Source organism: Gallinula chloropus (genome assembly GCF_964237585.1).
Source record: "Gallinula chloropus genome assembly, chromosome: 1".
Taxonomy (NCBI): domain Eukaryota; kingdom Metazoa; phylum Chordata; class Aves; order Gruiformes; family Rallidae; genus Gallinula; species Gallinula chloropus.
Genome location: NC_140085.1, coordinates 116,432,903 through 116,577,081, shown reverse-complemented (window position 1 = coordinate 116,577,081; position 144,179 = coordinate 116,432,903). Strand labels below are relative to the sequence as shown.

General features: G+C 40.9%; 1 protein-coding gene across 1 annotated transcript; it reads left to right on the top strand.

The window, feature by feature from the left end:
• Positions 1-31,216: 31,216 nt before the first annotated feature.
• Positions 31,217-143,682, top strand: KCNJ6 (potassium inwardly rectifying channel subfamily J member 6; the record flags this gene model as incomplete). Its single annotated transcript, XM_084278391.1, has 3 exons — positions 31,217-31,241; positions 103,705-104,625; positions 143,357-143,682. The coding sequence occupies 3 exons, from the start codon at positions 31,217-31,219 to the stop codon at positions 143,680-143,682; spliced, it is 1,272 nt and encodes a 423-aa protein (XP_084134517.1).
• Between the last annotated feature and the right edge of the window lie 497 nt (positions 143,683-144,179).

Here is a 144,179-nt window from a genome sequence, read left to right as displayed (position 1 = left end):
TTTCTTCAAGGTGTTCAGCACTTCAGAAATGTAGGACAGCTGTTTTATCACGTTGCCTGTAAATTACAACAGACTGTTTGTGTCTGCCAGAAGCATCCTGGCCTGTGAACGGATGTTGAGAAAGGATTAAGCATGCTTGGCTGCCTCGCTGAGACATTTGGCGTAGGAGGAGGAGGTGAGAGGAGGCCCTTATCAAGAAAGGTTCCAGAACACCGACTGAGTCACCCTGGACTCGGGACCCCATGAACAGCTGTGACTGGGGAGGAGCTTTGATGTCACTGTCTTCAAGTCCATGCAACCTGTGGGCTGCACAGGAGAACAGTACAGGAAAAGCATCAGTGCACAAAAGCATATTCTGATAAAGAGGATGCTAAATTATCTATGTCCTTGTCAGTCATGCATATTGAAGCAACCGAATGTTCCTTTCTCATTTTTGGGCAGCAATCACAAAAAACAGATGTTACACTATGTTAATTTTTGTCACTGGCATCTAGCCCCCTGGCAAGATTAAAACAACTGTTGGCATCTTTGGAGCAGCTGGGCAGCAGAGCTGCTTCCTTTACTTACACAATACCATTCTGAATAACCTCTGAGCCTAAGATTTTGTTGCTTTGTAATCCATGTTTTGGCAGTCTTCTCTTCCACTCCCCCTGGTCAAATATGGCATTCCCCAATCCTTTTACAGTCTAGCATATAACTTTATTACACCATAAGCTTTCCTGAAAAATGTATGTAAAATCCATGACATCTGTGACACCTGTTTAACTTCCATTGCAGAAGGAAGGACATGTTCAGAGTCATCTTTACAGTTTAATTTCTTAGTGTCTTTTTGAATTCAAGCTTCATCAGTAAAGCAGAATAAACAGACTTCAATACTGTATCATATGTTTCACCTGGATGTCTAACATAAGTACATAATTTTATATAAAACATTGAATATTTCTGACAGTCATTGGCAAAAAAAATATTTGAAGAATAACTGCTATTAATTCCAGCATTGATAGGTGGAATAAGAAAAATTATTTCATATAGATCACAGTTCTTTTGCTAGGAGCTGTATCTGATGTCTTCTGGGAAAAAATTGGAAAAAAAACCCCATAAAAATGATCTACTTATTGGTCAAGTGTACAATATTAGGAATGTGTCGATGATAGAATATAAAGAAGTAGAAATACTATACCCCTGAACAGATAGCAGATGCAATTTTTCCTCTGTTTTAGTTAATTGCCATCAGGAAATTAATTATGCAATTTATTACTTCTGCAGTCTACGCTCTCAGTTGTAAGATCACACAATAAAATACTAGACAGTGCTATATAATGTAAGTCCTATGGGTGGGTGTTCCAGCAGTAAAATGGGAGATATACTTAGTAACTAGAAAAGAGAATCATGATTCAAGGGAGAAGGGGAAAAGCTAAATGGAACAGTGTTTCAACACTCTGAGCATTTTAATGGTTTTTACCATAATGTTTGTAGAAAGAAAGACCATGTTTGTTCAAACATTACCTCTTAAAAGTGTTTTTCTGTGAAGTTGAGAAATAAATTGATACCTTTCAACTAAATGACCCCTTATACAGCCAGCACTGTAGACATTTTATTTTCCTCAATAAATAAAAAGCTAAGTGAAATAAAACATTTAAAAGAATTTTAAATTAACTGATTTTCCAGTTACACAGATGTAATAGTGCTAGTTTGCCAGAACCAATAGGATGCCTTTAATATATTTAAAGCAATTTTACATAACTTGGAATCTAAACACCACCCAACCCCTTAGTGCCTAAAGGACATGTAGAAGTGCTGCAAGAAAGCCCAACAGAAAGGCTTTACTAATGCTAAAAGTCTCATAACGATAAGGGGAGCACAGCTAAGTGAGCCACTTAATGGCTTAATCATTGATTATAATGATTATAAATGAGTGCCTGGCACTGTCTGATATGAAGGCAGTGGTATCAAACCCTCTCAGTCTCCAGACTTATTTCCAAATTTCTTGCCAGAAAGGGCTTTGGCCAATACTAACTCCAAAATGATACCTGAGAGTGGGAGACTGTCATTTGGCCTAGGCCGAAACCACACTCACAGGCACTCTAACAGTTCAGAATTACACACCACTGAGATCCAGTGTCCACAACATTCATGCACATTTTTTTTACTTACTTGTGTACACAGAGGCTTGGAGGACAGAGAAGATCTAAGCAGCATCTAGATTTGTATTATGCCAACTATTCCTCTTTGACTCTGGAAAGGATAACACAGTTGCTCTGTGCTACTATTTCATCGAAAATGCATAATGCAGTGGTCAAAAATTGTCATAATATCCAGCATATCTTAATAACAATCAGCCATTTCAGTCATGCTAGCTGTCAAAAACTTAGGCATTTAGAGTAAGTTGGACTGCTCAGTCAGTAAAGAGAAAGAAATATTTCCTATTTCAAGTACTGTTTTCAGTGGGATAAAATGATTTCTGTTGCCTGCTTGTCTTTGTCTCCAATAACTACAAAGGAGCAAAACCAGCATCATCATTTAAGAAGGAAAATGTAAGTGAAATGAAGTTTCTGCAGGCTTGGTGAATATAACATCTATAAAATGTGGTTGCATGGAAAATTCCACTGAAAGTTTGATTTAGTGGGCTGTCTTGAAAAGAAAGAGACATGTTACTAAAGTTGTTACTAGAATCACAGAATCACAGAATGGCAGGGGTTGGAAGGGACCTCTGTAGATCATCTAGTCCAACCTAGGCAGCATCACCTAAAGCAGGATATGTCCAAGTGGGTTTTGAATATCTCCATAGAAAGAGACACCACAACCTCTCTGGGAAGCCTGCGCCAGTGCTCTGTCACCCTCAGAGTAAAGAATTTTTTCCTCATGTTCAGATGGAACTTCCTGTGTTCCGGTTTGTGCTCATTGCCCCCTGTCCTGTTGCTGGGCACTGCTGAGAAGAGTCTGGCCCTATCCTATCCATGCCCATCATTTAGATATTTATAAGTGTTGATGAGATCCCCTCTTAGTCTTCTCTTCTTCAAACTAAACACACCCAGTTCTTTCAGCTTTTTCTCATGTGAGTGATGTTCCAGTTCCCTTGTCATCCTTGTAGCTCTCTGCTGGACTCTCTCCAGTAGTTTGTTGTCTTTCTTGAGCCAGGAAACACAGAACTGGACACAGTACTCCAGACTTGGCCTCACCAAGGCAAAGTGGAGGGGGAGGATAACCTCCCTTGACAGGCTGGCCATGCTCTTCTTAATGCATCCCAGGATACCATTGGCCTTAGTGTCCACCAGGGCACACTGCAGGCTCATGAAGAGCTTGTCCACCAAAACTCCCAGGTCCTTCCCTGCAGTGCTACTATCCCGCAGGTCAGCTCCTAAACTGCACTGGTGCCAGGGTTATTCCACCCTCGGTGCAGGACCCTACACTTGCCTTTGTTGTACTTCATTAGGTTCCTCTCCATCCAACTCTCCAGCCAACTCTCCAGCCTGCCCAGAACTCACTGAATGGCAGCGCAACCTTCTGGTGTGTCAGCCACTCCTCCCATTTTTGTATTGTCAGCAAACATGCTGAGGGTACACTCTGTCCTGTCTTTCAGGTCACTGATGACTATATTGATCAAGATTGGACTCACTTCTGACCCATGGGGCTCACCACCAGCAGTGGGCCTCCAACTAGACTTGACATGGCTTACCACAATGCTCTGAGTCCTTCCATTTGACCAGTTCTCAATCCATCTCACCATCCATTCATCTAATCCACATTTCCTAAGCTTTCCTATGAGGATATTACAAGAGACAGGGTCCAGAGACTTACTGAAGTCAAGGTAGACAACATCCACTTCTCTCCCCTCATCCACCCATCCTGTCATGTCATCAGAGAAGGCTATCAGATTGGTCAAGCATGATTTCACTTTGCTGAATCCATGCTGCCCACCCCCAATAACTTTCTCCTCCACATTCTTAGACTTGACATAAAAAATGAGCTGTACCATCATCTATCCAGGAGAACTGAGGAGTTCTTGGCTTTTAGCCTTTATTCTTGCTGGCAGAAAGAACCATCTACATTTGAAAGAAGTAGGCATTTTAAAGGAAGAACAGTAAAACAGTTCTTAAAAAGAGTTTGGGGGAATATATGTTATGTAGCTTCATGAAATTTGTGAAATATCTGCCTATATTGCTCCTAAGGTTTTCATGCAGCATTGTACTTTATGGAATGAACTGGAAGGAAATTGGTCCTGATATGAGGATATGCTCTAACTAACGCTCTTTCAGATTTCACTGGACATATGTACATTGGAGAATAACTATTGAACATAGATACCAAACCTGAATATTCTTTCAGTAAATATAGAAAATGTATACTAGATTTATCATATATCTGTATATGCTGTTTATGTCACTTTGGGAATCATAGACAAAATTCTGCAGGATATATTTTTAGATTACTGCATGATTTCACGTGACTCGAATCTAAATTTAATCCAAAAGTAAAATGACTAATTACATTATTTCAAACCCCCAGAAGCTCAAGACCATTCCAATAGATAATTCAATACCAAACCGAATAACTGACATTCAGGGAGTACAAATGTAAAAATATAGCTTTACTTAACAAAAGAGGTGATTAACTAGTTGAAAAAACAACAGAGTGTGTCACCCAGGGACACAGAAAGGACTGCTATCTAATGAAGAGAGCGCTGTCATTGCGTTAAGCCTTCCTACTGTTACACATTTTAGAACACTCTCATTAAAATAAGGTGATTCAAAGGCAATTTAAGTAATTCATTTAGATTCCACATCCCCTCTGGGTTGAATGTGGATCTATATAAACATGCTTAGCTGTTGGCAGAGCGGACTGAAGTCCCTAGGACATTTGATGATACAAGCCTCAAGTTTCCCATGAATATGTGCAATCAAACCCAATGCATTAATATCAGACAGTGCTTTATTCCCAGGTCTGTTGAGCCTTTAGCTAAAATTCTATTTTTCTGTAAACCAAGAGAAGTGCGTGACTCATGGATATGTTTTTCTGTTGTTTTTAAGAGTAAGGGTCACCATTAGTTCACTCACTCTTACTCCTGTAAAAAGCAGACATAAACCCTAGCCTAATATCTTGTCCTTACCAAAAGCATATTTTTCCTGGCTATGTCCTGGTCTTGTCATGAGAAGTGGTGAATACACATCCTACCTGGCAGCTGGACACATAGGTTATTGTACAAACTTTACTAAACATTTGTGCCTCTGGTTTTGTTTGCATTTCATAGAATCATAGAATGGTCTGGGTTGGAAGGGATCCCAAGAATCATAGAGCTCCAACCCCCCTGCCACAGGCTGGGTCACCAACCTCCAGGCCTGGATCTACACTAGGTTGCCCAGGGCCCCATCCAACCTGGCCTTGAACACTTCCAGGGACGGGGCATCCACCACCTCTCCGGGCAGCCTGTTCCAGCACCTCACCACTCTCTCTGTAAAAAACTTCCCCCTAATATCTAATCTAAACCTTCTTTCCTTTAGTTTTTATCCATTTCCCCTTGTCCTACCATTATCTACCCTTTAAAAAGTTGATTCCCCTCTTGCTTGTATGTTCTCTTCAGGTACTGGAAGGCTGCAATGAGGTCCTCCCACAGCCTTCTCTTCTCCAGGCTGAACAAGCCCAGCTCCGCCAGCCTCTCTTCGTAGGGGAGGTGCTCCAGCCCTCTAATCATCTTCGTGGCCTCCTCTGAACCCTCTCCAACAGTTCCACATCTTTCTTGTACTGCAGGCCCCAGACCTGGACGCAGAACTCCAGATGGGGCCTCACGAGGGCAGAGTAGAGAGGGACAATCACCTCCCTGTCCCTGCTGGCCACCCCCCTTCTGGTGGAGCCCAGGATACCACCAGCCTTGTGAGCTGCAAGAGCACACTGCTGGCTCATGTTAATTTTCTCATCCACCAGAATCCCCAAGTCCTTCTCAGCAGGGATACTCTCAAGGAGCTCTTCTCCCAAAGCATTTGTCAGGCTTTAACTTTCCTCTCTCATTTCTCATTACACATACCTTCCTCCACTGCATCAGAAAACTCTGCAGTACTAACTGAACTGTGGTTAATTACAGAACTGGAATTAAATTGTCAAATAATTCCATTAGGACAAAATATGGTGATGAATTTCCAGGACACACTGTCTTAAGCTCAATATAAATGGCAGGCTTTAAAGAAAAACATGTTAACATTTCTTCCAACCTATATGACCTATTAGTTCATATCTAGGCACATTCCCTTTGTAACAATCTCCCATTCCCTCTTGTGTTTCCTAACTGACTGTATCCACCTTCAGGCAGGCTGCATTGGAGCTTTTTTAAGCCACAATACATTCAGTTATTAGTAAGTACAGTGAAATGCCAGCTTATAATAAGCCAAGATGAAATATTTAAATATCCACTATTTTTGTCAGTGGATCATCACTTGAAAATGATGAAAGCTTCTCAATTCCATTATCTATGCAGTTCAATGCCTCCGCTTCAAGATTGGAAATCTACAAGCAACTGTTATTAACTGTTTCTTCTGTATTAAAGGTTATGTAGTCAGAAGTCTGTGCAGGACTTTGACTGTAAATAGCAAACTTCCCTCACCAATTTTCACTGTGAATCACTATTACATTTGCCACTGGTTCTGTCAGCACAACATTCCTTGCAAGTTCACTGAAGGTGCCACACTCATCTGTAAAATGTACACCATGCATCAGAAATATACATTGTTGTCGGGAGAGTGGATGTTCCTCAAATTAATTTTGTATCTGTTGTCTACTCATTTGCCATGAAAGGAATTCAGGAATCAATAAGGACGGAAGAAGACTACTGGCAGGAATAATCAGGAAAATAAGTGTAGTAAAATTTAAATGCAAATTAACCAATGTGCAGACAGTGTATGCACTTGTGCCCACACGCTTGTGTTCATGAGCACACACAGAAGTATGTCTGTACATTCACGGGCTGGTGTGCCTGAACTGAAAAGGACAGCTAATTCAGTAGTTTAGCTGCAAATGAACTTGCAACAATCACCTTTCCTGTGACACTCAGCTGCTAGATATGTGTATGACCTACACACATGAAGAGCTGCCAGCACAGCCCAGCACACAGGTATGCAAAGATGCTCAAGGTCCTGGGAGTAGCAGTTCAGATGTTGACAGCCCAACAGGTCATCCAGCCAGTGTTCTTCAAAAGGAGATTAGCCCGCGTGTGTCGGGTCATGACAGTGGTCCTGATACAGTTCTAACATGCATGCTTCATAAACATGAATGACTCCATGACCAGCATGCACCTAGAAGACAGGGCAAAAATGTGAGATACAGAGCTAAAAGAGAGAGAAAATAACCGTAGTGACGGAAAGTCTCATGGAATTCCTCTGGCACAGCTGACTGCAAGATTCAGAATTTCACTGTCTTGATTGATTTCTCAGTCCTTGGAGCAATTACACTAAATCTGAGGGAAGGGAATGGTGCCACCATGTTCTCCTAAACAGATCATCCTCCTACCTCCTCAATTAAAAAGTAAGCAATGCACCTCTGAGGCACAAATATTGCAAAATCTTTGAATTCTCAGAAATCTAACTGAGCAAATTGAGTAAGTCCAATTGATGACTAAGATTTTTTTCTGCTTTTAAAAAGACAGTGTTTTGTTCTTGTAGGATGTGGAACCCTTGTGCGCTGCTGCCATTGAATGTGCATTATAATGGAAATGTAGTAGAGTCCAGGCCTCAGCATGTGTTTCCAATTAACGTTCTTCATTTTCTGCTCAGAGTATGACCTGGTTAGCTCTGCCTGTTATCAGAGCTCACCTTCTGTGACTTGACTTATTCAACAACCAGTCTCTGTATATTTGGAGAGGAAAGAACCGTATGTCTCAAAGATCAGGGAAATTTTTTTGAAGTCCACTGACAGCGTGAAAAATGTAGCGTGAGTTAGGGGTAACACTTCCAGCCTGTTTTCTGCCCTTGAGTCTCCCATGCCTGCTCATACATTGTAGTAGGAAGCAATTAGCACAGCTCAAACTGCAACTTCCAGTCTAACAACACAGGTAGATGTCTATTTTTCAGGTACAACAACTTCACATAGTAGAATTTATTGCAGTAGAATTACGTGCAAATAGTTAAGGCTTAACACAATAGGAAAAGTTATTTCTTTCTATCTAGGACCCCTGAGTGATGTTATCAAATAAGGAGAAGCAAGAAAATCCTTTTTTAAGAACTACCATCCTTTGTCATCTAGTAAAGAGCAATGTATTACTTATGGAAAGCAAACAATATGTAATCAGAGTGAAAGCAGCTGACATGAAGGGTGGTAGATGAAGTGCCAGATTAAGTCTGAGCTTTGAAAATGTATATGTCACACATAAAAAATACTTCAGCATGTCTGTTAGGTAAATTGTATACAGTTATATGAAGATACCATTTTGTATAAGTTTTACATTAGGTTTTACTTCCAAGTCAAAGTCATTCATATTCAGACAGTGTCATAAAAAATATTTTTAAAGCACTTCTGTGTCCTACAAGGGCAGCAGCCGCCTCTCCTCACCTTCCCCAAAGACACACATTCACACACACACAGACACATTATGCAGCCATATTCAGTGTCTTGTGCTGCACCACCAGCACGTAAGAATAGCTGGAGAGATGGGGAAAACAGGACCAGGTTCTCCAGCTGAGCAAGGGAATGTTTTTAGAACAGAGCTGCATACGCAAAGACTTAGCCTGGAGGTGGGTGTTAACGTAACTTTTTTAAAAGTGACAGCAAAAATGCAGTGCCCATAAATGGTGGGCCAGATGGATTTCTCTCTGCTTTCATGGGTTATGCCTCAAATACCATGATGCATATGTATTTGGTGTGTGCAGTGATTTTCCTTCTGGGTGTAACATGCACCTAGTCATTGCATGCAAGCCATTTGGTATTGATAATGCCATAGATAGACAGGGAGTTTTCCACTCATTGAGATGACAGGTTTACACTTTATTGACAAAGGTGTCTGTTATCTCTAGTTTTGTCCTTATGTTTACCCCAGACAGCCTGCAATATGCTTGCCCATACTGAGTTGTACCTTCAGTGCGAACATGCCCATGCCAAGCAGAACTGAGAAGACTACGTACACAGGGCTCACAAAGAACATTCATTGCACCCAGCGAAAGGGAGGAGGACTTGTCTTACCTCACCACAGCTGGGTAAGAAGTTGAACTTCTAGATTCAGCCCCTTGGCTGGGTACCCTTTCTAAGCAATGGAAGGAGACAGACACATCCAGAGGACAATCCCCAGTGCCTTTAGGAAGGAGTAAAGCAGTGCTTTTTCTTCCTGTAGTGACAGATAGGACAACCCACAGAAATAGATTTTTCACTTGTGAGTAGCTGAAATGAGGTGATGTGAATGCTGTCCCAAGCATGTTCACACAGGATAGTGCGGGGTGGCAAGCCTCCTGCAAATGTTTGCCCTGTCATACCACACAGTAAATTCCCCACAGACACCAGGCCAGTCTAAGCAAACACAATCAGATGATTTATGAATCCAACAGATGAGAAAAGAACAAATGAAAACAATCAGCCCATATATTGCGGTGTTTATATCTGGAATTATTAGTGTTTATTTGTTTCAGTGAAGTTTAGGGTGACTTCACCTCTGCCTCTCCAAACCTTTTTTAAAAATAATCCTTACTCCTGGAGCTAGCTTTGCAGAGTTGTGTGGGATTGCAGTGATGCAGATTGTACCCTGCTAGAACTTTCTAGCCTGAGTTGCACTCCAAACTCCCACAGACTTGCACTAGAAATTTTAGGCTCATAAATCACAAATGTTTCAAAGTGGGGTAACAGAACCTGTATCGCTTGCATGCTTATATATATAAAACTGCTTTTAGCTGAAGTCAAGGTCCTGAAGTCTCTCTCATTATCAGTCCTTTCCAGTAAGGTTACTGTAACTGAAAGTTGAAATGCTTAAGGAGCAGATAATTAGTGTGCTTACTGTGGGAGGGAACAAACAAAAGAAAAACAAAAGGAGCTTTAGATTTCTGTGTAGCCCTGAAGAGGAAAAAACACAAAACCCTTTTTACTGTACCTTAGGGAGGTTTGACACATCGCGTTTCAATAGTAGGAGTGTTCTCAACAAAAAGAGACAGGAATGTAAAAGGTTCTGCCTTCAGACTCCTGCTGAGCAATAATGGAAGTGTAACTAATTAAGGACCTGATCAAGGGCCCATTGAAGCCAAGTGAAAGCCTCCAACTGATTTCAATGGGCCTTGGATCAGCTCTAAGTGCATGGAGTGTAAATATGACTGCATTAAAAACATGATGAGCCAATGTCTGCCTTCAATTGGGGCTGGCTGCATTATGCTGTGCTGCATCCACAGCTGGCTCAAAGCTTCTCAGGAACATCTCAGGGTCAAAGGTTACTACTTGTAAATGGAGAGCTTGAGCAAAGCCACTCTTGATTTGAGAAGGGTACATGGGCAAAGCTGGTAGAGAGAGGCCTTGGGGAAGTCTGTTTCGCCAAGCTTGCTGCTGCTCCTGCCACCAGGTGCATCAGAGAAGAAATAAGTACCACTGCAAGAATTGCAGTGGTGAGACCACACATGCAGTGTAGTCTCCAGTTCTGGGCTCGTCAATACAAGAGAGATATGGGCATACTGGAAAAAGTCCAGTGAAGGGACACAAAGACAATAAGGGACTGGAGTATATCTTCTTTGAGAGAAGGCTGAGAGAGCTGGGACTGTTCAGCCTGAAGAAGAGAAGCCTCGGGGGTCATCTCATCAATGAATATAAATACCCAAAGAGAGGGTCCAAAGAGGATAGAGCCAGACTCTTTTCAGTGGTACCATTGTCAGGGCACAAACTGAAACACAGGACACTTTGTCTGAATATCAGGAAACACTTTTTAACTGTGAGCTTGACTGAGTACTGGCACAGACTGTCCAGGGTGGTCATGTTGTCTTCCATCCTTGGAGGGGTTGGGCCAGTTGACCTCCAGTGATGCCTTGCATCCTGTGATTATGTGATTCTGTGAATTTATCCTGATCTTCTCAGGCATACTCATCTCAATTCAGTGGCCTGGATTTCCAGAGTTCTGGCTAGACCAAACTGCAAGACACTAGTGATTTTGAAATTTCCAGTAGTGTGTTGTCTACTTTTCTAGTGTACAAAGCTAATCCTGGTCTCACCAATGACAGTGATCTTTCAACAACATTGTTCACATAGCCCTTACTTATTGATTTCTAAGAACTAAGAGCTAGTGACTCTATAAGGGAATGGTGCTTACTTTATAATTTCTTTTAAGTCAGACTCCTGACTAGTTTGTCGCTCAACTATTTGTAGAGGATGTAAAAATCTATAATTCCATTATCTATTAGTCCTCAGATTCCACAAATGCTTCTTTTCAATTCTTTGACCATTTTCTTTTCATTTTTTTTTTACCACTTATAGCACATTAGCTAAATTCTTAGTGAACAAATATTCTTCCCAGTTTCCTAGAGTGAGCTGACCCACAGGACAGTCTTCATATGCCATTTCCTTCTCTAAAGGTTATGACATAGCTGACTATGAAAGTTAATACATTGATATGTGGGTGGAAATAGTTTGAAAGGCTATTTGCAGTCCACATAGGAGTGTGGAGAACCAAACCTTTAGTTTCCAGTGCTCTATAGTGTCTTACTTCTCTTTTTATATTTTGTTAAAAGTATGTTATTTTCCCTACCCCCAAAAATACATAAATAAAAGCCTACCTATGCCACATCTGTTTACTCTCTTGTATTCTGAGTCAGTAGATTAGACTTAGAGAAGAAAGGTAATGTAATATGTTAACATCTAGGGGGAAAAAAATTAAATAAAAATACTCATCCATAAGCAAAAAATCCAGAGCACAGTTAATTCTGGTCTTTATTCTGCAATCAGCAAGAAAACTGCCACATGAAAAACTATCCAAGCTGAAAAAATGTATCTTCTTTCCATTACTACAGTAATTCAAAGCTGTAAAATGCACATTCATTTCCCACAAAAAGGGGATTAGTAGGCAGAGAACAAGAATTTGGAAAAAAAATTTATCCAGTCAGGCCCGTTATTACACAAGGAGGTTTAAAGTCATGGACTTACCAAGTTTATAACACCCTCTTTGGCCTACTAAAAGAAGGAAGTTTAATTGGTAGGCTCTGGTGCAATGGCAAAAATTTAAACATCTGAAATGCTGGAATTATACACACCAGGCAAGCCAGGCGTAATCCTCTATTCCCTAGTTCTCATCAAAATAAATTCATATCCTCAGCTCCAGCCAGAAAACAAAAATACAGGCAAACACACAATGGCACACATTATGCAAGGTGGGGGAAAAAAACCAGACTTCCCAATAACCAGTAAAAAAAGAAAAACAGAACCAGGAGTATATCTGTATTCCTTCCCACTCCCTCTTCCCACTCCGCCTTTTGTTTATTCCATTCTTTAATCTACCAATTGGTTAATGAATGCTATGGCTGAATCCAAAACCTGCCTTATAAACTTGCAATATGTGCAGAAGGCCAAACTGACCCTGACAGGAAAACAGATATGACTAAAAATAGCTGATCTTTACAGAATGGATTCTAGGTACAGCAGATACCTGATTTCAGATTGCCATTGATTTTGTGGTTGTCTCCTCCAGGTTAACTCATAGCATTGCCCTAAATTGATTTCCTTTAGCTCCTTAGATACTATTTTACACATATGTTCTTTTTAATCAATGATCTATTGATAACTAATCCTGATAATTGTTTTTTCTTGAAAAAGAAAGAAGTAAACATGGAGTGAAAAGAGACAAAATAAATAAAAGTCAGAAGCATAAAAAATCTTCTAAAAAGTTTTTTTTTTAATTTTCAAAAGAGAAAACCAGCAAAAGTCTCTAGAACAAAAAGGAAGAGATTTTCCCCTTTGCAGAAAAGAAGCAATTTGTGTTCAGAAGTGATGCGTCGTAATGTTGACCAAAGAAAAATATATGTTCTCATAAGCTTAAAAAATCTGCACATAAAACGCTCTGAAACATGATGTCACTACTACCTTGCTATCACAAAGTAGCTAGCAACAAAGGCAAAGAACAAGTGATAGCAAAAACCATGGAGAGAGCGGGGTTTTTAAAGTGTTGGATCCACAGAAAGACACAGAGTTGTTCTTCAGTGACATGTATACTCCTTCCTTCAAAAGCATGAGAACTTTTCAAAAAATGTTCATAAAGTACCAAGAGTTCTTAAAAGAAAAAAGGTTAATTTACAAAAGAGGTCTATTTATATCAAAGATAGAAAAAATGCAAATTGGTAGTTTTTCATATTCTCTTTAGTTAGTTGTGCAAACAGTTTAAAGCAAAATCAAAAAGGCAAACCCCTCTAGATGAGTTCCAGCACTATGCTACTGACTCCACCCAAAAAAAAAAAAAGAAAAAAAGAAAAAAAGAAAGAAATTGTATCTTTCATGCTATTGTTTTCTCTTTTTCTGACTAGAAGTCTGGTAGAAGTATTTGGGATAGAAGAGAAGTCTCAGTGCAATTCATTTTGGAGTAGGATTAATAAAACCCCAAAGATTTGGAAAAGGGAAGGTCCCTGTTTTATCCAAATTGAATGATTTGTCCATAATCAAAATCAGCCCATTTATTTTTAGACATAATTAACGCCTTAGGGCACTCATGGAAAAGCTGTATAGATTGGTTTCTGTTCTAGCCAGTTCAGATATTTGGCTCAGAGCCTAAAGAGATCACTTTTGGGCAAAAATAAAATAGATATTTCAAAAATGCATTTTACTCCTGAAATCTTTGCTTAGTAGAAAGTATTGCTGACATTTACTACTATTAATTATTAATTTGTCCAACCTGAAAAAAATCAATGCTTTAACCTCATGATTTTTCAACAAGCAAGAAAAATACAGAACATGCTGTCAGGCAATTGATAAGGAATGATAAACACACGGATTCAGGAAGCAATTTTCTAATACACACCAAAGAATAACAGCAAACAACATTTGTTGAGACCATATCATCATTTTTATTGGCTATTTTTACACTACAGATTCCTACTGGCAAAGCACTGGTTAGAGACGTGGAAATTTGTTGACGGAGTGGTCCTGACAGGATATCCTGAGATGGACAGGCGATACCTCATTTCACTTGGGACACATGAAGTTTTTGTTTCTTACAGTTGATACCTCTTACAGTTCCAGATGCTGTTCTCCATTAAAACGTGGAAGTAATCTCACAGCAGTAAAGACATCCTCACGTCAACAAAGCCATTAGAATAACACATACACATCGGTGACATGTACAGTGCAATAATATCCTAAAAAAATCTCAAAATATCTCTCAAACCCATTTTTCCACACTGCTAGTAGACACTTGCTGTTTGTGCAGATAACAGCTCCTGTTTTGAAGAACGAACACTGCAGGGCTACAAGAGTAGCTAACGAGCAGCAAGCAACACTTGCGTATTACACATTCTCATTGAAATAGTTTAACCTATGTGTCTGTGGGGTTTTCTAGAAAAATGGAAAAAAGCAGCCAGTTTTTTTAACGTGTTTTAGGTGCCAGAATAAGTAGATGTGACCTACAAAGTACTTTCAGAACTGGCTGGACATCTACTCCCACCCATTTCTCAGTGTCAGCACCTGCCTAGATGCTTTTGAAATTTCCACCGGTCTCCATATGTGCTCTGGACAGATCAACGTTTTCTATAATTTGATGCAGCACTTCCCAGGCTGGCAGGGTGTGAAAGAACAGTGAAAAGAGACCACAAATAGAAGGTAATAGAAAGTGCCTCTTCTGAACAGTGCAGCCTGCAAGGTTAAACCAAAGTAATACCCCTCTAAACAGCCATGAAGGAGTTAAATAATTCACAAGGACTGGCAAACAGATGAATGAATTCCCTGCAGGGATCTCAGCAATTCATTCTGGGGTACTCCTAAAAGGAGATTGGGTATATTCATGGGTTACAGTCTATTTGAAGAAAGTGATAAATGGCAATAGGGGGCACAGAATCTCCCCTGTCTCACCTCCCCCTTTCAATTTCCACTCCTGATAGACTGTACACATATTAACAGCTTTCTGTGTCTTTCAAGGGTATGTATTTCTGGCAAGGACGTATACTTTTCTGTCAAGGTTTACAGAACATTTTGTTCTGCACCATGTATACACATGCTGCTGGATCCTATTCCTATTATATATTCAAACACCACACATAAGATTGCCATCACACAATCTGTCTTGAGCTGTGCCAGTGAGCAGAAAAAGTCTAAACTGTGATGTAAAAAAATAATCACCCTTTACTTAATTCTCATCCAGTCAGCTGGCCTGGTCTTTCTGTACTGATAGGCACACTGTGAAAGAAAAGCCACCACGGTATCTGTTTCCCACCTCTCCTCATCCGTTCTTTCATCCATCTGCACCTGCTCTTAATAACTTCAGGGTGGCTTGTCCTTTCAGGAGCATCTATCTATAATGGAAGTCCTCCATCAATACAAGTCCTAATGCCCTTCTCCATTATGCCTCCGCAACACAATTTCGGTGGCGTTTAACCATCTGCTTAAATAGGTGTGCAGTTGCTTGCCTGACTAGAGAGGTTTTGCAGTACTACCACCACCTTAATCCGTGATGAAGGCTGGCAAGCAGATGAATAGGCTTTGTCAAGGATTCTAGACCACCAATAATTTTCGGCTTAGCCAAAAATACAGCGGCACTAAGTGTACTTTGTACAGTCAGCAGCAGGTCGTCTCAGGAAGTACTGGAACAAAAGACCTTACACTACTGTGCAAGGGAGAAAGCAATGTTAAGTTAATTTCTAAAAAGGGATTAATTAACACACATTTTACATTAAACTGGTACTCTTGTTCTACCGCTGAACAACTTTACTTGGATATGGATAAAATAAAACAAACTTATTTTTCATGGGTGATGTAAAACCTAAGAGCCATCGATTAAAAAAAAAAAAAAAGAAAATCCATTCTAGTCAGGAGAGTTAAACAGCAATTCCTATCACATCCAGAATAAGGAGGACCTAACATGCTCTTCTCAGAAGACAGAGGGCTGTATTAAAATAAGAAATGTAAAGAGCTGCACAGGAACAGAAAGCTGTGCAAGCAAGGCTGTGCACAATGCATTTGAATAAAAATTGTTCCCAGATTAAAATTTTTATCCCATACATAGACACTTGTAATTGAACCAAATACACAAAAGACAACTGTTACTCTAGAGGTGAAATTGTGCCCGAGGGGTAAAAATAATGACTGTTGTGGTTTACTGAGGCCTTCAGGGAAGCTACTTAAGTTTAATGAATCCCAGAACTGCCACTGTTTGGGCCCTTGAAGGTGCATATTCTGCACCATCTGTGGGTAATTCTTTGAACAGCAGAAGGCACAAACTCCTGTGGAACTGTCCCATGTGAATTCTCCACTGCCTAGCAGTAAGTTCAGTACAAATAATGACTCCTTCTCAGCTGCCAGTTTTTAAAAATTTTCAAATAAATTAATGTCATCAAAACTGCTAACTGCTCTGAAAAATGTAGTTGAAACTGATCTCAAAACTTATTAGAAATGTTAGAAGAGGGGAAAACAAGAGACACCATACTCATAACAGAATTGGAAATCAGAATAAAAAAGATTTACAGCCCTGGGGTCATCTATTAACATATTTTATTTTTAAAAATGGTTGAATAAAAAACCAAACCAACAAACAGCAACACAGAAGTTAGCATAGAAAAAGGTATTAATATTGATGTCTCCAAACAGAAGAAATCAGGCATTATTTTCAGTCACATAAAGCACCAATCTCTGCTCTAGTGTCTCCATTAAAGTGCAAAGAAGTCAGTAGTTTACATTTTCCTTCAGCACTGCCAGAAAAGACCAGTGATTCATCTATCTCACTGCCGTTGTTTTGGCTGTTGGAAAAAAAAAAAAAGAATTATTTGGATTCATATGTCCATATAATCTATTTGAAACTGAACATTGTCTCAGTTTTGGTGTGATTTTATTCAGCTTTTCTCCCTATTAAGCTGTTTTCATTCTTTTCCGTCAAACGACTGGAAAGAAGCTTTTTGTACCTTCAAGGTCTAAAGCTAAACTAAAAAAGCTCTCTTCTTTCACTTTTTCCTCGAACATCATGCACTAATCCATCAGTGTCCAGTCTCCTGAGATACCTCTCATGCAGCGCATCTTACACAAATATAGTTTGAACCCACCACGGCAGAGTGATGTTAACACAGCACTATGTCCAACCTAATAAACTGGTTCTCATCAGGTTGATTGGCTCCTCTAGGAGATCCTGCCATGCTGACATAAACCTTCTGCCTCCAGTCTCCTAACCAGAGCTGCTCTCTACTGTGCAACCTTCCCCTCATTGCATAACTCATATGGGTTTCTCCTGCCTTTCCATGCCTTTGAGCTCCTTCAGGCATTTCTACCCCTACATGATACTTCCTCTCCCCTATCTGGCATTATCACCCACTTTGTCCCCTTCTTCTCTGCTCAAGCAGCATGAGCTGGCTCTGCTGAATCACAGAATCATAAAATACGCTGAATTGGAAGGGACCCATAAGGATCATCGAGTCCAACTCCTGGCTCCACACAGGGACAGCCGGGTCAGAGCACGGAACTGAGTGCATCATCCAGACATTTCTTGAACTCAGTCAAGCTGGGTGCTCTGCCCCCTTCCCTTGGGAGCCTGTTCCAGTGCCTGACCACCCTCTCAGTAAAGAACCTCTTCCTAATATCCAACCTAAACATCACCTGTCTCAGCTTCATGCCATTCTCTCAGGTTGTATCACTGGGCACCAGAGAAATGAGATCAGCACCTGCCCCTCCACTCTCCCTCATCAGGAAGCCATAGACTATGACGAGGTCTCCCCTCAGCCTCCTCTTTTCCAGACTGAAAAAACCAAGGGGCCTCAGCTTTTCCTCGTAAGTCTTCCCCTCCAGACCCTTCACCATCTTTGTTGCCCACCTCAGGACACTCTCCAATATTTTTGTGTCCCTCTTGTACTGTGGCACCCAAAACTACACACAGTATTCAAGGTGAGGCCGCACCAGTGCAGTGTGAGCAGGACAATCACTGCCCTGGACTGGCTGGCAACGCCATGCTTGATGCATCCCCGGATATGGTTAGCAAAGGCAGCTGGTTTCCTTAGGACTAAATACAGAAAGCCAAATTCTGATGTTTTTTTTCTACAAAAAAGCAGCCCTACTAATCTCTTGAAGAGTAAAGTACCACTCAACGTGACTGTTCTTGGAAGAACAGGCCTCAAGAAGGAATTCAAGATTTTAGCTCACTGAAATCAGGAGCAAGAAGAAAAAATGTAGCCAGGGAAAAGCTGCATATTTCAAATACAACACATTATGTAGATCAGAGACCTTCAAACTTAGAGAGCATCAAGGAAATCAGGTTTAAATCATGATTCATTTCAACAAAATATGCAACCAAGACATGGCCATCTTTGGCTGTGGATTGACAAAGAAAGAGATGAGAGGGAAGATGGGGCAGGGAGAGGGGTAACAGTGTATGGCTCTTTTAGATTTCTCTAATATAGCTCAGATCACTTTCATGACTTTCACTAATGGAGATTTATGCTGCGTATACTGTATTGTGCTACGCAGAATGAAGAAAGGATTTGAAATCATAATTATAATACAGCCCAAGGGTTTCAAAGTAGTAAGATTTTATTTGCTAAAGAGCTGTAGTGGGGTTTTTCGAATAAGGAAATATAAGAGAAACATAAGATAACCTGCCAGGGTTAAATATTCCATACATATTTTCTGCAAGTGGAGCTGTGATGTGATAAAATCAGTAGTTCTTGGCTACTGTTAATTATGTATTTTGGTATGCCAAAGTAATTTTCTGGACCAGTTTATTAAGTCTGGAGAAGAGGAAGCTGAAGGGAGACCTTATCACCACCTACAACTACCTGAAATGAGGTAGTAGAGAGGTGGGTGATGGTCTCTTCAGACAGTTGACAGGTGATAGGACAAGGGGAAATGACACCAAGCTGCAACAGGGCAGGTTCAGATTAGACATTAGGAAAAAAATCTTCACTGAAAGAGTTGTCAGGATGTGGAACAGGCCCAGGAAGGTGGTTGAGTCACCATCCCTGGGTGTGTTTAAAATTAGGGGTAGGTGAGGTACTTAGAGATATGGTTTAGCATAGGACAAGAATGGTTGGATTCAATGATCTTAAAGGTCTTTTCCAACCTAATCATTTTGTGATTAATATGGTAATTTATTTTTTTTCACTCCTTGAATCTACAATTCCCCTAAAATCACAAAATAAAGGATTTTGGAAATTATGTGACCTGTTGGATAAGGTCAAATAAGCCATAAACAAAAAAAAAACCCCAAACAAACAAAAAGAAACCACCAACGGAACCCTTCCTAAGCAGAAAATTAAAAATTATCCAAGGTGCTAGAGTTCTCATGCCTGTCTGATAATGTGAGGAAAACTTCTCCTTTGGAGACCTGAGTAGCAGAAAACAAAAGGTAATTACCATCTGACAGCTTTCTCTATATACAAAGACTTGGTAGATCCTAATGGGCAGGTGTCCACATTAGAAAAAACATTAATTAGTACCCTTGTTGGCAGGCTCAGCTGAGAAAAACATGACTAAATGAGCATGGAAACTGAAGTGCCTTCTGTGCTGATAATTGCATGTACCCAGATTTATTGTAATTTGGGATGTGATTTTCCATTTGGATCTGAATCACTAAAAGGATCTGGTTGTTGTGACAACATACAGGGATAATGATTCTATTAAAACACTGGGGGCCTAATTTCCAAAGGTATTCATCACTCATTTTAATGGGGTCAGAAAATTTTTGGTAACTTGGAAAATTTGGACACTCGTCAAAATATCAGTGCAAAAACTTCCAAGTAAGAATTACCTGAAAGCCACAAAACAGCAGTGACTGTCAACACAATGAAAAGCAAAACCAAACTTTGAAAGAACAGATTTCATAAAAACGAGGAAGACAGAGAAATATGAGAAGAAAAATGTTTTGTTTTCTGCTATTTTACATGAAGAAACAAATACAAAAAGCAGTAATAAATGTTAGTCCTTGGAATTACACACATCAGCAACTTCCTTCAATAACAGAAACACAAATTCAAAAAGTACATTAAAACTCAATGGCAAAGTTTCTAGAGAAGTTGAAGGCAAAGCGCATTTTTCACTACAATAAATCATAGGCAAGTACGGATTCATACGGAAAAGACGTTTTGTCTTTGTGAGTTAACTGTATCCTCAGAAGTATTGGATGAAGCCTTTCACAGAGGCTGGTCCCCAAGGCTGTAGCACTAAAACATCATTCTGAGTTCCAACATACCGGATCCTGTCTGAAAAAAAAAAACAACATCTGTAATCTGAGGAGATCTGGGTCATTCTAGTGGTGTTCCATAAACACGATTTATCTGACCAGTTACAGAAACAATTACAAATAAGTCATTTCCCCATCATGTAAGTGTTTGGAGTGCCTGCTTTAAATTTTCTATGTGCTATTATAATCACTATGGTAAACATCATGTTCTTTTAACTTGCTTTATATGAAAGCCTTTGTAGCCATGATTCATACCAGCTTGCATCAAATTAGTAATTACATAGCAATCAATTTAGCAAAGTGAAAATCACTCTGATCTGAGGAATTGCATCATCAGGGTTGATTTCAGGGGGTGGGCAGAGAATTGAATGCATCATGGGCCTGAGCATACTACTACTCTCTGCCCTCTCTGTACCATCGTACAAGTGTTTGTCCACACCAGGAGCCTTCATCTGTCACACAGGACATTGCAGGAACAAAGCTCCTTCACATGAGAGCAACAGAGGTTGCTCTCTACCATACTGCCGCTTCTACTTTATCCTCAGAAAAGAGGAAAGAGTGGTTAAAACAATCAAAAAAGGTGGAGGAAAAGGCAGAACCTTGTAAGTTCAAAGGAGCAGGGACTCCTTTGAAGAAATTGTAAAGCAAGAGGGTCTATGATTCATGACCTTAGAGGGCTCAGGAAAGAGCAATCATGTAGGAAAGTGATGGACAGTCTTCTTGGAGACATCAGGGTACAGCAGAGGAACCTAAAGTTACATGCTAGTAGTAATATTTCATTTGGAATTTTTTTTATGGAATAAAATGCTTTATCCTATCTTGTCTCTATTAGAACACATATTTTTCCCTTTAGAAGCTACTAGTTATTAATATTTTATTACTGTTAACATTGAATTAGATTAAAAGCAACAGAAATGACGAGCTAGCTTCATGAGCTGACCTTTTATAACTAACATCATATATATATTATTTTTTGTATGGTTAAACAGACAACTCAGGCTAGTGCATTTTGAAACCTCTCCATTATACGGCGCTGTATAGAAAGCACACAAAGTATAAAGTGCAATCAGCTGTACCATCAGAGGAACACACAGTTTTGCCGTGTCTGACTTGTAAATCTTTAGCCTGATTCACTCAGAATTTGTCTGGATACTCCAGTTAAGGTGTAGTCAGATCCCCAAGACACAAGACAGTTGTCCACACAGCCCAATAAAACCCATGACCAGGTAAAAAGCCAACTCAGATACTAGCAGCACAGTTATTTATATTACTGTAAGGCTCTTGCAGGCTAATTTACTTGTTGACACTTACTGTTCTTTCAGAGGCTGCTTGGGGATCTCCAGGCAGCATTGCACTGTGACGAGACTGCATTCCCATACAGAAATGAGCCTTTGGTTTCAGTTTGAAGCAATAAATGTGAATGCTGTCTCTAGCCTCAGCTGACAATGAGCGTAAGTCTCCTCGAGCAGTCAAACCCATTGTCAGCTTGGTCTAACTACCAGGAGAATGGCAAAAACAACAGTGCAATGATTTTCACCCTGTTTTGCATCTATATTAATGAGCATTTTATACCTCTCTCTCATTTATGATCATGTAGAATGTAATACATTGTACACATTATTAAAATACAAATATTTCCACAAGTCTAAAAACTTGAGGTGATGCTATGATTGAGCCCATGCAGTTCAAGCAGTAGACAGTCCCTGCCTCAAAGATGCACAGTCTATTTTGAGAAGAGAAGACTAAGGGGGGACCTAATTAAAGTTTATAATTATCTGAAGCAGGGGATGCAGGGGGAATCAGCCAGCCCCTTCTCAGTGGTCTGTGGGGATAGGACAAGGGGCAATGGCTCCAAGTTGGAACATAGGAAGTTCCACACCAACATGTGGAAAAACTTTTTCACAGTGATGGTGACAGAGCACTGGAATAGGCTGCCCAGGGGGGTGGTGGAGTCTCCTTCTCTGGAGATATTCAAGACCCGTCTGGACGCCTATCTGAGTGACAAGTCCTAGGGAGCTGCTTTGGCAGGGGGGTTGGACCCGATGATCTCTTGAGGTCCCTTCCAACCCCTACGATTCTATGATTTAGATAAGATAGATTGTACATGTGGGTTTGAGGGGTAGAGAGGGAGGCGTGTGCAGTGTGATAGCAACAAACAGAACGCTAGTTTCACAACTGGTTTTTTTTGGAAGTGTGAGAGAGTGGGAAGAGAGGGAGAAAAAAGGTTAGTTATAAAGTTAGATGGAGAGAAAAGGGAAGGGATAGAGCATTTTGAGAAAGGTGATGGGCTGGATAAGACAAGCGAGAAGATAAATCGTATGTGGGGGGGAGGAGAAAGGGAAGCGAAGGCTAGGAGCAAACCTTCAGCACAGCAAAAATGCAATAGTCAATACCACAGCAGATTCAGAGAAAGAGGGCTTCATAACCCTCCACTGCTTTAGCTGTTTTTCCAATGATTTGAGCACTTCCACCAGTGATTCATCTTCTTGAGATACCTGGCTAACTTGTCTTTGGAGATGCTGGTTTCCTTCTGCTGGTGCTACACTGAGGATAATTAACTTACTTAGATTGTATATTCAAAATTGTAGTAGGTTGAACTTCGGTGAACATGATCCCCAAGCCAGATGTCCAAAGGTCCCCATTTTGACTGTTTCTGCTGCAGCAGAATCAAAGACGAGGTCTGGGCATTTGGGAAAGGCAGTGTTTCGCACTAAGGTGGGAAGATCACTGATAACAAAGTAATCATATGAAAAGTCCTACACTCTCATTTTCTGGGTTTTTTTTTCTGTTTGGAAGACTTCAACTTGAGAACAAATTCTTCAGTTCAGAAAGGCTGGTTTGCCTCAGCATTTCTCTTTTTTCATGCTTTTGCAGTTTTGATGAAAAAGATTGTGTAAACCAGCCTGAGTATCAGCATAAGCAACCTAAAGTTCAGTTTTCTCTCAGGGAGTAGTAAATGGGAAGCATTTTCAGGTATTTTTCAGTAGGACAGGGAGGTATTTTTGTCATTAGCATTTTTGCATCATCTGACACATCACTTGTTCTTTTTCAAAATATCTACTTTTGAAGATTTTTTTAAAATAGGTTTAACAACAAAAGGCTGCTAAAATTGGAAATTGTGTGAGAAGCTTTGGTATTATTCAATTGGAGCCAAATCTGACACTGAAGACAGTTCTTGTTTAACAACTTTCATTGAATGAACATGATCATAGCACAAAAGAAAAGAAAAATGTCAGTTCTCCTAGTTGTGTGTTCATCATTTCAGTCTCACAAGGTACCTGAGGAAATAGGTTCAGTTTTGAAATGGTTGATCTCTCCTACTCAGCTATGAGTTATTTTTACAATCCATCACGGTAAGTAATAAACAAAGCATAATTATTAGATCATTATTCTCTTAAATAGTTTAAAGAATGATTTCTAGATTAGTTCAGGTATGCTTCTACCTATAATCTTTCATGTGAAACCCCCAGTCTATAAATATTATTTAAGTGACTCTTATTGAAATTCAGAATGTAATGATACAAGAACACAAGCAACCAGTTGAGGTTTTCCCTTTGGGGTTAGGGAGAGCACAGATGCAATGAGTTCATGAAAAACGAAACATACACATTAACAGCTGAAAAGATTGGATAAGCATTTTTACATCTCTTCTATAGTCAGCCTCCTCTTCTGTGTTTCTGTCAACTATATTAAACAAGGTAGCTGCTGTTATCTCAAGGTAATTTACATTTCTTCTATTACAATTCAGAATACATTAATGAATTGTGCCCTTAAAAGAAAAATTGCAGTTTTTAAGAGTTTGATCCAAAGGTCTTTGAATTGGTAAGAACATTTCCACTTATTATAGAGGTTTTCACCATGCACTGATTGTGCACAGCCACCATACCTGCAGTCTGGAGATCCAGATGACAAAGCACATGTAAGATTAGCCACTCTGTCTTGAAGACCATTTGCTGAGATGTAATTTATGCTGGCTTGTCCAATGAAGTTTTAACAGCCCTAGGTAATAAGCCTTCCAACCTTTTCAGTACAGCATCACTGCATCACTTTGTTGCCAGGATATTTGTCTCTGTTTTGAGCTTATACTTTTGCTTAGTTTTGCAGTGTAGGCTAGAAATGTTGCATGTAAGACTTAAATACTCCATTGCAATTACCTTCACCCATAATTTGTTAGAGCACCCAAGCTGAGCTTCTCAAAAGCAGCAGTACATACAGTTTGTTGGCTGTCAAAGTGCAGAAGTGGAAGCTCTCTTAGTGTTCAGTCAACCCAACTCATTGTCTTAGAAGGGATGTATTTTTACTGGGATCTGAGGGAATCAAATCCTCAAGCATTCAGTAGGGTCTTTGTAATAGGAAATGGAAATTAAGCTGATATACTTCACCCTCGTAGAGCAAAGAAACTAGGAAAATATATCTACCTTTAATCATGTAATAATACCACACATTACTTAACTCTCACCTTTGGTTTTTTAGATACACAAAATATTTCTTTATTAACTTATCACTGTGTAATGTTCCTGTTAGTTCCTTAATGGCCAATTCATATTAATACTTAAGTGACTTTCCTACCGTTAACAGCAGAAGCAACAAGTATGCAACAGCATAAAAATGTAATTGTTCATAAAATAATCGGCGTCTTCTAGCACCATTACCATAATAAATTAAGGATACTTAAATGCCTGTAATTCTAAAATTTTCTGTCATATTTTTTAAATCCACGTTCTCTGCAATCAATTTTAATAGTTTAAAAATATGAAGTTCTTTAGCTTTTTTAAGAAAAAAATTAAACCTGAGACTCACAGCTTAAATCTTACTTAATATGCCAAAACATGAAGTCTTCCTCTCTCTTCTTTTTTTTGATTTGTTTCTTAGTTATGAATATTCTCTCTCCTGCAAACTCTCAGAATATTTTTCTCTTTATCTTCTTCAAAGAATTTTGTGTTTATTTGTGTTCCGGAGATGCAAGTACATTAAAAAATCTTCATTCATACTCAACAGCACTCAGGAACATTTATTTAGGCTGTTTCTGTTCCTAGAAAGATTTTCTACCCTCAGAACCACCACACGCCATCCCGACTGTTTAATATGTGAATATTTGTTCCTCCTAGTTAGAGAATGACAATGTGTTTGCAATAGATTTAATACACGTCTCTCTGAGCTTTGTCTCTTGGATCTGAGGGGAGTTGACGAGCACCTCTAGAATTGCTGCTTGATTTTCTGCCTGGAAAAAACCAGAGATTTTTCCATACATATTTCACAGGCCAAGTGTGAATGAGTAAGTTAACTAAAAACCACGAGAAATGTAAAAACTATATTCTAGAACCCAGAGAAATAAATTCATTTCCTCCTGCTGGTAATGCAAATTTCCTCCATGTAAGGCATCTTATATTACAGATACTGAGAGTGCTTTATGACATCTCAACACATTAATAAGCCATACTTAGCCCTACTGCTTGATAACTCCAGTGAATCCAGCTAAGGTACACCCTCAGTGAACTCTGCTCACTCCATCTATTCAAATACTATATTTTAAATTCATTCCAACTGATGCAAATTGAAATAATCTCTTGTGCCAAGCACAGGATAGTCCTGTAAAATGTATTCTTAGCCATTCAAATGCTGGATCACTGCAAGGGAATGCAGATTACTTGCTAGTATTCTCACCTTTAAAGTCAATTTGCTTGAAATCACACTGTGCCAAGCCTTGCACAAATATAGTCATTACAGTCCTTACCACAAGAGTTAATTCTAGAAGACAAGACAAAGCTGGTGATTGGGACTATTTTTTTTTTCTTTGTTGGATATGTGTCCAGATAGAAGAGAAATTTCCTATAGCATCTCTCAAAAAGAAGAGCTCCAACTCCTTCCAACAATCCGTATCCACCTAAAATAAGCTATGCTTTCGAGAGATGAGTGTAGGCTATTGCTAAAATGAAAAACACATAATGAGCACTGCATTTGCCTACACGCCACTGCCTAACAACCAGTACCTAATTCATTACTGTAAAGCATTTGAGGATGTCACAAGTATGAAAGACACTACATTAAATGAAATTCTATTATTCTCATTTCATACTGTTTCAAACATAACACCATTTCGATGTAGTTTGAAAAGTAATTTAAGATAACACAAGACAGATTAAGCTAAAATTTCAGAAAAGGTTCTTTGCTTCTTGCTCACTGAATTTGCATTTAGTGATTGAATAGCTATTGCATTAAAGGATATATCAATGAAATTACTAGGGGTTTGCCACTGAATTACTTTAAAAAGTAACAGAGCTTCACAAAAATGATGTGTAATGGATTTAATATATTTGAGTTCTGATCCATAGCTCTGTCAATACAGGACTGATAAAATACTATTAGAAATTTTAGCCAAAGTTCTAGATTACTCCAGTAGATTCCTAGTACGTTGACACACCTCTGGACTTGTGAACTGGCAAAAGTACAAGAGGAGTTTCAGCCCTGCACTAAACAAACAAAACAAAGATAATGATCTCATCAATTTGTGCCAGCTGAAGCTAACAGCCATTGAAGAGGAAATTACAGGATGTGCCTGAAAAATGTCCCCTTTTATCAGAAAAATTACAGGAATTTTTCCTTACAAGACAGGTGACCTAGGTACTCCATATTTTGATTCCTATCTGGAATCTGATACAACCCTCACTCTCTGCTCTGGTATGACACTGGAAATCCTAAGTCTGCACTGCCTTGTTGACACTGTTGACATCTTGTATACCCTCTGACAGAAGCTAGGGCTGGCCGTGAGGCATGGGCAGTCAGGCAAGCTTTATACACAGGTTCCTGATGTTCTTTGGCTGAGAAGTGATCTGAAGGCTACACTTTCTATGTTGGCACTTACAGCATCACGTTAAACCCATGAATGTTGCAACAGCATGATACGAATTTGAGATTAAATTCAGTGCAAGACAGGACATCACAGTCTCAAGATACTGTAGGATTGGTTTACTGCTCATTTGCCTTAAGGAAGTTTATATAAAGGAAATATCTTTAATCTGATTATTCAGAGAGAAAAAGCACCATGAGTTGATAATAATGTTTAAATTTCACAGCAGTGTCAAACAGACTCTTCAAAATAAGCTAAAGGCAGGCACACAGCTAAGAAGAAAGTGGTGAGGGGGGGTGGGGATGGGGAGAGAAGTGGTTCCACTAGAAAAGGAGCATTTGCAGCTTCACTCTTCACCTTCAGCTGAAAGACTGACCTCACCAACAGTGCAAAAAGTATAAAGAAGCACCTTAAATAGACATTTTTACTAGTGGAAGTTGGCATGCTTTGCATACCGATTTACATTTCATACATCCCTTCTTGCATCACAACAATATCATCTATTGCTTGCAATTTATGTGTGTATCATTTAAAATATAAAGAGCAGGATTTCTTGCTTTTTATGTCTCCAGGAAGACAGCAGTCATTTCAGACAGGTATGTAAGGGTAGCACATGTCTGCACACAATCCTGTCTCTTACAGGAGCAGTGCTTGTCCCTGCTGCTTCCCTGAAGATATGGAAGATACGGGTTCTTGGCCCCAGGACAGTTGGACTGTCAGCAGGAACCCTCAGGCTCAAACACCTGCAGAAATCACTCCATGCTGTCTACATAGCTACAAAAAAATATGAGCCTCACTGTGTTAGGAGAGATTAAAAATAAGGCCCGCCTCTCTTGATGTGCTTTCTCAAGTGGCAAATCCTGTTTACCCAGTAGTCTCAACAGAGAATACTAGTACAGTCTGCCCTTAGGAAGGAGTTCTGTCCTGAAGTGAAACAGTGTGTTGTTGGTTGGTTGGTTGATTGGTTTTTAAAGAAGGCAAGTCTTACTCTGCTGTCAGTCTGTAATCAAACTCACATCTGCTGAAGTCAGGACCAAAAGTATGTTTGAATGTTGTTTTTTTCCCCCCAGTTAATGTCAGAGCTCTTTCTCTCAGAAAGCTTGGAATTCCTTCTTTATCTGCCATCAAAATTTCTTTTAGGTGTTCAAATTTTCTCAAAATATACCACTTTGATAAAACAGATGAATAGAAAAATTTGCTTATAAAACAGATGAATAGAAAAATTTGCTTATTTTCCATAAAAACATCATAGCATATATGTGTGCATGTACTCACAATTGTTAGAGAAAGGGAAAAATGCAGACTTTGAGAGAATAGTTTCATATAGATTCTAAACTTTAGTGATAACAGTTAAAAAAAGTTAATTTTCAATAAAATACCTGGAAAATTTGATGTCATTTTTTAACCTGTCCTGCTGAGAAATTACATTCATACAAGAGTACCTTTATCTTCTAGAGAATTAAGATCAGAACCTCACTAATCCTGGTCATTTCTCTTAGAGGAAAAGTAAAACAAAATAAATAAATATTTTCAAATCCAGCAATTATTTAGTTGAATCGTATCTTCCATTTCATGTTGTCTTTCTAATAAGGAAAGTCGCACAGGTGACAATATCGTAAGCCCCAGAACCTTCGATTTCTTCTTTAACATGTTATAGTAGTCAAACTGCTGCAGTGAAGATATGTAGTCTCTCCTATAAATGTTTCTGTGCTTACCTGTCAGTAGTCTTTTAGGACTTGCTTTTACCAGCTTCTTGATTTGATCTTTAGCAGAACTCAGAGGCTCAAAATGTTATCACTTCTCCTTGTGATTCTCCTTGTATGTTATACTAAATACTTTCACTTTAAAAGGAAATGACATTGGAGCCTCCTATGCCCTTATGATAGGCCTCATCATTAGTAAAAAGTATTTAATGATATGCAAGAGCAAAGTATTAATATTTAAAATCACAGCTTCTTATTAGTCTGATAAATCCAGCCTTCCATCTTCAGGGCTCAACATTGATCTTCCCCAACTGTTAATTCCAGATAAACTATAAGTTCTCCAGTGGAAGGAGGTGTTTTAAGGTCACATTATAAAGCAACATGAACACAGATTACTGATGATTTTCACAGTGCTGTGCTTTCCTTTGATGATTTATACCATGCAGGAAATTGCCATACATAGGACCTCTTTTTCTTTTTTCTTTTTTTTTAACAGCACTCTTTCACTATTGCTTTCTTTTTTTCTTTCATAGTAATGCATGAGTCTGATGCTGAATGCTACATTATCATCATGGCTTGGGGCGTTAACCTCACTGCAAATTCAGAACATAACCTTAAACCTTTCTCTTAATACGAAATGCTCTGAGGGGAATGCATAGAGTTGTGAAGCATTATCTGCTTGTTTCATGCGTCCCAATGTTTCCTCTTACTATGAAATGTGAAATTTTCGTTAGCAGAGTCCAGCTTTCTGAAGTGCAAGTAGCAGCATATTAGGTATGGAGAATGTTTATTTTAGAACTTTTGCACCAGCCAGAAGACAGTACTGGGGTTAGACAGAGATGAACAGACCTCACCTCCTCTAAAGTCATGAGATGATCCTAAGCTTTTATGTAAAGCAGGAGAGATAGCTCTTGTGACAGCCTGGATAGCCAAATGTCATTGGAAGACAGCATCTATACTGTCAAATCACACCTGGCAGAATCCATTCACACCATTCTCAGCCCATGGCTTGCCCCAGTGCTTTTTGTTGGTATTGACCCAGCCATAGAGAGATGCCACCATGCTGAGTCCTCTCCCCAGCCATTTCAGCAGCTGCTGCAGGTCCCCCTGCCCAAAAACTCATACCTTGACCCAGACCTGAGATAGAGGCAAGGGGCATTTTTGGGGTGTTGCTGATGATTAAAGTCATATCTTGGAGGAAATTGTCTCTTCTGCTGAGGTTCTTGGGGTAAAAAAGTCCTCCTGGATCAATAGCTGGCACCTGTGCACCAGTGGCCCATGAGATCTTCTCTCGCAGCCCTGACAGAGGCAGATTCATACACCCATTATCAGTAGGCATTGATGCCCAGCCTTTTTGCCTTTGGCTTTTCCAGCTGAACTTGTGGTTTTTACTTGTGGTTAATGTCTGGGCTGTTTGCATTTTGTAGACAGCTGTTGTGTGACAGGTGACCTCTAGCTCCACTTCACTACAGAGCTGAGACTCCGTTACTGAAGATGCTTTCAGGGATCATAAGGGTGAAAATAGCTGCACTGCATCTTCTCAAAACCAGCTAATTGGAGTTTTAAGGGCTTTGAAGGGCTGAATTAAAATATTCAGCCCAGATTCTGGCTCTGAAATCTGAAACCCAGCCTCCATTGTTTTGCCTGAGGCATGCTTTGTGGCATCTGTACCTGTTAAGGGGAATTCCACCAAATCCAAGGGCTTTTGTTTGGCCAAGGCTTCTGTCAAAACAGGCTTGGTTACAACAGCTGCAACAAGTGTCTGAAATGGCAAAACAAAATTGCATTTAAAAATATGCCAAAAAACATGAGACAAAGACAAGCCTGTTTGATTGAGAGTCCTTCATGGATCAAAGTAATAAATGAAGCAGTATTTCAATCAGTTCATTTCAGTGTCAGACCCAATACTCACTCCAGCTTCCATTTAAAATTTGTTTCGTTTTAAGTTCCTTCTTTCCTTCAGTATATCAGTTTTGTGGAATGGTCATTGTCATATCTTTTGCCAGTAAGTCTAACATACTTGCAAATTTTAGTCCAGACCGCAAAACAAAGGAGGATTTCCTCCTCCATTATCACTTAGATTGAAAAACTTCAATTACTCGAACTAGATACACACACACTGAAATAAATACAAGTTCCATACTTCATAGTTGACACAATCCAGAGATAGCAAGAAAAAAACCACAGAGGTGGGGTGGGTTTTTTTGAAGGATAAAGCTAAATCCCTAAATACAATAGAAATATATGAGGTATTAATCTTCTTCCCTCATCTTGCCACTTGCACTCAAGTGTATTTATATATATTATATATATATATATATATGTTTGTTTCTTATTTTGTCTTTCCCCCAGGAGAAGCTCAAAAGAGAAACAGAGATGGCCAAATTGACAGAGTCAATGAGTGAGTACAAATAGGAAGTTCAACCACTTTCTTTTTCCATCCATCGCCCTCCCTTACATAATGCCAGAAAACCAGAAAATGGTGTTTGCATTCAGGGATCTCATTCAACCCTATTTTCACTCCTAACTTCATCATAAATCATTCCACTCCTAAAAAAAAAGGAACCTCCAAAACAAGGACTGCTATTTTCCTCATGCACTGTTGAAATCACCTGCCTTTGAACCTCAATCCAGCAAAGAAGGTACTAGATGTTTGACTTAATAAGACTGAGTTTTACTTAAGCAGAATGTAACTACTTGTGGATTTAATGAATGCCTTTTACTTGATTCATTCGTTCACAAGCTTGTAAAAGGTCACACTAAATCCAGGGCAGTTATTCAGGATTGTCGCCTCTGCCAGACTCATCCAACAGGAATTATGCCCAGAGATGTATGTGGAAATGTTTCCATTGATTTCACTGTTTTATAAGAGGTGTGCGTTGTGTTAACTATGTAACCAACAAGACATAATCTGTACTTCTGCCGTAATATAAGGTCTAGATAATGGAGTAGTGGCTATGAACACCTGGAGCTGAGAGATTCACACTGGATAATCTATTAGTGGACAAAATTTAGAGACAATTTAGGATGAAATCTTGGCAAACCACTGTCTCTGTCCCAAAACATATCTACCCCCACAGCTTAGGCAAACAGAAATAAATTTACTTTAAAAGGCAGAAATCCTTTACTCAGCTTAACCAGAGACTATAGAAAAACAGAAACACAGACATCCATAGCACTAATTTGCATTAGAAAATTCTTACCAGGGTTTTTTTTTTTTTTCTGTTTGTGTACAGAAGATCTGTTCCTAGAGCAGCACTTTGCTGCCTTTTTGGTGTCCCAGTCCTCTTTGCTTCCTTCTCTGTATCTCCTTACACATGCTGCTACATGGTAGGGTCACCACTACTAGCTATAAGAAATATTGCAGTATCAGAAACAACCTTTCCCACAAAAAGGTGTTGCAGACCTGGGAGACCCAGTAGAGACATCAGAATATCCATCTAGCAAAGGCCCTATTCCTAGGGCACAGATACAAGACACAGAAGTCAGCCTCAGAACTCCTCTTGCCATGAGGGGAACACTGCTAAGCAGTAGCAGTCTACAGGCAATGGCGTAAGATACATGGCAATCTACTGATTGGTAGTCAGTCTCTCATTAAAACATTTGATGGTGTACTTGCCATGAGGGTGTGAGTTGTTATCTGAATGCTATTCTGTCCACTTCTTCCTCTCCCTCCCTGGAGAGAATCTGCATCTCAAAAGACCTGGCAAAATCTTCTAAGGGAGAATCATAGATGAGATTTTCAATTTTTGGAGCTATCAACAGGATCCACATTCCTCTGTTTTCTCCAGTATTCATAGGTAAAAGTAAATATTTCTCCATGCTGCAGCAAAGCATAGGTGGTAACAATGGAAAGATCAACATTCCCACTTAGCAAGGCCCAAAAGGACAATAGTACCTGACCCAAGAGAAATTCATTGCAACAAGGTATGATACTCTTGCTCCATTAACCTCCGTGGATGTACAATGTCACTCTTAGAAGCATTGTGCCACCCCATCACTTCCCTGGTGTTACTGGATGTGGAATAGTTCTATAGTCATGTCTTGATGGATGGGTGGGAGATGGATGGAACAATGGAGAAACCTGTTATCAAAAGCAGAAGCAGATTAGTATCCGCCTATTGATGGGCTTTGCACAACCTTTGTAAAAGAAGGTGAAGGATTCTCACTGAAAAATGTCAGGGGAAAGCAAGCAGACTTTCTTAATGGTCTGAAAAGTCAAAGGGTCCTCCATAATACTTTATAACTGCCCAGGAACACAGTGACAAAAATACACTGTGCAGTTCCTTTAGGATTCATGGGTGTCTTGCAAATTACTTTTATTTGGCTTCCTCAAGACAGCATGATTCTTAAAAGGATTTACTACTGCTTTTTATGAGGATTTTTCCATTCTCCATGCAAGCCTTTTATGAAATTTTCAGATGATTTCATGACATTTTAAAATATTTTTTAATAAATCATAAACCACATTGCAAGCTGGAAAGAAAATTCTCAGCAAACAAACCACAGTGCTCTCCGTAAAGCTAGTGCAGGTTAAAAGGAAATATATAGGATTGGGAAGCAACAAGCTAGTGTGAGGTGGGCCTCTAGTTTGGAAGGCAAGGCCTTTTTCTTGGAACTGAGTAAATAAAGAAAAGTCTTTGAGCCCTTAGAGGGTTTCAAAGGCCTCAAGAAATAGCTTACTCGTACCAATAAAACAAAATTATTATTTGTCTTCCAGTTTCACCCAAGAGCTGTGCTTCTCATCTCTTACCTCTGTTCATATCTTTGCACAGTTCCAGAAAAAAATCAATCCCCTTCCCTCCACTGGTCTATCATTTTCTGTCTATCAAAATGCTGTGACGAAGTTACCAGGCACTGCTCTCTGCCCCTTCTTCTCCTCCATATTCTCTGAATGTGTCTGCAGTAAGAAAACCCCCATACCTGAGATTCACGTCACACTGCGTACTAAGAGGAAGACTGAGAGAACACCAATGCAGTAGTTGTTCCAAGTCTGTTATCTTTGCTAGCAGGGATAAGTCTGTATTTTTGTCACATTTTGTAATTCCATTCTCAGAGGATCTGTCGCATTTTAAGGAACAGTCATAAGGAAAAAAATGGTTTAATACTTTCTGTCCTATTTCTGTAGCACCTTCATGAGGATGGAAAAATATGAGGTATCATGACAGAACCCTATGCTTGTGTGTGTTGAGAGAAATGCCTGCCTTGACAGTTAAAGAAAAAGAGAGAAGAAAAATAATTTTAATGCAACAGTAGTTGAAGTGCAAACCAGAAAGAAATGTTGTGCTAATTTTTTGGGGGATAGTCCCTTAGAAGCAGAAATGCATACAAAATAAGATCACTGTTTGCCCCAAGTTATTATTTTACAACATTTCCAGAGAATTAATAGAAAGCCACCATAATTACATTGAGCCCCAAGGAGCTGTCCAAGAATTCCTTCATAATGCCTTAAAATCTATAAGCATCTTGAAATTTCTTTATAGCCTGAGTAGGGCAATTTGCTTATCATAATCTCAGAATATTTAAAAGCTGAACATATAAATGAAACCAGGAACCAAATTATTTTCCCTACTTTTTTTTGTTTTCTTCTGTGTCTGTTTTTCTCATGCTTCCCGTGTGCTGGTGGTCATTTTAAACCCAAATGATGCCATAATTTTGCCTGCAAATAGCTAAAACATGGCAACCAAGGTAAGACAGTGAATATTAAGCAGTACAGGAAGGTATCAGATGAGCAGCTTGATGTGTTTGGCCAATATGAAAAATTACATATTCAGAGAAACATTCTGTGCAGGACTATGCAATCCTCAGGAATGATCATCATTTAGAGTACTTTGAGGACAGAGAATTATAATATTTAGTGAGTAGACAAATGAAGTGATGCCTTGTTAGTACCTCAGAAAATCCTTTTACAGTCCAGTGTTACAACATTAAAAGGAACTTCCTCTCTAGTTTCTTCTTCTGCTATCCAGCTAGTCAAGGTGTGCAGCATGTTCATGAGTTGCCTTAGATGAAAGCAAACTGTCTATATCACAACCCCCAATTGGCATCTGTAGGATGTCTGTCTTATGTCAGGGGCTAGCCAGTTGATTTTTCTGCAACATGATGGCTCACCAGTTTGAGTAGCACCTGCAAAGCTCCCCTCGGGGTTCTGGCATTTCTAAAATCCCTGGTACTCTTTGCTGAAGACCAAATAAGAATATGAGTGTTCCCCTTCTCTTTCATCCAGACTGCGCTCCGAGGCCTCCAAGTCACTGCTGAACAGATGAGTTCATACAATTTCTTCTCCTTAAGGTAGTGTGGAAGCCCAAAGTCTCAGCTCTGAATTACACAGAAGCGCGGATCTAGTGTGCCATATAATGTCTGCAGCATAATCAACATGTGACATGAGCAGCGTGAACTTGCTACAGGCTGGAATCAAAAATGGGCATGGTTGGCTGCTCTAAATCATTTAAACAGAGAAGTGGCATCCAATTAAGATGTTCTCCAGCAGTAGGGGCACATCAGTAAACAGTCATGTTTGTTCTGTTACCCAGTTAAGCCACATGATACACCTGCATGAGGACAGCCAGAGGCAGGAGAGTTAGTTTAAAAAAAGGATGTTCCTTTATTTGTTACAAAAATGTGTAGTCCAAATGTCTGTAAATGTACTTCCAAAGACAGTGAAATAATGAATACCAAGACCTTATATGACTCCAGGTAAAACCTTCTGAATTATTCATGCCATGGCTTTTACTCAGGAGGGGTAAATAAAAAAATGTTAAAAATAATTAATAAATCAAACTAGTCTGAAAGAATTTCAGGATCAGGTAAACAATAGAAGAGATTTGGTTTGTGATAGAGTACTCTTCACATAAGCTTTCTTTTTCTTGTCTCCAGCATCTGAATCTGAAGTGTCCCTTTTGCTCTCTGACAGTTGTAGAGAGGGTTTGTAAAGAGAAAAGTGTTTCTGCTTTGACTTAGTTAAAAGTCACAGTATTTCCAGATCTACATGCACCAGGGTAATCTGGAATTTTTTGAGCAGTCCTAATTACTCTTTTATGGTATGGAAGAAAAACATACAGTATGTTACAGTAAATATATGTCCAATATACTCTCTCTTGCTATACAAAGTTGTAACCATTCTACTTCAACTTATTTTCCCTAGTAATACACTTTTTTCCTTTTTCTTTTGTTCAGAAACCTAACCTTTTAACTACCACATCACGAGTTGGTGGTACATGCATAAATGCTATCTTGTGTGAACACACCAGCAGTTGTGCATGCACAGAAACAGGACTTATAATAAGTGATGTTAAAGCCAGAGTTTGTATCTTGCTGGTCTAGAATTCCAATTCTTAAGTCTCAGAAAGCATTTCTAAGTGCAAATATCCAGTTTAACTTTTTCCTCTGATGTCAAGTACTATCAATTTGTTAGAAAGAGCAGATTCTTACAATGCAAAATTCAAGTGCAGGAACTCCAGAGCATTCAGAAAAATCACTCAAGAAAGATGTTTGCCCATGCTTGAGGAAGTTAGGCTCATTTGTTTTCAGTAGACCCAGTTATCCTTTTCTGGTTAGCCAAGAGTGGAATAGGGGGGCTGTTTTTTCCCACAATATGTATGTTCATGAACTCTTCCTTTTCAGCAAGTAAATAGTTCTGTTGTGATAGTTCTTTCTGGAAGGGTAATTTTGTAGCAAATATTAAGCCATACTGATAAATGTTTTATTAAGTGGAACATCTAATTACTGTTGATTCGATACTGTATATATAGGTTGCTAACATTTATTTCAAAATTAACTTCTCAAATCTTTAGTCAAATTTAAATTATAAGTAAACAGAATGTGTATTATTATTACTATTAATAATAATAATGTTATTTCAGCAGAAATTAGCTGATGCATATAATGAAAAAGAACAGAAAGAACAATGCTATTATTAAATGAAAATACAATCTATTCTTCATGGTAAAGGTCAGGTTTTGAGAGGAGAATAAAATTCTAAAGCAGGAGTTCATTATGCAAGAAAGCTAGTTCTATTGTTTCGGTGATGCACTAGCAGGGGCTTATAAGGACTGTGAACCTATATATGCACTAAGAAACAAAAGAAACCTGTCTTAATGAGGAAGCTGATTGACAGTATTTCCAGATCTTAGTATACAACAGTGAAGAGTATTTGCTTTGCATTCTCTGAAGCTTTAAGGGGTCTTCTCCTTAACTTGTCTTTGCAAGTGTGAGGGACAGAAGGGTTTTTTTTTTCCCAAATTGAAAACAAGACTCTCATATTGTAATATGATTCTAGAAGGGTAGATTTTTCAAAAACATACTAAATTTTGATAGCACGGCTAATATTACTTTGCTAAGCTAAAATCTTTGTGAAAATTAAGCTCAGAGTAATGGGGATGAGAAATTACGAATTTCAAGAGCTGAATTACGAATGAAGTCAAAATTTCTGCTTTTCTGGTTAGGAACAGTGATTACAGATTGCACTACGTTATACTGGTTTTTATTGAAACACAGTATTTCTTGTTACTTACACCTTTAAAAACGCTATTCTATTCAGGTTGTCATTTTCCATGGCAGGTGTGTGTTCCAATACTTCCTGTATTTTTATTAACTCAGGATCACCCATTTCTAAAACAGAGGCTACAGTCAGTCTGACACCACTTAAGAACTCTCAATGCCTTTCCAATGATCCATGGCACAGCAAAGCTGGGTTTTTCAGTCACATGCTTCACAGAGCAAACACTTGTCTTCTGTTCTAAATCTGAGTGGTCTAGATGCGAAGCTGTTAGATGAAACACCTTCACGGTGCCCCACAGCACTTCTTTCTGCAGACCCCAGTTCACAGCCATATTGCAATGACATCTTCTGGTCAGCAGTAGGGCAAAATTGTGAATCCAGATGAGATTTGGTATGACATACATTTAGGTGTAAGACTGTCTTTAGAGGGGAAATACATGCCCAGTGTTTCTTAGCATGATCAGAATTCATTTAAACATGTGTAGAAATTCAATATGGAAAGCAAAAGCCACTTCAGATTTTAAGTACCAGTTTTTGAAGACCTTGGTATGGGACTGATTTGCCAAAATGTCAGTTAGGTGGCTAAGGCCTTTTTTGAGATAACATTTTCTCAACATACCCTGAATAATATGGATAAGTTCACATCTGGGCCAGTTGGCGTTGGACCCTTAACTAACTGATTATTTCCAGCTATTTGGGGATGGGCTTCACGATTTTAATGCTTTTCTCATGCAAAGCTTTTTCTATATTTGTTTTCTATATTTATTTAACATGCACTTAAATCTTCCAAAGGTGCTAGCCAACAATGGACTTCAGTTGGAGTAGTGAGCAGTGTGCAGTGCTGATAGAAAAGCCCATATTGTACACGTAAAGTGCAGGAAGTTCATATTCACTCAGGATAAAGTCACTAAAAATGTCTAATCGATTGTCTTCAGAGAGAGCAGATGAGTTGAATTAAATGGTGAAAAACAGGATCAATGTTTCTGAAAGCTGTAGAAAACTGTCTGACCTGGATCAGGCTTATTGAGCTATCAAGCAGATAAGAGACCATAATGGATTTTAGTTCTAGGAAATAAGCATAGCATGATGAATAGCAAAGAGTGCTGGTCAACAGTTAAGGGAATAACAGTCTGGGGGGAGGAAAAAAAGTGTCTGAGATGTACAACAAGGGCTGTTAAACAGGTAGGTACCATAAATGTATGTGATTTTGAAACCATTTGACTTTGAAAATTAGTTGCAAAAGCATCCAGAAACAATGAATGAAAAATATCATAGAACATGGTAGGATAGAATAGTTCATGTGAAAGAGAAATATCACACTTCATTGGAAAAAAAGCCCCATTGTATTATTCAATATAAACAATGAGAGAAAGGTTTTATCATGGTATTTATGACAGATGTCTTTTAAAAGCCTTATAATCGGGTATTAGATTAATCCCTAAAGCTAGACTACATTCTCCCTGTATTTTTTCACCTGCCTCTGTTGCTCTTCAGACATTTGACAGGGGATAACAGGGACCATATTAACCATATTACAGGCAAAATAATGCCTACAAGTCAAACTCTCTCTTGTGCACAGAACACATTAATTCAAAGTGTATTATTTCTGAACCACTTTCTGCACTCATAGCTCAGGCTCTTCTAACTTTATTTATCTCTTTTCCTTTTACCATAAAATATCTTGAACTACAAAAAGTAGTTGAAAAACAAAAAGAGTCCAGTGAGAGTCATTGCAACAGTGAGCAAGCTGTTGAAACACAAACCAAGAAGGAAGAGTCAGATGCTGCAAGATCTGTCCTCCTTTGAATCAGGTCAACACTGTTACCAGATGCAGAGACAGCAGTGATTGTGTAGTGGGGCTGTTCTGCACCCCAACATCAGTTTATCCGAGCCTTCAGCGCTGGTCTCTTTGCTGTCTCAGCCCAAGGATGTTGCACAGACAAATCTCTCTGCAGGATAGGGAGGGCACAGTTGTGAGCACCTGCTGATCTTCACTGCTAGCACTGTGCAGCACATGAAATTCTGCCATATAATGAGAGATTTCTCCTTCTTCCTATTATCATCCCTCCTGTAAATAACTCCCCTATCTGCCCTCTTGAAATATTCACCAGCTCGCAGAACTTCTCTCTAATCACCTCGTAATTAAACTGCAGAGTTAGATTTTATAACCTACTTCAGGATTCAGGGCCTCCAGTTCTGGTTGTTCTTTGCTGAACTCCTTCCACTTTGTCATTGTCAAACTTCATAAGCACATTTCTTAATCCACATACCTATAAGCAAAATAATGGGAAACAGGCAGGTTTGCACAAAAGAAAAAGAATACAGGTAGCAAAAAAAAGGAGGCATTGCAACTCTTACTCACCTAATTAAAAGGAATGCTAAGAAAGGTGGTGATCCTTTCACTCTCAACTCAGAAGTAGCAGCAGCAAAATTACTTTGAGAAGCCTAGCTCTTGCATTGGCATATCCCCTTTCATCTGGATGTCTTCCACTGTATATTGGAGGCTGACCCCAAACCCTGGAAAAGAAAGGAAAGAGGAAAAAGGTGAAAGAGAAAAGGATCAAGCTGCTATAGCTGACCATTGTTGATCTAAGTTAGCTCCAAGTTAAAATCAATATTCATCCATAATAAAAACTTATGTTTCAGGACAGGCAGAAGCTTTCAGCCAAACTGATGGAGTAGTACCTTAGATAAAGTAATTTTGCCCAGGGAGGTGGTTTTGCTCAGGGATGTGGTTGAGTCACCATCCCTGCATGTATTTAAAAAAAGGGTAGATGAGGTACTTAGGAATATGGTTTAGCACAGGACAGGAAAGGTTAGACTTGATGATCTTAAAGGTCTTTTCCAACATTGTAATTCTGTGATTCTGTGATTCTGTGAATTTCTGTTTACCCTTCCTGCCAGCACCAACTCATGGAGAGGGGAGAAGGCAAAAGGCAGTTATCAGAAAACCTTAATGTCATCATATTAAGAGAAATAACTTTTCATAGAGCATACAGCCTATGAAACACATTGCCACAAAGTAACACTGAGCAGATAGAGTTTAGGAATCTGGTAGAGATGGGCTGGTGGTCTATCAACATGCAGTTTGGGAACTGAGATGGTAAAATACACAGAGTTAGGAGGAGATGATCCACTAGTAGGTAGGTTAGAAGGAATTGATCCAGTGACCAGTAAAGACCAGGCAAAAAGTTATTCTGTGGGTGATGCCATCAGTCTGCTTGAGAGATTGGTTTCTATCTCCCTCTTCAACATCTATTAACGTCACCACCAGCAGCTCTACATTAGGATTATTACTCAGCAGTTATAACTTTCCCTGTCTTCCTACAGTTTTAAGGCTAGGGACCCTTTCAGTCCAGTGTCAGTATAGGCCACCTGAGCTGTAGTGAGAGCTCTAAGCATGGCAACAAAACTATTCTGGTTTGGTCCCAAGACTTTAGAGATCCTTTTCCGAGAGGCAAAGTACCAGCTTACAAAGAGAACTGCGACACTTCTGAAGCTGTGAAGAATCACTGGCCACTGTTATAAGGCCTTTTACTGAGCCCTCTCCTTGCCCAGCGGAGTCCTTCCTCACCCAGCTAGCATGCGTACTGGGAGCAATGTGGCCAAAGAGGCCAGAGACAAAACCCAATATATGTTTGGCTTGTATAAGTACAGTTTCTGCCTCATCTCTATCATGCCAGTCAAACTGTAGTGGTTTGTAAGGGACTGGGTTCAGTCCTTGGGTGAAATTTAATTGATTGTTTTATCTAGGAGGTCAGATCTGATGCTTGTGTCTGACTCCAAATCTGTATCCATATGTCTTCACGCAGCTCACACTTTATGCATGGCACAGTATCAGGCTCCGTTCTACTACAGCCGATTGTGAATGACTGATACAGAGATGATTATGCTTCCAAATCATGACACTTTAAATTACCATTTTCGTTCATTCACAAGAACTAAATTCACAGAATGATTGTCATCGTCTGACATATTTATCATTGTCAAGCTGAGCCTGCTATCTCTACATCGCAGGTTTCTTCTGTTGCTCCTAGGAACTTACAGAATAGAGTCACGTCACGTGTCGTGAAGTGTTTGCTAACCTAGCTGCTAATCAAAAGGACAACAAATAGCATGGTAACTTGTCCCTGAAAGTGGCACATTTTTGTTAAGTTTAGAAAACCTATACTTTCACTTGACAGATTTAGGAGGCAGTTTAAATCACTTGTTCTGCTCCGTTTTCTAGTATTATTTGAGTAGTTATCTTAATGATAGGCAAAGAATAATTTCCTCTGAAACCTACTGAAACATAGGATGGTGTATTGGCGCACACTTTCTTATCTTTTTTTTTTCTTTTTAATAAGGCAGAAAACAACTATCTACAGACCTCCTGCTAAGTCAGTTTGTTTCCTATGGCATATTGCACTTGCATGCAGCTGAGTGTCTTTTTGGTGATAACATTATTATTTAGGGGAGTATTACTATTTAAGGCACAAGTAACTCACGCTGTTGTACTAATTTGTGGGTAAATGCTGCATATTTTTAGTATCCATTCAATCATATGTTCTGGGCTATAATGTTTAAAAATGAATTCATGAAAAGCATGATATAAAATCCATTAAAGTGAACAGAAGAACTCTTACTGCTTTTCTGCCTCCCAAATTTTATAAGGTGCCCATGATGTTAACATGAGAAGGAAGGAGAGAGATTCATGAACCCATTTAAATGATTTATTTATGACAGTAACTATGAATGGGTAGACCCCTTCATTAAGGTATGATTTCACTGACTGTTGGTGAGGTAGAGCAGTCCACAACAATGGAAAGACTGCCTGTGTCAAGATCTTAAATATCGTTGTGTTGCCATGTCTTGAGCATGTGATAGCTATTTTACACCGGGTGCTGTCTTGGTTCATTCTGTGGACCTACTGCAAGAGACTCTGCTCTGAGTTTCATCATGCCATCGACTGACATTTACAGGCTCCCAAAGGCTGCTGCTTTGCAGGTGTAAGGGCAACATTTAAAACTGCCACATTTCAGAGCAACTTGAAATGGCATAGCTTTAAAGTATGCTTCTTCAAATCAGTGCAGTTTTCCCTTTCTTCTCTTTTGGGGCAGAGGTGAAACAACCCCACAGAAACCTATTGGCAAATAGGTGGATTGGTAGCAAATCTTGAGTCAGGCTGTGTGCACAACGCTGTCGTTTGCTGTTGAGAAACATCTGTAGAGCTTTGTGCAAATGCCTGTGAAGAACAGTAAGGGCTCCATAACTGAAACTCCCTCCCTACAAAATGCAGAGCCACAAGGTGAGGGCAACAGTGATCTCAATGACCACGTTCCGAGGTCAAATGGATAAGTCCAGATGGACGTCTCTTAATAGCTTAAGATTATTCACACAAGGAGACATTCCTTTAATACGTTAAAATATAGGTATAGACTATCGCCTGTGAAAAGAAAAAATAATCTGCTTACATAATGGGAAACACAAGACTTAAACCCAGGTTTTCTGAAATATGAAAGAAGCTATAAAAAAAGAAACAGAGCATAAATTGATGTAAATTAGGTAAAACACCTCTAGAAAATTCTGTAAAGAATGGGAACCAATTAGGAAAAACAGTTCTGGGAAAGCAGTTTTCTTGGTCATGAGGAACCTGATTTGAGGCCCTGAAGAAACATTGGTAGGAGGGATTAACAGTGGGATTTAGGCTTCGTTCTGTGGAACTGATTTCATGAGAGTGTGTCAGACCATTAACATGTGGGCCATTTCCAGGAGGTGTCAGTTTCATCCTCAAACACCCTTGTGTTTAAGGAGCAGCCAGCTGACTCCCTCTGCTCACTAGGAAAGTCCATTTCTCCATTAAACATTTCACTCCTGCATGCTCCTATTTTGGACACCTCAACTGTAATCAAAGCCTTCTCTCCTCCTTCCCTTCCTTCTTTCCTTCCCTTCCTCCCACCTCCACTTCCAAATTCTTAACAAAAGACCTTGCAGATCTCATTTTCACACTCAGATCACATCTTCACACTCAACAACAGAAGACTTGGAAATGCTTCTTAAATGCTGTTGAAATTGGTCACTTTTTTAAGTTGTCACATTGAATGAGAGATAAACATACTCCATAATAGTATATGTCTTAGGAAACTAGGGTAAAAATACAAGGCCCATCATTAAACTTGATAAAGGCCTTTCCAGTAACACTGGCAAGTGTTGGTTTAAATGCAGTTATCCCTTTTCCATGGCATTAAACAAACAGTTGTAGCAAAAGAACTTAATAATTTAAGAATAAGAGGAGTCCAAAAAGCAACCAAATTATACAAAATTTATAATGTACTAGGAAAACAAGTGCTGAGAATGTGTATTTTTAACTTTAGTAGTGCTGTTAGATCATGGGTTTTAATTATAAAAAACTCTTTTCAAACTTCTTTTGCAACAAAAGAGAGGCATACTACTGTGGCAAAACCATTTATTTTAAAAAAAAAAGAAAATACACTGAGAAGAGGGCTGGGGGAATCTCATCTTTATCAAGAGATTATAATTTCAAATTAAATGTGCATTGTGTGTTACTATAGAAACTCCCATTTTGTGGCATGTTTGTGGGGAAAAAGTCAAAAGTTGCATTTTAATGAAGGCTGATCACACATTAGCTTCCTCAGTAAAGCAAAATAAAAAAGAAGTTTCTATCAGAAATTGAACAATTACCCAAAATAAGGAGAGCTAATTAAGGTCATGGGGAAGGGATATTAAATCCTGAAGTGACAATATGTCGTGTTCATTTTTCAACACTAGTCTCCGCCTTACAGATTATGTATTAGATACTGCGGGAGTCTGATGGATTGAGAGGTTTGTTGCCATGGCAATATTTGCTGCTTTGCTGGTATTCCCTACAGAAAGTAGAGGATTTTTTTTTTCTTCTACTCAGTTAGACAAATTGGCTATATATAGCAAGAGATGTTGGAGAACTGAAACAGCAGAATCTGGTGAGGGGAGGCTGGGGAAAGGACTGACATTTATAAGTCTTAAGGAATCACAATAAACCACATCTTGGTGAGGAGTGAGGGGGGATGCTGAACGAGGGGAAGTGAGAGGGATGGAGAAGAAAGGAAGGATGGATGGATGGAAGGAAGGAAGCAAGCATGCAAGCTTGTATCATACATTCATAGTATATCTTGCTTTTAGGGGGAGGGAGACCAGCAAAGGAGAACAGGTAGTGTTGCCTAAGAGAAAGCTACAACTGCTGTTGGTTTACTATGCTTGAGGTGGTTTATAGCTTCAGGGAGAGCTAAGAGGTAAAAGCCTCTAAAATGAAAAAAAAAAGCAAACAAAAAAAAATATCTCACAATGGAATTGCTTACCATTGAATTTGTCAGTGTAAATCACAATTTGAGCTCCAAATATAAGCTGCCTTCTTCTGTTCTGTTGTGGGTTTGTGTTTTTTTTAAATCTTTGCTCACAGCATTTTTAAAGCAAGGTGTTGATACCATTTCCATCCTCCTCTTGGCAGAGTAAAAGAAAATGTGCTTCAGTCAGATGTTAGGGAGTACTGTCTCTTATGTATAGTTCAGTCTGTTGCTCGGAGGTGTGGGAAGAGTGTGACAATGTGCTTTCATTTTAATATTAGCCCATCTCAGCCAAGCATCTATGGATTACTGCAGAGGCAAAAAGGCTGTTTTGTTTCTTCCTGTTTTCCACTCCTATCCCTTTTATATGCAGCCATGCACTAAGCCATCTATAGTTCTTGCCCTCAGGCTCAGAAAGACACTATTCCAGTAAGACTGACCAGGCAGCTCTAACTGTCCTCAGTGTTAATTCATTTGCCATACCCTAATCCACTTTTTCTTCCTCCTTTTCATGCCAACTATCCATTATATTTTTTTTTTAATTTTTAGAGTATCAGACACATACACTGACGTGTACAAAAGACAACCTGTGGCAAATGATTAATGCAGCTCTTGCACCAGGGAGTTCATGCTTATAAAAAAGCAGAGCACAACGAGGAATAAGTACTTCATGGCCACACTTGCCTGGTGATTTCATGACTGTGGGACGTTCTGAGGAAACCCACTATTAAAGGACACAGGGTGAATAGACAGAGGAGAGAAGAGCAGATTTATAATGTGGATCTGATTTCTTGTGCTTTCTGAAAGGCAGAAGAAGCTTGGATTTAATAATAGAAAGAAAAAGTGCTAGCAGAGAGACAGAAAAAAACCTGGGAACACAATTACAACAGTGAACAGTGGAGGGGATGCGAGAGTATGTGTGAGCAGAGGGGAGGAAGGAAAAAACTTAGTTGCAGCTTTACAGACTGTGTTTCATCCCATGTATATTATACAGAGCGTGCATTACAGCAGTTTTAGTGATGTGATTAGATAAAAAAGACATACAAGATCATTATAAAAAACATTTAGCCAGGTAGTAAAGAAATGAGGGAAAAGAAGGGGAATTAAAGATGATACTGAAATAATGAAACACTATGGAGGCAGAAATAACAGGTCTCTCTGAGTGACTACACCAGTAACTAGAACTGGGAATGAAGGCGAGAGGTTTTTTGGAAGATAGGAGAGTAAGAAATCCTTTCTTAGACATACTAACATTCAGCTGTCAGATAGACCTTAAGAAAATTAACAGTTCAATAGAAATGGAGAAAAGTTGGGAAGGGTAAAGGGAAAGGAGAGAACCTTAATATCCTGCTTTTACCTGTATAACCTCATAAAAAACACACCTCTCTGAATGTACTGGAAGACACATCCTCACATAATGCAGAGTTCAAAACCACCATGCAGAGGAGTGAGGGACAATGAACAGGGATCAGAAATGGAGAGACTACTGGGACAGGGGGGTCAGGCTAATGGGAGTGGGGATAAGTGAGCAATGATGTCAAGAACAAAGGTAAGATTTCAGCCCTCTCAAAAGCAGATGTATATAACCACACAATTGTTGGATTAGGGATTGCTGGGGAAGGAGGAGTTGCCTTTGATTTTTTTGCTGGGTTTGTTTTGTTTTGTTTTTCCCTGAGAGGAAGGTCTTTTCTTTAACAATAACCCTCATGATAAAATTTTAAAAATGCAGCATGTCGTGGAATGAGGCATAGTAGAATCAACAGGAATGAATGAGAGTCTGTAAAAAAAAGGACGAAAATTACAGGAGCTCAAAAAATGGCAGAGATCCAAGCAGGAAGAACAAGGGACCTAAGAGAGTCAGAAAGAGAAGAGTACAGAAAATTCATTGCAGATCTCCAAAAGCGTAGAAGGGATTGATGAACTCTTTCACTGGAACAAACAAACGGAAGAGGCTATTAAGCAATCTGAGCAGGAGTCGTTTCAGAGGAGTAGCTCGAGTAGCTTTATAGCTGTGACAGAAGAAAACAGAGAACTAGGGTTGTTTGAGGTGTCCCTTTGGCACTCCTTAGCCACAGTGTATTTCTTCACGATCAACATTTAGCATTTCAGAAGTATGAGCTACCTAATCATCACTATGCTGCTGAGACTTACCACTGATGACAAAACCATGTGACCCACAAAACTGTACTGTCCCATTCCTGACACCGGGCGATGAAGCCAATGGAGCACTGTGGTTAAACAGAAGCTGTACACCTATGGATACAAGAAGTCTGATTTGCTTAGGCACAGTGAGGATCTTATGTTTCCACACAGGGCTGTAGGTTACCCTGCCAAGATTTTCAATGGAAAACATAAAAAAAAATCTACCACAAAAAAGATTTGGATGGGATACATAGTATCAGGCATTCCCAAGGTGGTAACGGAAGAACAGATGTGGTGTTTTAGCTTTTGTCTCCCACCAGCAGTGGTGAAGCTATTAGAGAAGTATCTGTTATTGATTCATGCTGCTTTGAATCCATTTATACTGGCTGGTTTTGGAGCCATTATAATTTACAGTCTGTCATGTAAATTGTTCTTGGTCTGTGAAATATTGATCTATTAGATAGACATGCCATGCATGCACAGAGAACACATGGACTCAAAATCCTGGGGGATTTTGCCTTTCAAACAACAGATTATTGCCCACGTTCACTATCTACTTCTACAAACAGCTCAGTAATTTCAGGCTTTAATATCCTCCTCAACTTGCTTCCCACATAACCAGAGGTAATACTTGATGTACTAGGGATTAAAGACCTGATTTTTTTTCATTTAAAATAAATTAATTTTCATTTCTTAAATATCCTAAATGGATACATGCACACACACGTGTGTGTGTGGATTTCTGTATATATAAATGTATATTTATCTTACACAACCTTTAATTAGATTTTAAGGTTGGAGGAGGCGGTGATGGACTGACGTCTTGGGCAATAATTTGTTTTGGCTTTAAACCTTACACTGCCAGTAACATAAAAATACCTATGTACAGCTGATCTGTAAATGACAGCAACATAGGAGAGTAGCAGGGGAAAAAGCAGTTGTGTCTGTGCATATTCTGTGCCCATCAATCTACAGTGAAAGGCCTGGAGCAGCTGTGGTTTGAGACCACCCTCAAGCTCAGAAGTGCCAGTACTAACATGCTTAGGTCATACCAGTTGCTCACACATTTCATTCTGGGTTGCCCCCTTTGGCAACTTTTGGCATGGTGTCCAAGTGCTTTGCAGACAATAAAGGAATTTATTGCTGTCTCTACCTTGCAGACAGAAACTGAGATGAGAACTCAAATTTACCTGCCAAAGACCACTGGATGAAACAGAGACAAGGGCTACTACTAACCATGTCCCAAGCCCATCCCTGTTGGCCTTCTGCCAAAGGTGGGAAGCCTCAGCAGTGTCAGGTGCAAAGGTTTGGTAGTAAGATTAAAACCAAAGTCTTCAGGTCTCAGCTGAGCACCCAGGAAATTAAGAGTGTGTGGTTCTAATGACAGCCAGCCATAACGTTAAATAAATATTTCTGTAAGAGTTTAGAAAGGACAACTAAAAGAGAGAGAGTTAGGGACCAAGAAATAAATGGCCATCTAATTACAAGGTGAATTTCATGAGTGAAAGAGAAATTAGATGTACAGCCAGCCACCTTTGTCACTTCATGTCTCTGATTCACACAGTAGACTTCACTCCTTCTGCAGATGGAGATTTCTAAAAGGAAAAGCAAAACACAGTTAGAAACCATATTATAAGTGCTTATGTCCTAATTTTGCTAACACTGTGGCTTTAAAGAGATTTTTTTAAAATCCAGTTATTTTTGGCATACCAGCTCTTTTTAAAAGGAAGAGGAAGTTACCTGTCATCATACAGTGATGGGATACAGATGGGATACATGTGTATGTTCCATCAGCAGCAGATTAAAATACAGATCCCACACTAGTGCAGCAGACTCCCTCCCCCATCCCACAGCACAAAAATAACTGCTTAAGTGGCAGGAGGCAGCTCTCCTCCTGCTTGAACCAAGCACTACAGAACTAAAGTACACTGAAAGAGCAGTAGGTGTGTTGGTACCCGTGCACAAGTGGTTGTGCTATGCAATCAGGATACTCCAGAGGAAAGAGGCAGGGTTTGCTCTGAAATGGAGGGCCAGGGGGGTTGATTGTCAGAGATGGTGCTGATCCTGATGCCAGCTCAGCCCTATCCCATGAAAGACAAGGCCTAGCTTTCATTAATGAAGAGGCCTCACTGGTGAAAAAATTTCTAATGTCAAACCTCTGAAGAATGCAGTTCCTTCTGGCCAAATCATTTTTGATAGAAGAAAACATGGTAATCGTTGCCAGACATCTCCACTGTGACTATTTCTCATCAGACTGTTCAGCCTCTGTTTTAAAAGAAGTAAGGTGCTGGAGCAGCGTACTGGGTGCTACAAAGTACTGATGGATTTGGAGGAATGCTGCCTTTTTGTATGGCATAAAACACAGGCAGAAAGAGGCATCCAGAAGTCGTTTACTGAGGCAATGCTAGGAAGATTAAACATCAGGACAGAACAAGGCACTCCTAGCCTCCAGTCAAGCAGAAATGTCTTTGTAAAAATGTTGCAGATAATATAACTTTTCAAAGAAATATCCCTCCCCCAACACACACACACACAAAGAGAGAGAGGAAAAAAAAAGTTTAAAAAGGAAGCAACACAGAACATTAAGCTGTCTCAGCATGGCAGATACCTGCACCTGCTATAGGAGTGCAGAAGGCTGTTGGACCCTTCTGCACTTTCTATGGTGGCAGAGGTTCACTGCTCTACAGTCATATTCAGAAAAGATCCAGACTGTCCTCTTTCATTTTTTGGTAAAATTTCTGGGCTACTTCTGCCCTTTTGTCCTATAAGAATAAAGAAACTGGTCTTCATAAACGGAAATAAATCTACAGGCAAGTGGTTGTTGTTAAATTGCCTGTTGGAGATTTAATGTCAGAGAAGGGTGAACTGGCAATGCATTTGCCTTTGCACATCATATGAAAAGTCATCTGAGAGAAACACTGAGAATATATTCTCACAGATACCATGGAGGAGCACTTTAATTTTCCATCTCTCACTGCCTACGAGACAGGCAATGCATCACTCAGTCCTCACATCAAGGTGAGCAACACAAGTTACAGCCATGTATGACAACAAGCATTAGCACACCACCTGAGATAATTACCTATAGAAAAGGGATGTGATTTATCAAGTATTTCATGTTCAGTTCCTAAGAACCTATCAACAGTAAATCAGCTTATTATTTCATTGAGAGAATCAGACATAAATTCCTTCAAATCAAGTAAGCCAGTTTCAAGAGCCAAGGATCTGCCCTCTATGTGGGTTCTCCCAAGGGTGATGTGGAAGAAAGCCTCTGTCTTTAGATTACAAGGTCTAAATGTTGCTAATTCCCACAGCATTCATGGTAAAATCCAGCAAAGATTATGGCTTTTTACTGTATTTCTATCTAAAAATACACTATATTGATATGTTTTTATCTTAGACTTGAATTAAGGGAGCAGACTTCCTTATATGTTACGAAGGAAGAAATAAAAAAATTGTCTTAAAATGATCTTGAAATCTTGCCACACAATGGAGTAAGAAAACTATCTCTTTGGAAGTTGGATTTCAATGTAAGGAAAGCCTGTTTAACAAAGTCAATAGATCTGGAGTCACTCCAAGCACACATACATATACAGTTTATAAAATCAAAAGGAAATAATCAGTTCTTCCATAGTATCAATTCATACAAAGCAAAATCTGTTTTTTTTAGTTTTCCCACCCAAAAAATTAAAGTATTTAAATGTATTACAGTCCTTTAGCACCATCTTGAGAATAAAGTGTCAAAGCTAACATAGTATTATTATGCTGTAGCAGTCATTTCATCTATAATAGTGTAAAAGAATGATGGGGTAACTCCTTGTTCTTTTTTGCTATGATTGTTACTTTATATAATTTTATATTCACCTCACTAAACACATCCCAAGAGCAGAAACGTATGTCACGAAAGATTATTATTTGCTACCAGCTTCATTATATAAGCAATACAGTTCAGAAAATGATAGAAAGCTCTGCAGCTATATTGGCAACACCCTAATGAATTGTCATTTAAAGATACAGTCTAACTAGTTTTTGACAGAAAGCAGTACAGAAAAGTTATCACTCAAGTTTTTAAAAGCGATAAATATTATGAAGACTGTAAAAACATGACAAGGAGGAATTACTGTTCTGTATCTCATGAGATAGTTTATTCCAGCTTTATAATACAAATAAAATGGTCCGTGAAAAATCCCTCTTAAATATTATTTTAAAGCCTTTTCCTATAAAAGCTAAGCAAAGCATTCCTTTCTGTTCCCTTAAGTCTTTAGGAACAGAAGGTCATGAAACAGGAACTAAACAGTTGAAAGGAAAAAATTATACAATCTTTTAATCTCTAATGTGCTTCAAGACTGAATCTTAACATTGCTTCAAAAAAACCTAGTCACATTCATGTGATACACACATAAGCGTGTACACACACACAGAGAAAAGACAAATTTTCTAAATATTCACATTCATTACTTTATATATCTGAGGCTGCTAGAGACATAGCATTACTAAAATTAATAATGCATTAGGCGAAATTCGTTTCATGCATATTTCAGCAAAATTGTATAGGCAGTACTTCAAATCCCTGCTTTCTGAGAGATTTTAAACTTCGATTCTGATTTAGTGCTTATGAGAATGCAAATGCAACAGATAAAACCAGGAGCAGCTGAGAGAGATGCCTTGCAATCTTTCCCTGACAAGTATGCCAGTGCACCTTATCCTCATGCTCCCATATTCCCCCTGGTCCTGCAGGTCCTGGTTCTCCCAAACAGGCGGCAAAGAGCGGTTGATTATTTCAGCTTCACACCTATGTAGGTCCGTGTGTCAGATCCCCTACGAGATTCATTTCAGCATTTGTGGGCTGTCACAATTTCCCAGTAGCGCAACCAAGCAGAGCACAAGCAGCATGGCAGCAGAGTTTGTGGTTCTTGAAGCCAACAGCTGTGAACGTGAGAAGCACCAAGGAGCGACCTTGGTGTGCGTTCATAGGAAGTTATGTGCACGTATTCTTTGCTCAACCTAAAAAGCCCATCATGATACTTTATGGTGACAAACAAGGTGAGCAAGTGCCTGCCTTCTCATCATGTCTCCCTGCCTTGTTCTGCTCCCAGAGTAGCATTACTCATATCACAGGGTAGCTGGGAAGTATGGCACCGCTGCTTTAACAACAGAGATTCCTAAGGAAAAACAAGTCGTCTCCCATAGCTTCCCATCTGTCTGTGTTCCCTCACGGGCTTCTGCACCAAGGGAGCCCACAGAGTTGTATTACATGCCCACACTATTTTCTAAGGACAAGTGCAGAAATTACAGTTGGCTTATGATGCATTTTGCCCTCAGCTAGGAACATACAAACTGAATCATCACCTTTTTCCTCTTTCAGTACTTTCCACACAGGAGGTGGTCACATTTCCCACCATCACTGAGAACTTGGCATGAATGTCTCATCCTCTGCAGAGAGCCACCAGTCTCCTGTGTCTTGTCCTTGGTTCACTGGCTGAGAGCTCCCTACCATATCACAGATAAGATTGCAAGTGAAAGGGCCAGGAGAATATTCCCCCATCACAAGGATATCAGGTTTTCCAGAGAAAACAGAAGATTCTGCTGACAGCACTACTGACGTCAGTAGTAAGCAAAAACCTAGAGTTCTTCCAAAAAAACCTGCCTCAAAATAAACCCCAGACAAAACTGAAATATAAGGATTAATTTCAGCTGAAGTTACACAGCAGATAAAAGGTGCTTCTTAAATCAAAGGTTCTTCAGTAGCTGTTGCAAGGTCTATAAATAAAGAGCTACAGGTCTTCGGTTCCACTCTTCCCATAGGGGGCTTGGTTTCAGAACTCAGAGCTGTGACGACACGAGCAGGTTTCTGGTGCCAGCAGTGGCAGTCACTGATGCTGAAGTCAGTACCACAACATGTTGGAATCTTTGAAACTTCATATTCCAAGGTCGGAGCTATAATGTATGAATGAATGAACAGACAGAAAATGAAAGTATGTATAAATATAATAAATAAATAAATAGAATGAGAGCACATTACCCTGGATCCAGCATCCCTCAATTGAGCTACATGTCATATGCCTAGGTGTAGAAAGCCGGAATTTCACCTACAAGGAAAAAGCACTGTGCCTCCAATGCTCTGCTTTCTATGATAACTGACAACAATTTGGAGCAGTGGTACTTCCTGGGTACAACAGAGGTTAATGCACGTGGGCATCTTTGACTATTGACCCTGTTCAGAGACTTCTTCAATCTAGCCTATGAACCAAGCAAGTTCAAGGCAAGTCTTATGGTCAAACAGTACTTGCATGTACTACACACAGTGAGTAGGAAGCACCAAGAAAAGAGAAAAAGGAATGTTTCTAACAATCTATTGTATAAACAAGAATAAAGCAAATTGAAATATATCATGATGCTTGTGCAAACAAACAACATACACAAACTGAACACCGTAACATTACAATTGTAATGGCTCTGGATATCCTGATGTTTTGCTTGGAAAATGTATTTGTATTTTTCCTCTAGGCTAAAATAGTGAGCTGCAGGCTGGATTTTGATATTTCAGCTTTCATGTCTAACCTCTAATAAACTCTCAGGAAAAGACCATAGCATAAAATCACCTGTTTATGAGATTCTTAATGATATTGAATCATTCATAATTTTGTGTTGCTTTAAACTGATCATTAGTTGCCTAGTTTAAGCTAATTGCAACATTCATAGAATCTCAGAGTCACAGAATAGTTTGGGTTGGAAGGGAACTTAAGTTCCCTCCACCTGACCAGGTTGCCCAAAGCCCCATCCAGCCTTGTCTTGAGCACTGCCAGGGAGGGGGCAGCCACAGCTTCTCTGGGCAGCCTGTGCCAGGGTCTCACCTCCATCAGTGAAGAATTTCTTCCTAATATCTAATCTAAATCCAACATCTTTCAGTTTCAGCCCATTACCCTTTGTCCTCTTGCTCCATGCCCGTGTGTAAACAGTCCCACTCCAGTTTTCCCATAGGCCCCTTTAGGTACTGGAAGGCAGCAATAAAGTCTCCCAGGAGCCTTCTCTTCTCCAGGCTGAACAAATCCAACTCTCTCAGCCTGTCTTCACAGGACAGGTCCTCCAGCCCTCTGACCATCTTCATAATTTCTAATAGAACACTCTAATACAGAAGTTTAAAACTAATAGCCCTCCTAGCAAAACTGATAGATGTCCACGTTCCTGATGCAACAGACTCTTGAGCATCTTGTTGCATTGGATTGTTGAAAACAGAATCAGAATTTAAAAACTCCATTTTAACAAAAAGAAAGAAATTTTTTACATTAAGAAGAATCATTCACTGAAAAAACTTCCCCAGGGATGTGGTAGAGTCCCCATTACTGCAGATTTTCCAGATGGAATTGAACAGGGTGCCAAATAATCTCATCAGGCTCTCTTCCTCACAAAAGGTTGGACAAATATGCCTCACAAAGATCATCTTCTGGCATCCCTTCCAACCTAGGTTACTCTATGATTCTATTAACAATATTTGAAATCTGACTCTGCCCTTAGAAATAAAATAAATCATCAGTTGTTGTAGAAGGGGATGGAGGGAAGTGAGACAGATGTTGCCCATGTGAAGGAACACACCATCCTACTAAAGCTATCTATTTATCCTTGCCCCTCTTTATCCATACCCTTATTTATCCTTTCTCTGTTTGCAAGTATTCCTCCTTCTTCACTGACCTTGGTGTCTGCGGAGTTGTTTCTCTCATACTCTCACTCCTCTCTGGCTGTAATAGTTCCCAGTATTTATTTTTCCCTTCTTAACTCTGTTGTCCCAGAGGCACTACCACTGTCAGTGATGGACTTTGCTTTGGCCAGCAGCCAGTCCGTCTTGGAGCTGGCTGGCATCGACTCTATCTGACATAGGGGAAGCTTCTGGCAGCTTCTCCCCGAAGCCACTCCTGAAGCTCCCCCAGTACCAAAACCTTGCCACACAAACCCAATACAGTGGACCATTGCTGCTGAACTGGAGCCTCAGGATGTATCTGCAGTGTAGTCCCTGCTGTGGCCATAACTCATCCAAGTATTCCCTGCTAGTTTTAAGCCAACTGGCTTAGGCCTGGCTCACAATGAAAAAGCAACAGTCTGAAAGTTCACAACAGGCACAAAATGTGCCAGATAAGGCGATGGATCTGGAAGAAGGTGGTAAAGGTTATTCTTGGGAAAACTAAGGATGGTCCCAGATGTTGCTATGGAGGTCAGCCTGAGGGCCTCTGCCCAGAGCTCTTAGCTGCACAGCAAGCTGCTTGGCAGGCAGCTCTGCAATCACTGCAGTTCACAGCATGGCATTTTAAGGCAAATAATCAGCAGGCCCTGTGACATTTCAGGCTCAGTTGTACCCTGTCATCATAATTACTCAGTATTGAATAATTACAGTTGGACTAGTGATCTTGGAGGTCTTTTCCAACCTTAATGATTCCATATGATTCTGTGATTCAGGTGGCCAGTCCCGGCTAAGTAGTGTCAGGTCCTTTCCCTTGCAGCAGCAGTAAAGGCAGCTCAGAGCTGTGGGGTTTTGCAGTTCCTCCTGTGCAGGTACATCACTCTCTTCACTGATGCACTGGGGCCTAAGCACCTCTTCCAGATCCATCAGGTCTCTCTCCTGGGACCACTTGCCTGACTTAACACTGTAGCAGACCAGCATTAGAAAAACTCTCAGAGTTGCACCAGAAGTCTTAGGAAAGTCATCTCAAATATGGCTGAAGGAACACAGATAAATTTTTAAGTGCAGTGTTTTAAGTAAACTCACCATTCTGACAAGTTCACACTCTCACAGCTTTGACAGAATCGCAAGCAGCAATATAACTTGTTTGTAAAGCTGTCTGATAAGGAGCATGATGTTCTGCACACTCAAGAAAAATTGAATATACAGTCCCTGCCCTGGGGCACAGGATCAGAGAAACTAATACCACATACACAACTCAAAGCCAGAGATAATTTAGTGGTGAAATATTGGAGATTTATTTCTTATATTATTTATTGTTTATTCATTCACTTATTGCAGACATTCCAGATTTTCTGCCTGTTTTACACTGAAGTTATAGATCCCAGGAAACTATTTCATTTCATCCTGAAAAATTATAAGCAGAAACTACAGTAAGAAGACAGTCAGCTGACCTGAGAGAAATTCTTATCTGCTTCAGGAATGTCAAAGGCATCTAGCCTACTTGTTCCATTAACTGATCCTCCAGCTGATCACAAGCCAGTCTGAACCAATTAGTAGCATAAAATAAAGGATGGGCAGTATGATTATGGACAGCAGTGAGTGACTAAAGATCTCCCAGCTATTGACCAGCTATCCACCTTTGGAGAGGTCAATCAGTTAAGCACTGCAGCAGTCTTAAAGCATGCATATTGTTTTCACCTGCATTACAAATGCTGGGGAAAAAAACCCACAAAATCTCATGGGGATTCTGAACTTGATATCTCTTTTGTTCTGCCCTTTTCAGGAATCTCATTGCCAGTGCCTCCCAGTCTCTCCCATTTCCACAGGTGTAATCAGAGTAACAACTCTAATTTGTGTTTAAAGAACTTTACTGCACACAAGATATATATATATATATATATATGCACAAAAAGAACATTTACAAACATTCAAAGTTCAATGACCAAATGTCTTCCACATATCTGAAAATCAATCCAAATCTATATCAATGTATTCTGTTTATAGTTTCTAGGTATTGCTACATGTGAAAGTTCTCCCAAGACAATGAATACAGTGATTAGAACCAAAAAAAGACACAATACAGAAACAAAAGACTAGAGAGACTACAGATAAACTAGAGAAACTTCCAATAACACCTCAAGCTTTACTTAATTGTGCAAGGGTAAAATAATCAGTTTGGGTATTCCATAAGTAACCTGAACTTGCATTTCCATTTATCATTTATATAGCAAAGAATTGTCTTGCAATAATGAGGTAATAATAATTACATTTGTAAACACTCTTTTAAATGCCAGCTAGGAGAACAATGAGAAGCTCAAAGCATGTTGCAATGAAAATGTACCATGGCCAGTTTGTTCTGCTATCCAAGGAGAATGTAAGCAGTCTATTAAACTCCTGGCATGACAACCAATTTTACCACAGGGCACTACAGAGTGGATTAAGGACAGAATTATTTCCAGCTTTAACTCTGGGTCTGAGTCAAGCACTTCATATTACTTAGCATCAGTATTTGCTTAGGTTTAATAATATGTCTTTAGCTGTTTGAGACCAAAAAGAAAATAGCCAGTTTACTAAGAATGTTTGGCAATAAGAATTTAATTTTGTTGTAGTTGTTGTTGTTGTTGTTGCTGCTTTTGTTTAAAGGCACTGACATATTATTTGAGCTCCTTGGAAACATTAGTTTTACCTTTCCATAGGACTGCAGGGTGAGGCAATGATTCTCCCTGAGGTGCAAACACCGACTTATATTTTCAAAAAGTCTGAGCTGAGCTGTGGTGCACTGCAGCAGAAATGTGTGCGTTTGAATGGGGCAACAAAACCCAAAGTTCCCAGTTTCAATGAACATGTGCAGGCAAAAACAAAAAAAAAATCTGCTGATAAGACTTGCTAGAGATCCCAAAGGATGTCTGTAGAAATGTGGGGAACAGATTTCCTGGGTTCTGTGCCTTGGGCACAAATACAATCTTCTGGGACACATCACAATTTAAATGTAACTAAGGTTGTTAGCAGAGACACCTCAGGCCACCTCAAATGCTCATTGCTGGCTCTCCAAATAATATAAATATTCCAGTTAGCCTTAAAGGAGAGGTAGTCTCAGGTACACACACTGCACAGGAAACCAATATCAAACTAATCACAGAATCACTAGGTTGGAAAAGGCCTTTGAGATCATTGAGTCCAACTGTACCCGCCCTCTACTAAATCAAACCCCTGAGCACCTAGTCTACTGTCTTTTAAATACCTCCAGGGATGGTGACTCAACCCCCTCCCTGGGCAGCCTGTTCCAGAGCCCGATAACCCTTTCTGTGAAGAATTTTTCTTGTAATGTCTAATCTGAACCTCTCCTGGTGCAGCTGGAGGGCGTTCCCCCTCGTCCTATCACCTGTCACTTGGTCGGAGACCAACACCCATCTCTCTACAACCTCCTTTCAGGTAGTTGTAGGCAGTGATAAGGTCTTCCTTCAGTGTCCTCCAGGCTAAACAATCCCAGTCCCCTCAGCAGCTCCTCAAAAGGTTTGCTCTCCAGCCCCTTCACCAGCCTGGTTGCCCTTCTCTGGACATGCTCCAAATGTCCATGCACTTGAACATAATCCTGTTATTCAGCTCACAAGTAAGAAAAGCACTGCTGCATTTTACCCCTATCAACAGCTATGTTTCCTCTCATTTGGGAAGATGGAGTGGGACTAGAGAACTGATAGAACTGAGCTATGCCTATGAAAACGGTACCTTCTCCATCTGTGTTACAGAGCAGCAAATGCGCAAAACTGCTTTTCCTTTACCAAGTCTGCCTCACCTCGTGCTGTAGTTCACATACCGCATGAATTCCAGGTGTGATCACCCCTCTGCTGAATTGCAAGCAGCCTGGTGTCTGTTTGACCTCTAAGCTGGGAGTGAAAAACCCCAGTAAGCACACAGTTCAGAAGCTGAATTTTACATTTCATGACTAGTGCATGCACACCAAGGGTTGCCTTGTTTGCCTGCGTGCTCAGTTCAAACAAATATTCCGAGCGCGTAGATTCCTATGCGTGTTTGCCACAGAGGCAGACCTCAAACGAAGGGTAAAGGCAATGAGGAATCCCAGTTCCCCAGCACAAAATACCTTAACGGGCTCCCTGACAGGGGGAGAAGGAGTCCAAGGCATGGTGCAGGCCCGGCAGATCCCCTCTGGCCAGAGATGCAGAACTCTGTATTTGTGCTAGAAAAAGCCCTCGGGGATGTGCCAAACTGCCATTAACTAATCAGTGAGCAGCAAATACAGAGTAGCTGCTCTTACTGCCTTCAGTCGGAAATGCCCGGGAGTGATTCTTTCATTGAATTCCCAGAGACTGCTTTAGGTGCGGGGAGGGTTTTTCAGTGTGCTCTGAATTACTTTGCAGAGAGCAACTATTTTGAAGGCAACTCAGAAATAGCGCTAAGTCTCAGGGTGCAGACAATACAGCTCCATGTCAGCTGGCAGTCACTCTGACAAGTAGATGATGTGTCGGGAGGATACAGAGTCTCTCTCTTTCTCCCTCCGGCATGCGCACACAGAAAGCCTAACCACCCATACTCTGCAGAGCTAGAGGAACAATGCAGTATTTTAAGGGCCCACGACTGTTTGTTACTGCCAGCTCATAGCAAGAAATATTTCTGAAGGGAAGCATAGGGATTTTTTTCTTCTAGATGGAACTGTGTGCTTGGCAGCTGGGTGAAACGTGTCACTCAAACAAGCAGAGATACCCAGCTCTTGAAGCACCACACCAGCACTAAGGCATAGACAAGAAGAGATCCAAATCAAACTTTGCCCTGAAGCATCTTACGATGTTTGGCAGAGCAGCTCCAACAGTGGTGGCCATGAAGTGCAAATAGAACTGTACTCTACACTAGAGGAGGAAAAGAACCTGCTGATTCCAATGAAGTGGACATACTGTGTAGCATATGCTCTTGTATATCATTAGTGGCAATATTAATACATGACATTTTATTTTATTTCAGTATTCCAAACTGCTGAACAGCATTTTGGACCTGTTTTTACTAGGAAAAAGTAATACATATATGCACATGAACGAACTGATACAAGTTTGTTGATGGGCAGATACGCATGAAGTTATCTCAGCTGGCTAGCACAGAGCTAGAAACAGAAACCAAATACCTGAAATTCACTCCCTCTGAAAGAATAGCTAGAAAGAGCCTAGCACCCTCCCCAGATTTCCCCAACAAGAAATATTAATATCCCTGGCACTCTTATCTGGTGGCTATTACAGGAGCAGTAAGAATTATTCAGGCATGCAGCAAAAGTCCTCAGAAACAATATAAAACTACCCTATTTTGGGGGAGAGAGGGGTTGTGCATCATTTATGTAACACTTTCAACTAGTTGTCTGCTGGTTAAAAAGCAAACAACAACAAAAAACCCTGCACAAAACCCAACTGTGTCATGTAATCACTAGATTTCTTTCTTCTTTTGTTCACCTTCCAAAATATAGTTACTCCTTTGGGAGCCAGATTACGTTCATCTATTTTAGTGGCATATGATATTCATATGCAGATCAGTAATTTGCAGGGGTTTTTTGGTATCTTGTTTTCATAACTATTACTGAAATCCTATCCAAGCCTGCCACATCAAAATACACCATCTATGATTTAATGTCATTTGGAATGTGTCATCAAGAAAGCATTTTTATTAATTTGAATTTTAGAGTTAAGCATGTTTGTACATATATTCCTTCTTCCTTTTGCTTATATGCTTTATGGTCTTGTAGGCTACAGCTTCATCTGAAAGTTTCTCATATTCTCTTACCAACTACTGCAGTGGGAACACTGGAGCTTGGACTGTAGATAAGTCAACAAGAATTACCTCATAAAATGAACTAACTCTTACCCAATGTGGTACAAGAGTCAGCAAAAGAGAGTTGAATCCGTAGTCCCCATGGCCCATCATTCCTTTACGAGAATTGATTCTCCACATTTTCCTGCCTCTATGAAATATGGATGAACAGGAAAATTTAGTGTAGCACCATCAAACACCAACTGGTGGGAAAATCCACCCCACCCATTTCTCGTGCAAGCAATTTATTTTTATCCTTTTCTTGAAGCTTGCAAGCTCTTTCACTTTACCTGATGTTGTCCAAGAGACATTTTATGAAATTTTATGTCTACAGAAAGAATCTGGGGAAATTGACATCCAAGCTGATGGAGCCTAGGACTACGTGTATCCATTTCAACTCAGTGTCCATGTTCACATAACAAGCCCAAGACAATAACCAGCATGCATAATTCTGAAAAATTAATTGTTTCATTTTCCTCATGAAGGAAAAAATGAATTCACTAAAATAGAAAGTGTTCCTTTCTTTTCTGACAGAAAATCCTCCTTCTTTAAAACCTGTAGTGAAAGTGCAAGGGACAGCAATGTTTCAGGCATTATCCCAAGCAGGTCATCCATTCAAGCCAGACAGGAGTTAGAGGAGTATGCTTCTCTCCTCATACACTGTAGGGGTTAGTTGTAGGTTTGCTTGTCACTCTGTCACCCTTACAGGTGAAACCAAAAGCTTTTAAAAATCATCTTAGCCTTCCAAATCAAAACCAGAGAATTCTGAAAACTGATCAAACAAAAAAGCAAACTCGTATAGTTTACACTTTCCTAGGTAGGACATTTGGAGGCATGTCTACACACTTTCATTTTCCAGCTTGTTGAGATAAAAAAAGGGGCTGCATGCAGAAAGCTGGCAAAAGAAAACAATTAATTGCATCTAATATATTGTTGAGTGACACAAATTTCTATTACTAAATTAAGTCAAAAAATAAGTATTACATTTACTTCTAAAGCCTTAAAAAGTATACAAAATACACTTTATTTTGATGGAATAATGCCAACTATGATGTGCTCTGTCAGATTACTCTGATAGGCTTGCCCTATTGGCTTAGAAGCCCACCATATAGTCTTTTGGTTCTTGGTAAATGTGTTTAGACCCTTCTGTTGGACTTTCCCCAGCATTGCTGCACACAACATCATATGGTATATGATATTCCTTTGGTCAGTTTGAGGCAGCTGTCCTAGCTGTGTCCTCTCCAGTCTACTTTCTGGTGAAGTGTCATATGAAATAGAAAAGTCCTTGACACTGCTCAGCATTAGCTAAAACTTCACTGTGTTACCAACACTGTTTTAATCACAAATCCAAAACGCTGTCCCATATGAGCTGATATGAAGACAACTAACCTCACCTTAGCCAAAAGCAGTACACATAATAATGTTTTATAAATGCAGTATGCCACATACTATATGCTGGGTATTAATACCATAGTGAGATAATAAGTATTTCTGTTCCAATTAATAAACAACACACACTCTCCACCCCCCTACATAAAGGAAAAGAGTGATGAGGAAGGATTTGTGATGAAAGCTTTTCTAAATAATACAGAAGGAGATATATCAGTTACTAAGACTCCAAAAGCATAAACCAGGAAAGACCCCTGGGTGTCATTTTCTTAGTAGACTTTTTCTGAGGAGCCCTTTAAAAAGCCTTTTTAGAGTTTTGCATCCTGATGGCTGAATCCTTCATCAGTCATTAGGACTGGTTTCTTTCATGTGAAAACACATCAGAACTTCTTTGTAACTCTAACTGTTTCAAGGAGGAGAATGCAATGTGACATTCTTCGGGTGACATACATTGAATCAGGACATAGCTGTCTTGACTCATATAGCTAGGGATTCAATTTTAATAACACAGGTTGCACCACAGCTTGATGCAGAGTTCTCAGGGTAAAGGGAGAAGACACAGAACTGAGGGACAACATTGATTCCCTAAATTGTCTTCCCCTTTTACCACACAGGAAGATGAGTATATTTTGCAGCTATCAGCATATTTCTTTGACTTTAGAGCAGAGTCCCTTCCTCCATGCTTGAGACCATTGCCACTTTATGCTAACGTTGTTGCTTCCATTCAAGAGGCACATGTAATGAGTGAAAGGTTAAATGTCTGATTTCTGTGCACATGAGCTTAACCTGAAGTCCATGTGATAGCTGGGTAAGTAGGCAGAATATTAGTTGCAGTAAAGTATTTCCTTTAGCATCCAAGCCTGGAGGAAAGTTTGTTCAATGAGGCAAACCAAAGGGCTGGGCAAAAGAAAAAGGTGCTGAATCCTGAGCTGGTCAGCTGTTTGGGAACTGATGTTCTGGTTCAAGGGACGTTAAACCTTTCCATTAGGAAATTACCCTGATCCTGTGCCATCAGCCATGCTCTCAGGCTGGAGCTACTTTGAGTCCAATAGGCCTCGTCCTCCCTTCGCTGATCACTAATAAAAGATGGAACTTAAGACCATCCCCTGCATCTTCACAACATTTATTATCAGAAGAGAATCACACTTTCCTGGATTCTCCAAGTTTAAAGAGGATCTAGGAAAGGATTTTTAAACTTGGAGAAGACAGCTGGCCCATTCGTATCAGTGCCAATACACAGCAGCTTGCTCAGAGTCTCACAAGTCCTTCAGGGAGCACAAGCAAACCCAAGAGCTAAAGCCAGAAGGATATAATCAGTGTTGCAAGCGCACTGAGAAGTAAACAGGATTGACCATTGAGTGACACCAGACAAATTTGTTTGGCTTACCAGCCCAGTGAGAGAAGCTTCTGGCCATTTAAACTACTGCTCCACTGTCCAAGAGGGAGCTATGGGAACAGGGGCATTTGCAGTCTCTGGTACTGACCAGCTTTTGGACTACCCTGAAGCAGGTTCTTTTGATAGGTGCTTCCCCATTTTGAATTACATGTTACAACCTGAAAGATGTGCAGTGTGAAGAAGACTGACATCTGTTCTCAAGGCGCTTTTTAATTTTATTTTCCTTTTACCTTCGCTCATTCACGTGTATCAATTCACATCCCACAGTTTATCAAGTGCACCCTCAGTAACTTTGCAGATGACACCACGTTAAGCAGAAATGTAATCTGCTTGAGGGTTGGAATATTCTACAGAGAGATCTGGACAGGTTGGATTGATGGGCCAAGGCCAATTTTATGAGGTTCAACAAGGACAAGTGCCAGGTCCTGCACTTGGGTCACAAAAAACCCATGCAATGCTACAGGCTTGGGGAAGAGTGATTGGAAAGCTGCCTGGCACAAAAGGGCCTGGGGGTGTTGGTCGACAGCTGGCAGAATATGAACCAGCAGTGTGCCCAGGCTGCCAAGGCCAATAACATCCTGTCTTGTATCAGAAACACTGTGGCCAGTGGGACTAAGGAAGTGATCGTCCCCCTGGACTCTGGTGAGACCACACCTCATGTTCTGTGTTCAGTTTTGAGCACCTCACCACAAGAAGGACATTGAAGTGTTGGAACATGTCCAAAGAAGGGCAACAAAGGTGATGAAGGGTTGGAGTTGGTGTTAGGCTTTTTGATGGTGTTTTAGATGCATAAGTCTTCTGAGGAGCAGTTGAGGGAACTGGGGGCATTTAGTCTGGAGGAAAAGAGGCTGAGGGAACACCATATTGCTCTCTACAAGTTCCTGAAAGGAGATTTTAGTGAGGTGGGTGTTGGTCTCTTCTCCCAAGTAACAAGTGACAGGACAAGAGGAAACAGCCTTCAAGTTGTGCCAGGGGAGGTTTAAATTGGATATTAGAAAAAATTTTCTTCACTGAAAGAGTTATTAATCACTGGAACAGGCTGCCCAGGGAAAGTGGTTGAGTCACTGTCCCTAGAGGTATGTAAAACACGTAAATGTGGCACATAGGAACACAGTTTAGTGGTTAGACTGGCAGTATTAGGTTAATGATTGGATTTGATGATCTTAAAGGTCTTTTCCAACCAAAATTATTCTGTGAATCTATGATTCTATATAATAACTGTATCTACTGAATGTCTATATATTATCTATGTAGTATCTATGTTCCAATATGGGACCACTGCAGGGCAGAAAGGAGTAATACAGACCAGGGATTAGTCCCCAGGGTCTGGAATCCAGGAAGGGACCAAAATTCTCTTTAAGTGTTACTCCCTCCATGGTCTCATGATTGGGGAGGAATTAAATTCTGACCTAACACCATGAGTGTGGATGAAAAATCAGTCCAAAGAGGTATGTGCTCTGTCACAACATAGACACAGCTCCCTTACACAGATTCTGGCTTTTTGCAGAAAGAAACCCTTCTTTTCCCCCAAGGGTCCTAAGTCTAAAATGTTTAGTGCAATGAAAGGGCTTTCATTTCTTCTGTTTCAGGATTAGTAGTGAATTGAGGCTGTAAATGATTTAAAAGCATAATCTAAAGAAAATGTTTAACTCTGAGCGTGCTAAGTGCTGGCCTGGGAGAAAATCACTCATTTTGCTCTTGCATGCTGTTGTCTTGTCGTTCCCAAGCTCTACTCTACAAATAGGAAACTTAGTTCAGTTGCCTTTGAAATTAAACAGCTATATCAGGCTTAGCAGTTTGGAACTACAGGAAGGCATCAGTCAAATAGCTTTAATTATTCACATTCTCCCCTTGCTCTCTCCTTCCTTTCTTCTCATTTTCCTCCAAGTGATCAAAAGCTAAGCTGTTGTTCATGTCATGGAATATCAAGTAAATTTTCTTATGTTCTGCAGATATCAGTCATGATCTCATATATCTGAGCAGCATGAAAATGGTTCCTGCAATGTGATCTAAGCGGCACCAGAGACTTGACTGATTGATAAATAGACCACATGGGTGCACTAGGTGCAACAGTGCACATTTCTGACAGTGCTCTGTGATAGCTGCAAAAGTCTTCTTAAAACCAGAGATTACTTTTTCTTGATGTGGAGCTAAAGTCCCCTAGGCCTCACAAATTTCTCCCATCTCAGTATCTCTCATGACAATCCAGCAAGTCCATCCAGAGCAGGCCAAGCTAGCTGCTCATCACATCTTCAGCTCCTTTCACTTGACCATCAGAGGAAGTAGGTTAAGGTGTCCTAGGTACATATGTAAACAACAAACAATTTCACAGGAAAACACGGTATACCAGATCTTGTTGCTTGAGTTACTAGCAGAGGTTTTCATTGCACACAGAAGCTTTGTTGCCATCATTATTGTTAACAATAGTGGTTATTTTGATTTTTAAACAAAAATAAATTTCAACAGTTGTCACTGAAGATGAGAAACTGGTAAATTGCATTGACAGAAAAACTTCTTAAGACAACCTGAAAACAAAACTCTTGCAATAATATTTCTGTCCTGACAAACAAGCAAATCTAATACCCAGATTCCTATATAATCAACCATGTTGATGATGAACTGTCAAAATAACACAAAATAAAATACTCTTAAAGAATTAGGAGCCATCAATGACAACTGCTTATGATTGGTAGAATCATCAAGTGAGCAGAGCAACATTTCTGCCAGGCATGATATGGTGGAAGAGGAATAAGGAAGCTTTCTAAGGAAATCAGATCACATTTGACATACAGCAAGTGTGAAATCCACAGCAATGTTTCCTCTCTTCCCCAGCACAATCATGCCTTTCCATGCAGCTATGTCCCTCTAACCTTCCAAATACTGTTTTATCAAAATCCCCTTTCTTTACCAGCAGGGTATTTTTTAGTCTGAATCTTCTGCCTACCCAGGTCCTTCCAGTGTTTCTTCCTTCATTCTTCCCAATTCTTTGGACAGACTTACATCCGGGTACCAGAAAGACCTGCAGGCAAGAAAACTGGAGCTCAAGTCAGCTTCATTTCCTCTTGCACTACCACAGATTTCTGTCAACGTGAAGCTGCTAAGCAGGGGTGAAAGTTTTGCCTTTCCCCTTCTCATACTTTACTGCAGGGTAGATTGAAAAGGGGAAGGGTCCCTGCAGGACAGGGGGTAATACTCTTGACTCTGTGCACATTAATTGATATTTGTGCTGTACTACATTTCTGTAGGGTAAATTAAAAAGCAAGAGCAACATCTACACTCCAGCAATACCTGGCCCAGAACAACCTGCTAGCAAAAAGTCACACGATGCTCTGAGTTGCATCTTCCCTGAAAAAAGAGGATGCGGCCTCCTTTTCTCCCTTTTTTTCACTGTTAAATAGGGAAGAGTCACTAAGACTCTTTTCTAAGAAAAGCAAATCACTCTGCATCTTGGCAGTTTAGATTAGCACACTTTTAATTTTCATTTTCTGCCACCTACGTTTCATTTGGCCTGTCAGCAACCCCAAAAGCGAGCAAGGACAATGCAAAGATCTCACCAGCGTGCAGTCATGAGACCATGCTTCCTGGCTGACAGCACTGTGGGAAGTCTGGAAGCACAGGAGCGGCCTAGATCCCTTGCACATTTTGACGAGGTGATATAATTTGAGCTGCTTCATTATTAAAGGGCAACCATTAAGAGAGCCAAGCGACACTAATGAAGCCTTGGGCATTATCGTGCATTGATTAAATACTGTTTAATGTCTCAGAATGACAGGAAAAAAAGGAGCTCAGGGAAGCCCAAAGGAGGAAAGGAAGTCAGCAAGGCAAATAAATCTGCAGCGATTCTCTCATACTAAACAGTTATTTTGCTAGGAAAATGATGAGCAATATGCAGCACCATTAGGAATTTTTTAGCATCTGCCCATTCATCCCAATTAAAAATATTAAATGCATGCGTAACAATAGCTTTATTATCTTCATCTCCCATTCCTGTAGGAGAAAAGAAAGCTCACATCTTATGGCAGCTTGCCTTCTAACCAGATCACATGGAGTTCTTCGCTTCGTCCTTCCTGTGTTTCCTGCATATTGGCTGTATTTACATATCGATCACACCTTGCACATCAAAAATTATTTTCTTCCTTCAAAATAATTCATATCAGACAAAAGTAATTAATATACAAGTAAACAGAATGAAATGCAAAGCTAACAGCAAACTTGCCTGTTGATCTGCTAGCTTTGTTTTCAGTAGGCATCTTGAGGATAAATGCAGTGTGACTCTTCATTCGAATGCTCTTTGTGGGTTATATCTTTGAAGATTTGAATTTTGGCTTTTGCACGTTGTCTAGATTGAACTCATTATTGTTTAGAACAACAGTTTTTAGAATGTTAATCCTGCTCTGAATAAACTGAATACTAAAACACCCCCGCAAGTGTTGTTAAGATAGTCAGCTGTGCCGACAATGCCTTTCCTCACTGAAGGAGAGCTCATCACATTTGCAGAAGGCCTGGTTATAAGAACCCACTCTCAGCTACTCCCTATCCAAGGCAGCTCCATGGATCACGTTGGAAAGTTTATGATCAGTTAATCTTGGAGCACAGTATAGACACAGTACTTGGATTTTCCCCTCTGACCTGCTGATTTGTTCATACTTTGAAATAATTGAGGTTTTAAATCTGTGAAGATTCTAGAAGGCATGCTAGTTATTCGTATTTGAACTTTAATTAATTCTACAGTGGAGCAGGAGGACTGTGCCTGAACTGCATCACCCCTTTGAACAGCATGTACTTCAGGATTCTCCAATTTCTGTCACCAGCATCTCTTCTATAGTGGGAGATGCTGATGTAGTAGCCTCTTACGTGCTCTTTTCTTTCTGTTTAGAGGCTACTCCAGGCCAACAGTTTGGCAGGCAACTCAGGATCCTAGAATTTTCATGCTGGCATTTCTAAGTTGTAACTCACAGATAATGTAGTGGTCAAAAGATACAGCAGTTCTGTTCACAATCTGATATTTTGCCCTCTGCTATTACACACCTCTTCAGGCTAAAAGGGTGAGAAAATGTGACATGGCTGCTTGTCTGGGGCAAGCAAATATTGGGAGTCCCCATCCTAAGCCCTACCTACCATCCAGACAAACACAAGGAGTTATGGATGTATATTCAGCTTCATGGTGGATTTAAGTGTGGCCAAATAAACCTAATTTATATTCCCCACTGTATCACCTATTGTTATAGCTGCCTTATAATTTCCATTACAGCAACATTTTCAGCTTGTTTTAAATTCCATCAGAATAACTGCTTGGGCTGAAATTTTCCATGCTGACGTTCAAGTTCAGTCAAAGCATTTTACTGTACATGGCAGAGAGAAGAGAAATTAAGAAATGTACTTATTCAGAAGGTCCAGGAAAACTTCACATTCCCACCTGCTTAGAAGAGCATTTAATTACATCCCACCACCATCTCTTGTTTCCACGAGTCCCGTCTCGTTCAGTGCACAAATAGGCATAGTGCTCACTTGACTGGTAAGATCTTCAGTATTTTGTTTTATCCTTGTTATGCAGTGTGGCTTTACGCTCTCTTTCTTGCAGACCATTTACCCAAAGCTCAGCAGACAGAATTACTGACTTCCTCATGGGATTTGCCACAGAGCCACAGTAAGGAAAAAGAAAACTGACAAGAATTTGCACTATGTTGCAGAAGCTGACCTTAGTAATAGACTTTGCGGAACAATAGATAATTGAGCTAGGCTTGAATGTATGGCAGCAAAAAGAGAAATGGCAGCAGATAATTACTTTATATTACCAAAGAATATCACTCTCTCAGTTAACACCCAGGTTCAATTAATGGTTCAATTATATTCCAAAATAATTGGTTACATTACACAGACACCGTGTATTTTTTGCCTCATCTTGCTTCCTCCCTCATAATATCTTTTTTCTTCCTATATCGGGAATAATTTGGGTGGTGACCCTGCAACTAGTTCTGTTCATGTTGGCTCCTGCATCCATGTTGGTCCCTGCATCCATGTTGGCCCCTTCTGAATTCAACAAGGCAAGATAGACTGGAAGGAAGGGAGATCGCTTCACTTATGCAGTGTAGATTTAAAACCAGAGATCTGTTTTCGTCACCCATAGCTTTAAGTACCTACCAAAGGGGGTTGTGTTAGATGAAGTACAGCCTTCTTTCATAGACCAAAGAAAGGAGACAGCACACTGAAACATTTTCCAGACATATGTGCCAAATCATTCCCAGATGGTGCGGAACTCTCTCCTTTGACCATACAAATGACTTGTTGACATTGAGCGCTAATCATAGATGCGTAGTATCATATAGATTGGAAAAGACCCTTAAGATCATCGAGTCCAACTATAAACCCAGCATTACCAAGTCCACTACTAAACCATGTCCCTAAGCACGTCTACATGTCTTTTAAATACCTCCAGGGATGGTGACTCTAATACTTCCCTGGGCAGCCTGTTCCAGTGATTAATAACTCAGTGAAGAAATTTTTTCTAATATCCAATTTGAACATCCCTTGGCACAACCAGTGACTATTTCCTCTTGTCATATGACTTGTAGCTGGAAAAATAGAATGACACCCACCTCACTACAACCTCCTTTCAGGTAGCTGTAGAGGTCTTCTCTCAGCCTCCTTTTCTCCAGGCTATATACACGCAGTTTCCTCAGCTGCTCCTTGTAAGAGTTGATCTCTAGACCCTTCACCAGTTATGTTGCCCTTCTTTGGACATGCTCCAGCACCTCAATGTCCTTCTTGTAGTGAGTGGCTCAAAACTGAACACAGAACACAAGGTATGGTCTCACCAGTGCTGAGTCCAGGGGGACAATGACTTCCCTGGTCCTGCTGGCCACGGCATTTGTGATACATGGCAGGATGCTGTTGTCCTTCTTGGCCACCTGGGCACACTGCTGGCTCATGTTCAGCTGGCTGTTGACTAACAACCCAGGCCCTTTTCTGTCAGGCAGCTTTCCAGCCACTCTTCCCCAAGCCTGTAATATTGAATGGGGTTCACCTGGCCTTGTTGAACCTCATACAATTGGTCCTGGCCCATCAATCTATCCTGACTAGACATATTAACTGTGGTATCCATACTTAGACAAGATCTTAGCAGGCAGTAGTCAAGAAAAGCAGAAAGGAGAAGATATGCTGACACGTATTTCTGTGCTGTAGACATGGACAGTCTGAAATCGTGTTCCAAACCCAGTCAAGGTGCATTTGGCCATGACTGTGCTCTCCCCATCCTGGTCCTGAGTCATCATGCATTACCTTCATATCAAGTATGTCACATGAAGCATCAGGGCGATCCTATGTGTCATCAGATGGCCATCAATTCATACAAGAAAGACCACACCAAAGTATAGACATCTCCACCTTGATCAAGCAGATAGAGATAGTGAAGGAATAAGTCTAAACTGAGGCTTGAGCAACTGTAGCTCTCTTGCTGAAAGCAAGGTCCATAACACATGAAGAGCCTGCAGAAGTCACCTCATTCCTCTCCTCCTTTCCCATAAGACAGTTTTCACAGACTCTTTTCTTGTATCTTACAGACCCATGCAGGGTCTTATTTGCACTACGGCACTTTAAGTAGGCGACTGAGGACTGGTAATAAAGACAGCAAAGAAAAGAACAGAGTTAGAAGGCTTCATGTGACTCACACCACATAAGTAAAATAAAACAATTTCAGAGACACCCACCTCCTTCCATTAAAGGAAACTCCCCAACAATCCTGGAAAAAAGCAAAACAAATCAAAATTGGCTACAGAAAAGGGAGACAATTGCATAATTTCACAGATCTGCATCATTCAGGTACAGATAGGGGCTGGGGGCAGCACTGATGGAGCAAAGGGGAAAGACAGGTGATCATCCTGTGAACAAGACCAGCTTGAAAGTACATGTACTGCATAGGTCATGCTACAGCTCTGCTGTGCTTACTTGTCTCAATAAATCCATGCCTTCACATCAGCAAGGAAAACAGACCCTTCTGTGCTGGGAAGTGGATTTTTTTCCTACTTCCTCTACTTCTTTTAAGGCCAGAATAGACCAAAAGTTCTGTATAACACTTGCAGGAACATTTCATCCAGTTACCCCTACAGAGGGGTTATTACTTTGCTAATGCATTCCACCTACACTCCATTTCCAACCTAAAAAAATACCTCAACCTTCTGCCTAAAAGCATGTTTATTTGGTTTTGACCTCAATTATATGAGTTGATCTATTAGAAGATGTAATTACCTTCCGCAGGCAATGTGGAGTCACCCTGTCTCCCATGTGAGAGTAGCTTCAGCAACAACTTCCCACCCTGTTAAAAATAAGTTACTCCATTCTTGTTTACGTCTCTTTTATGTCTGCCAGCCTTGTCGGTCCCATAATTTTTTTCCTGTTGCTGATTTCTGTGCAAGCCAAGAAGAAAGTTTCCAGTGTTATGAACAAAGAAGAAATACATCTGAGTACTATCTCAAAATGAAGGAGACACAAAAAAGCAACAAAACCCCAGAATAGAAAACCAGCTCTTTTGCTGAACTGTTTCTTTTTGTGCCCACGTGTACCATAGCCCCTAAATTGCCCATGCATCTCATCCTTCCTTGCACCTGTCTCAGGTTTCGAACCCAGCACTTCATGTAAGAGATATGCCTAACAGCATATTTGTAAGTGCTGGGAGATAAGGGGAAAGATGGCAGGCTTGGAGTCAGGGTGTCTGCAGATTGCATTTTCCCCTATAGGAACCATCCACTGCTCAGCACGCACTGCAGGCTTTGTCATCGTTACCACACACTCCCTACACCCGTCCTTGTAAAGCAGTTCAGACAGAGGGCAATGAGCCATTTCCAGGGGGGAGGGAGGGGGATCATGTACAATATCTGTCTAAAGAAACAAATGACCAGGATGTGTAATAGATCCCAAGAGAATCCTAATCAAGTCAGTATCAAACAAACCCTCCATATGCTGAAGGAACATAACACTAAACTCCTTTTGAAGTTAGTGTAATCCTTTTCTATTAATGTACAAGTGATAAGGCTACATCTTGTGTGGGTTCTGCTGGTTTTTGTTTTTTCCCCCATACTGCAATATTTGAAGTACTTCTTAAAAATAACAAAAGTGGGGAAATTACATTCATGGTTTTCTGTTTCAAATATTTATATGTTTTTACAAAAGTGGCGGGAGGAGTGCTGGGATGTACATATACATGCAAATAAACATCTGGGAACTGATCAAACCATTCAATGCAGGAAAGTTTTGGCAATCAAAGAGTATGCATGCAGATCTGGGCACAAAAGAAGAGAATGTATCTTTCATAGGAAAAGACGTGGGGGGAGGCGAGCAGGCAGCCAGCAAGCAAAGGATGGAATTGTGTTATTCAGCAAGCAGTTCTCCACGTCAGAGGAAAGCCTGCTTATCAGGTCAGACAGTTGGCACAAGGAGAAAAACAAGAGCAACAAACCCCAGAAAGGTATTCAGGTGCTGACTGACAGAGCTGGATTTCACTCCTCACCGCTGCTCTGTGCAGTACAGCATGACAGCCCCATATAATGCCACCCTGCTGGGGCAGAGAAGCCCTCCCTCTCTTGCCCACCCAGTGCTGCCCTGGTCCTGCAGGGCACAGAATCCAAACCTTGCTTGTAAGAGCCCACAGCCATCCCTCCACTTGCATAAAGCAGCTAAAACCCATGAGAGGTTTACCTGCACTAGTTGGATCCGCTGGGCCAGTGCCTTGGTTTGCAGCTGCTGACACGGCTACCGGGCTACCAGCGGACATGCTGCCTGCGGGCTTGTGCAGCTGGAGGAGGTGGCAGCATTCAGGGCCAAACTCGCCAAGTGTAGGCACCTTTACGTCAGGTGTGTGCACAAATGCCTGCAGTCTGTGACGGGCGACTTGACAGTTGTGGAAATTGCGCGGTGCAGCCCAGGCCCAAGGCAAAGAGAGGGGTCAGGGGCACGTCACAGAAATCAGGATATCAGGCAGCAGCAAGAAGCTGAGTCAGCAAGGACAACTCAGAACAGATGGTGAAAGAGTCTGTCTTTACTTTACAAAACTTCCCTGATATCAGCAAGCAAGCAACATTCATACTACCCTCCAAAGAGGTACCTAGCAATGGCTGACTTTTACTTCTGGAGACATGCTCCTTGTAACCATCCACGCTAAAATTATGTTGTGCTCTTGAGTATCATAAGAGCCATGGCTAATACTTGGAGGTTATCATCATAGGATAAGTGAATGTATTTTCATTTTCTTTTCAGCTTTGGCACCGCTGAGAGGTAAAAAATCTGAGCAATCTGTGAAAAGATTTCAGGGGACTTTCTTCTGTCATACAGATGTTATAGCTTTTGCTGAGGTGAGGTACATAAGGATCTGGTTGTGATAAAAAGCAGGTTCTTGTCCATTTCCCAAACACAAACCAGCTTCCAACAAAACCAAGCAACTTCTTCAAACAATGCAACCTCCCTTCTCAATTAAAGAAGTGCATATTACACAATAGCATATCAGGTGCAGAACTGCAAGTGACTACCACATTTGGTTTTCTAGAAACCTTGCTCATGCCATGAACAGAATTGTTCTGTCAGCTTCTTTGAAGACAAGGTGATGTCCTTATCATCTTGCCTGTAGGACACTCAAAATACCTCTATTGCAGGGAAATCTTGTTTTTTCTTCCTTTTTCAAACAGGAAAATAGATGATTGCTTGATAGATAGATAGATAGATAGATAGATAGATAGATATTCTAATACAGTCAATATTTAAAGCTGGTGCTGATGGATTTGGAAACATAAACAGCAAAGCAAAGGAGCATGCCAGATAACACCTAAAAGGAGCCATTTTTTCAATCAGATGTCTATTTTTTCAATCATAATAAAAAGACACTTTCACCTCAGCAACCTGATGCACAACCAAAGCAGCAAGTCTGATAGTATATGAACTTGTATGTGCTTTAATGGGACAGAGAGGGGAATTTTGGCAAGTTTTCTGGTCCCAGTGTGAGTTGATATTCAATGGAAATAGATTCTGATTGTTTGGCATGGGCCTTAAAGAATCTGTAATCATTTTACTCTGTTATGAACATGGAGTTTTTCCTGAGCTTTATGTGAGGTTATTATGCTGATGGGAAACAAAGAATTTTGATATAGCCAACTTTAAAATCAGAAAAAAATAGGATTAGTAAAAGCATATGCAGCTCATTATTTAAATTAAAACCACAGAGCTTCCTCTTCACTTGAAATCCAATTTTATTCTTCCCACAGTACTCTTAGCAACACACCTCACACAAGATCTCTAGCTAACACAAATCAACAGGCCTCTAGTGAAGACAGTATCCATCAGCCAGAGATTCATCCCTTATTTCTCCTTCATTTTCTCAGCTCTTTCAAGAGAAACAAATTTTGATGCATTCTTACCTCACCTTAACACACACTTTCTCTCCAACAGGGAGTTACTTATATCTTACTCCACTGTTAACTTAGGCCCAGTAGCTGAAAGGTTCTTGTGTTATTGTCACACTTCCATGACAACACGGGGTTTTGTGTACATTGCACCATGCTGTCAGCATGGTGAAGAGGAGACCTTTAATGCAGTGCATACAACAGGTCTGCATGAGGGGAACCCACACCTGGCAGTTCATACAGTTGGTACGCCCCAACCTATAGAGCACACCCTCAGCCACCCAGGCCGCACACCATGGCCATAGCCCTCTGGGCCTCAGCAGCAAGGCAGGACACCTCTAACCCTCCCTCAGGTTAGTGGTACCCCATAAGCACCTTCAGCAACAAGGACAGCCATGAGTTTGCTCTCGGCAGCTTCTATGTGTGGAAATAAAGGACCTGCAATTACACCCTTACCACCATTTATCCTAGGGGAGCTTCCAGCTGCAGGAGCTGGGTGCCTCCTCTTACATCAGTTCTCATCTCTCTCAGCTGTTTATCTGGGGCTCCCCATCCACCGGCAGCTTGCAAATCGTTCTGCAGCAGGGGAGTGCTAAGAGCTGCTTTGTGCCGGTGGTTACAGAGACATGGGAAAAGCACAACTCCAGCAGAGTCATTATAACCCTTTCATTTGCCAAAAGCGCTCCAGCTGTGCAATGAACTACCGGTATGCACAAGAGCGATTTTCCCTAAAAAGCTCGAAATGGCTAGGAGACCTAGAATTTTAAAATACCTGTCTTGGAATATAGTGTGGTAGAAGTTAATTTGTGGTTTTGAAAAGGCTTTTTTAAAAGCTGAGGAGTCTGTTGGAAACCCCAATAGATTAGGAAGCAGGCTGGTTTTGCTACAAATGAAGGAGATATATTCTTTTATTTGTTGTGGTTGTTCAGCCCAGAGAAGAAAAGGTCTCAGGAAGATCTTGTTGTGACCTTTCAGTCCTTCAAGGGGGCTTATAAGAAAGATGGGGACAAACTTTTTAGTAGGGCCTGTTGCAATAGGACAAGGGATAACATTTTTAAACTAAAAGAGGCTATATTTAGGCTAGATATAAGGAAGGATTTTTTTACAGTGAGATTGGTGAAACACCAAAACAGATTGCCCAGAGAGGTACTAGATGCACCATCCCTGGAAACATTCAAGGTCAGGCTGGAAAGGGCTCTGAGCAACCTGATCTAGTTGAAGATGACCCTGCTCATTGCAGGGGATTTGGACTAGTTGACCTTTAAAAGTCCCTTCCAACCCAAATTATTCTGTGATTCTATGATTTATACTTGGAGTATGAGACTGAAAGTCCAGAGTTAGAACTACATTGGTTATGTGATTACTACTCTCCTGGTAATGTCTTTTTAATTTCTTCCATGAATTATAGAATACAGTCCTGACTGCCTTGAATCTCAGCAGACACAAATGTGGCAATGAACTGAGAAAAACTTTAAGTCAATCTTTTGTGTGAACCAGTGGAGGATCTTTATTCAGTTTTGGAAACATACTGTGTTAACCATGGATGGCTAGTGAGGTTTGGCTAAGTAAAATGTTGCTAAGTAGCATCCAAAGGAAAGAAAAAGAAATCATAGAACAGACTGGGTTAGAATGGACCTTCAAGGATCATCTAGTCCAACCCCCTTGCCATGGACAGGGACATCTCTCTCTAGATCAGCTTGTTCAAAGCAACCCTATTCTTGAATGCTTCCAGTGATGGGGCATCCACAACTTCTCTGGGCAACTTGTTCCAGTGTCTCACCATCCTCACCATAAAAAAATTATGTATTATGTCCAATCCAAATCTACCGTCTTTCAGTTAAAACCATTGTGCCTTTTCCTGTCACTACAGACCTCGGTAAAATGTTTCTCTCCATCTTCCCGCGAGCCCCCTTTATAGATCTCCCCACAGCCTTCTCTTCTCCAAGCTAAATAAGAAAGACAGATTCAGTTTCAGCCTTGGGCAACTGGAATCAGAGTCAGAACTGGTATTTAGCACAAAAGTTGGAAACAGGAACTCTGGTCTTTATTTACTTGCTTTTCTCTAAGTAGGAAATATCTGCTTAAGGAGTTGGGGGAGGGGAGAGTTTAACATGTTCTCCATGAGCCCTGCGGAGTGTAGACAGAATCACAGTCCTATCACCATATGTTAATGCAGTTACTGAGTACTGTTCTTTAATAATTTTCTGTTGCAGTCAGTGAAAATCTTATTTGGCTGTGATTTGCATTGTGCCAGCATTAGATATTAGTCTGCGTTAGATCAAAATCAATGCTGCCACTGAAGTATCCATTCCTTTCATTACTCTAAATAGCATTTTGTCCTAATACATTGAGTCACTGCAGTATAAGCAGTAAAAATCAGTAAATACTTCTGGTTTATTTCGGGGTATAAACAACCCTTAATTCATCCCCTCTTCATAGAGGGGTGGGACTACACAGACAAATTTGGATAGGCTTTATTTAGCACAACTGCTATATTTTCCCTAGGAGCAAAGAAAAGGGGCTATTTGGGGGAAAAGAAAGGTGAACAGGACAAGGAGAGATGGAGGAGACAGCACAGCACAGTGGGATCATGCCCGTTTCGGTATCTGCCAAGACAGAACAGGTCATCCCAACCGAGTGTCATCAGGGATGAGGTGACAGGTGCCAGCAGGACTGGACTCAATGGATTGAAAAAGCGGATGTGCCAAATAGGGAGTGTTAACGCCCCAGCTAGAAAGAGACTGAGCTGTACTTCATGTGTCATTTTCTGCTTTAAATTGTGCCCAATGTGCTGTGCACACCATAGTTGTCTGGGTAGCCTTGATAGCAAATTAGATTGACAAACACATCTGCTCTCAATAAACTTCCGGGATTTTAAGAAGTTCCCAGTCTTTGCTAAGGCAACTATCTTGCGTCCACTTAGCAGATTGCAACCAGTCATGCACCCATGGGGAAAGCAGATCATCAGTCCAGAGCCTGCCCTGCGGATCAAAGAGGAGCAGATGTGCCCTCATTGGGCCAAGAATACTGAATGACTGATTCACAGATCAAAGGCTGCTCAGTGTTTAATAGTCATTTTAGTGCCTTCTCATATCAGAAATAACCTAGAAAACCTCAAGTCTCTGACTGATTAGCCTGTTCGTCCCAGAAAATTTCTTCCTTCAGTCCCTTGCTCCCCAGTGGTTAGTTTAGCATTGATGTAGGGCACAGCAGCTGGCAGTTCCTGGATGGAAGACAATGTTCCAAGCACTGCTCTGTCACATATAGACTTTGGCTATTTCTCAATATTATGATACAATATGCTGCTTCTCACGTGAAAAGAGAAAACAGCTTGCTGTTACAAACAACTTGAGGAAACACGAGATAGAAAAGGCATTGGAACACTAAAGCTGTGGCAAGATTTTGCACTCCTCTCAATCAAGCATGAGTCCTGCACCTCCTCACCTCCAGTCCAGTCTAGCTCACCAGAGGTATGTGAAACTACAGCCCTTTCTACACAGTTTGCACAAAATCTTTGTCTAACCCTATATTTCCTGTGATGGCTTCATGCTCCAAGTAAATGGGCAGGAGAGTCAGAGGAAAGTCCTACACCCCATCTAGGGCTCCACACATAACTCAGTAGGGCAGGAGCCAGGTGCCCCTGGAAGTCGAGCCTATTGGAATGGTTCTGACAAAAAAAAAATTTGAAAAATATTTTTCTTTAAAAGACAAAATGCTTGGCAAGGTGGGTTACAGTTTCATTGAAATCAGCACTACAATGGGGTTTCTAAGGCTTTGAACTGGGGTATAGGTCAGAAGGGCTGAAAAGAGGAAATCAGGATGAAAAATATGATCCTGCCAAGGAAAAATGGGGTTTTTTTAAGAATTTGTTTTTTCCTTCAGTACGGGAGAAAAACTTCACAACCTCAGAAGCTGTCACAAAAACTGAACAAGCTGTCATGAAATACAAATTGTCCCATGATCAGCTTTACCTGCAAGTCTAAACATCCCTGGGCTGAAGTTTGAAAAGGTGCACAAAAGTCAGCAAGTGTCTTGCACATTGAGATTCTATACGGTACATCTAATACATCTAGATCTAGACTACTTCTCTTGGGAAATATGAAATTAAACCACTTTCTGGGAAATCCAGGTGGTTTTCATAGTCTTTCTGACCCACCATGGAAGAATGGGTAACCCATAGCAAATTAGAGCAAGGTATGTAACAGTGCACGTGTAGTAAATTCTATGTGTGGTGCTGGATTGCAGGACTGTGCCCCTGTGATAAGGAGAAGCAACACATGTAGTGATTCATGTGTTGGCAGGTAGCAGATGAACAGTCCTGATCAGGAAATCATTTCCACGCTGGGAGGACAAACGTGGCACTGAAACAAGACCTGCAACCACTTTTAGTGTTAAAACATTTTTTCTTTTCTTTTTTTTTTTTAAAGTCTCACTGTCTTGGAGGTTATTTGAAGTGTTTTGCTTTGTGTCTTAAACCTTCTCAATTGTACAATTATTTGCAAGGAACCATCAAAATGAAGAAATGTGCATTTGACTTTACATCTCTGTTGACTCAGGTATTTTTGGTTTCCATGGAGTCTGTGGCTTCTAGTTTTGTTAAGCATGTTAAATTACAGCTTTAAAGCAACAAGCCTATTTTATAGGTATGCATGTGTGTGTGTGTTCATAGCAGACCTAAGTGAATTACATCTGCCTGCCAAGTCCCAGTGCATGATAAAATGTACTGCAAAGAGGTTTCCTGGATTTTGTGGGGAAATGGATAGCAAAACTAAAGATGTGATCAAAAGCATTTAATCTCAATTTGTAGATCAGCAATTTCAAAGTCCTGTTGCCATGTTTTGATAATGAGCTTATGCTAAAATTTAGGGATACATTTTGGTGGTGACTGGATACCTATTAAGTACTTCTTATTTCAGATGCAAGTCAACTATGCTTAGAAGCAAAACATTATGAAATGTGTCTACTAATTTTTGCAGTCATTCACCTAGTCCATATTACAGAATGAATGAAAATTAAAACTTAGAGGGGGACATCAGGCAGGGACATATTCAAGTTTCTATGACTCAACCCAGACTGGGAGCCTGAGCAGGCAGAATATGCCTTAGAAGTTATTTTCACTGTACTGCTTACAGGTCTTTGAATACTGTGGATGTTTTCACCTTCTGGAATCATGTGCTATCTGAGAATCTCAATAGAAAAGGAGTTTCTTCTCTGTCATGATGGCAGAGGCAACCCAAAGGTTCAAAAACCAAAGTGCAAAGAGGAAAAAAACCTAAATCAAAGCGGAAAATTATATTGGTGTTTGTCCAGTGTTCAGAAAAGACTCAACTTCATTATTTCCTAAATCATTAACAGAAAAATACATTTTCAAAAACTTTTTAGAAACCTGTATTAACAGAGCAAACCAACTTCATTCCTTTTGTCTTTCTAATTTATGTCCCCTATGTTTCCAGATTTTTATATGGTAAGGGAAAAAATTCCATTGTTAAGATGTTTTAATAAATTTCTGGAACTAAAAAATAATATTTTTTTCAATTAATCTTTGAATTCATTTGTTAGATTTAACCTGCAATATTCAACTCATAATGTGGGCAGGTAGGCGACGTGGTCCTCAAACAGTGCAGAGGTGAATGCAGGTCTGTAGGAAATACTCAGGTGCTACTACTTCACACAGAAAATACACAGCATCCTTCATTCTGTTCCATAGAGCTGGCAACAGGTAGACAAAAATCTTTTATATAGTTCATGTAACACATTATATCATCCCAAGGTTAGGAAGCACAGAAATGCAGCAAAATATGGCTGAGCACTGAATATTCCACTTCATGTGAGATGTGCAAGCTTTTTTTAATCACTGGTTACCACCAGCTAATGTCTAGTTTGTTGTTCCTTTTAATAGCCTGTAAGCATTAGCTTCTGGTATCATTTTAGTAAGATTTTTTTTTTCCTAAACAGCATCCTGAGGTTAAAATGTGTTAACAGGAATTAAAGGTAGTTTTTTTAAAATAAAAGACTCAGCAGATGCTTGTCAGAATGGGCTTCACTAAGTGTCAAGTGACTTTTAACTATCCCTGCCAAGCAAGCTCCATTTGGTGTGCTGTATTGGCTCCCCATAGCTGTGAGAGCCTTCTCAAAGCCCTTCCCAGGGGATGAGACCTCATCCTGTATAACAAAATAGCAAACACAAGAAGAGTAAGGCTAATCTTGCTGTAGCACAAGCATCTTGCAACAACCCAGTCTCTCTCAGGACAATGCCAATACTCAAAGACAAAGCTTTTTAACAAAAAGTTCCTCTTTGCCTTTCTCCTTCTGACTGTGCTATTTCTCATAGACACATCCATGCCAGCAGATCACTTTTCAGGCAGCTTCATGGCCAGAGGCAGGTCTGCCCAGCTGGAGAGCTGTGATCCCAGGCACCCTCAGGGGATGCCCAGGCACACAATGTAGCACAGCTGGAGAGGCACAGCTGCAAGGAAGGATTTCTGGGAGCAGGAGGTGGGTTCCCTGGGTTAGGAGTTCAGGCATGACACTGCACCAGCATGCCAACAGCTTGGCTCAGGAGCTGCGCTGGTGTTCACATACAGCAAGACACTGCCACTATGCTGCAAAAGTGCATGAGCTCCAATGACAAATTCAGAGCATCCAAGTGTTCTCCAACCCATTCAAACAGGAAACAGCAACAATATCATGGGGTTTATGTGACTAGTCCCAGCTGGAGAACTGAGACCAGATTTCAATACAATGAATATTTGCACCAAATTCTCTAGGACCAGTTCATCAAGGGAAAGGGAGGAAGGAAGAAAGTCACAGAAATATTTGTCAAATACTTTCCAGAATGAGTGCCAAGAAATCATGAGATGTTTGTAAGTAGACTATGAAGGGAAAATTATCAAACTCTACTCCAGCATCTTCTGCTTTCCCTGTGATGTAGGTTTAGAGGAACTCTAGCTCCTTGCTGAATAAAACACACTCTGTATGACATACCATCTCTTGCTCAGCTGCATATTCATTTTCCACTTGGGACTTTTCTCACAACTGTAAGAAGTCCACAAATGGACAGAGCCCGAGCAAAGATCTAACGTAAGAAATTCACTCCAGTAACTAGAAAAGAAGCACTGAAAACATGGATGACAGATATGGTGTCCAACCACCACAGGGGACAGAAGACATTCAGCCAGAGCAAGACATGACTAGATGAGCAGAAGGCAGTACACTGTCTATGTAATCTGTTCTAATGAAACTGTCTATATGAGAGCTCTGGGAAGGGCTGAATAGATAACACAGAGACCATATAGAAATGCTCTGCTTGAAAATTAACTACCTGCACACACAACCTTCAGACCTTCAGACTGCAGTGATGCAGTGTTAGCCTTCAAATTTGGATGTCAGGGAAGTAGAAAGACTCTTGGCTTAAAAAAAAAAAAAAAGGACCTGCCTTGCTGTTCTGCAGACAGAATGCTCCTGGGAGCAGAGTGTGATAATTAAATTCACACTAAAGCTCATTTTTCTAGGTGGAGAAAGCTCTGCATTTTCCTCAGAGAAGAGAAACTGTAATTGGGCTGCCTCCTTCTCCCAAGCACTTCCCTCCAATTCAAGCAATAAAAGAAATGAATACAAAGTGATAGGACGATGTTTTGGTTTAACAACAAAAACATACATTTATTCCCAAGAATAATCTTACCATTGCCATGAAAATTGCACTTCACATTCTGTCTTCTGCACTGAATGTGTTTACAGGCATACACAACATACACAACAAACTAGGTCTGATAAAGCTTCAAGTTGTAACAGAAGAGCTTGAAAACACAGATTGACAGAATTGTACAGGTTGGAAGGGACCTCCAGAGATCACCAAGTCCAACCCCCCTACCAAAGCAGGTTGCCTAACACAATTTTAGGAAAATTCTGGAAAACATAGTAATATAAAAAGTGAAGCACAAATAGTCAGTTAATAAAGCTGTAGCAATGTGAAAATTTTTAACTCCTTAATTTCACAGTAAAAGACAGAGCTCAAAAAATGTAAAAAACATTGTGAGAAGGAGGAAGTATCAGAGATTTAATGGAAAAATCAGTAACTCTGGAGTGAACCTTCAGTTTAGGGTGAAAATTTTCAGATCAAAGACATCCTCACTTGCCCCCAAAAACACTGCTGTCACAAATGCCACTCTTGCTACACAACGTCCCAATATCAGCTACATGGACAAGTGCAATTTTGAAAATGCCTTCTGTCCACAGATGAAGCAGCTGAACTCCAACACTCTGTATGACAGAAGCCACTTGTTTCCCTTCTTAGCATCTTATTTGAAGATGATTATTTGTGTTTTCCTAAATTTCCTCTTTTTACACAGCAAGTTTTAGGAATGTAAAATGTGTTGCAAGTTCTCCATTGCATTGAACTGTTTACAGAATGCAATCCCAACAAAACCAAAAATCCATGTGTTTCAGTATTCCATTTCTTCAGTGAAATGTTCAGGTTTCTCACTCCTGCCATTTTTGCATTCAGATCGCCTCTTGTCCCTTGGTACCCACCCTAGTCTGAAACGCACCATTGCACACCCAACTTGAATACAGTGCCCCGGTTGAAAGGCCAAAGGGCATCCTTACTGTTGGAGCTTTTGAGGGAAGGGGCCAGTCTAAAATATATTATTTAGGGTGAAGAAAAGAAAATAGAGCTTGCATGAGGAAAAGGATAACTCTTTTTAACTGAGAAAGGATGAATTAGAAGAGGTCTCCTGGGAAGAGATGACTGAATTTATAGTGTGTGCATGAGCACTAGGCTAGTGCTCAACATAAAGCTGCCAACTCCTCATCTGACATGCTGTAGCAGGCTGACAGACTCCACAATAGAAAGTAGAGGTAATATTGATAGTCTTAACAACCACCTTGGTGCGAATAATTACTTTAATGCTAGGTACTGAACGCTGAAAGACATTGTTTAGACAGAGTCTGGGTAGTAAACTGTATTCGAAAAGGCAGACCAACATGTCTGCTGTGACTTCCCTGATTTCTTATTGGCTGTTACTCATTTCTCCTCCATGATTAGCACTGTCTACAACCCAGAGATTTAAGGTTCTCTGAAAGCTCTGCTTTTCTACCCATAAGTGCAAAGCTCAGTAGCTCTTGGATTATTTAGCATGTTTTGTGAGGAGAGTTTAACATCTGATAAATTGAAGTGCTCAGGGTGCTTCCACTGATAAGTTATATTAGCCAGACTAGTACTTTGACAAGTCCTTTGAAAACACCTGGTCAAAAAAGACCATGAGGACACAAAATATTAAGGTGGCACCGATTTCCAAAATCTGTGCTACAACACTCCAAAAATCAGAAGGAGCTACAAAAATGCAAAGCAAAGTGACAAGGGAAAAGAAAAACAGAACATCCAGATTTGCTTTTACATTCAGAGACATCCCAGTGCAACCTGGGAATCAATTGTGTTCCTCTCTTATTTTAGACAGAAAAGTTATTGAAGATAAAAAGCCTAGTGGAAAACAAACAAATCCTGACACACAACCTGCCTAAGTCTTCTTTGCTGCTTTATTCCATTGCAACTAACATATTATTACCTCCCACATCTATTAAACTTTACTTACAGTTTTCCCCTCTCTGAATCCCTTCATTTCAGGCCATCTCACTTCTCCATTCCAAAGTTATCGTACATCCACCAGTTCATACAGAGCAGAAACTATGAAGTGTAAGCAAATGCTAATAATATCCCGTGTCAATAGAGTGATCAGCACACTTCTCTCATAATGATGCCTGCAAGGGTCAGGATAAAAAGGAAATGTTTTCAATACATCTGATACTCCTTTCCTTAGAAGAAATTTCTTTAGAATTTGCAACTAGCAGGAAGCCTGATTGTCCTCATCAAAGCGGATCTATTAAAGTTAAATATCAGCATGTCCATTAAAATTACTGAATCGGTTACTTTTATATAGTTTTACAATTTTGTTCAGGATTCTACAAATGTCAAGCAGGAATATAAGGTCAAATGGTCTAATTCTGAAAAATCTTTTACACATGAGCGAACACTACTCAAATCAGTTCCTACTGGAGCACCACTGCAATAGGAAACAGAGGCCAGGGAGAACCAGGACACAGTGAAGGTCTTAGGGGAATTAGTAACAGGATCTTTTTACTTATCTCCACAGTAGGAATAGGATCATAGAATCATAGAATGGCATGGGTTGGAAGGTACCCCAAGGGTCATAGAGCTCCAACCCCCCTGCCACAGGAAGGGTCACCAACCTCCAATGCCTCAATCTACATTAGGTTGCCCAGGGCCCCATCCAACCTGGCCTTGAACACATCCAGTGATGGGGCATCCACCACCTCTCTGGGCAGCCTGTTCCAGCACCACACCACTCTCTCTGTAAAAATCTTCCCCCTAATATCTAATCTAAACCTTCCTTCCTTTAGTTTTAATCCATTCCCCCTTGTCCTGCCATTGTCTACCCTTTTAAAAAGTTGATTCCCCTCCTGTTTGTATGTTCCCTTCAGGTACTGGAAGGCTGCAATGAGGTCCCCCTACAGCCTTCTCTTCTCTGGGCTGAACAAGCCCAGCTCCCCCAGCCTCTCTTCGTAGGGGAGGTGCTCCAGCCCTCTGATCATCCTTGTGGCCTCCTCTGAACCCTTTCCAACAGTTCCACATCTTTCTTGTATTGTGTAAATTACAAAGAGACAATGGTAAGTAGGAAAATACAACCATTTGCAAACAGTTTCCTTCTTTTTCTTTACTTATCCAATGTGTGTTGTGTTTGGAGCTATAAAACACTTGTAAGCAAAGGCCCACAGAAATGGAGACTCACCAGCCTGTAAGCAGGCCGGGCTGCACTGTTAGTGGGAAGAGCTGTGTAAGCTGACTTTCCCCTGCCCTCCTGTCTGTACACTTGACTCTGAACAGACTCATGGGGATAACCAGATAAACCCAAGATCCATTCATGATGATGGTTGTATTTTCCTACTTACCATTGTCTCTTTGTAATTTATGGGCAGATCTTCCTTTATAGCATCCAGGTACTACTGGAACCCCCTCTGCATACACGGCTTGAAATTAGAAGGCACAGAGAGCCCAGGAGTCCTTGAGTCCTCACCAGCACCCAGATACACCCACAGCTGGGAGCTTGGCAGAGCCTCAGTTGCAGGAAATAATCTGTCCCAGAGATTACTGAATTACAGAGACAGCTTTTACATTCTTTCTCCTCTGCAGTTGAGTCCTGTAAAAGGGAAGAAAAAAAGATATATATATATATATATACATATATATATCCCAAACCAGTAATGTTACAGCTCAGAGCTGATTACCCCTTTCTGATAATTGCAGACTACCAGTTGTCAGTGCCAAACCCCACACATTTATGCTGGTATATCTTCTCTGTAGGCCACTGTGAAAGCACCGGGCCCGTTTCAGCAACAGCCACTTACACACAAGCATATAGGTGACAGGAGTACAAAGTGTCTGAGACAGTTTCCTCCTGTGCTTTTGTATCTGATAAGAATTTGAGCATTTAGTGAAATAAAACAGGATTTGCGGACAATACTGGGTCTAGTCTTACATTCCTTGCCAGGTCACAGATCCCATGCTGCATAATTGCCAGTCCCGCACTTTATCCACTGGTCCTGAGTTTATGTAGGAAAACAGAGCGTAGGTGTCCCCTCCTATGGATATGGGCTTGTTCTCCAGCTCAAAGTCACTTGACCAGAGGCCAGCAGTTTAATTTTATTTTAAGTAGGAAGAGAACAGAACAGAAGGACTGAAAACAGTGACAGCTTTATGAGGAGGTGGAGTAGAACAAATGCTGGGAGTCTTTTTAATCAAAAGGTCAAAAAGGTCCTTTAAATTCACTAAATCTGATGCCTAGCATAGTACGGCCCCTGAAATTTCACCCTGCAATTCCTGACAAAGCTATGACTTCTCTTAGAGGAGATTCCAGGCCACCCTTATTTGCATTAATGTTCCTAGGATAACACCACCGCAGATTAAATGTGTTCAGCCTGCCAAAGAAAGGGAGAATTTTGTGAACAGCGCTGAGCACTGCTTTTCCCCTGCCAATGTGGAGATAACATAATACATTGCTGCCTCCTACAAACATATTAACAGCGTGCCCAGCTGCATTTTTTTGCTCCTATTATTAATTTTGTCTGGGACCAATAACATCAGCATACTTAAACAGTACTGAGAGGACAGGCAGGATGAGTGAGGAAGCACCATTCCTTATTGATTTGAGTGAGAGGCTTTACCAGAGACAAGACATACTAATGCTAAATGCAAGAACAAATAATCAAGGTAATTGCAAAAGAGGGAAGGTGAAAGCAAGCAAGTCAGGCAATTTGTTAAAATTGATCACAGATGAAAGGGGAGTTTGCTCATTTAGCCACAGCATCCTTGCAATAGGAACTTGTACTTAATTAACATGTGAATAGTATTACAGTCTGATTGCCAATGCCCAGGTCAGCCATGAAATGCTGAAATCAGTTGTAACTAATAGACATTTATCACAGTCAGCTGTTATTAAAGGCTTGCCAGATGTTGCTAGCAGACCTTAATCTGTAGAAAAATATAATAATAAATACATTAACACAGTGAAGGTGTAGTGCCTGTCATGTCGCGCAGGGGGGAGAGTCTTGTGGCAGGTCCTTGTACAGGTCAGAGCTCAGAGTGAAGATTAACTGAGAAATGAGGTTACAGCTTCTTTGGTACCTGCACAAGTAACACAGTGTGGGTTATTATGTGTTTCCTTGTTCTTTATGAAGGTGTATAAATGAGATTCTTTCAATTTTAGAGCTGATGAGTTGCTGAAAGGCTTAGATGACAGTAAAGACATCTTTCTGTTCCCAATCCCCCATTTACCAAGCCTCAAAGAAGCTTGCCTGGGGCCCTCAGATAAATCTCTCTTTAGTGTCACTATACATACAGAAAGATGGGAAGTGAGACCACTACCTTCTATTACATCATAGTCCCCAGAAAGTGTTTGTGCCATTATCTCTGTGTAATCCAACATTAGCAGAGGCGTCAAGAAAGTGAATGTCCCATTGCATTACTAGAACATCCTTATTCGGACCGCCCTCACAGCGTGGTGCATGTGAGCAGGTATAAACCCTACTCACCCTCCACTGAGAGATGCAGCCTGTGACTAAAGAAAGCAGTGCTTTTTCCACTTCACTTCAGTGCTGCTGATCATTTCGGATTCCTCCAAGAAAGCTGATTTACAAACTTGCCGCTCTCTTGGGTTTTAGAGGAAAACAGTAGGTCTGGGACTATCTCCAGCAGTCAAACACATCAGGCAGAAGGAAATGCTTGCTCTGCTACTGCTCCCTGTTGCCTGCTTGAGGAAGCATCAGATAAAAATGTCTGTGCAGCTTCATGTCCTGGCCTTCCAGAATGAAATACCAGTCACAGAAGCTGGAGGAGTAAAAGCCCTGAAATAGTTTAGTCATTTCAGAGCTCAATATCAAATGGAAAAAAAAACAACTTGTGTTTGTATACAGATAAGAAAGAGGTTTCTGTGCATCTACCCCACTCTTCTTTGTTTTCTATTCCATGTATCTCAGGTCCTCATTATTAATTTCACACGACTCCCACATATTCTGTGTAGATGGAAAAAAAAATATGCATTTGTTAACACAAATAAGGTCCATATTGGGATATATAGGAAGTGTGAAAGTCAGAGGCAAACTCAAAATATTAATCCAGTCCTTATAATGATTGTAATAATGATTAAACTTCCCAAAGTGACAAGACCAGAGTAAATAACTGGCAGACTTTCCACTTTGCTACCCTCAGGTAGCTGGGTAACTGCCTGGGTAACTCTCGGTCACACTGACTCTCCAACAATTAATATTGCAAAATATTTCTCTTGTAAAGCTTCTCTTTTAGCACCATCCTAGATTTGCCTGAAGTTACAATGAGACATAATCTATGGGGCTTTTTAATGAAGAATAGCTTATTTACTGAACAAAATATGTTTTCAATATCCTAGCTTAAAATCTGTATGTTTGGGTCAAGCTAGGTAAATATTTTTCAAGTATTTTTAAAACTTTTTCATAAGGGGCAATACAGCTGTCATACACAGCAACAGTATTATATTTGTGGGTTAGGTTAATGAAGAAATGCAGATGACATTCCCCAGAGAGTTAGTAAGAGTTAAGACATACCTTACCTCTTCTACACCCTTCCTCATGCCCAGTACCCATGGTAGGTACAAGGCATAAAGGACAGCCCAAGTTCAGATCCTGTCTCTGCCTTACTCAGCAGCAAATCCAAGGCTCCATGTAACGGCCAAGTCTAAGTAGCATGAAAAGAGGACCATGCTTTATGAATGGCACCTGCCTTTGCTCCTGCCGTATGACTTTGTAATTTTTATGCATGGTGTGTTATAAGTCCAAATTATTACTAATTTTAGGCAGGCAGAACGATTTGTTGAATCCTATTTTTAATTGCCAGATATTCTGAAAAGAATCCCATCCAAATCAATCTGAGGACATTTTTCCTTTTTCTCTTCAGCCACCAGTCTGAAGCACAGTTGTTTACAAAACCATACTGCGAAGGCAAATGAGGATGGTTTTTCGAAATCTGAAAAGAACTGATCAGATTCCTTCTGCATACTGGCCATTAAAAGAGAGAACTGCTTTGAAATTTTGATTTTTGCCAAGTTCTTTGTGTCCATCTTGCTCATTGCTGGCTAATTACCACCTTTGCAGACAATCTACATGGTTTGATCTCCTTGGAAACTAGCAAAGCTAGGAAAAAAATAAGTCTAAGACTCTATATTTGAACTCAGAAATCATTTTCTAGCAGTGAAACAAGGCCAAATCATATCTGATGTCAACTGATCACAGTATTTACATGAACAACAATATTTTCCTAACAGGATAGAGATAGAATAGCCTTCTTAGCATCTGTCCACTTCTTATGACACACACACACACACACACTCCCCCATTAATTTCAGAGGATGTGTCAATGACTTCAAAAAGAGAAACATGTATATTATACAGCTGGGACAATATAAGAAAAGGGCTCTACCATGCCATGATAGGGGGAGCACATAAGCCTGGTGATCCATTCCCCATATAACTGTTCTGCCACCCTATCTCCAGTATCAGCCCTCTTGGAGGAGCCATCCCTGCCCCATCCTTTCACTGTTTATTGAAAGACCTCTTGTCTGTGGGCTTGCAGAACACCACAGCCTCTCAGGGACAGCAAGCTTCTGAAGCCACCACCTGCCTTTAAAAGAATACTTTCTTGTGACTGTTTTAAAACTAATCTCCCACTATCTGTGTGAGAACCATGGCACTGCAGGATTCTCCATTCTCCCATTCTTGATCTTCATGTGATCCTTCTTGGCCTTCACCCTCTTCAGATGGAATACTCCAGGCTTTTCTTACCATGTCTTTGAGTGGCAGGTGCTGAGAACTCTCCACCCCTTTGGCTGCTCTTCTCTGTTACCTTCTCCAGTTTTTCCATGGTCTCCTGAGACCATGCATGCACACCGTGCAATATGATGTTACCTGGTTTCAGAAGGTAGCTCCTGGCCCTGAGAACAAATGGAGCTGTGATTACTATCTTCTTTTCTTTCTTTCTTTCTTTCTTTCTTTTTTTTTTTTTTTTTTTTTGAAAGCCAAAGAGCCCTTGGGCCTTATCTCTCTGTTGTGAAATAAGGAATGTGAAGATTCATCTTGGCCATCCATAGTATGCCAGTGAAGATGTGCAGGTACTCTAACCTCATAGCTGGTATATCCAAGTCCTGAGGCATCCAGCACCAGCTGAGACCTCAGATGACACTCAAGGAGTTGAGTCAGACTTAGTGCAAGTCACTGAAAGGTTGACAGCTATGAGGACAGAGAACCTGCAGAGCTCCTCTGGCATCCTATGGATGGCCAAGAGGCCATCATCATTTGTCTTGGACAAAGAAAAGGAAGTTACAGGTCAAGCATAAAGGGTCTGTTTTGCCACCAAAAATGAAAGGAGTAAGACAAAGGTACTCTCCGTATCACCACAAACCCAGATAAGTCTGAATACTGCAAGCTCTTTCTTTTCCAGCACCCTTCCAAATACAAATTCAATCCTTTCTCTCTTTTACTGTTGCCTCCTTCCACCTTTCTCCTCAGCTGCCTGCCCTTTCTGCTTCTTCCTGCTTAAACATGCCCATGCCAGTGCCCAGATATTTCAATGTGCCAACCTACCAACCCCCCCAGATCTCTGACATCCCAATGGTCCCACTTTGACATGTGCACCAGGAGAGCACAATCAGACTTCTAGGGAGGGCCCTTTAAAGCTTTTGTAATTACATTAAAATTAATCCATGTGCATTTCTGCCACTTGATGTGGTCTGATCTGGAAGCCCTCTGTTGCAACTGCTGTCCCTATTGAGAAAGCCCAGGCATGTAAAGAGCCACTAGTCACATCCTTTAGACCATCCAGGTGGTCTCATAGTGTTTGAGCTTCTGGGGGACTCAGGCATCAGGGTGGGCAGCTGAAATTCTGCGTCGTTCCTGGCAAAGCATTATCCTTCTGTCACTGGCCTCAGCCTCACAAATGGGCTTCGAATTAGTTTTAAACAGAAGAAAACCAGAAACCTACCCAATACACAAGCTAATTTGTTTGCAAATGTTCCACTCTTACTTCATGCACAGAAAGCCTCTTTGAAGCTGCCAAGCTCTATTTTTACCATCTCAGTTTTCCATTTAATTTTGCTTTTGGATGCACAAGAAGTGTGTTCTTGTTACCAGTCTATTCATTTATCAAAAGCTCTCCTCCGTGAGCTCGATACTTTTGTTTACTGCACTGAAGCTGTTTTCTCTTTAAAAGGTCAGCTCTTTTATCAACTATTTCTCTAAATGAGTTCGACTACATGTACCTGACTAAAAAAGACATAGAATTCACATTTTATTCCAGCATATTTATTGTTTCACATAGTAGCTCTAACAAGAGCAAGCTGTATGTCTGATGTCTATGAGCAGATCACTGAAAGATAGCTCATACATTTCAGAGGTAGATCTTCTCCCTATACAAATCGAGAAATATGTGAAAAGCAGAACTACTCTTTACTTCCAAGATATCTAAAGGCTATGAAAGCTTTGTATTATTTGTGTGCATGCTGAGCTTTGCTAGCTCCAATAAAGATAGATGGGCTTTGCTAGCTGAAGACTAATGTATAAGTTAAAACATAATTACTCAAAAAACATAATACCAGTTCTGCCTGTTGTGGTAAAATACATAGAAAGAGAATTTAAATCCTTGCTATTATTTTTTGTATTAAACTCTACAGTCACCCAGTATCAAATGCCATCAAAACTCCTTAACAGATTTGCAGACACTGGATGTTGCAGTCTAACCAGGTTGGATAACATGAACCTGGTGCCATCAAGTCTTTGTGGTCTTTCTCAAAGGTTCCAGTTACTTCTCAAAGTATCTTATTTTTGGAGAAGAAACTGGTTACCTAGTGACTCATGCATGGGACAATCCTGGTGAACAATGGGTTATTTTCAGTCAGACAAGAAAAAAAATATGAAAATTAAGAGCGAACAAAAAAGGTTCTTTTACTTCTTTGTTACTTCTTAACAAAGGAAGAAAACCAAACAGAAAACCCCTACCACACCGAAAACAGGCATTACAAAACCCATTTTGAGGTTATTTAATCTTTTTAAACAACTCATTCTATTGAACAACAATACTTGCCTAAAAGTGGGTACAGTTTTACTATGAAAATCTGTGAAAATCTGAAATCTGAAATTGGTGCTAAACGCTCATAGACTTCAGTATTTCACAGGCAAAATACCACATTTTTGAAAGTCTGAAATTAAATGTCTTTTCCTTCATAGAGCATTTTGGAAAATCCTGTTTGTCAAATTGAATCCCACTTTCAAAAAGTTTCCTTTGCTAGCTATTTCCCTATAGAAAAGGATAATAGCAATTATAGCAATTATAGCAATTTTACAGCAACCCCTTTGATTCTTTCTTTCAAACAAGTTTTTAGAACTATTTACTTTATTATGCATCTTAAGTCAAATAACATAGTAAATGGTAGTTTACACACCATTTAATTGTTTATTCAAGACAAAAAGTTGCTATTTGTTGACATGGAAACATTTTTTAATGACTTTGACTTATATTTTCAGTCATGTACTTGCCTGGCTACATCTTTTAATAAATTCTTATGTAGATGGGTATAAAATGCTGTATAGCTGATGTTTGTTACAGAGAGGGTATATGGTTTTCATTCAAATTAAACAAAGGTAAGAAATAATTTGGATTGAAACCAAACATATGTTGATTCAATCTACTGCTCTGATTCAACTCAACAATTTTTTTTTTAAAAAAAGCATTGAGTTCCGTTAGTTTTATTTTCTTGCACTTTCACTTAGTTGTCTTTGTAGACAAAGCCACAAACTCTGACCTAAACTATGAGCATCAGGCAGATCCAGCCTGTAGTGCTGCACTCTTCTTGCCTGAAAATAAAAGTACACAACCCTTTGGGCTCCACACAAAGCAGGAACAGTTTTTTTGAAGATACTTCACAGGGACATTGAGTGGAATAGCTATTTGAAAAAAATATTTGACTGTAGCTTTGGGAGCAGCAGAGCTCATGAAAAAGAAACATTTCTTGTAGCTCCCTCTTATGTAGATTCCTTGGCATCTGATAGTGTGGTTAACTCAGTCTGTTTTCATGACACTGGTAGGAATTTAGTATTTCTGAGACCTCCACACACTGTCAAATGCTGCTACGCCTACCTTTCAGAATATAACTGAAGATCTGAAAGAAATCTAAAAGCCTAAATACCAGCCAAAGTTTCAAAAGTGACGGGCGGGAGGCCAGACAGAGTGATGGATAAGGCCCATTTCCTTAGGAAACATGGCTAAAGTACTTTTCTACACTTTCCATTTCCAGGTTAGCAAAATACCACAACCTGAAACCAAACATTGACCCAGATGAAATGATGGAGGATTTTTTTAAATTGTCTTTTTCTTAATGTCTTTTTAAATGTCACTTGCAGCCTTATTTCTCAGTTATTTTTTCCTCTGCAGTCTATAAACTGCACAAAGAAGAAATGGGAAGTCAGTAGCAAGAAACTAGGTCTTTGCATATCACTGTGACTTCTTTTGGCAGGGAAAGGGGATGAAGCTAGTGATAGCCTAATTATTTAGTTTAAAGAAAGCTGCCAGAATCCCAGGATCAACTGCATTAGGAAACGGAAGAGGAGGGGGATGGAAAGAACATGGCAGCTTTTCAGATAAACTAAGTAATTGTAAGAAGCGTAACTGCCTGGTTTCTGAGATAGTGTTATTTGTGAGGCAATGTTTGGTTGCAAGAGTCAGGTTTTGTGTGTTAGGCCAAATGAACAATGTCACTCACCTCAGCTAACAGAAAACTGCACACAGCCACTATGTTGCCTCCGTGAGAGACAGCAGCAACTACAAGAATGTTGTTGTACCAGCAGCTATGAGAAAAAATTGAGTATCTTTTTCTTTTCAAGTGTGCAAAAAGTTAAACTAAAATCCTGACTGATTTTTGTAATGGACGAGCACCTTGGTCTTCTGAAATGCATTGCCTAGAAGCAAAAGCCACCAAAATCCTCGTTTTACTGAAGAGAAGTTAAAAAGAAAGAAATCACCATTACCAAATATTATATATATATAAAAAAAAAAGATTCTTGGCAGTTTCAATTTTCTCAGTCTTTCCAGCCCCTTCTGTGACTTTGTGCAACAATAATAGCAGAAGGAAAACCAATATACTTAGGCAATGTCTGTGACCTGGGGACATCCTTTTTGGGGTGCAGCTAGATGTAAAGTGAAGAGGGGGCAGGGAGCAGTATCACTTAAGGAAATAAGTTTTGTCATTCTTCTTTCAAGAATTGAGAGGTAGGAAGAATCAGGTATCTGTACTTCAGAGTCACTGTTCTCTGTAGTCCATATTTCTTGAAAAAGCAGACATAGGCAGTGACAGTTCTTTCTAGCTCAAACACCTCTTCTGTACCAATGGCACGCAAACTGTTCTCCCAAAGCCTTGCTTCACCAAGAAGCTGCTGGTGGGCAAAATCAGCTTCAAAGTAGCAGTCAACGTGTGTGTGTGCATGTGTGTGTGTGTTTGCTACTTTGCACACACGCTAGTAGTCAGAGCACCAAGGCTCTGACTTGGTGGTTTCCCCAGTGAACGATTACCTTGACCTAGGGAAAGTTTTCTTAGTGATGTTGTGCAAAGAAAACATAAAGACTCTCAAAATCATCTCAGATCCCCTAACACTAAACTGATCAGGTCCAAGTTCTGTGTCAATAAATAATGTCTTCTACCCATTTCTGCATGAAAGTACTAGAAGTTCCTGTACTTGGTCTGCAGGCTTATTCATTAGTTATTGGCTCCAGTCAACTGGTGCAGCATATTGATTGAAACAAGTCCTTCCTTTCTGACAAAATATTCTTCCCCATTCTTCCTAAGCCTTATATTTATGATACTTCATTGATCAAAGCAAAGCAAGCTGTCAGAGTATGTCTGTGCAGCAGTCAAGATGGTTCCAACACCTGCCCAAGGAGGTCTATGAATATTCAGGCACAAAGCTGTTTCAAGGTTGTACAGCAATACAGGCAAAAATTGTATTTGGCTATCTCAAGGACGAAGATTCATGTAAAGCCATCCTTTCTTCAGGAAGGGGAGGTAAAAAGGACAGGAATAGAGTTGGGATAGAAAATATCCAAGAGAGAAAAGGCCTGGATTCTCCAAACATCGAAGTAGGAAAGCTGGTGGTATCATCTCCTGTGAAGGTCTATGTCTCACCTCTCCAGTGACCTAATTGGACAGATAGACTTTGGCAAGGACAACAGCTGCCTGCTTGCATTTCTACTCTTTTCACATATTGGAATGTGCAAGAGGTTCATCACTAATCTGTTGATATCTACAATGCTAAATACAACCAGGCCAGGAATTGTTCTACAAATTTGAGAGCAAGTGGTGAAGGATGTCCATGCCATGCTGCAGAGCACTGGGTTCTGAGTCTTGTGTGGACTTTACGTATCTTGGGTTTAAGGCATAATTAGAATATTGATAGTGATATTTTTTCCCATCAAATTATCTGAAATACCATGAGGTCTGCGTTGCAGACCAGGGTTATACATTGTTTGATGCAGAGGTGTCCTGAGGGCCTGTGGAGATGTCTGGGGGAGCAAGGCCTGCTGGGACAGTGTTGGCAGATGAGAGTGAAAGAAGCCAAACCTGATGAAATATCATCCATGCTGTCTAATGGTCCCTGGCACATACGGTCTCCCAAACCATTACCATGTTTTGTCTGAGCACTAGCGGGCATGGGCCAAAGCCCAGACAGGTAGCTCACTAACATTTAGCAGCACGGGTAATCAGCATTGGACATGACAGCCAAGCTCCAATTTAGACTTCAGCTTCCAGAAAGAATCAGGAGCACTCTGCAGATGTCACTGATACTACAGGTGCAGGATTAAATGAGTCAGGATTATCTATATTAAATGTTCAGCTGATAGCCAAATTTTATTTCCAGAATTTTCAGTTGGGAAAATTTTAATGGGAAAAAGATCATGAGAAGAAGGAACTGACTCCCATCTCTTCTCACAAAACATGAGAATACTCTTTTTCTTGGTAATCAGTATGGAAAATATGTGGAGAAACCACGACTTAGCCAGTCCTCACACATATTGCCTGGAAGGCTGAGCTGTAAATCAACAGCTCAGATGCAAAAGAGAAGCTGCAGAAAAGATGAAGTCATACTCTTCTCAGAGGAACAATGGGCACAAGTGGCAGTGAGAGAAATTCCAATAGGATATAAAGGAAAAATAGTGCCTAATGCAAGAGGTGTAGCAACTGCTTTGCTGATAGTTCTACATTTTCAAGTCTTCCATTGGTTGACCATGATTTTCAGACTAACCACTGCTCCCTCCATCATGTTGATCTTAGTTTCCATTGTTCAACATTCTCTGAAATTTCTTGGGACATCTACGTGTCTCCCTTTTGTAGCTCTACAGACTTTTGGTCCTCAGAATTTCTTATGTATTTCCCACTTAAGGTGAAAACCTCTTTGCTTTTGCCTTTTTGATGAGAGCAAGAGATCAAAAGTAGGGAGGTTAAGCATGAAGATGTAGTGAGAACTAGACAAGGGCAATAGACCATCTGCCATAAAGGATAAGACAAAGTTGTTAGTTTAACATACAGCTTCAGACAATTACTCGTACCAGAGAAATATGATGAATAAGAACATGGCACAAGCCAGAGCAGTATCAACAATAGCCCATACATATGCTGAGTCTGCTCAAAATAATAACATCTTGTCTACACTGAACTGGGCCCCCAAAAGACACTCTGGATATTGGTCCCAGTCACCATATACATAAGGGTGTCGATGGCCAAGATATACACTGACATCAAAAACAACAGGTTATTTTGCGTAGACTCATGGGCTTTCAGGAGAACACTTACTTACTCTGAACCTCTAGCTCAAGATTTTCAGGAAGCTGAAAGTCTGGTAAAAACTAGACTGATCGGACAGGATATGTATAACAGCAAACTCTCCATATTCCAGAAATATATTCTCAGTGCCAAGCATTTACACTAGAGATGGTTCTGAATTAAATAAACCACTGGCTCCAAGCACTCAGACTTCAGGTAGTAAACAAGTTTCATAATCCAATTTAGGATCCACGGCCTAATGAAAAGTGGAAGATGTTGATAATCAACTGTCCTCACACATCTTTGCAGGTTCAGAATATGTAGCCTTTTTACACTGCTCCAGATACACAACAAAGCCAAGGCAGTTTGGCTTCCCTGTTCTTCAAATGAAGCTACATTTAGCAAAGCAGATGTAAAAGCAGCAGTTTGAAGCTTTTAGTTGCAAACTCTGTTACAAAATTGGTTAGAATCCAAGGCAAAACCTACAAGGTCAAATGACTACCAAAAATGGAGTCATATTCTTTTTAATTCACATATCAGCTGCATTTTCCATCCTCTGTAAAAAAGGGGCCAAGAATCAGAAATCAATGGAGATGTTTGTACTGCATTGAGGCAAAGCATTACTCAAGCTGATATTTTGCAGCTGTTCAGGATTAAAAGAAATTAAAATGATAGAATGTTATTTTTATCAAGTTGGATTAGAAGGCAATGATGAAGCAGGTAGCATGAGAAAAGAAGGTAGCATCCTTACGGCCTCTTTCTAATCATCAATATAGAATCATAGAATCATTATACTTCAATTTGCATCTCTTTTCTAGAGAAAACTGCTCCTGAAATAAATTTAAATCATATGCGTGCTCTCTCTGAAATTATATTTATGATTCTATGGGTGCAAATAAGTAATTTGGTTCTTGAAGAAATTTGCCACGTCAGTGTTTCAACATTTCAAACTGAGGACTAGACAATGTTCCCAGCCGAATGAATAGACAATCTTGCATTGATTTCAATAGCACAGGACCAGATCCTAATTCCTTTCATTTTCAGAAAAAAAAAAACCCTACATTTTGTGATAATAACTGCTTACAATTGTTAGCAGATCATAAAAAGCTCGCTCTTTCTTTTTTTTTTTTTTTTTTTTTGTAAATAAAACTCTTCCTCCTCATATCTAGTGTAACTCGCAGTGTGTCTCAGTACGGATTACCTGGTCTCACAGAGAGCAATACAGGCTGAGTTCATCAACCAGGCAGATCCCCTTCCATTCTGAAAATATCAGTTACTGTGCCCTCAGTGCTTATCAGACATGAGATTTTTACTGAGCTCTGAAGCACCAACTAAAAGCAGCAAGAGATCAGGCAAAGCACTTCAAAAGCTCCCCATCGGCTTACTCTCTCTGACTTTTCATTACATCACATGCAAGAAAAGAAACAGAAAGACCCAGACAGTGCAAAGCATTGAACACCACAGAAAATGTCTTGTGCTGTGCAGAGCTACACCTTCTTCTCCTGATATCAACGCATAAGAACCTCACAGGCGCAGTGGGGAACAGAAATAGCCACCTCGTACTGCCAAATATTTCACAGATGAGTTCAGTGTCAGGGAGACTTGTGAGCACAGCAAATGAGAGATGAATACTGAAAAATGTTTGCATCAGGCCTTAAAAATGCAAACACCTGCTTAACTTCAAAGTGGCCCTTATCTCATTAGGAAAGTTTGGAATGACCCACAGGCAGAGAGAAATCACAGCTTGACTTTTGTACCTGTGCTTTAAATAAAGTCTGTGAGAATGATTTGTAGATTATAAATTATTTTTTTTAAATAATGGATTTTCAAGCAGTTTGCATAAAAGCCATCCACAACTATGTTACAAAAAAGAAAATCGGTCTACTAAATTACAGTGCAACATACACTAAACTCTCTATATATTTTTCTGTTACAAAAAGGCCAGTTATAATTTAAAATATTTTCTGTTGAAACTCCTAATTAATTTCCAGGTCATCCTACAACTCTAATACAGCATATGATCAAAATAGGCTACAAGTATTTAAATTAGACAAGTATGTCCTTTATGTACTTCCTTTTGGTTTTTATTTGTGCTGTACCATGACAAGATCTCTGAAGCACTGCCAAAGCACAAAAAAAAAGTCACATTGCTAATGATGAAATGATTGCTTGGGGATTATACTAATATGCTACATTCACGGCCATGAAGGTAATGAGAGTGTCTCCTGTACAGCTCACAGTTCATTGCCGACAGTGGATTCATGTTATTCATCAGACTCTAAATAAAAAATGTGTGCTTGGAGGCACTGGATTTTGCTTTTCCAATGCTGTTCTGGAATAGACAAGACAAGGACACCAAAACTGGTTGCATCTTTACTAGAAAATAAAATGTTCCCAAACACTGGCTTGCTTTACCATTCCTTTTATGGTAAAATTCCTAGAAAAGCCCCTGGCATGGTTTTGACCAGTGCAGAACTGAGCACATGCAATTCCTGGCTGCATTTCAGGTGTTAGCATGGGACACAGACTATTCCTAATAAGCAGATTGTATGAGACTACCCTGTTTTGAAAACAACAGGAGTTCAATAATTCAAGTGCAAGCTGTACCACTCCGTTTAGCGTCCATGATACAGAATAGGCCTGGGCACATTTAATTTACTAGTACTGTACATACTGCTATGATGAAACATAAGTGCACTATTCAGGGACTTATTTAGGAGAACTTCTTATTTGCTGGAAAATGAAACATGTTGCTGAATTCTCATATGTGTTGTATGCATTTGCCTAAGAGACTCACTGAAGCAAATATATTGAACAGAATACTCTAAATTGGCCTAAATTGGCATGGCATTGCTACCTGGACGTTGTGTTCAAATAAACAGGGAAGATGACAGGGAAACATTCAGAAGTAGTAGATTATTTATATGTTTCAGTGCAGATTAATAATATGTATGTATTTTTGTCATGAAGAAAAGCAGAGAGAGTAAAAATAGCTCTCAAGTGAGATGGATGCTATTCACTCCCCTGTTCTTGGAACCATGACAGACATTATATAACCAAAAGGAAAATTAAATGAAATAAACAGCATAAGCTAATTGGGTTGATATCAAGTTAAAATATAATTAGTCAAAGCATTTTGTGGCAAAGGCACTGACAATATGTGGCTGTTCCTCAGCCTTAGTGGCGAACAGGGATCATGCCATGTGTTTTAAACTTTTTCATCAAGCATTTCCATGGAAACACACAGATGCACAATCCTTGGATCACTTATTTCAGGAATTGCTGCTCCCAGGGTTCACTCTGGAGTGAGAACTGAGACCAGGAGAGGATGATAGGCTCTTGTTTCTCAGTTGCAAACCTCCCATGCAGGTATTTGTTTGGTCTCACAGTAGAATTTGGGTAAGGGAAAGAGTAAAAGGGCATCTTACATAAAAAGAAAAAGCCTAAAAGCTTGACCTCAATTTTTCCTCTCAGTGACTGCCTAAGAGTCGAGAAATGACAGCACAGGAAAGAGCCTGAAGATTTTAAAACATGGCCAGATGACCTCAGGGAAATTAAAATGTCCACAAGAGTGTTAGCAAGATGCTATACTGAGAGATGGGTTAAATGCAGTCACAGGGGTTGGTTGCCCAAAGCTGCACTCTTACATATCCAGATGGGTGTCAGTTCTGGTGCACCCTCTCAAGGCTGAGAAAAACCCTCCCATGTTGGAAGTGGCAGGTCTCTGAAGCCCACTGAGAGTAACTGACAGCCCACCACCATGAGCTGGGGAGCACAGCGGCTCCTTGCTCCTACTACAAAATCTATGGCCATTTGAGAAATTGTGGCCCTTGCCAGTGTGTCAGCTTATCACAAAATCACAAGGTTGGAAGACACCTTTGAAGACCATCAAGTCCAACCATTCCCATCCCATGCTAAACCATGTCCCTAAGTACCTCATCAACCCTCTTTTTAAACACATCCAGGGAGGGTGACTCAACCACCTCCCTGGGCAGCCTGTTCCAGGCCCTGACAACTCTCTCAATAAAAATTTTTTTTCTAATATCCAATCTAAACCTGCCCTGGCACAGCTTCATGCCATTTCCCCTTGTTCTATCTCCCATCACCTGGCTGAAGAGACCATCGCCCACATCTCTACAACCGCATTTTGAAAGCATCACTAAAATTTGTTGCAGAATTAAAAGGAGCTTCATTGCTAGTGAGTACTTCTATAGGAAACAAACACTGTATGCAAAGCAGGCTGGACAGGTGCGGCAAATAACTAGTAGGTGACCCTGGATGGAGACATCCCTTTGGATTTCTCCTGATGCCACTAGTGAAATCAGCACCTGTGTCCTTTCCCAGCCCTGTTATGGTTTTTAGGATGCTTTGCTGTTTCTGGTAAGAGATACTCTGGCAGGGAGGTCTAGGACAGGGTTGCCTTCAATAGTAAGGTCAAAAGTAAGGTATATTCTCAAAGGTAGCAGGGGACATTTGCACCCTGTCTCTATGTTCATGCCAGGCTCTAACTGGGAGGGGCAAGCAAAATATTCATAATGCCTTACTGGTCTAACATACATTGCATTAAAGCCTCAAAAGCCAGAGCCTTCATAGGCAGTGATGTGATAGCTTCCATGGGCTGGAATTTCCTTAGGCACAATAGAGTTAAGTGTAAACTGAGAAGCCTTAACTTCAAATTGTTTGGCTTTGGCTTCAGTCAGCCTCACAAAGTTCCTGCAATGCCCTTTCATTGTGTTTATTTCGTCATACATTGCATAGCACTAACAGTAATGCAAGTAGGCAAACTGTCACCAATTGGGGTAAATTCACTCAGCACTGACTGCTTTGCGACACGGCTCCCAGCCCTGCCGCTCCCATCAGCCTGAATAATGCTCTCTTTCCACACGGCAGCAAACCGAAAAAGTGACACAGGATGGAACACAGGGTCTTTAAACACAGAACGGCTCTCAGCTTTGCATGCTGTGATGGCCTTTCAGCCTTTCTTCTAACACAGAAAAGGCTATGGGGCTGAACAGTCCCTTGGCTGGAAGTGGAGCTGGCCAGAAGAAGAGTCTACAGCCCTTTTTGGTTTTTTCCTGAGTATTTTGGTCACCCCTAAATCTTTACAAGTGTCCGTGATCTTTCTCCACAGGTATGAGTCTGCACATCGTAAATAAGCTACAGGTGCTGTGAGACTCCACAAATAGCCTGCTATGCAGCACATGTTTCCAGACTGAAAAACTAAACCAGTCTTTGAGCCACACTCACCCACCAAGAGCTGCCCCTTGTGCAACCCTCCCTGTGGACAAGAGCCAGACTTCTCTGGTAGCTCCTCCACATGAACGGGTTTGGGTCTACTGCACAGGGCAGGGCCAGGCAGAGACAGCCCAGCCCATGGGGTGCCAGAGACAGGGATGCTGTGTCCACCAGTAGCTTTTATGGATTTATGCCAGGCAAGAGGTCTGGAGCTCAGAGGCAACTGGAGCTCAGGAAAATTAAGCACTTCCCAACCCAAGCTGCTTGCTCCTAGCTCTTTGCTTGAAGATCAACACCCACAGCAGGACCAGGCAGCCCACACACGAGCCTGCACAGCAGTTACCGCAGAACATGAATGTAAATTGTGGCCATTGCAGGGTGCACCAACAACAAGCAGGTCAATGCCCTGACTGTTCAGGAAAAGCATCTTCATAAATCACTGGTCCAACATCAAATCAGTGCTCCTATATTCAGAGCCAAACATCTAGGCAGAGGCAGCAGAAACCTCTTCCCTTCACAGCCTGGCAGCAGAATGATTGCTGTTAGCCAGAAGGGAGAAAACTGGGAGTTCAAGAGCTGGAATTCCTGCAGGCACAAGCCCCGGAGTGCAGAAGGGTTTCCAATAAAAACACAACAGTTACCCCAGACCTCACCGGGTCCTCATCATGTAAAACCCATTTGATTAAAGCACTCTCCTCCTCAGTAAACTCTTCTTTCTTGCGCATAAACATAATGAAGCTATTTATCTCAAAAGGGTGCGAAGCCAAAAAAAAAAAGAAGTCAGTAACTGTCTTTTCTGTTTTTTAAATTCTTGTAAGACACTTGCGGGGGAACGCTGTGTAGGCCCGTGCATTTAGAAAAAAAAGGATCACTTGAATTAAAGGCCACAGGCATACTGAATTAAAATGAAATCATATTCTGAAGTACTGTATGTTTTATGTTACTGGGAGAAGGACACACGATTTCCTGTCTCAGTATCAGCGAGACATTGATTTCCTATGGAAATGTGCTTGAATTGCTCTTGGTATATATAACACTAAAGCCCTCCTTTCTTTCAACAACAGTAGGATTGGTTCTTTCTAAAAAAATGTTGGCTTTTTTAAACTCCTTATACTTACTTAATACTTTCCCCATAGCAATGCAATTGATAGAAAAAATAGCTCACAATTGCTCATTTTCTGTGCTCATCTTGTTGACTGGAACCCCCAAGCGAATCCATTTGCTCATTTATATCTGCTATCTCCCAGAAGATCTTTCTTGGTGCATAAGAAACCTCATTTATTAAATTGTAAACAGAGGGTGGGGGGGAAGAAAGGTCTGCTTGAACACATCTTGCAGAATTTAAATATGGGTGTAGATAGGATGACCTGATAGATAGGAAACGATATAGAGAGTTTTCCTTCAAAGTATTTCAATTTAGCAATAAATTGTAGATGCTTGGCATCATTTGACTTTTGTGTTTTGCATTTAATAGGTGAGCAAAGAACAAGGATGGTAATTTTATTGATTAATAGCAATTTCGTGCCAGTAATACAGGAAGAAGTTGTGTGTTGACTTAGAGAAATAATAAGAAAAATAATGCCTGCCTTTTTCTTGTTTGTTTGTTTTTAATGGCAGCTAACGTACTGGAAGAAGACTCAATGGAGCAGGACATAGAGAGCCCTGTCACTATTCATCAGCCAAAGTTGCCCAAACAAGCTAGAGAGGATCTGCCAAAAAATATAAACAAAGAATTTGCCAAGAGAAAAATCCAGAGGTATGTTAGGAAAGATGGGAAATGCAACGTCCACCATGGGAATGTCAGAGAGACTTACCGTTACTTGACTGACATCTTCACTACCTTAGTCGATCTCAAGTGGAGATTCAACCTGTTGATTTTTGTCATGGTTTACACTGTGACCTGGCTCTTCTTTGGAATGATCTGGTGGCTAATTGCCTACATGCGAGGAGATATGGATCACATAGGGGACAGCACGTGGACCCCATGCGTCAGCAACCTCAATGGGTTTGTCTCAGCCTTTTTATTCTCAATCGAGACAGAAACCACCATTGGGTATGGTTACCGGGTCATCACGGACAAGTGTCCCGAGGGAATTATTCTGCTTTTAGTGCAGTCTGTTTTAGGTTCTATCGTCAACGCTTTCATGGTTGGCTGCATGTTTGTGAAAATATCCCAACCCAAGAAGAGGGCAGAAACCTTGGTCTTTTCTACAAACGCAGTTATTTCCATGCGGGATGGAAAGCTGTGTCTGATGTTCCGAGTAGGAGACCTTAGGAATTCACACATTGTAGAGGCATCAATACGAGCCAAGTTGATCAAATCCAAACAGACAAAGGAGGGGGAATTTATACCACTCAACCAGACAGATATCAACGTAGGTTATTACACAGGGGATGATCGTCTCTTTTTGGTTTCACCACTGATCATCAGCCATGAAATTAACCAGCAGAGTCCTTTCTGGGAGATTTCCAAAGCCCAGTTGCCCAAAGAGGAGCTAGAAATTGTTGTAATCCTAGAAGGAATGGTGGAGGCAACAGGTAACATTTCTTATACTTTGTATAAGGTAAATGCTTTAATTTTAGAAAGGAAAAATCAGTGGTTTTGCTTCACATTAAAAGAATCACTTCAATAGTCATTACATTTGAAAACGGCATCAGTTATCTGATTAGCTTCAAAATTAAAAGCATGCCCAGTTTAATTGTCTGTTCCATCTTGCCTAATGGAATTAGTGTTGTTTCTGCTCTGTTTGGAAAATGGGATAGCATTTCTCATTTTCTAAATTTTTCACAGCATGTCACCCAGTTATTTGTCATTCTATTGCAGGAGCAACTCAACCACTAGGACCTTGTGTGATAAAATGATTTAGAAAAAAAAAAAATTCAATACAAAACTCTGTTTATGATTAAAATGGAAACACCATAGTTCCTGCTGCTTTCAGTCACACATGGGTAACTGCAGAATGTCTGCCTCACACGTGAAATTCCTAGCCTGTTTGTATCCAGTAGGAAGTGATAATGTGTTCAGTTTTCTCTTTTTTGCTTGCTTGTTTGCTTGTTTTTCTTTTAACTTGTAACGTGGGGCTTGTTCTACTTTAGCTCACAAAAGATCTGTCTGATTTTGTATTTCACTGAGGACCCCTACACACCGCAGAACTGTACAGAGCACTCAGAGCTGGTACATATAAATAAGAGATGTTATGTCACCAGAGCCTTCTTGAGAGGCTGGTCATTACCTACAACTCTGCAGCAAAACATTCGATATCACTTGACACAGAGAAAATAGTGCTTGGAATTCACAGCAAATGGACTAGTAATGTTTATTTCTTTGCATGAAAGCCAGAATAGTAGAAGGATGCTTTCTCTAAAACTGCTGTACCTCCTGCAGTCAGGAGGTACACTTGTTTTAGGAGCTGGAGGGATTTTTTTTCCCTGTTAATGACAGAGCCAGCCTCTGAATTGAGTAAATATATAATCATTACAAGGGAATGGTGATTGTAAAATGAAGACAAGATGTGCTTGGGAAGGAGGAAAGACTGAGTATAGAAACCAAAGAACCAGATTTGCCATTGTTTCCCCACTCCTGCAGCAAAAGCTAGGAAAGTTTGAGGACATGGATTACACATCTCTGACAGAGGTAAAACCTTTCTAACCCTGACTCATGTTTTGCAACTGGAGCCAGGAAATAAAGAGCAGTCTCTTACTAGAACATGTGTGTGTGTTTCACACATCTATTATGTGGTGTCAGAAGAAAACTGCATTTGTCACCATATAATAAACGTGTGAGACAAAAATGGAGCAAAAAAAAAAAAAATAAAAGAAGAAAAAAAGTATGAAAGGAACTTGGCAGAGAATTTGAAGTGGTAAATGCAAGGCTTCCAGATTTTCCAGGAAGTAGGTGGTACTGAAGAGAAATCAAAATGAAATGTTTAGTGTTTTTCATACGTGAAGTAGGCACAGAGGTTTCAAACATCTGCATCACCTTCGTGTGAGATGATGAGGAAATTGCTGTTTGTTAGCTGAAACCATTTTGAAACTTCTGAATTGCAGCTAAATGAACTCGACATCCCAAAGAGCAGTGGATATTTTCAGGTTTACTGAACACCATGTTTTCCAGAAAAATGATTGGCAAGTAGTAGAAGTATAAAAAAAACTCTCACTGAAAATACCTTTAAGATCAAAAGACAGTACACTTCTGCAGTGCACCAAATGTAGCTTTGTTGTCTTAAGCCTCGTCACTCTTCATTGTTTAACCCTCCCTCCCTCGCCTCATCGTCACCTCTGCACACTCGCGCGGCGCTCTGGGCTCTCCCTTGCGGCTTTGAGACTGACCACAGCTTCCATGCGGCCATTATCAGCCTTCACTGGAGGGGCCTGCCTCTCAGGCTGCTCAGGCTGGTGAAGTCTAAATGAAAATGCTGGGAGAGTCCATACTAACAAAAAACCCAGATGAAATTATTTGAACACCTGCTGAAGCCGCCCAGGATTAAGATGTTATCCTGGAACTTGATAGGTAGCTACATTTACCATTCTCAGTTCCTCCATTTTATTCTGTTTGGGTTGGCTCACTAGCACACAGCTGCACGAGTTATGAGGGGAGAGCATCACATAGTATCAGTTAACTATGGCAAAGATTAACATTGTAATGACTAGCACTATTTCTAAAACATGTTTGGGCAGAAGTAGCCACTTATACTGTGCTTTGCTTACATGTATTGGGTTGGTTTTGCTGAAGGTGCAATCAGGCCAACTTTCCACCAAAACTAGATGTTTTCCCTTTTATTTAATTTACAAATGTTTTTCAGTTACATCCTGGTGAAGACTGAAAGCCAATTTAGGCCATCAAGCACACACTCTTCCTTCTTACAGCCAATGTAGAGTGAGAGCAACGAAGGAAGTTGCTTATAAGTTGGTCTCCAGCCCTGGGGAACAAGAAACATACTATCCATCATACCTGCCAACATTGGTCAAAGTCATTAAAAACATTAAAGCCAAACCTAAGAAAATGTGACCTCAGCTATTGCAACATCATCATTCAGTATTGTTGATCGTGGGTCAAAACCAGATTTAGATCATTGGCTTATGAAAAGCCACTCCCAAGTTTGACCAGTGGAAATAATCCTTTATTTTCAGAGCTTCCTCACTCTAACACATATCTCTTCAATGGGAAGTAACACAGTGGAGAATGCCAAGTATAAACATTTGCTACTATTTCATGAATTATTTACATTATTCTCTTTCAAGTTTTACTGAGCAGGTGATACAATTTAAAATACTTTCCACCTTAATGGCCTCAAAAACTCTAGTACCTCTAGTATAAAACACAGCTATTAATGTAGTGTCATGTGAACTCTGCATTGCATGTTAGGGTAAGAAATGAAGAGTAATGCACCTTATTAAATCAAATTTAAATAAATGACCAAAGTAAAATTAACAAGAAAGATCAAATCAAGGACTCCCTAATTCCCCTTGGAACACCACCATATCTTTTTGAGATGAAAAAAGCAATAGGCATGTATTTACGAAGACATATAGCAAAATACCATCTTAGGAATTATCACTGCATCTTGACCGATCACATTCAGATTACTCCAAGGGCATAATCTTCAAGAAGGCACTTTGAATAAGAGATGAAGTCAACCTGACTACTTCACAGAGAATGAGCAAAACCTCGCAATTTAGACAACATGCAATTTTCTTTATTTATGTACAACATTCAAAACCATCGCTTTGGGTTTAAAGCTTAACACTCTTGCAAAGGTTTACTCCTGTGGTTTTCTTGATAGTGACACACATATCTCAAGTGGCCAGAAAATTCAGTCATGCTGTCACGTACGTTAGGCTGCCATGAAGCAACCGAAGAGCCTTCAGGATCGAAGTCCAGCCAAGCATCACCATATCCAAAGGATGCATCTGTTATTTGCACCTTTTGCAGTCCCTGGTCCATTTCCCACTAGGCAAACAGCAGGTAGGAGTGCCAGTGTGATACAAGGATCGATACTAACTCTGCAAAACCTAAAGCAACAACCACCTTTAACACAGAAGCCCTTTCTGAGCCCCTTACGCTTCTTTCTGTGTTAGGCTACAGCTATAGCATTGACAGAATCGCCCCATACCAGCAAGGGCTCTGGTCTCACACTATAAAGCAGGATTCTGGCATCCCTCCACTCCTTATGGGAGAGCAGTAATGCTAAATGCAAATGAACTAACTGGACAGAACGTCACTAACGCACTGAACTCAGTTCAGCAGTATTTGATATTTGCCATTCAAAATAGTTGGTTTATACTAAAGTGCCACAACTATTTTCATACTATGCTCTAGAGACCACTTAGGAGATTTGTTAAGAGACCAATTAAGACATTTGTCAACTATCCACACTTACAGCAATGGAATTTGAGAATTTTTATTTTTTTTCCCTTGGACCAACGAAAAAACAGGTTCAAATATCCTGAACCCTGTCTCCCCTGAACAGCAGGTAAAAAAAATCTTGGATTTGAAGAACTTATTTATTTGTTTAAAATTTTTTAAATCTATAATTAAAAATTTTTATCACCATTTAATAGCCTCTAGCCAGAAATAGGCTTGAACTTTTTAAACTCTTTTCACCTAGTGAAATCTAGTTTTAAGGAAGGTCTTATCATCATAGCAAATTAGTAATTTTTAAAAATTAAACGAGATTTGCAAATGTATAATTCTGATGCAGGAAATAAACCAAGAACAAGAAAAGGGAAATCTTTTAAATTTGGGGACATAAAGAAGGAAAGTGAGACATTACAATAGCTAGAGAAACTGAGAGAAACTCAGAAACTCAGAGAGAGGGATTTTCAAAAAAATGAGAGATAGTAGGAGGAGTATCCTAAACAGCCCATAGCCTTGTTGGTAATGTGGCTCCTGAATCAAAGGCAGCCTGGTTCAAATCCTTCCTCTAAACCTGCATTAATTAACAGAAAACAACATTTTCTAATACAGGAAAGGAATAGGAAGTATTAAGCCAGCAAAACACTCACGTCAAACTTGGTGAAGTTGTATCTGACCAGTAGAATGCTGGATATTCCCTCTACCCAAAGAACCCAAACAAAACAAAGCAAAACAAAACCAACCAACCAAAAAAAACTCCCACAAAAATAAAATTAAAATCAAAGCAGTGCTGAGGGAAAAAAAACCTACACATTTATGACTGTCAAAAAATAAGCAACAAAGCTAGACAAATCACTTTAGGTTTGTATGGATAATTTTACAAATGAACTTGTAATAGGGTGCATTTATAATTCTGACACACAGGCTGCTTGAGAGCAGTATTTGCAGAATGGTTTATAGATACATAAACACACACACTTGCCAGCTGTGGAAAATGTGTGTGGAAAGCAATAAAAAGTTCACATAGATGGTTATTTATATAGTAAATGATGCTATTGACTAGACAAACATTGTATAAAGCTGTTCCCACTCTTCACTGCAGACCCTTTGACAGCCTGATTTACTGTCTTTTTTATTTCTCCCTGATTAATTGCCATATTAACCCCTTATCCTTGCCCAATCCTAACAAATATCTCCCTTTGATATGTATGTTAGCAGTTCCAACCTTTCAAAGTCTCTCAGCAGACTTTGCTTTCTCTCCAAATGAGAGCCTTGTTCAGGTTACAGTTTTTCACTAGAATTTTTTACCGCTCTTCAAAGAAGAGAGATTATACTCTCAAATAGCTTCTTACAGGGACGTAGATGAGAGAAAGAAAGAAATCAGGATTTCTCACATCCAGGTGTTTATACAAGGCAACTGGTGAAAGTAGACCCAATTGTCAGGCTCTGGGATGTGACCAACATACAATGTCAGAAATGGAGTTTAAACAAGGTTAATAATAAATTACTTCCCCTCTAAACTTGGTGATTATCATTTCAGGAATAGTCAGAAAGCAATGGCTCTCAGTCGTTACTTTTTCTTTCTATTTTGAGAGTTTTAACTTCTCTTGACACCAGCTGCTAGGCATAATCGTCTAAGATTCCCCTTCTGATATATCCCCATTTTTCTAGTGCTTGCCAGCAATCCTTTTCACTTATGTTCCTTGCTCACATTTTCATTCTGTTAATTCTAAAAACTGTTTCATTGTTATTAATTCTAACACTGAAAATTAGGGATGTTAGCATGAGTGATTGCAGTCACGAGCTGGAACTCTGAATACCAGCAAAGAAAGGCACTCGGATTTCAGTATGAAGTTTCTTTCAAAAAGCTTTCTCTATGGGCAGAGATTAGTCTGTTTGATGAAGAAGACTATAAGGCTCAAATGAAGCAATTACAATTTTGCAACAGTCCAAACAATATGCAAAATGGCAAGAAGTCGGGGAGCAAAGTTCATGAGAAAAAAGATAATGCTGATTATGCATATTTCAACCAAAATTTTGGTGAGAGAGGTCTATAACACTTTCGGGGAAGGCAGGGGAAAAGGATTACACATTTTGTTGGACAGCTTCATTCTTTGAATAGCGCTGAACTATATAAACATGTTGTTGAGTGTTTGATAATAACCTATTGCCCGTTGTCATACCATTCTCACCAATTAGTTGCTCAGCTCTTTACAACAACTGCTGCTCCCTCAACCGTAAATGTTCAGATATAATATTCAGATCCCAGGAGTAGCTCATACACTAAAAAGTAAGATTCCTAAAAAACAGGTTTGAGACTCCTTTGTATTAAAAACCTCTTCCTTATAGCTGATTAGATATTATTAAATAACTCTGGTCCGAATACAAATCAAACTTGCAGAAGAACTTAATTTTCCATATTATGTCTTTGCAAACTGTATTATGTCCCTCTGGGCAGAGAGAAAGGGATGTTTCCTGTTTGCATGCTCCTGTAGACCTCCATTGTCAGTGTTGCTCCTTCCCTAGCACAGTGGCAAGCAGAGAGAAAAGGTCTTTTCTCACCAATCCTTCTCACTCATGAGCCTACACATATTATCTATCCCTGGTGGCACTCCTGATCTCCATGGACAGAGGAATGGCAGGACTGCAAAGCTGAGCATTAACACTGGCCCTGCTGATGATGTGTCCCTAGCAGAAAGGCACAGCGGGAAGCTGCGCTGGCACCCTCCTCCTTGACCAGCCCAGACCTCACCAACCACCACCAGCAGACTGCTCTAAGACCCTGCAGTCCCAGACACTTAACAGACACCACTGTCTTCAGCACACCTTTCAAGCAATTGTGTTTTCCAGCAGTTTTAGCACAGAAACAAGACACCTGTAAGAACAAGACACCAGAGTCCTCGGGACTCCAGACCCAGACACCAAGGAATGATTCTATATTACTGGATGAACCAAGAAACTACAGGTTGAGCTGCACTGAGCGGTGATCTTGTTTCCTGTGCCTACAGAGTCTCCATCACAAAGATCTCCATTTTGCAAAACCAAAGGGATGGTTCCCTGCAAAGGGCAGTGCAGTGGTATCCAGGTCAAAGGGTTCCCCAGGCAGAACATTTTTCCCTCACTGAACATTTTCCCTCACTGAACATTTTTTGCCTGCTTACAATGTGAAGACATGATTTCTGAGAGCTTCTGAGAAGTGTTTCAGCACAGTGAAGTGCCTTTTACATTTCTGTGCACTTTGAAAAGCAACAGTTATTAACCTGAGCATGGTCTGTTTGTCCACTTGGTCTTGGCACGGTCAGCACTGAAACAGCTGATTTGGAAAAGGAAAACAAATAGCTCTCATTTCTACTGTTAGACTTTTACTTTCCATGATCTGTTACAAACCTTGAGACGAAGGCTGCTGAGCACCTGCCATAAAATCCCAGGCGTACACGGAGTTGAGTCAGGACAGTGTTTGACCCCTGGAATTTTTGCCAAAATGAACTGATTCTTTCATGTTGAAAGAATGTTCATTCATTTTGATCTCCAGATATGAAGCATACTTAACTAGCCTGCAGTTCAAAACAGTAGGAAATATTTTTGGCAAACTCTGTTCTCGCCCACATTTCTTAAAGATCTTATCATTTCTCCCTTTGGTGCTTATTTGTTTCCAGATGCATGATACTGTTTCCTCCTGTTTTCTCTGACCAAATTGTAATTAAGAATAAGCCTGTTACATTATGCTCCTTGATATCAATAAGACCTCTCTAAAGTCACAAATATTTACATCTGTTTCTATTGAAATTGAGTAGAGCAATAGCTGTAAAATTAAAACTGACCTAAAAGACTGAAGAACAAGCAAGCAAAGCTGTTAAGTAAAGCAGAAATTCAAAATCAGCATTTGACAGACTAAAAGGAGCAAGGCTATGGACAGCAGTTAACCCGCTGGCTACATAAAGTATGCGAAAAAGACAAACGACTTATGATTATATGCCTGCTATCCTAGAGAGCTGTTGCCAAGCACTAAAAGCTCCTGTTATCGAATAGTTTCTGGGTTTCCTGAGGCCACTACAAAAAAAGTCCTCATGGGGTTCCAAAAGAAACAAATGACAAAGGATTGCAGTGGTCGCCGTGGTCTCAACCACGTCATTTCAAGGAAAATCAAACACAGGTTCGGACTCACTGCTGTGCTCTGCCGGTTTTTCCACACCCTGACATTACGAAGCAACTGAGCTTTGGTTTATCCACATAGCCAAAGGGGGCCCAGAAAGCTGCTTGTTTGTGTCACTGAAGAGGAGCAAACTAACCCCACGCTGGTGAGGCTGAATTCAAGCAGTGGCATAGACACCAACAGCAGCATACACACAGGGACTGCTTATATTGAGCAGCCACACATTCCTTGGGGCTCCCACCTGCTTTTTTTACTGAGTAGGACAATCCAGAGCTTCAAAATGAGAATACACTACCAAAGAACAATATCCAGTGTGGTTTGCTCTCAGCTTACAAGTCAGATTAATTTAACAAATCATTTAACATTAGGTGCTAATGTCCCAGTTAAGTGACCCTGAACATCTATAGTTGAGCATTATAAGGCTGATTTTGACGTAGAAAACATTTCCTCCTCTAACAGCCTGTATAACTGACAAGCAACTCACCCACTATTTTTCTGGTTGTACTACATTCCTCACTTCTCCAAACCTGATGCACTGGCAGATGAGATGGAAACAGGGAGGATCTTCTGGGAATTGTGAGGCGGCCGCTGTGACAACAAATGTGAAAGGCACAAAAAGCTTGTCTGATCAGCCTGTGCTTTTGCTCACTCACTCTTTCACCTTTATTCCTGCCATCCCCAAGGGAGTCAGAAAAAATTGAGTCACAAAGCTTTCCAAGCTGTTCTTCCTGGTTTTGACAATTTTTACTTGCTGGGATTTCTGTGGAATGGAAACAAGCTCTTTTTTAAAAAATAGGACTTTAATAAATATAGGATTGTTGAATTTGAGATAATTCCATTCTTACAAGTTATCCAAATAAAGATACTCAATTTAAAGAAACATTCAAAACATTAAAACAAAGCAAAAATAGAAGAAATCAACAAAAACAGATTTTCAATGGCCATCAGAATCATGTTCAAAATTTCTGAGGAATGACAAAATCCTACTCAGAAAATAAGTTCAGAAGGACTATTTGGATTAACTTCACCGACTTCTCAGAAACAGTGGGAAAGGTAACACACTCTAGGGTATTTCCTGCTCTGCGCAGGATGCCAGGCTGTAGGCTCCCAGGCTCCCCCCAGCAGTTCAATTTTACAAAGCCACGAATTTGTAGGAATAGCTTCCCCAGACAGAACTGATCAGGAGTTGACCTCACACCCTGAGCACTAGAGGAGGGCATTTCATAGTCAGGTCAGTGTGAATGCAGGCCACTATCACAGCAAGACAAGGAGAAAGCAGCCAAGATGTCTGCTTCAAGACAGTTCCTGGCACTGGCCAAAGCTAAAAGGGGAGCCAAAGCCCCCAGGATTTGTTATTGAATTCATAGTTGTTACTAAACAGAGTTGGAAGAGGACAGCATGTCCCTGATGTCATGAAGTGCGAGGAAGTGAGACAAGACAACCTGAGGAAGGAAGATGACTAGCACCACGGCCTACCTCTGCCCTCAGGTACTGGCTTCCTGAGAAGGTGAATGGGCTCAGGTTCACACGTACAATGGACATTGCTGCCCACACTAAATTCATGGGAATAAACCAAGTAAAAGTCTCTGCAAATAGAGTCCCAAGCAAGTCATTAAACTACAACTCTCAGCACAAGCCATTAAGCAAGCGAACACCACACAAGAAAAAGTCATTTTTTTTGAGTAAGGCCAACTGTGTGCTGGGCTGTGTTAGTAGAAGTGTACCCAGCAGCTTGAGGAAAGTCACTGCTCCTCTCTATTTACCAATTGTGAGGCCACCTCCTGTGTCTTATGCCCAGTTCAAGGCTTCCCAGTACAAGACACGTATGGACTTACTGAAGCAAGTCAGCAGAGCCACCAAGATGGTCAGGCAGTGGAGCACAGGACATACACAAGGAGAGGAAGATGGAGCTGAGACTGTTCAGCCTGAATCAGAGACAATGTATGGGTATCTTATTGCTGTCTGAACCTACGAATGGGAGATTACAGATTTATGCAAGCACATCTCAGAGGGGCAGGGTGACAGGTCAAGAGGCAACTGTAAAGTCACAATATAAGTAATTCTGATTAGGCTTTAGGGAAAAAGGTATTTATTTTTCAACCATAAAGCTGGGAAGACTCTGAAACAGGGGCCCAAGGGGTAGGGGAATCACCATACCTGGAGAGGTCCATAAGATTACATCATAAATCCTGAGCAACACAAGCTATTTGGCTGTGCTTTGTGCAGTGGCTAGGGCCAGATGACTCCACAGATCCCTTCCAGCCCAAATTAGTCAGTGATTATAAACCTCAAACCCAGCTCCTCCTAGTATTTTATAGCTGTGAAGAAATGAATGGCTGTGAAAAATGAATAGTCCAGACAGTGGCTTGCATTGTTCAGTCATGTCACCATTTAAGACACTGTGCTTCATATACTTGAAAGCAGTTCTGTGGCCACCATTGAACAACTGGGGACAGTGGTGCCTCAGAGAGGGGCAGCAGAACAGGACGAGTTCATTGCTGTGGGCAGACAGCCTGTGCAACCAAACCAACCAAGCTTTGCTCCAGGATGTTTGATGGAAGAGGAAATTTTAAACTTTTTAAGGCTGTGCTCTGTCAGACAATTAGTCCTTGAAGAGTGATCCAAAGACAATACTAACTCACAGCATTACTTACTCATCCCAGATTTTGCCTCATTCCCCTAGCCACAGTCACTCTCTTGTGCATTTTCTGCCCCTCTAGACAGTGAGGGAGGTTGAGATGGGCATCCAGTGTTTCTGTGATTGCCTGCTTCTCTCTCAGTTAGAAAGGCATTGTGTGATTCAAGATGTCAACACAAAGTCCAGCTACAAGCAATTGCTCAATTACCATTATTGTTATTATAATTGTCGTCATCACCATAACCGGTAGCCTTACATCTAGCAACAGAGTCAAGAAGGTTAAGATTTGTCTTTTGGAGGGAGACCCAAGGCACATAGGGGTTAACAAGTTTTTATTCCACATTTCTGACTGATGCAGACTAATGTGAACTGAAGAGACAGGGGCTTGCCACTAAGGGAGAAAAATCAATCTGACTATGGCAGAACTGCCAGGCACCACCATAACAAAAGAAATTTATGACTCAGCCAGTCCAATTAAGTTATGCTGGCACTTTTTTTAACCACCCATTAGGTTCAATTTTTTTTCACCCTTGCATGAGAAGTATTAATTTATTACACTTAGATCTCCAAGATGGGAAAATCCCCCTTCTCTTTTCATAATTTTCAGAATCATTTTCCACCAGTCTCATTTTACATTGAGAAGACAACAAATGAGCAATTTTTTCAGATAATAAGTGCAGCAATGAGTTTCTAACTGCCAATACAGCCAAGACAGATGTCGTGAAAAACTATAGAAGAGTCCAAAGCCAAAGGTTTTCAGTCAGTCAAGGATTCTTGTCTGGCCAAAAATCTGCTCTGAAGGCAGTAGCCATTTCCACACAGCAGTGAAGTGGAGGAGGTTTAGCTTTGCAGTCTGAGGAAAATGCCCTTGTCCGACCATGAGCCAAGGGCAGGCTTTTTTTGGGAAGACATGGGCCAGCAGCTGCATTTACAATGCAACTGCCCCATAGTTTGCCAGCACCTGACTAATCAAGTTTGGTGCTTTATGAATGATTGACCTGGCCTCATCTTGTGCCCCCTTTTTACAGAAACTCAGCCCTCTCCAGAGCATTTTGGCAGAGTAGTCCTTTCAGAAATATAAACTGTAATCACCATTACAGTTTCATGACAAGACCACATCAAACCAGTCACTTGCAGCATGTCCACCATGATCTGCAGAGTGGGGCAGGGCAGGAAGGGGAGCTAACAAGAAGAGGGAGGGATTAACATCAGTTCAAGGGAGGCATCACAGCAGGTAGTGCAGAATGAACATAGGCACACCCTTCACAGCTGGCCTCCTCCAGCTATTCCCCTGAAGAGCAACTGGTCTGGTCTCCTTTCTGATTTTGTAAATTTGTGGGGTTTTTTAGCTCTCTGTAGCAAAGAATAATGAAGCAAAGATCTAACTCCTTTTGAAATACAGATCTTTCAAAATAGATCCAGTACTCATTTTTCAACTTACAGATGAATTAGAAACAGTTGAATGAAAGTTGCCTGTCTGTGCTCCAGAACAGCTTATTCTATAAGTGTGTTCAAACTCCTCTTTAAGAGTCTCCCCTCAGGCTTGAACACAACTGCAACATGGTTTTAAAACCCTGTTAAATTAGTCAAGATCCAGGGTTTAAGACAAAAAACATGAATCTTAACCTTGCTATATCTGCTTTTTTTTACCCTCCAAAGGGATAGAACATACTGTTCAAGTATTCAAAAGCTGTCAGTGACATTTATCCAGGTCAGAAACACCCCCTACCACTGTGTATCCAATGTTTAACATACAGCTTCGACTTTTGAGCCTGATCCAAAGCTCTCCCAAACCTGTAGAGTAGGTCTTAGTCTCTGGTGGCCTTTGAATTAGGACCCTAAAGGAATAAATTGAGCTGTGCAATGCCTGTCAGCTCCCTAATGGCCTCAGAGAAGAAGCAATTAAGACTCCAATTAAAAAGCAAATGGAAGATTAGAAGCAGATAAATGTTTATAATCTAGACAAAGTGCCCATACTGGAAGCTTTGTCTATTAAAAGGGGACTTCACGACATTTGAGTAGACTCCATACCTGTGGGAGGAACGGTGGTATCAGGCAGCGCGTTTGTCCCTTGAGCACGCGGTATTGCAGCAGTGCCGCAGTTGTTCTGTTCTCTGCAGCCGGTTCCTTCTGTGCATAGATGGAACAAGCTGTTCCACACAGACAGCCCCAACAAATCTTGAATATTTCATCATGCAAAATGTTCATGGCAAATGCAAATACTGCTATGTATGAAAATGCTCGGTCCATGAGAAAATACACCGTACTCCCCTCCTTATGTACTCAATTCAGCACCTCTGACCACACTTTCCATCTGTCATATGGGATTTAGTGCATAATCTGTTACAAGGAAAGGTACTGAGAGCCAAAATTTCACCAGGTGTAGGGCGTCCATTAAAATATGTGCTAAAGATTTCTTTTAAAAGCTAACAGAACTAGACCAGACAGCTAGAGACCTTTGTAAGCACATAGGTCTCAAGACTGATCCCCTTTGTGGCAGCCCAGACAGAGATGGGATCTCTCTCAAAACTCTTTACAATACACTATGTAAGCATCACATCAAGCTGACCAGAACACTGAGAGCAAAAAATGAAAATATCTGCAGGAACTTCCAAATTCCTTTCCAGATTAAGCCCTTCTCGCTTCAGAGGCAAGGCAGTTTCTTGAGCATGAAAACCTGTTTATAATATGAGGTCTGGACATCACTTCTAACACTGCCATGTTCTCCTCCTCCTCATTGTTTAATACTGTCACTTCTTTTCAAGAGGAGCCAAGAGACAGATAATCTTAATATTTCAAAGTATTCTTCTGAAGAGGCCAACAGCCCAGACTGTGATGCTGAAAGGACAGCAGTCAAGTTATACTGATGTCTACAAAGCAACCAAAATAAAATGCATACAAAGCAATAAATTATGGTAGTAATTTCGAACAACTCATACAGAAATTGGGTAGGGCTGTTGTCTTTAACTTACTATTGCAATATCACACCTTACACATTAATATGGGTAAAGTGTGTGTGTATATATATCTCTGTGTATCTCAAACAGCTGGATGAGAATATATACAAAATATTTAAATCAAGTCATCATGTCTGCCCCTGAGGATGTGTGAGACCAATTCAGCTAAACTGGCCTCTGGTATGAATTGTTTCTTCTGCCACCCTAGCAACTATTTACACTAAACCTACCTCAGAGGCCCCAAACCTTGGAAAAATTAAGAAGCACCCTTCACCCTCATTTCCCAAAAAAAAGCCAGTCACTGGTGACTGGGAGAACAGTACACTTATGCCAGGCACCTTCCAGGTAAAACCAGCACAATACAGCACAGAATGCCTTATCTTCACTATTCCAGCTATGCAGAACTTGACAAGGAAAAATCCATTTTAAAGCAATTTAACACTTCATTTGAGTATGGACATAACTTAAGGGAACAAAATGCGTAACATACGTGTAGGTTGTTTAAACAACAGAAGAAAATAGCACTGAGCAGGGACAGTTGTACTGGCAGAAGACTAACACTCACTGTACAATCGGTGCTGTGAAAGAAAAAAAAACGGAGATTGGCTCATAAACCCACACTGGCATTTACAATATGTGTTATAATGTTTGTATCATGAGACCCTGTAGCATCACACTACAACTGAATGATGAAGTCGTGCTGATATAAAGAGGATATGCCAAGCAGGTGGTGGTGATATACAGCAACTGTATTTTCCATACATGTCTTGTAATTACAGTAAGCTCAGTCCAGAAAATCTTGTAAAAGTAATATTTGTACTGGAGTAGTACCCTTCTGTTCTCCCGACTGTAAGACCTTGGATTTTCATTATGGTGAGTCTGAAGGCCTGGTGCTAAGTGGACACTGAAAACAGTTGTCATCTGCTAAGGAAAAAAATGTAATTTTCTCCTTTTTTAACCACTGATTGGTAAAAAACCACTGAGTTTTAAAGATTGCAATAAATACCAGGGAAAGTGTTTGGGCAGAGGTCACTCAGAGATACATGGCCACTCAAATCCCAGGCAAAGTGACAAATGAGTAATGGGGACCTTGTGGATATGGTGCTTGCACATGTTGGAAGAGAAGGCTAGAGAAAACTGTATAGGAATTGACACAAATCAAAATATACTTGCCAAGGCAGAACACCGTGTGGCCTCAAAGGCTGAGTTTCATAGCACTCATTGACATCTTGGTTACTGCTCAGGGTCAATTAGCTCCTCTGTGACAAACTCACAGACCAGTAATTGTAGTAGGAAAATAGCTGCTTTCTACAACCTGGCACAAAGTATTTAGAGCACAGATTATGTTTTATCTTATTTTTCTACCAGTTTGAAAGTTGTATGGGTTCGTCAAGGAGAAGAGGAGGAAATTTGCCTGTGGAGAAGTTTTGCCTACAGCACAAAACTATTTTGACAGCAAAATACAGCATTTTGAACAGTATTGCTATGGGCTGCTACCCAGTGGGCACTTGTTTATATTAAAATGCTGAGCAGTCACTAGTGTGTGTGAGAACACCTTCAGTTCTCTGAAATCAACAGAGATTCCTGTTGCACTGAGCTGGGTCTAACAACATCATCACCAGTGCTTATTACATTTGCATAATCACTACACTGAGGTTTTATTGCATCCAGACTACAAGATATTACACTAAATCTATCTGAGGTGATGAAATTATTAGATTTTCAGTGCAGGTTTTTTTACATTCTCTCCCCTTTCTCAGGTTAGAGTAATCGAAAGAAAGACCATTTAATTAGGGGGAACAAAAGGTACCACGTGAGCAATACTTCAAGCCTAAATATGAATACTTCAAACTCTAAATTTGAACTTGCAAATTGTCCACATTGGGGTAAGATGGGGGGCAGAGGCTCAGAACCAGGTCTTTAGGCCTCATTTGACTTTGAGTTGGTCCCACAGAGAGAAATCAGGAACAGATCCAGTAAAAAGCCATGCTCCAAAAGCCAGACATCTTCAGTGGTCCACAAACAGCAGCAGAGGGCCTGACGCTTCAGAGGTGAAACCTGATTCAGAGCAAGAATAAGCAAGAATAAACCTTCAGCATCAGCCAGTGCCCAGCTGCTGCAGCTCCTGTGCAGCACCATGGCCAGCCCAGCAACGCTGCCTCTGCCCTCCAGCTGCTCTCCCTGCACCCAGCTGACTGCAGTGGCAACAGCTCTGGGCACAGCCTTCAGCCAAAGCATAAATTAAGGGGCTGTTTGGACACATCAGCACAACAGCCTCTCTAAGGCAGCTGGGCTGCCGCCTCAGAAGTCAGTTTGAGGCCCTCACACGACTCAAAGACCAAGACTCCTGAAAGGGGCAAGTTATCCATGCTAGAGCAGTACTGTTCCCCTGAAAAAATGGGAACGGCATCAGGCAGCCTTGATCTAGGACTCAGGTCCGGCCAACAAGAATGAAACAGACCTTACAAATGGATCAGAAAATAGATCCCTAGGCTGCTGCATTACAGACAGACAGGCAGACACTGTCATGACCCAGACGAGCCCCAAATTCCCTCTGCCTCTTTGTTTCTACATCTGAAAAAGTGAGTTCACAGTTACCCTAGACTTCAACTGTACAATTCTGTACCAACTTAGACTCATTTTATAGGCAATTTGCATGGATGTGAACAATTACAGAGAAGGCACGTCAACAGAGAATCAAGCACTGCATCTAATGTTGGTAATGCACTTAATAATAACAACCCCACTTCCCTGGAAGAGAACATTAAACCTGTTCAAAATACAGTATTTTTTTCCAAATGATAGTATTTCTTCCCTCCTACATCATATCTACCTTAATCATCTGACTCCCACATAACTGGCTCGACTTCAATGGCAGTCTCCTCTACTTGTTTAAAAGTCAAGTTATTTCCACTGCCATCAAAAAGGCATGATTTTCAAGTGAAGTTATTAAGTTTCCAATACAAGGAACAGTGCGTGGGTGCTACTGAAGTAGACTCAGGAATGAAAAAGAGATTCCCTTCCTTCTAACACAGGCTTGGGTATTTTTTCTCTCTGGAGCCAGGCAACACCTTTATTTATTATGATGTTTTGGCCATCTCCAAAGAAGTGAAGCCAGTGCCCCACTGTCAGCCCAATGATCTAACCTTGGCTCCATCAGAAAAAAACTATTCCTCTGTATATCCTTCATGGATGCTGAATGAACAGAAAAATACCCAGTTATTTTAACTAGCTTGCTTACATCCGAAGTCTTTTAACTAAAACATTAAAGATGATGAGCATTTTATGAACCAATCTTTCTCATGGAGGCTCCATTAGGCCACCCCATCCACTTATCTGCAAACCAGAGTCCAAGTGAACCTGATCCATTAAAGCTAAGAGCAGTTAGGTCTGACACATATGTCTGATTCTCACCCCACTGCTAAGGCCCTCATGCTAGACACAGAAGAATGATTTTGGACTCCTTTCTGAGAAAAAACAAGTTAAAAAGAAATCTCTTCAGTTCTGACCTACAGCTTTTCACCTCAAGCTTTGCATCTGTGCTGACAGCATTGTGGACTTTAATCAACTTCACTGAGTTTCAACTAATTTTATACCAGCTCCCATGTGTACATACAGGCTCTGTCAAGTGACACCAGTTTATTAATTTCATGACACTGATCTGAACTGAGAGCTGAGAAATTAATCTCAACCCAATTCTGTGTTTTGTGAGAATTTCAGCTTCTTTTCCACACAGACCCCTCAGCAGCTGTCAAATCACTGCAGGTCTTCATTTGCTGAATCCAACCTCCCTGAAGTTTCACTTCATTAGCTGCCCCTTTCACAAGATCTTTCAGCTCTATTCAGTCCCTCTGAATTCAGCAGGATGAGTAGATGGAGGGATATTCCAGCTGGAAGGAAAGGTTTATGAAAACTATATTATGCAGCGCCTACACTATTAATGAATGAAATCCTCCAGGTTCAGTCTTAAAACGCTGCCATTGTTTTGAAACCTGTCAGAGCCCCTTAATCAAATTACAGCCTTCATTCAGCTCAAGATTATACCTGAAGGTGTGTCATTTTGGCATACAGCATCTGTCATTCTCTGACAAGGAGAGAAAGAGAAAAGAATAGACAAAAGGGAAAAGTAAATAAAGTTTTCTTATCTTCCCCACTGCCCTCCCTTAGGGCAGATCTGCCACACATGAGCCAGACTTACATTCAACTCAGATTTACCTGAGGTGATCACCTCAGAATGCGGAATCGTACAACTGGCAGCAGGAGTGTTGCCAGGACCAGGACTGGCAATTCTCAGGGCACAGAAAATGCATGCACATCCTTCCTGAATATGTGAAACACGCTCTGGCCCTGTAGCTCACATTGATGTGCACAGTTCAAAACTTCTCCAGCTATTGTTTTTCACATTCTAGGTTGTGTTCTGGTGCTGACAACCTGCAGGTACACCCTGAGAGTTATGGCTCTCCGTGTCACCATAAACCACTGAGATTTAGGACAAACATTTTCAGTAATCAGAATTTCTTTCTCGAGTTCTCTATGACATGTTCTGTACCAAGGCAGAAGGGGCATGTCTGCCCCAGTGCCAGCCTCTTCTCTACAGCCTTGGTTTTCCATCACATTTCCGTCATTTTTGCTCAGCCTGGATGCTGGTCCTGCATGGCAGTCCTTCAGGGAAGTGCAGCACGGTAGTGGGTTAGCTGAAGTCTTTAGGTTAGCCTAGAGATTTTGTCCCCTCTAGAGTATAAAAGTTCCATGCAAAACAAAGAATCCACTTTCAGCCCTACCTGTTTAGATGGTCATGATCCCCGAGAGTTTGTCCCACTGAGCCACCAACTCATCTCAAAGGTGGCCCAGCTAAGGGTGGCCCCTCTGCCTCCTCACCCTTAGCCCAATAGGAGCAGAAAAGGAAAAATCAGACCTGCCCTTTCATCTTGTCCCCAGCAGCTCACCTACCCTGGGGAGAAAAAAAAACAAACAAAACCAAAAAAAACAACAATGCCCTCAACTGTTCAATTTGCTATTCTGTCTTTGAGATTTCTCAGTGCTGTATCGTTTCACACTGCCCCTTCCTGCCTATCCCAAGAAAGAAGACTCCTTTTGTAAGTGACACTTTTCCCAGAAAAAAATGCCCCCTGTTAGTCTCATTACTGTCTACCCAGGGAGCCCCTTTTGTCCCCTTCTCAGACAGATTCCTGCTGCTGCAGTGTCTAAAGACTTTATGCAGCACCACTGAAATGTATCAGAAGTGGTCCACAGCCTACCTGCATCAGGAAGATGTGATGGCTGGTTCCTTTTTCATCTTTGATCCATGCTACTCCGTGCTTGTGCTAAAAAGACAAGGTCAAAAGCATCTGTCTGGCACTTCAGATGAAAACTACTGAGTTTTAGTTGTCATTGGAATTTATTCCTCAGTCTCTTGCCTCTGTAAAAAGACAAAAGTTATATTTTGACCATCCTTATCCAAGATGGAAACAGTTACCCTGGTCTCAGGCAGCAAACAGCTTGAAAAGAAGCACAGGTTTTTGTTCTTGCTGTAGAGATGAAATGGCAGTTAAGTTGTCTCTACAGCACTTCATCATGTGGCGCTGGATTGTACCCATGGTTCTGTGCCCTGCTAAACTGCATTGTGCTGCCTAGATGGGGGGGGAAGAAATCCCAAAGTCAGTCCATTAACCTGAAACAGAGGAGAACCATCAGCTGCGCTGAAGACCCCCATCCACATCTCTGGATTTGGAATAATTCCAGTGAGATCGTTCCTTCATCAAAAAGCCAACAACAATAATCTTAAGCTCTTGTGTGGAAAACAACCAGCCTGCATCAGAAGAGCTGGGAGATCGTTCAGTCTCTTGGACGATGACAGAATTAAGCGGCAGGAAGTCTAAAGTGCTGCTGTGTGATGGCATCAAGTAGTGAAAGTGACCAGTCTGATTGCCTATTCACTCTTGTTTCCTTTTATAGATGCCCTGCACATGTTGGTTTACTGTGGGCTGGTATTCTCGTCAGAAGGGTGAAGCAAACAGAGAGCGGGACTCTGTGCAGTCAGTCCCTCTTTCATTGTCTCTCCCTGGCCTGGAGTCTGACTGATTTAAGACAGCAGATTAAAACTGGCCAGCTGAAGTTGTTAGTGCTCCCTGCCAGCCTCCTCTTCTTTCTGACAAACACTGTAGCAGTTGGTGCCATTTTAATGGCCACAATTGCTGCTGCTGTGGCTTTGTAGGGGCTCTAGAAAAACCTTCCAAAACCCCTGGTTTGGCCCACATACACATAGAGTGAGTAAGTGGGCCCATTGCAGGATTTGAGGGGATGGTTAGTTTTGACTCCACTCTAACTGCAGAGTGGATGTGTTGGTGCCCCACTGGATCAGCATCCCTTCTCAGGTCCCGGAGTAGCTGATTCCTAACTCAGCAGAGCATGCACTGGCCACAGCCATATGCCAATAGGTGCAAATCATGGGAAAAAAGGGAACTGGTGGCTCTGTCAGCACATCTGAAGAAATGAGTTGTGGGGAATCATTTGTCCCTCACTGTTTTTCAAGCATTCTTCCAAGTGCGCTGTCAAAAGTGGCACAGACCCACATCTACTGATCAGGTGGAGGAGAACTGGCAAGGCAAAACCCCACTTAGAGGAGTCTTTCAGTGCTCTCCTAGTCTTGGAACTATTTGCTCTATCAGCAGCTTGTAAGATTATTTTTCTGTCAGTCTACAGCCCCAAGGCAGTCGTTACTCAAAATCAGCGTCTACAGTTACTTCTTTTGTCCCATTTCTTCCACAGAAGCTTTAGCTTCAGAGAGATCAGGGCTCATGGAACATCCCTTCTGGTTGACCTGTACTGCCCAGCAGTTCCTTGAGACAAGGGGAAGTCTCCAACAACAGAAGGAGACTGCTTTAGTGCTCTTTCGCACCACTGAAGCAGCACAATGCAGCATTAACACATCGGAAGATCTAGTCCATTAACTTTTAAAATTAGCTTACCAGGGGAGATGGAAGTGTTTGTGGGAAAACAAGATATTCAAAGCTTCTTGCAAATCCAAACTCTCCTTCTCTAAAGCATTATATCTCATCAGTTATATTTGTAGCTTTCTCTCTTAAATACGACAGGGTAAAAAGGTTGCAAAGTGGACATCCTTCTGCAGCTGCCATCTTAATTTACTTCTTCCTCCTGTTAGCAACAGACCTGCAAGCTACAACATTATTCAGGAGTTTTGCAGTGTCAAAGTTCTGGTTGTGCTTGAGATATTTTTCACAACAATTTAGTTCAAGGTATAACAAATAAATGAAGAGCAGCAAGCCAGCCTGGTCTGGATTGAATGTGGTACTGTATGCAGTGGAAAGTTATTGTGACATTGTTGCTAGGTATTGCAGAGTTCATGAAGCTGAATTATACTTTTTATATATGAATAACCTATGATGTCATGAAAATGACATCATCGTTACCTTGGGCTGATTTCCTTTGGATGAATCCTTTAGTTGAAATTCATTGTGTATTCTCACACTTTGATTTACAAACATTAAGTTAAAACTGCAGTCAGGTGAAAAACTAGAGACATGCCCCAAAGGCAAAGGATCCTGAAGAGAAACCCCATACCTATAAAGGCTTATGTAACCCACTCCCATCCAGACTTAAACCACTGCCTTCCAAAAGCCAAGAAATGTAGCCAGGAAATAATTTTGACTTTTGTGATGCTTGGATTGGGCCATTGCCTTGCCATTGGTAATTATCATCATTGTTGCTGGAGGAAAGGGATGCCATCCAGAGGGATCTTGACAGGCTGGAGAGATGGGCCCATGCAAACTGCATGAAGTTCAACAAGGCCAAGTGCAAGGTCCTGCACGTGCATCAGCACGACCCCAAGCACAGCTACAGGATTGTGCTGTGCTGGATTGAGAGCAGCCCTGAGGAGAAGGACTCGGGGTCCTGATCGATGACAAGCTCAACATAAGCCGGCAGTGTGTGTGCCAGCAGCTCAGAAGGCCAAATGTGTCCTGGGCTGCATCAAGAACAGTGTGGCCAACAGGTCAAGGGAGGTGATTCTGCCCCTCTGCTCTCATGAGACCCCATCTGGAGTGCTGCCTCCAGCTCTGGGGTCCCCAGTATGGGAAAGACACAGAGCTGTCAGAGTGAGTCCAGAGGAGGGCCATGAGGATGATCAGAGGGCTGGAGCACCTCTCCTGTGAAGACAGGCTGAGAGAGTTGGGGTTGTTCAGCCTGAAGAAGAGGAGGCTCCAGGGTGACCTAATTGTGGCCTACCAATACTGAAAGGGGTCCTACAGGAAAGTGGGAGAGGGACTGTTCGTCAGGGAGTGTAGCAATATGACAAGATGAAATGGCTTCAAGCTGAAAGAGGGTAGGTTTAGGTTAGACATTAGGAAGAAATTCTTTACTATGAGGGTGGTGAGACTTTTCAGGGTTGCCCAGAGAGGTTGTGGAATCCCCGTTCCTGGAAGTGTTTAAAGCCAGGTTGCAGGTGGATTGGAACTAGATGATCTTTGAGATTCCTTCCAACACAAAGCATCCTATGATTATATGATTCTGTGATTGGCATTGGACACATCAGCTGGCTAGTTGATAGCCTGTAGAAATATGCGTTCACTGGTTAGCTCAAAAGACACCCATCACAGCTAGAACAATCAGTTCATGAGGGTACCACACCATAATTTACTTTCTCATTATTCATCAGGAAGGTAGACAAAATGTCTGTTGACTTTGCCACTCACAGACACACATACACACCGACACATAAACAATCTAGCCATGTTCACAAAGGGATTTGCTAAATGAAAGCATCTATACTTGACCAAACTTTGAGGAATGCTCTGTGGAATACTGGGCTTGAAGCCTGTATTCAATCATGAGAGAAGCATATGATTAGCTGTGCTTTTATCCCTGTGCTGTCATCTGAGAGGATTGTAGGGGGTTTTACATTAGTATGCCTGGTGAAAACAGAGCAAACCCATTGCTCTGTGATTAATAATGTGTTAAGCCACAGTTCCAAATTATTTCAACTTTTCAATGGTTATGAGAACATTTACAAGACTGATGGCTGGGCCGTATACTGCCAACAGGCTGAAAGAGCCATCATTTATTACAGCGACTTTTTGCAGCCAAAATGTGTAATTCTACCCTGGTAAACTGTGCAGAAAAAGAATTATGAGTTTTGGTACAACATTTTCCCAAATTAGAAATCAGGTGAAGCTTTCTGAACTGCAAATATTTTGGAGGTGGGGAGCAGTAAGGGAGGAAATGCCATTAAACTGCAAAAAAATGTAAGCCCTGAACATTTCAGCACCATGATGGTGCAACAGATCTTCGGTCATTGTGTTGGCTGATTTAATCCCATCACACCACAGTATTTTGTGGTTATTTGTTGTTCAGTTTCACCATATGCTTATAATACTCTCATCTATCAATCACTCCCCAGTTATTTTCTTGTAACAACATCTTAACTGTCCCAGCCCCTCTCTGAAGTCTGTTAATTGTCTTCTCACTGCTGACAGTTAAATTCTCTTCTCCTCCCCTCATACGACAGAAGTAATGATCATTTGATGATAATCAACCTATCTCATTAAGCATTTGAAAGAACTGAGGATTTCCAAGGCTATTTGGGGTATAGGAAAACCATGAAATCTCTGTACATCTATCTGTACAGTATCTGCATGCTTGCGCCTGCGTGTGCACGTGCCACGGCCTCACATTATCACAGCACCCGCAGGCAAAATCTCCATTATTCTGATAGTAGACATTTTTCATTTGCTATTAAAAGAAGGGGAGAGCTCCACTGCACAGAGAGAAGGGAAAGGCTGAGGAAGCACAATTACAACCCCAGGAAAACACATTCACATTCCATGACGTGATCCATCTCATTTGCCTTCTGTTCCCAAAAACAAGTTCTCCAGTTTTGCCATCTATACCCAACTCTGCTTAAAGCAAAGGAGAGAAATGGTCTTGGGAAAGATTTTGAGCTCTGCTGAGTCCCTTGCAGTGAAATAACAGGATTGAAAAAAAAATGCTGTTCAAGAACATTAGCCCTCCACGAAAACTGTACCAGCACTTTCAGACAAAAAACCCATCCTGGCTCACATCAAAGGGCAGAAGATAGCCAGCACGCTCTCAAATGACCATGAAAATTTATGTATCCTTATCACAGTAGTATTTCTTTGCGACACACCGTCTATGAGGCCCCTGGAAACTCACTGTTCTCTGCCTCAATTTCCCCAATGGTAAAAGAAAAATAATTATATTTCCCTTCCTTTGAGATTTTCAGATAAAAGGTGAAATGAGAGCCAAACATTACTAGTACTATCCTTTCTGAGCCTCAGTAATTTGTTCCCCGCTGGGCTTCTGGATTCTAATGCAAACTTATTGGCATAATACATTCTGTACTTGTATTGTATTTGCACTGACCTCCATTTCCAGCAAAATCAGAATAAAATGTAATTTAAAAATTGATAGGAAACACAAGAAGCTAATAATCTGGCTTGTACCGAATGAGCAGCAGCTAATGTTTTATGCACATAGGACCAGTGCGCACCAGTTCTGTAGTTGTTTCTTAAAGCAATGTGTACGGTCAGAGTTTGGGCTTTTTGGGGTGCAGCTACATTTTTCAATACATTTCATAGAATATTTCCAGTACTCACATCCATGCTGGGAATAGGCAATCATGGGTGGGAGGGTGGGGGCAGGGGGTTCTCCCTTTTCTCTTTAGAATAGTAACTAAAAAGAAAAGAGTCTTCATTCTTCAAGACAGCTCTGCCCATGCTGATCTCAGATTAGCCAGGCAGGAGTTCAGCCCTGGGGGCTTGATGAACACTTACTTACATCAAATCCTCAACTGTACTTTGAGGAGAAGCAAGGAGAAGAAGCTAAGGTGGTCCTATTGATCTGTCAACTGTCCCAGGAGCACCTCCCAGGTTTAGTTAGAGAATAAAATGCCTTGTGCATGGTTTTTGCTTCTTTTACCTCTCTGGTTAAAAAAAAAAAAATCTCTGCCTGGAGTAAATGTGAAGTGAAGGCGGTGGCAGTATATTTCACTTGCAGACAGGGAAAACTTATGTCATGGTGGGAGGAGAGAGAAGGGTTCTCTGCATGGAACAGAGCTGGTTGGATTCAGCATCCTTCTGATGCCTATTTGAACTCCGCCCAAACTCACATCCCCTTCTCAAGCCTCCTTGTCTCCAAACTCTTATTCCTCCCAAGCGTTGTGATTTATTTTCTCTGAAGGAAGCAGAGCTAGCTTTAAAGCCACCCCTGAGCAACCCTACTTCCAAGGCCTGCTTCACTGCAAGCATGAAGGAGAGAAGGGATAAGCAAGTTTTCTCAGACAGCATGCCAATTTTTTTTTCTCTTTCCCATCCTGGAGGTTAAGCATGCCTTAGGAACACAGCAGGAGGTAGAGGATGCTGCCTCACAAGCAGACATCTGCTAGATTGCTTGGGACTTGCATGGATCCCATGGAGGTGTAAAGCTGTGGAGATCTGAGTCAGGTCCGGAGTCTGGAATAGCTGTATCTTGAAGGACCATGATCTTGCTTTGAGCTATTGCTGACTGTGACTAGAATCTGGTGCTGTGCTTTCCATTTGCTATGGCATATATTTTTTTTATAACCTCATGTTAAACACTCATATGCAATGGTAGAGACAGATCTCTTCGGCCAGCAACGCCTGGGTTTCAGCCCCTGCCTCCCCACTCACCTCTGAAACCGGGAGCCAGGTCTAGCTTATTCTCTGAGAGGCAGGATATTGTCAAAGTGAAGGATGTCCAGCTTTAGCCAGTGCCCATGGGACAAAGCATAGATCAATGAAGTGCTCCGAATTAGCAGTGGTCTGGCAGCAGTAATAACGGCTGCAAGAAAGAGACTGTGTAATTGTGCTTGTCGTGAAGAAGAATACAGTCTGCAGCTGGTGTACAGAAATGCCTCAAATCTGCATGGGAGTCAGAGGAAAATAACATAAGCTACTAACCTCTGGCTCAGAGAGAGTTCGGCAAGGTACCTCCTTCAAATGCTGCCTTCCTGCACAAACACACAGCATCCTGGTGGTGTCTCATCCGCCTGCCCAGACATTCCAAAAGCAACTTTTGCAATAATCTCTTAGCAATATTTTCCTGGCATTGCTGCTTGCTTTTTTATTTATTTTTTTTCCCCTTAGTTTATATAGATGGAAGCTTAAAAATTAAAAAAATAAATAAATCTTTGTAAGTTACCTCTTCTGGTAGAAGAGTGCCACCTCATGACTGATACAGAGGTTGTCTGAAGCATCTCGCAGCGGGAGAAGTCTGAAAGCTCTCAGTGCCCACCGCCAGGGAGGGCTGGACTGGAAGAGCTCATGCCCCGTGTACCCACGCAGCACCCCGGCACCCCGAGACAAACGCTCCTTTGCCAAACAAGTGCTCTGCGATCATACATCCAGGAGAAAAAGCTTAGCCCATCCTCGGTGTGGAACTGGAATTAATTACTTGAGAGAATTACCATTATGCAGGTCTTTATACAAGGTGCTTCTTGCTTCAAAAGCCCTGTCATTTTGTTTCAGACTCCTCTGCAGTATCTTAGGTACCTCTCTACTGGGAACTGCACAGCTTGGAGTGTGAGCACCCTCTTTTCCTTGCTTCCTCAGGCAGCTTTCCACACATCTAGCCACCTCTTCCCAAGCTCATCATTTTTTTCCTTACTAAACCAAGTAATTTTTCTCACCCACTGAGCTGAACATTGTTAAACTAAGGAGAATGTGGGGATTCTAAAAAGTCCTAATGACTCTTTGTCTCTTCCGTAAATGTGGTGCAAGTGTCAAAGAAATTTGGGATTTGCTACTCCATCACTGGTGGGAATGTTTGTGGCAAAAGCAGACACAGAGTGTTCTCATGGATCCATTTGTCTACGTTCCTCCCAGAACTGCTTAGTTTAAGTATTTGCAATGTACAAACAAGGAATAGAGCAAAATAGCATTTTGCTGGCTTTTTGCAAGGTTTTTTGTGGTGTTTTTTTTCTGTTAAATGAATTTGGGCATTGAGGAAAGTGCTAGATTGAAAAGGCTAGAGCTCGAAGTATGTTCTTCCTATTTTTTCCCAGAATAGAAATATCATGAGAGTAGTACCAAAGCTTTCCTAAAAGCTGTTCTCCTTTATTGGACTCATTGCTAAATGGTAGGCAGTAATTAAAGATCAGAATCAGCTTCTTCCTTGTCACCTCAAATAAAATGAAAAGTGAATTAAAACCAAGTGAAATACCAGTTTTTATAAACTAGTCATTGATCTAATAGCAGGTTTATTAATAACACCTATTATCAGACAGGATGCTAAGCAGCTAAAATACGGATACAAATTTTGACATAATTTGAATATTAAGTAGTGTTCCAGAAGTGAAAGATTTTAGCATCTCATTCCCTGAGGCAGCCAGTTTTTGCTCAGTCCTGCATTTCAAAAATACACCACTAAAGTTGTCAGATAGCCAATATTATTAATCCGAAAGCATCAACTTAATAAGTCTCATCCTATGAGCTAAAAAAAAAAAGAAAAAAAATATCAAAACCCACTTGTTATTCAGTGGGAGGATTTTAATAGTGCAGATGATTTTCTTTGCATAACTGCTAGAAGGCCTGCAAAAGTTCCTAAAAAATCAGAGCTCCATGAAGTCTGGGACTGGCTGATTCTTTTTTTACGATAAAGATAACAGCTGAATCAATAACCTTAATTTAAATTTTAATTAAAGATTCTTGTTATGACAGATTACTTCATAATATTCAGGTGTTCAAAATATTTGAGTTATGTTATTACTTAGTTTAGTTATTGTGCTGTTTCCCTTTATATTTATACAAAGGAGTTGACCGTTCACACCAAGAGATAGCGTGGACAAATGTTGCGTTCCTTGAAGTCTCTCCCATTAAGAAAATGAAAAGGCACAAGGTCTGCCATCCAAATCCATCATGAGAAATTCTAACAAAACTACCCCAGACATTCCTCCTCCCAGAACAAGTAAGTTAGCTCTGGGCCACGTACAGTGCGGGGGTCCTTCAGACAGACCAGCAGCACTGAGCCCCTTCACCTCTGACACCGAAGACCTGTAAAACCAGAGATGTGCTGGTCTGAGTGAAGTTTCTGTACCTGCCAAGGGCTGTACTGACACCAGGGCACAGGAAGAGGTACAGGGCAGGAGGCAGGTCTGTGCTTAAGCCACCGAAGAGGAGAGAGGAGTTGCTGCCAGCTGAATTAAGCACAGGTCTAACCATCAGCACCAAAGGGCAACCAGCACCTTCAAGGAGCTAAGCTTTGTCCAAAATGCCCAGAGAGAGGGCTAGCAGCTTGTTTGCTTGGTGAAAGAACCATAGAGCAGCCATGCTGTTATTAACCAGTGCTACAGAGCAACCCAGCTCTCATGCATCCCTCTGCCCAGCTGCTTTTTGTAGGCTGATGTGTGATAATAGCTGCTGGCCTTCTCAAGAAGTGGCTGTGACAGCTTCAGCAATGCTGTTAAGATGTAGGGCTTTCTTCTGAAAACCACTGAAAAAAAACTGAAAAAGTGTCCTCTTGGGACACTTTCAGGTGAATTATAAACCAAAATTATCATCTCTGAAACTAAGATATCTTTAGAAAGACTGATTTCTTCAAGTTGGTTCTTCTAAAAGCAAGTATCACCTACCCACGTTTAGCTTGTTTTCCAGCCCACCTAAAACGATGCACCATTACAAAAGTGCCCAGGCAACTCCAAAAATCCATGCTTACCAAAAATCCATGTAATTTTGAACAGAACATGATTTCTCTTTATTTATGCTGCCATTCCAAACATCGCTTCTGCCTGGCAGAAGCAAGTGCTTTATCCTGAATTCTCTTTCATCTCCTCCTCCAATTTCACAACAGCTACACCAGGTTCAGCAATGCCATTAGCCACAAACCTAGAAACAACCACCAGAATACTTTGTGGGTGATTCACAGATTTTGTTGTCAAAAAGCTAGTGATCTTCCTTATTTCCTGAATTTTACAGCATGCCAAGCTATGTGTTCACACTGTTTTGTTTTTAATCTGGGATTCACAAACATTTCCATGGTAAAATGTGGCATTTGTATAAAAAGCTCTAAGCCAGTAAAGTTCAGGGAAGAGCAAACCTTGAGTGCACTGTTCCCTTTGGAAGGGGCATTTTTAGGGCAGAAACAAAAGCCATCCAAACGTGCAGACTTAAACGATACGTTTAAGAAGTCTGCTCAGCAAGAGGTGAAATAGATCACACCTCTGTGTGTGTGTGTGTGTGCGTGTGTGTGTGTATACACATACACACATATATATATATATAAACGTTTTTAGTTAAATATGTATCTCACAGTCCTGACAGCACAAGTGTGCAGCAGCTACAAGCCATTACTGAAAGTCCTCCTTTCGCAGCAAGCATCATTCCAACTGTAAGGGGTTTTCCTCCCAGCCATCCCCTGGCATCAGTGCTAATGTGGGATTTTAGCAGTGCCCAAACATGACTTGCTCTGGTCTCAGTCCCAGTTACTACTGTGTGCTAAACACATGTTCCATGAGGTTCCACGCCCTCCGCATTATGTAGCATAGAGCCCATATTGTAGTCAGCTACTTACTTTTTTTCTATGAAAGACTGGCCACCTTGGAAGAGCTCTCACATAAGCACCACTTCTGCCCCTTTCCAAGGCCAAATGCATTCAGGATCTATATTCTCAGCAGTTAAGCAGGCAACCTGCAGAGCATCCAGCTCTAGGAATGCTTTCCATGGGCATTTCCCAGGCAGGCTTGCTGCAACTGTGTGTGAGCGATCCCATCTTGCAAACCCAGCCTGAACATTTTAGAGAAGCAGCAGTTCCCGTCCAAACTGCACATCAAAGATGTGGGGTTTTCAAATGGATGTAAGGCTTCACCAAGCTCATGAAACTTAGACATGTCAGAGGATGCTTTTTATTTCTTTTCTTCATTTCCTACCTGGGATTTATATTTTACCCCATTCACATCTTCTGCCTCCACAGCAAGGAGTGGAGAGAGAGGAAACTGCTTTTGAGGTGCTGATCTCATTTAGCCTTTCCGTTCATGCAGAACAGAGAAGAACAGGAGCTGTTCTACTGCCTTCTTCTCCAAGATGAGTCATGCAGCAGCTCAGTCAGCTCCTTTTTCACCTTTCTTTTACCAAAACTAGATTTCCCTGTGGCACTCCTGCCATTCATAAAAGGTGACTGCAAGGGCAGAGGATTCAGAGCCCATGGAGGAAAAGGGTCTCCCTTTAGCTTTTCTCAGCCTCAGATCATGCTGCAGGAAGCCAGCTGTAGAACAGCATCACTGCACACCAATGTGCAGCTGGGTGTCCCCCATTGCCTCCTCTCCTGTTGTTTTTGTGAGCTGTTTTTCCCCAGCAGTAGTGAATCCAGTGACTGGAGAGACAGACCATAATACAAACTGAACCCAAAGTGCTTCCCACATGCCAGCATGACCAAATTGGAGTATTTGTGTGAATTATATCTTTCCAGAGGTTCTCTGAAATAAGAACTAAAGATGTTGCTCGTGACTGTGGAAAAGAATGGGAAGCCAACAGAAACTCATGCAAAGGCTGTGATTTCTGCTGAGCAGTCATCCTTTCTCTTATGAGAGCAACCTAGCAAGACAGTTGGATAGATCCAAAACCATAAACAGAACTATTAGCCTTAAGGTACTGTTAGGAGCCTTCTCCACACCCCCTGCCACCTGGGATCCTCTCTGCTCCATGCTCTACCTCCACCCTGATGGGGCAGCTTGCACTGCTCAGCGAAAAATCCTGCCAAGCCCCTTCTCCAGCGAGGCAGCAAGCAGGCAGCTCAGCTGGAGCTTGGTGCCTCTGCTGCCTGCTCCCGACTGCGTGTCCGGGAATTGCGGAGCAGGCTGCCAGCACACCGCTCTGGAGCAGAGCGTCCCATCTGCGGGCCAGAAATCAGGAGGAAGCCCGAGGATTAGTAGCAGTGTTTTTTTTTAAAAGGTCAGGACGGATCTTCTGTTTACTCAGCACTCTGCATTTTGAAAGCAGAGCCGCTGAAGACACAGGCGTGTACTGCAGCTTCTTTCAAACAAAATTCCCCTCTATCCTCCCGCGCGGGTGTCTGCTAGGAGAAATAAAGCTCTTGCGTGGTGCTGATTCGATGCCTGAGAAACCCCCGAATCTATAAATGTATCCCAGCAGTCAAACGCCAAGTTGGGTACAAAATCCTGGTACTTCGTGTTCCAGCTCCACAAAATTGAGCCTCCCGTTTCCAAGGGCTGCGAGTGCCAGTTCTAGAACAAGCTTCTCTCTCTGGTCAGGCACCGTGTTATCAGAGATATTAAATTTCCACAGATTTAAGTCGACAGAAAAATGGAATAATCATCCATTTTAAAAAGCACAGCTGAAAAAAAAATTCGTTAGAATTCACACCCATCAGGCAACTTGATTTGCTGGGCATGGTCTGAATATAAGGTTAAATGAAGGTTAAATGTTGGCTGAATAGTCTTTGTATCATCTCTCTTTGAGAAGCTGTTTATTGAGAATGTATATGGTTCTGTTAGCTAGAAGTGACAGCACATTTGAGAGAAAGACGAGCTTTTCTGCCCTATGCATGTAGCATTTCTCAGACTTAAGTTAGATGCAGTCAGAAAGCAAAAAATTAGACACAAAATAGTCAATGGAGTATATTTAAATTCCTGATAGGAGAACTATTAACCAAGGAAATCAAACTTTTCTAACTCAGTGAAAATATCATTTCACTGGCATGGAAATCTCCTACTGGGGGAAAAAAACCTGCACATTTTTCTGATATTTCAAAAAACACTCAAACATGGTCATTTTATTCTAAATTAGATGCTGCATTATATAACATATATTTGAGGAAGTCAGAGTTAAAGCAGAATGCTTTGACCGATCCAAGTTAGACCTTGCTTAGAATTTAACTTTGTTCCATTTTTCGGGTAGCGAGGCCAGCCACTGCAGCCCGCTCCATGGCAACTTGCATTTTCTGATGTGGAGCTTGTCCCTGCTCCTGTCATCAGCTGTGAGATGAAGACAGCAGCTACCACAGAGACCTCTGATCGGAATTCACAGATGGCATTAGATCAAAGCCATAAAATTTGAAATAAAATGATCAGCTTCTTGGTCTGATTAAGTAAGAAACATGAAAATAGAAAATCCAAATTACTCGAATCATTTACAGGAAAAAACCCACCAGTTTTAACATTATAAAAGGAAAAAGAAAACAAACAAAAAAAAGCCAATGAAAGTTAATTCCTTATATTTTCATGGGAAAACACATGTCCACCCTCCTTTCCTCTCCCACTCACACACACACACACTCCTCTCTCTGGTCACTGCACTACAGCCCGGAGTGGACATACTGCAATGTAGCTTGGACACAGAGAAGACACACACATCGTTCGTAACTCACAACAGGAGGACATTGTGCACAGATCCTAGGGCATGCTGAAGCACAGGTACATTGAAATGCTCACCGGCACACTTTCAGATTTTACTCTTTTCAAAACCTTTAGACATTGCTCAGAATGAGATAAGCATCCAGTTTCCAAGTGTGTTCTGAACCAAGGTACCAGAACCCCTGGGATTTTCCCATCACTAGTGCTGAATGAGAGCTTATATGTATTTCTCTTTTTTTTAACTCAAAACTGGAAAAAAAACCCCACTGATTTCTTGTCAGACGTACACAAATACAAAAAGCAGGGGGAGGGAATGTCTTAACCCAGCATGGTACTTGCAACATTTTCCAGCAATGACAACCGATGCTTCAGGCTTTACAAAAAATGGTGAATTCAGGGTGCAACATGACTGGGAATTTTTTCTTCCATTTCTTTGGGGGTTTTTTAACTTGATACAAGAGAACAGGTTAACTAATACAGAATATTTTGGAGAATAACTTGGTGGCAGCATTATGGAAATTTTATTCTAAAGCTCTGTTCTTTTTTGAGGCAATCATTTTCACACCAGGGGGAATTGTTTAGTACAAACCTGACGGTAAAAGTCTTGATGAGGAAGAGAATATACTGCAAGCACATCTACTGCCTTTAAATCTCAGCACGTCCCTTGTGGCGCACCAAAGAAACAGGCGCTGCAAAGCGAAGTAATTTGCCAAATCCCACACAATGTCTGCAGGAGAACCAAGGTATCAATCAGGAGTTCTTGACTCCTAGCCTTTTGCTTGTTTTTAATAGCACACATTGCTTTCCCTTTTTCCTTAACATCTAAAAATAGCAGACTGACAAATCTTGCATCAAATAGATTTGAGAGCAAAAGGTCACCCGGGCAGAGACCATGTCTCTGCCTGGTAGCACATTGCTGGTGATACTTAACGAATGCAGAAGCAATGCTCAGACACTGACCTAGAATGCCGTGGTAGCTCTGCTGAACACCATCCCAGAGTTTCAGGCACTAGGTGCACATTCATCTAATTACCTCAACATCAGTGCCATTATCACAATGATTAAGTAAAACTCCCCTGTATTCTCACCCTTGCCCCAGGCAAGGTGCAAAAGTCAGCTCTAACACCACGGGCCAGCACCGCCCCTTCTTCATAATTCCCGCAGCAAAATTCTTTCATCATGAGCACTGACACAGGGACTGTAGGAATTAATCCCAAGGGGCAGAGAATTTCCAACATATTCGGTGGGGTTTTTAGAGGTTCTTGTGCTACAAATGAACCTTTTGCCAGAGTAGATCAAAACCTCTCCGGTGACACCTCAGCGAAGGGTGTTATGAATGGAGACAGGGTGAAAGCAATACACACGCACATGGGAGTCGCAGCTCCCAGCTGGAGACCCCAGACCACATTCAGTACTCCTGTACACGAGTGACATTCCATTCACCACAGAAACGGGGACACCCCTCTTTTCTCTGCACACTTGAGTCCGCTGCTGCTGAGGTCTTAGTCCCAGCTGCACTGTGACGCAAACTTCCCATGCAGTGGTTGAAAAACGGGTCATTCTTACGGGCTGTCCCATTCCGTTTTGTGCAGCAGAAAGTCTGCCCCGTTCTGCTACAAGCCAGCAGCAAGTTGCCAAACCTCAAAAGCAGCTTGATGTTGTGGCTGATCAGCCAAAAAAGATGCAGTCAGTAATGGGCTGTAATTCCTGCCCCCTTTGTTTCTTTTTGGGTCCTTTTTTAATCGCAGGAGTGAAATTTGACATTAAAAAGTCCTGTTGTAATAAAGACTGCCTCAAGTAAAACAAAAGCTGAGTGAGGCTGTCTGCCCATGTTATCTGCTGATCTAGAGCTGAAAATCCCTGTGTTTCAACCCAAATGCTTATTTGATTCTATGATTCTGAACAATTCTTTTTTTTTCCATTCACTTTTTTACAGCATTTTATTTTGATGGCTCCCATCACAAACTGAAATATTATATGGTAAGAGAGCATGACACAACATATTACTGTGTAAGTTACCGTGAAATCTTAAATTAAGTGCACTGTGAGGAAATATATCAAGTCACTCTGGGTCACCACACCAAACCCTCATAGCACTTTAAGGCAGCGCAAAGCACAAGCCTAAATAGCAGTAGACAGCATGAACAAACCATAACCCCAAAATAACTGCACAGGGCAACTTTTCAAGAGTAATGAATCTGGAGGTGGCATCAACTTTGTTATTAATTCTAATCAGTCAAAGGTGGGGTTGTAACCTTACCCACGCATCAGCAACAGCTTAGGGGAATTATTCTGTCATTTTCTTTAGACTGCACGGTGCAAACATGGAGCTTCATAAAACCTTTCATTCTAGCTGCAAGGAAAATTGCTGATGTGGTACACTGAAATAGTGTCCACGCTCCCAGTCAGGCAGAGGGAACCACTGCAGCCTGTGCTCTGGAGAAGAGCAGCCCTCATCTTGTCAGGAGCCAGAGCGTGGTCACACCTTCTTGTTGAAGCCAGTAGCACATAATGTCATGGATGTGACCAAGCCCTCTACAGCATCCCCACCCCAGCCCAGGTACTTTGCTTCAGGAGCCCAGCTCTGTGTCAGATTCAATGCAGACAGAAAGTGGCTTAGAGGGCTGGCTCCCGCTCTCAGGTCACTCTCCACTCTGCAGCTTTGCTCAAGTCTCTGCGCGGTTCAGCTCCTCACCTGTTGAACGGGAATAATAAGCATCTAGAGGGTAAGTTAAAGTTTAAATGGCATTGGTTGTCTGATAACAAAACTATCCATGCAGATTTCAGGTACATGGAGCTAATCCCAGCACTGTTAGCCAGCAGGACCCTTTCTTGTTCCCATTTGAAAGCAAAATTACAACAATATTGCCTCATTAGCTTGGTTGCCTAAAAAAAAAGTCTCCTTCACCCAATTCCCATCATTTAGTTTGCCTTCCCTGATAGAACAAAGACCAAAATGCAGCTTGCAACTCTCCTTGCATAATTCTGACCCAGGAATATGGGTGGGGTAGCCATAGGAACTGTATCCACCGTGGTTTGTGCCTTTCACAAAGAAGTGGCAACTCTTACAATGCTGGTTACAGCCCACAAAGCTCTAACTTGATCATTAAACATAATAAAAAAAAACCCACAATGAAGTAAGATGGCAATTAATTTGACTACTTAGGTAACTTGCGTAGCAATCAAGTATTTGCACAACACTCAGTCATGATTCCCTAGCCTGTGCAAGCATAAAACAAACAGACCGAAACGCTGTCATTAGGACCTAACAGAAAGCTGCAACATACACAAAGGTTCATTACTGCTCATTAGAAATGTTCCCCATTTAAAGGAGTGAGGTGGCAGTCAAGGGCAACCATCAGAGGTCTCCTCAGCTCGCGGCGTATTTAAAATACAGCATGCAGCGAGGTGAACAGGTGCAAGCGCAGGCCCACTGCAGGGCCAACTAATCCTGCTGCTGCTGCTTCCCCCCCCTGCCAGGGAAAGCAAGGACAGATGGTGCAGGGAGCTGTGGAGCTGCCACACCGGGACACACAGGGGTAAGCAGCTGCCCAGTCCGGTAGGAATGGTTCTCTGTCACCACTCGCTGCCCCAGCTTCACTCGATGCCCATCACAACAGGGCCTGAGAGTCCAGCTTGAGGGTTTTGTCAGGATTCAACACTCCTTTCTCAAACAGACCCTTCCTTCTTTCCTTCCAGTTATAGTTTTAATTAATTAGAATTAATTATTTGGGCCTCTTAATTTCCCGGGTTATTTTGAAAAAGTCTAATTAATGCTGAGCTAAGTAGCTCCAAAGACTCTCCAGCTCTCATCTACCCTGAAGGGATCCAATTAAAACAAGACACTAGTCAAAATGTCAAACCACAATAATTTTTAAAGCCATCGTGCAACAGATCTATGGCTACACACAAACCACACAATTACTGAATAAATCATGCAAAACCAAGACACTTTTTACAGTGAGGTGCTGGCACAGGCTGCCCAGAGAAGCTGTGGCTGCTCCCTCCGTGGCAGTGCTCAAGGCCAAGTTGGATGGGACTTTGCACAACCTGGGCTTCCACAGGATGTCCCTGCACATGGCAGGGGTTTGGAACCAGATGGGCTTTGAGGTCCCTTCCAAACCAAACTATTGTGTGATAGTGATTCTGTTAATAACCTAAAGCCTAAAACATCCTCACTCAAGATGCAGCCTCCCCTGGCAAATAATAAAAGTCACATTTCCTTTTACGGGACAATTAAAACCACAGAGTATAATGAAAGGTGTAAATTAGACCACAATGCATGCTAAAGACTTAGAGGCAGAAAAAACAGTCCAGAAGCTCTGCTGAATGTGGAACTGAAGGACCTGCAAGCCAGTGAGTGTGAGAGGCTGGTAAAGCTGCACCACACAGAACTGCAGAAACCTCTCTGTTCTGTTTCCAGAGCCATGCAGGTGCACTGGCAATGACTTCAAGGGTCTCCACAAGCATGGCACATTTTCATCTGGAATCCCTGTGATCCACTTACAAATTCTATCTGTATTATCTTTCTCAAACCCACACAGAGTATAAGATCTCCATCATATCTTGCTAGATAAAGTCTTTTTCTTGATTTCAGCTCACTTGTTTGAAAGATCCTAACTCTTTTATTCTAGTTCTGAAAGCATTTTTTTCTAGCTGTGGAAAAGAAACAGGTATTAAATCATCGTTGAAAGGGAGACCCAATTAAAAACTGAGACAGGTCAAAATCTCAGATGAGGGTTTGTTTTTAATGAGCTGTAACTCTAACATAATTCAATTAATCTTCTTGACTCCTGCAGAAAATTTACCCCCCTCTTTCCCATCAGTCAAATGAATTTTTCCAACCAAAGCAGCAGGATCACCGAGTACTTGGTCTGAGCACAGAAAGGTGCACCCACGCTTCTGGGTATGGCCAGAAGAGCACTGCAAAAAAGAAATGACCCTTTGGGGCAGCTGCTGCACAACTAGTGTGCTTCTCATATGTATAGTGCTCTGTGAGCTGCCAAGTTCCTCTCCCTCTGCCATTTTGTGGGACAGAAGACTAAAACTCAAACAGGAAATCTCACAAGAGATGATTTTGTCATATGGTTTTGTGTCCTTCAGCCCTTCCCACCCATGAAATGAGCGGATCAATGGTAAGATCTCTCTGTTTCCATTTGTGCATTACTTGTGAATTGCAATGCAAACATCTCTGGTCCTGCCAAACGAAGAAAACCGAAGGCTTCAGTGTTTCTGACAGGCAAAAGGAAAGAGAAATTAAGGTCAGTAAGCACGGTCGAAGGGCGGTCCCGTTTCTGCCTGGCTGCAGCAGGTAGGTACAGTGCAGCAGTTCTCCCTCACCATCGCCCTTCCGCAGGGTCTGAGGCGCTACGGTAAGTGGATGGAAATGATGGAGAAGCGCTGAAGTACCACAGCGTGGTAACAGCTGATAAATACCTCTCTAAACATCATGTTATCAGTGAAAGAGAGAAAGTACCAAGAAACAGCGATTTTCACCCAAGTTATCAGAGCTTGGAGAGGAGGCTCGAGAGAATGAGCACAGAATTACCTAGAGCAGTTTGTGCAGCCCTGAGATGTTAAACTACCAATGTTTGGTCTTCCTGAGATGCTCCAAATGACTTTATATGATGCCAGTAGTGTGGAGAAATGTCCTGCATTTCTACAGCCTGCCCTCCAAATTAAACCACTTTAAATGCTTATGATTGCTTTCTAAATAGATTATGTGTGCCTGGTTTGTCCAGGGTTTATGTATCATTATTTGCTAAGTATTTGACATATATTGTCTAGGTGACGTTTGCTTAGTATTACATAGTTAATAATGTGCAAATAATTAAAGGAAAATTATCTCATTGCCTCTGTGTACTCACATTTTGTTGGCAGCATGGTTTTGCCTATTAAATGAACTTCTCCTGACCCTTTTCCCAAACAGCTGGGTTTCTCCTTCCACTATGGAGCATCAATATTTTATTGTAGTATTTCACTGAGTTACCTGTCTGAGATGGGGCAGGTTCCCCAAGTAACAGGTCCCTGCCATGGCCAGGTGTTTCTTCACCCAGAGGACACTCTGGACTACACTTTGAGCTTGGAACACCTCTCTCCATGCCTCTTCACAAAAATACTGTATCTTAAAAGGGGTTATTTTGCCCTATAGCAGCTCCTGAAGTGAGGTTCTGCAGAGCTGTGAAGGGAAAGTAACAAAAAATTAGTCCCATTATCTGAATTCAACACCACACACTATCACAGTGTCCTCCAGGAGTTTTGCTGATGTTTGTGCACTGGCCACGAGCCCAAGCCTCAAAGCAATGCAGCTAAAAGGCAGCTCCAACCTTTAGGGGAGCCAAGTCAACCCATGGATCACAGGTGTGGGGGTTAGCCTCCAGCAGAGAAAAGCTCTTGCATAAGTTCCTCCTTTAGCCTGGGCAACTGCTGGACGTGGGAGCGTGAGTTCGCTCCATTCCAGGGATCCAAAGGATAGCACGATGCAAGTCATGTACATTCTCAATAAGCCATCTGAGACTTGTCAGCAGGTGAGTTACTTGTTGATGAAATACAGAACTGCATTTAGTGAAGAAATGCTAATCTTTGTTCACAGACTCACCACTTACTATATACATCACCAAAGGAAAGGGCATCAAACAGCTTACACAGTGCAAAATTGCTTTCCAAGCTTAACCACCTATGATGTTAAACCTACTTCTTTTCTGACATATGTAATTTAAAAACAATTTTCTGCCTACATGAATAAATAATTAAGGAGTTGGGAAAGTAGTAGGTCCCTATTACACCACTTCTTCCTTCTCTGTTACAGGAATGACCTGCCAAGCTCGAAGTTCATACATTACGAGTGAGATCCTGTGGGGTTATCGTTTCACCCCTGTCCTCACTCTGGAGGATGGATTTTATGAAGTTGACTACAACAGTTTTCATGAAACATATGAGACCAACACACCAGTTTACAGTGCCAAAGAGCTGGCAGAGATGGCCAGCCGAGCAGAACTGCCCCTGACGTGGTCTGTTTCCAGCAAGCTGGACCAGCACGCGGAGCTGGAGACTGAAGAGGAAGAAAAGAATCAAGAAGACCAAAATGAAAGAAACGGTGACGTGGCCAACTTAGAAAATGAGTCCAAAGTGTAGAACCGCTGGAGGCGTAATGGCCACTTCACCTCCTTGGTCTTCTTCCTCTTTGCTCCCTTTTTTGTTCTCTGACACACCTTTTTTTCTTCTTCCTTTTTTTTTTTTCTTCCTTATTATTCTTAATTCTGGGAAAATAAATACTTAAGATGTGAAATATCTACCTGCCCATTTTAAACTCAAGAGAGTCACAGACTAAGCAAAGGCGTGGGTTAAAGCTGCAATACCCATTATCGATGGTGGAATCTCAGTCCCCACCCTGGCTCTCTCACCCCACTGCCGGCTTCCTCAGCACCCCTCTCTGAGTTCGGGCCTCCAGGTTAATTCACGTCAACAACAACAAAAAAAAAAACAAAAGCAATGGTTATCCATACAAGGGATTTAAAATGAAAGACTAATTAATGCTCTTCAAAGTAATGGGTCTTGCCTCCAGTTTTTCTGTATTTTGGAAGTTTCCCACACTGAGTGATAAGCCTCTATGAAATGGGCCTTGCAGCTTT